Here is a 144,179-nt window from a genome sequence, read left to right on the forward strand (position 1 = left end):
ATTCAAGAAACCTTAAAACATCTGGTTATATTTTGTACATATTTTGAGGCAATACGTGTATCAACAATTGCAAGCGTCTGTATATTAACTGAGGCAAGTAGGGAATGGCTTTGGTTAGCTTGCATGTGGGGGACTCGCACGAGCTTTATACTAGCACTGTGCAGACTGCTAGTAATTATAAACAATGAACTTGAGAAGATATTTCACAAGAATGACGAGCAGCCTACCTGCTGAGGCTAACAAGAAAATAATGGCAATTAGCTGATCTACAAAGCACATTGGAGCTACTGTTAGAATATGATATGTCTATCCTTAGTAAATTGATTTTTCCTATTCATAATCCCTCCTAGAATCTGAATTCCCTTATTGTTGGTTGAAATTAATATCATAATTTCGAATCTTATTGCAAGTGTGACAATGAAGTTATATCATATTGTGTTGTCTACCGCTGGATCTCTTGTAAAAAATAGGTAAATGGAAAGTTGTTAAAATGGCGTTATTATAATGGATAAGAAATTCATCACGTTGACCTATTATCATGATCTAAAGGTATATAACTCGTGTATATTACCCAAATGGAATAGTATATCAAAGTAAACAAATCGCCACATCGATATTTTTGAGGTGATACATAAAAAATGCACTTTTATTGCTATCAATAAGAAAATATATTTTTACAAGATATGTTAATTTGCAGAAATGAAACGCAAAAAAAAAAAAAGTCTTTCTACTGTATTATAACAAGAAAAACTCATTTTTTATCAAAGTTGTAAAAGTTTGTTGATCGAACTAATAAAACAACGGTTTGAATTAAAAAAAAATAGTTGTTGTATTGTTATTGTAGAAAACCAGCTTAGTGTGTGTATGCCAAGAGGATTTTTTTATGATTTGTACATTTCATGTTGTTTGTATTTAACCATACCACTATGATATGAAATAGTTTTACATCAAGTGACCAAATTTTGGAATGTGCATGCAAATTATATTTTTTCAAATGAAATGTATTCTTGAAAAATATACATTGAATGCGAGCAGAAGTAATGCATAGAATAAATGGGGGGTCCTTGTGCTTTGTGTGAGGTATAATTTGAATCTGCCATTTTGGGTTGGACAGGGCCTTTGATAGGATCTCTTCATTTGTGCACACCAACTCAGGCCCACCTCCTGGCTTCTATTGTCCCAATGTGTTTTCTGTGTAATAAGGGATGTGTCATCTATGAGCTAGCCCTCCCCTCAGGAATGAGGACTCAAATTCGACTGAAGTATTCATTTTTCTTATAATTCCCTATGTGGACATGTAATATTACTAAGAATTATGTATTCAGACTTGCAAGAATATTCTCAATCGTATGTTTTCGTCAATGCACCCATAACAGAGTTATTAAAATATGCATATGCGGCCGCGGAGTGGACGACGAGCGGCAGTCCTGCAGCTGAGCTGAGCCTGAAACACTAGTGAAACTGCCTGTTGAGTCTGTCTCCTATCTTCATTGTTAACTTTTTCCTGTGGGTGGACCCACACTACAAAACCAGCTCTCAGTGGACAACGAGTGGCAGTCCTGCAGTCATGGCTTGCAGGACTGCCAGGCCCGTCAGGCCAGTGGACCTTAATGTGACGACCAAAGAGGATGAAGAAGGATGCCGCCTTAAAAGCTCACGGCTGTGCCCAAACACACCTATACTTCAATCTGAGGTGCCCACAAACACGCCAGAGTGGGGACTACCCCTCGGTAAATCTAACGAGGGCAGTCCATCTTAACACTTATACATGTAGACGACCCAGTGAGTGGTACCCAAGTTACAACACCACCGCTGGAACCTGAGAGGCTGGCGGGGAACAACATGGAGCAACAGACAAGTCAGTCCCCCCTTACCTCGCAGCCAGGACTGATGCAGCAGCCTCCAGTGCTCCACGCGGATCCGCCCTGCGCGGAACTGTTGTCCGATCTGTGCCATGCGCCGGCAGCTCCCGGAGGGGGGCCTCCGCCCGTGTGGGGAACAGGAAGGGGGTCCGGTTCGCGGGCCAGGAGTCGAGGACGGGGGCGAGCTCATGACAAAAGTAACCCCGGATTCACCAGAGGAGGGAGCGGGCTGGAGCAAGGAACAAGCTCCGGAGGCACAGCAGGAGCTGGCCCTGCCCCTCTGGCCGATGTCAACACGGGTGGAGGCGCAGATCCATGCAGCCCCGGAGACTGGGCTGCATTTGGTGCTAGATACAGACCAACAACCGAGAACTGTGCCGATTGGCACAGCAGAGCCGGACTTGGAACCAGTCCCCGAAACCTCTACCTCAAACTCTAACCCAAAGAAAAGACAAAGAATGCACGACTCAGCAGCATTGAAAGGAAAAACAAACAAAAAACACCAAGGAACAGCCTGAAATCCTCAAGAAACAACATATCTAATCTTAATGACCTGTGTGTCAAGAAATCACTGGCAACGAATACGATCCCGGGCTCCAAAGATGGAAAGCAGACAAAAAGGTATGAGGAGCCGGCTCCGAGAAACTTTGTGACAGACTACTTTCATACACGCACTAACGCTAGATTTGAGAATAGGCACTGCTCATTAGAACTATCCGATGTTGAAATACTTGAGGCCATCAGAGAATGCTTACCTCCAGGGGCGTTGCTAGAGGGGGGATAAGGGGACTATAGCCCCTGATCATTTGGTTGTAGCCCTGGATAGAATCTCAGGAGCTACAGCTAAAAGACTAGCTAGCCCCCAGTCCCAACATTTCCGACATCAGCCTAGTCCCGGGTCTTATCCAGACCTAGCAACTCCCCTGCTTACCTCTCTCGAAACAACGCAGGTTGGACTCCAACTCAACCAACTCCCAACAGGTAACATTGCCTCTGAGTCCTGAAGCAAGAGAGTGCATGACCAAACAACAAGAACACCAAGAGAGGGGGGAAGTGGTCTCCAATCTCCCCATGCTTCCGGCAAAGGCACCATTAGTAATGCATGGTGCTGACCACCATTCTTCGCCAAACAAGCAAACAGACCCTAAAGGGGGGAACGATCTCGAAAAAGCAGGTTTACCCGACACAATTTTAGACAATTCATTGCCATGTCAGAGGGACCAGGACCTGTTGTTAGACCTTGACAAGGATACATCCAAAAACAACCCACACGCATCCAAGAAAAGAGGAAAACCTTTCTCAACACTGCAGCCAGGAGCGCTGGACCCTGACATAGACACAGATAATAAAACAATTCCACTAACATGGCAATCAAATGCCCCGATGGAAGTATGGGGTGGTGCCAGCACACACAACAAGGAATTTGGGGGGTAGATCATCTTCCGTTATCCCCTGACCCGATCAGGAACAGAAGAAGCTCTTTGGACACCCATCGGCTTGCTAAACCCCATTGTACAGGTCTTACAACGTCTCGACTCGACTCCCCAACGAGGAGAGCTTCAACACAGCAATTGTCACCTAGACTGCCGGGGTCACCTAACAAAAAAGTAGACATACTCTCGATCATGTCAGCCGTGATGATAGCTTTAGCGCCATTCACTAAGCTATACAAAGCGGTGTCAGATTCTTTAAAAGACCATACAACCTTGCAAGCAATGATGCATAGGAAGGTCATTTTTCTTTAAGCGTACATTATGGCACTGGAATCTAGACTTCATTTGTATTTGTATTTATTTTATTTGTATAGCGCAGACCAGGCCCGGAGGCTACCGGGCGCATTCCTTAAGGCAATGGTTACATAAATTGCATACAGTGATAATATATCAAACAATAAATATGGCATAGAAATAGACATAGGTAGGTAGTACAACGATACATGGTTTGTCAAGTAGTACATCCCTACATAGGTTATTGCAACACGTTTTCAGAATGTAGCTTAGGCATTGGAAGAGGCGAGCCAACATTTGGTTCTATGTTTGAAAAGGTTGAGGGAGGGGAGGTTTCTGATAGTCAAGGGGACAGCATTCCACAGTTTGGCTGCCAGGTCTGGGAAGCTAGAACCACCAGCTGTTTGGAGCTTGTATCTAGGTATCAGTAGGCTCTGGTTCAGGGTAGATCTAAGTGAGCGAACTGGAGTGTAAAGCGTGAATCGTGAGGAGAGATAAGTGGGGGCCAGGTTGTTCATGCATTTGTAGGTAAGGGCAAGCGATTTTAGTGAGATCCTTTGGGTGACTGACAACCAATGAAGGTTCTTCCTGGTATCCGAAATGTGTGCAGATCTGGGGATATTGAGGGCTACCATGATGGCGTTATTTTGTATGATTTGGAGCTTGTCTAGGTTACCCTGATTAGTGCCCTGGTACAATGCATTGCAATAGTCAAGTTTGGACATGACCAGGGTCCTAGCAAGGGTAGTACAGTTGTGCAAGGAGAGGAAAGGGCAACATGCTGTGATCAGCTTGCAGGTATAGGCGGCGGCGGCCTCAACTGCATTAGTTTGTCTGTGAAGGGAGAGGGTGGAGTCGAGGTAGATTCCAAGCATTTTTGTGTCTTTGGAGACTTTTATTATATTTCCATCGATGTTAAAGGAACTGAACATAGGGTTCAGCTTGTTTAGTCTTTGCTGAGTACCTAGGATGAGGAGCTCTGTCTTGTCGTCATTGAGACAGAGCTCATGTTGGGCCATCCATGTTTGAATGACATGGTAAACGTCATTCAAGGCTTTTGAGTCTAATGTGTAATCACCCGTGATGGGGATGAGTATCTGGGTGTCATCAGCATAATTTATGTAGGTGACACCCAGATAGTCGAGCACATCAAATAAGGGTTTAGTAAATACATTGTAAAGGGTAGGGGATACACATGATCCTTGGGGGACTCCGCAAGGGACTGGTGCAGGGTCAGCTGCGGAGGTGGGCGAGAATACCCTCATCTGTCTGTTAACCAGGAAGGATTGAATCCAGTTTGTGGCTATGTCGGAGAAGTGAGCTGCAGTTTTCAGGTGGTGACAGAGGATTTGGTGATTAACCAGATCAAAGGCAGCAGATAAGTCTAATAGTAGTAACAGGGCTAGTTTACCTTTGTCTTTGAGATCCTCAATTTGGGTCTTGAGATCGGGGAGGGCTGTCTCCGTACCGTGCTTCGGTCTGAAGCCGGATTGTCTCGTGCCTAGTAGGTTATTTGATTCCAGATAGTTCTGTATCTGAAGATAGGCTGCTCTATCTAAGATCTTTAGCAGAAATGGGACCGTTGTGATAGGCCTATAATTGGTTGGAACCTCCGGGTCTAAGGTGGGTTTTTTTAGGAGAGGGATAACCCAAGCATCCTTTAGGTTATTGGGGACCACTCCCGATTGAAAAGAGGCGTTGAAGAAAGAGGTGATAAAAGGAGCGAGGTCATGAGCCGACTCCTTAATGATCGGGGCTGGACAGGTGTCCCCTTGGCGACCTGCCAAGAACAGCTGTCTACCACTCTTAAAGATCTTCAAAAGGAAAAGAAAATGGGGGTGGCCTGTAACACGACAGGAACACAAACCACTATATGGATTGCTTTAACAGCTAACAAACCAGACAGTCCGGGATCAACTGCGCCACTGGCCACTGAAACCACAACGTGGTCACGCGGAAACCAAGAAAAACAACCTAAAATCCAAAATGGACCTACAGCTGACTACATGGCAGATTGCCATGAAACTCCAGTCACCCTTAAGAGTGGGCTTCTAAAGGCAACGGCTTTGGGAATAACCACTCGCAAGAAAACAGTCAAATTACCGCCTGGAAAACCAGGACCTCAAATGACAGAACCAATTTCCCAATTTTGTTACCCAGCCACGTGCCACTAAAGAGCAAAAGTCAATGTGGGCATCATCCTCAAGCCAGCAGGCAAATAAAGCTGTATTAAAAAGAATTTTGGACACTGAGGAAATTAACGGTAATCCTAAAATGGATGATGCTTCATCACCAAATACAATTGATGACTTTCTCGTGAACGAGGCCCTGATGAATCTCGGTCAACATCTACCAGACCAACCACCGACACAACCGATCGTGGATCAAAGTACCATTCTATTGAGCAAGACACCAACAAATCAGAGGATAACTCCAGTGGGAAGGATGAGAACTGGGATAGACACCATCAAACCTTGGAGGACAAATGCAAAAGATTAAACAAAAAAGTAAACTGGAAGCAAGCAACTCTGATGCAAGTAAACCCAAAAGCTTGCGAATGGAGAGGAAAGGGGGCACTTAAAGAACAGGAGAGTCAAAGAGTTGGAAGGGCGAAACAATGTAACTCGCCAAGGTACCACAACCATTCGAAAGAAAAGAATAAGATGAGACAGAGACATGAGACCTCACCAAACAGCGAACGTCGAATTGGTGGGAGGGCTAAATCACACAGTCCATCGTTGCCCCATAACTACAACAAAGAAAAGAACAAGATGAGCAAAGAGAACAGGACGGCGTACCGCCATACGCCCAAGGAAACGAGAGAGACTGGTCTGCACTACAGATCTAGAACTCATATCTACAACGAAAAACCAAGAAAATGGGAACAGGCTAAATGGATAATCAAAATGGTACAATCTGAAGAAAACAACGATAGAGTTACACTGAATAGGAGATCAGTGTTAACACTTTTCAAACACATTCCAAATCTGTGTCAAATTAAATCAGAAGACCTCCTAGTGGTGGAACCTAGCCATAAACATAAGAAAGCAAGAGCACACTTACACATTGCCTCAAAAAAAATAGGCTATCTTAAAAGAAGAAGCAAATGAACTGCTAGGAATGGGATACGATTTTAGTGCATACCCATCAAGCAGTATGACAAAGAGCTCACCTAGATACGATGAAAACCAGCGGTTGGGGCCACTAAGTGAGTGTGCCTGCGATCAACCTTACGTGAGATCTAGCCTCCGGGAGGACGCGACAGCCAGAAAGCACAAGACTGTGGAGGAGAAAAGTGGCGGATCGCCCCAATACAAGAAGATAAGCAACAAATGTATCACCCCAAAAAACAAGGAACGGGAGGGAAAGGTACCTGTTCTGACCAGTGTGTCAACAGATAATCAACGACAGGATAGCAGTAGGTCAGAAAAAGGAAATCACACAAAAAGAGACACCACCATCACAAGATCCATCACACAAGCGGTGCCAACACAAAAAACAGAGAGCAACCCACTGAAGAAATGTGCCCCAATGCAAGGCTTATGGTCCTGGTTGCCGAAAGCCCTAACTATACAGAAAAAAAAGTAGCAATCCACGGAACTTGAGCACACCGATCAGGAAATCCATCGCCCCAACCAACTAGGACAAACCATAAGGATGTGCTCATGGAACATGAGAGGGCATTCACATTTGCAAACTCCCGGCGATATTGACATTGGGACCTACGATATAATATACCTCCAGCAGACCTGGCTGACAGAGCACCCTTCAATGCAAGGGTATGAGCTAGTGCTGGCTCCAGCAAAGAAAAGGCCTGTTAGGGCGGCCTTCATCAGGCCTGTTAATTGCTTGTAAGAACGGATGCGGGATCCAACTGAAGCAGACATTGAATAGCAATCAAGCTATTCTGATGGTTAAAGCAATATGGACAAACCAAGGCAAGAAGAAAACAACGTATGAAAAAACAACAATAATAATAGCGAATACGCATTGGAACCCACCCTCTATGGACCCAACAGCTTACCTGGGAATGGTAGAAGAAGCAATAGATGAGGCCCTTGCAGTCCACCTGCCACAGCACTTTCTGATATGCGGCGACCTCAACGTACTTTGCCGATCAAGAGCAGGAGCTGCTCCCGCTTCTGTGAATCAATCAGCAGCGTGGAAAACTGTGGATGCGGTTGATGGACTCAAGAAACCTGCACAACTTGGACGAGGCCTTCCCGGATTCAAATCGTCCACCGTCATGGGAGAGAGATGTGGCAAAGGCCACGATTGACTATATATTTGTCACAGAATCAATACTGTCTGTGACGAAATCTTTTGAAGTTACAAGAGCCAATGCTAGCGACCATAATCCACTCTCAACCACTGTTAAGGATTTCAATCAGGCACACAGCCGGGTCTCGCCTAGTATGTAATGCACAAATGAAACACTTATTTATTATGTCTATAGGTTCAATATTCTGAGTGATATACCACTCATATCACACCCGTCTCAAATTAACCCCCAGGTCACAGTGGACCAGGAATCAGGCTAGTTTGTAAAGGTAAATATTTATTTATTTATTTAAAATTCAATTCAAACACATTTTAATATATATATATATATATGGGGCAGCAATCACCAATGTGGTGACAATACAATCAGAAAATAAGTAAGGCAATTGAATTCACTTTTAAGCAGCACAGAAGTTAAAACACAGGGAAAAGACAGTTTTTTGTTTTTGATCAGATAGCGCTTAGGTTAATATTTCCCCTGCAAAGTTCTTAATTGAAAATTGAGCAGTTCTACACAGGGGTCAGTAATCAGCAGGTAATCAGGAATAAAAGAACAGTATATAGAGTTTGAATATAATCTTCCCTCCCCAAATAAGAGAGAAATCGTTTTTGGCACTTTGACACTTTTAAAAATGACAGTTGAAAATGTCTTTGTGAACAATGCAAAGTGTGAAAAAATGTTTAAATTGATAAAAATTCCTATGAGAGCAACACTAAACAGGTCCTAACAAACACAAGCTACAAGATAAACAACAGTACCCACTTTAGATCGGAATGGAAGTTAAGAAACACCTTGGATGGGAAAAGACCTGTGTAAAACTTTTGTAAAATGCGAATTCGAAGCAAAATGTCACTATGCAATGTTTAATAAAAACGGGTCAAATATGCTGCTCTCGAATGCGTTTAGTTGTGGATATTGCTACAGATGTTAGGTTTAACTAACTGAAAGTTAAAATTATGTTTCTATCTATAAAATTGAGGAAGTAATGTAAGTTTTAGTGAGAGGCGTTTTGTAAAAAATAGAACAGGGAAAAGTAGAAATTCGGTTTTAAAAATGACAGATTGGGTTATTAAACTATATTAATGACTATGAAAAAGAGAATGCCACCCGTGAATATCCACAGTTACGCACGGCTGATTGTAACTCTTCACATGTCATACTCTGGTTTCCGTTCTGTATGGGAATTACTTTATTTAATCCAAATCACTAATGGGTTATGGTTTAATGAAACAATGAGAAAAGAAATCAGCATAAGAATGGTCCTGACAATAATAGAGGTTCTGAAGTTAAAGATGGGATGGGTTAAGATTGGGATAGGACAAGGCAATAAACTATGGGTTACTCTGATTCCTGTTTATACTTACAGTCCACTGTAATTAAGATTGGACCATCAGGGTTCTGGTCATCATGGATCGGGTCTACCGGCAGCAGGGCACCTCTGGCCGGATGGTCAGCTGGGCGGTTCTGGTCAATTGGACTGGCACCTCAACTGGATTTGGATTGGATTTCTGGTGACTGGACACAGTAGATTAGCGGATGGCGAGTTTCAGTGGGCAAGCCTTAATTGTAGCAAGCCAGACTGGATCAAAATTAATTTCCCTTAAGTTTGGGCTGGTTGGATTTGGGCCTAGCTGAAAAGAGTTCAGCAAATGCTGGGCCTGGGTTTTGCAAATAAGTCTGGAATCAGGACAAGATGAAACGTTCTGGACAGGATGAAGAAGTCGGGAACAAAGCGCTGCGCGGAAATCAGGAGGTAGTCCAGAATCAGTGTTTCTATGGTCCTCATTACGCAGTAGGAGGTAACCATGGTGCTATTAGTGCCATGGCTACCCCCTTACCGCATTCCGGGTCCATGTTCCCGGAATAGGGACTTACCGGGTCATTCCGACCTTTAACGGGCCACTTGTAATGTGCGCGTCATTACCTCCCTCCCTATTCCCATTGAGCACTATAGGGGCTCAAATGGGAATGGGGAATGGTTCCTGCAAGGAGGAATTTCCTGGGTCCTCCTATGTGGGAATGACCCGGTAAGTCCCCATTGCAGGAACCCGGTAATGGAGCCCGGTTTGGAGGCGGTTTGTAGGCAGCCATGGTGTTAATAGCTAATAGCACCATGGCTACCTCCAAACTCGTAATGAGGCCCTATATATTTTGTGAGTTATCCTTATGTCCAATTCCACTCTCTGTGAGAGCTGTCTTTGTCGTTCTGTGGAATTTTGTCAATTTTAATCATAACAATTTGGCCTAAAAATTTCTAATTAAATACATCTGGGTGATTACCCCTAGAACATGGGTATACAATATCATATTTGCAGCATCAATAGGTTTGCCACAATTAGGTTTTTGGTGTAACTTTGGGTCCTTATGTAGTACAGTGTTCATTAACGTCTCCACAGAAAGAGCATAAAATTAGATTTATAAAGACACATTTTTAGATTTGTCCGCCTTCATGGGGCAAAGTTAAAGGTTTTCAAAACTTAATCACAAATAGGCGTTTTAAACAACAGATTTCAGAAGGCGGTTTCAGCAGTTTTTAAAAAAAACTTTCCTTTCAACAGGCAACAGCTGTCACATTCCTTTGATCAGGATGGGGTCCTCTGCCCTTGAGAGGGAGGAGGTTTCCTGCCCCTCCTTTGAAGTGATCAGTATGCAGCCTGCCATTGTCCTTGGCTGGGCTACAGACGTATGCCTAATGAGCTCATTGGTGTCAATATGCGAGAACCTCCAGAATCAATTAAGCCTTCCTGTAGCAGGGAAGTGTCAACATGAAGTGTCATCTTTCCCAGGCTGGGCACTGTCTAATCAGAATTAACCAGTTAACTCCAAACTGGGTTACTTTAAAATTGATATAACATTTTTTATATATTAAATATATACAATGCCCAGGGTTTATAGGGGATTTTGACAATTAAAGGAATTAAGCACTTCACAAAACATGCTTTTACACAGGCAAATTTTGCAATTTCATAATGGAAAAAGCACATTTAAACGTAGCCTTTTACATCAGAGTTTCCTTTGCAGTATACACATCCATTCAGCACCATTTCTGTCCTTGAGTGCTGGAATTTGTTTGCAATCTGAAAGTAAATATTCAGCCATTGCTTGGAGGTTTCTCTGCACAGTTGAAAAGGAGATGGATTGTTATATGTTGCCACTTTTAGCTGCATTTTTCTCATGTAACTGAAAACAAATGTTGCTGGACTGGTTTTTCATGAAATACATTTCTTAGCTGCTGTCAGTCTGTGAGGCCCGGTTTCTCTGAGCCCTCCTGGAGGATCTGTGATTTCAGCACACTTTTAATTTCAATGGTTCACTTGTAAAATGACTGAATTTAGTGCCAAAACAGCACATTGAAGGTTGCAATTGGTTGGGAAAGCTGCATTTTAAAAGGCATTTTTGGTTTTTAGCCCACTTCTGTGGCCTTGCTTCATGTTACATGCAACAGCACTCACTGGCATTCTCCTGCAGTGAGTTCTGTAATTTTTACACCAACTTTGACTGTGTGCGGCAGGGGCATGCAGCCTTTTGTGATGGTGAATCATGCGCAATTTTGGAGATTTTTGAATGCACAGGGGTTAGCGCATCCATTTTTGGCTGTTTCTTTCCCCATTGGCCCAGGGGTGCAGTGGGGCACATCGGCATGGGTAAAAATACCTCACAAAGCCTCCCTGACTTCGGCTTGACTTCCAGTCGTGGGAAGTCTGGCACGTGAGATTTTTCTTTCTGTCCAGGTGAAGAAATCCGGTTGCTTCTCCCGTAAGCGATTGATGCGACCCACTCTCTTCACCGGTTCTGGTTGGGATGGGAAGATACTCCCATCTTCCCCCCTGCTTTCTTTTCCAGTGTGGAGCGACACTCCGGATCACTTGGGTTTTTCCTCCCGGGTGCCCGAGGAGGTCCTCCTTGGTGATTAGGTGGATTTAGTGAAAAACTAGAAAACAAAACATAGCACGGTTATGAAAAATCTCACAGTACTGTTCGCAGGGCGATTTCAGCAGTGGGATAGATGCATACATTGAATGACAATTTACAATATTCCCAGCATATATTCAATGATATTTTACCAATTCCTTAGGTGTCCGGATTCTCCCCCTCTGGGTTTCTAGTAGGCTCTCCGATTTGCCGCAAAGTATGCCTGGGATGGCAACTCTTTAGCTGGTTTATGTGGACCCACTTGTCTTCCCCTTCTGTCAAATTTCCCCTGGGGATGTGGATTCTGTAGGCGACTGGTTAGATACTGTCCACAATTTCAAACGGTCCCCGCCAGCTAAGCAGAAATTTGCGCTCATTGGCTTGGTTCTTTTGGACATTGTACAAGTAGACCCTGTTTCCTACTTGATATTCCTTTTTGGTTGTTTAAGGTCATAGTGGGTCTTCATACTGTCTGCAGATCTTTCTAGATTCCGCTGAGCATACGCAAAAGCATGTTGAAGGTGTTTTCTCATATTCTCAACATACTCATGAGTTGTGGAGGTATTTATCAAGGTCTGCTCTTGGGTTTTATAGAGAAGATGCTGGGGTAGCACCATCCTTCATCCAGTCATCAGCTCAAATGGAGACATTTTTGTTGCAGAAGAAGGGGTAGATCTGATGGCCATCAGGACAAGAGGTAATCGAATATCCCAACTTGGCCCAGAGTCTGCCACAAACTTTTTTAATATGCTCACAATGATGTTATTGTACCTCTCAACTACACCACTATAGGACTGGCGGTATGCAATGTGTAATTTCCTTTTTACCCCAAGTATCTCCCACATCTTTGTCATCACTTTGCTGGTGAAGTAACTACCTGAGTCTGACTAAATCCTTTGGGGTAGTCCAAAAAGTGAGAAGATGTAATTAGTCATCAGGGCAGCTGCTGTTTCTGCCTTGCTATTTGGGGATGGGAGACATTCCACCCACTTAGTAAACAAGCATGCTACGGTCAACATGTACTGAGGAGCGAATCACGGGCCCTATGAAACCGACTTGCAAATCTGTCCAAGGCAGTGTCAACCCCATCTTTTGGAGGGGAGCACGGTATGTGAGTGTTCTTGGCTGAAAATGTGCACACACAAGACACCCCTTCAAGTATTGGTCGAGGTCCTGCCCCATGTGTGGCCAGTATGCAACCTCTCACAATATTTCTAATGTCGTATTAAACCCCTGATGACTGGCTATGGCCGCATCATAGCCGTGACTTAGCATCAGGCTATGGAATGAGGTAGGGACCACCCACTGGTCACAGCCAGATATGGATCTCCTTACCAACAAACCGTCTTGGATTCAGAACATTTTAGGACATTTCATTAACACTCTGAGGTCCTCTTTCCCAATGCAATCGGTATCCGTCAGGGGAAAGTTCTCAGGGTCCTCAATGTGTTGATAAAACTTACCAACTATTGGATCCCCTTTTTCAGCCATGATTAAATCAGCATCTGGGGTCTCCTTACTCCACTGGGCAGCTGAGAGTTAATTGTGATCATTGTCTGGGACCCAGTGATAGCAGTGACCTGGATTCCCCCCAACAAGGACTCGTTCTCAAGTAGGTCCCCTTGGATGGCTCCGGTTTTGGCCAGCTGTTCAGCTAAGTAATTTCCAGTTTTGTCTGGTCCCTCTACTTTAGAATGACCCTTGATCTTTTTCCAGTAGATGGTCATCCCACTAGAGGTGACCAGATCATCAATATTATGTATTCATTTTCAATGTTTTAGTGGTTTGTTGTTAGCACATAGCATGCCTCTGGGTTTCCAATTAACCAGTTGCTCCACAAACCCCTTCCAGACATACTCGGAATCAGTAATTATGACCAGTTCATGGAGTTGGTGTTGGACGCCAGTGAGGATGGCTAGATGCACAGCCATCAGCACTGCCACCTGACTACTACAGGGACCAATTTTGTACCCAGCGGAGGGTTCTGGGGCATCATTCACCCAGGCATTCCCCACGCCGGCCGCTAGTTCCTTTTCCCCGTTGTTGTCAACATGGTAGGAGCACCCATCCACGTAGACAGTGGGCATTCCCTCACACTTGTCTTCTTCATAGACTTTGTGTGGGGAATTGAGGTACGCCTTTATGTTGTCTTTGATATTAAGACTTTCATCCTCGAGACAGTTTACTCTGGCACAATCATGCATTTCAGCCAGACCTTGCGCGAGGGGACTCTTCTTGTTTTGGCCATATCTGACCTCCGCAGAATCCAGGAAGTAATTCGGGAATTACTCACATTTCTGGCCCGGATTCTGTCACTTTGAAGATATTGCAGAGGCTGGTGTGGAGTCTCCACTATGATGTGTTCCCCCTGGATGAACGGGCGGTAATTCTTCAATGCCCAAACCCTTGCCAGCAGTGCCTTCTCACAATCGTTGAATTTTTCCTCCACAGAGGATAAAGTCTTACTTGCATAGGAGATGACTTTATTGACCTTGTCATGCTTTTGGTATAATACTGCAGTCAAGCATGTATTTGAAAAAGCCTGTCTCCAAGAAGAACTCCTTGTTTTTGACAAGGGAAGCTAGGCAAGGCACTTGTGAGAGGCTTCTTTTGAGTTGTGTTACTGCCTCGGCTTGTTCGGGACCCCACTCCCACTTGACCCCCCCACTTCAACAGATGGATCAGGGGTCTTGTGATCTCTGCAAAATCCTCAATGAACTTTCTACTGTCATTAGTCAGTCCAAGGAGGCTCCTTAGCTCACACAGAGTTGCAGGGTATTTTAGTTTCAGGAGTGCTTCTACTTTCTTTTCCTGGGTACAGAGACCCCCAGGAGTTATCTCATGCCCCAAGAAATTGACACAGGTCCTGCACCACTGTGCCTTTTGGAAAGATAATTTTGTTCCGGCAGCCCTCAACTGTGTCAGAACATAACGTATTTCAGCTATGTGTTCCTCCACAGTTGAGCTTTTGATCAGAACATCATCTTCATAGGCCAGGTTACCCCTTTCACCCAAGTCGAGCATGGCCTTATGCAAGAAGATATTAAATTCATTGCCGGAGTTGATGTATCCAAAGGGAGTCCATGTCCATGCGTACTGCTGCCCCCGAAGGTAAAGGCCAGCTTGTATTGGTCCTTCCTACTGACAGGTACGGTCCAATACCCATTGGTCAGGTCAATGGCAGTGTATACCTTTGACCCCTGGATCTGGGCCAGCCCTTGGTCAATGTAGGGGAGAGGCCATCGGGACGTATGGACCCGTTTGTTTAGCTACCTCAGGTCAGCACAGAGTCTCCACTGTCCGTTTGGTTTCAAAATCCCCAGCACCGGATTATTGAAGGTGCTGTGGACTGGACGAATTATCCCACGGGACTCAAGGTTTTTAATTATTTCTGTGAGGGTCTCCATGGATGTGAGAGGCAAGCGGTATTGCTTCACAAACACTGGAGTCATGCTAGGGTCCGTGGGAATTGTTGTTGTATGGATTTTGGTGCGACCACAGTCATATGAGTTCATCGCAAAGAGATTCTGAAAATCTAAGATAACTTGTTTCAACTTTAGCTTTTGCTCCAGAGTCTCACAGGCATCAGCTAGGTTGAATCTCTCTTCAACCATTTTCCTGAAGCCCGGAAAGATTTCTGGTTTGGCTATCTCAGCAGCCTCCTCCAACTGGGTGGAGAAGTCTCTGGTTAAAGTACTGACTTGGACTGATGGCTTCAGGTGGGGAAGGCAGTCCTGGTGGACTTGAAAGATCACATCATCCCTCCTGAAGTCACAGGTCACCTCTTCCTTACCATAAGGGCAGGAAGAGAACACCAGGAAATTCTCCCCATGCTGGGTGAAGATCCTGTCTGGTGTTGTGTCATTGTCGCTGTCACTGTCAAAACAGTCATTGGGGATTCGTCCTATCAGTTAATTACCTAAATCTATGGAAAAATGTCGGTCATCAACTGCCATTCCAATAATGGTGCCTGCGCCCCGAGTGATACTCCTAAGGTCGCTGTTATCCACCACTATTTGAATGGTGTTGTGTTCTGTATTGACCAGTGGTGTTGGTTTTACCCCCATCCCTTGCTGTTGGAGGTGGGCGTTGAGATGAACATATGCATCAGGATTTTGCGGTTTCTGTCCTCTTTTAATTTTTACTTTAATTGGGAATAGTCGGGTCCGTTCTGGGATGGTGACTTTGTCTCCAATCTGAACTTCAACTGCATATGGCAGCAGTTGAGCTGACCGAAATGCTTTCTCTATGTCATCAAAGTCCATGGGATTACCCGCTAATCGGGACCAGGCTTTGAAGTTTATCAGGTCCAAACTAATGGCAAAGCGATTGAGAATGTCACTGCCTAAATAAAATGCAGCAGGGACATCTCGCACGACCCAACAGATATGCACTATGTTTTTGTTGCCTATAGAAATATTGAGCATACACCTGCTAGGCAGGAGATGTTTGGAATTGGCAGTTTCCAGGTCCATTTCCCATTTGTCTTTCAATTTAAATGTGGGAATGGCTGGATCATTTGTGAGTTTTCAGAACATGGCTTCGCTGATGAAGCTCTTACCGTTCTTCACGCACACTTGGGCGAGAACAGAGTCCTTCCCCTCATTTAACTGAATAGGGATGAACAACTGTTCTCTAATCTTCTGAATGTCAGCTAAACTTTGAGCTGGTTTCTCATCATTTTGGACTATGGAAGGGGGATTTTCTGATTGTGAATTGGTATAGAATTTCAGAGTATTCCCTTCCAAGGGCAAGGTGACTTTCTGGCTTGTCATTCTGGGGTGCAATGATGGATGGTTTTAACTCAGTCTCCCCATTTACCCAGTCTTGATTAGGATCTCTTGGGACCCATTTTTCTTTGGGAGGAGTTCCCCCATCCCTGTCAGAGAAGACCCTTTGCCAGAGTCCTCTGAGGACCCCTCTCCATCAAATTGGAGGACACTAACCTCCTCCACAAAATAGGTCTTTTTTGGCTTTATTTCTCCTACCTGCCCTCTGTTCCTTAGGTTGCAGACCTTCGGGGCAGGAGATTTTGGTTCTGGTTCCTGGGTTTCCACAGGCTTTTCACAAGTGGGGAAGGAAGCTTCCTCTAAGGCTTTACACCTCCCCGTCCCTCCTCCTTTAGAACCGGTGGGTTGCCGGGGTTCTCTCTCCATCATTGCTCTGGAGTACCAGAACCTTGGTTTGTGGAGTTCTGGGCTGCCATGTTCATCTGAGAGTTCTGCTGAGCCCTCAACATGCAACGCAGATCCTGGGACAAGTTTTGGACCTGGTGCTCCAGTTGGGACACCCGCTCGGGCTGGTACAGGGGTCTCTGTTCCATCCTAGGTGGATCACGGGAAGGGTAACTGTCCCTTCTCCCATAATACCCTGGGTTGGGATAGTTCTGGTAACCTTCCACCCTTGGCCTCCCCTCTCCCAGATTGGGCTGTCTGGGCTCATGAAAGTGAGGAAAGAAAGGAGGGTTGTTTTGTGGGTTGAAATTTTGCAGGTACCAGGGGAAGAAGCTCAACCCGGCATTTGGGGGATTACTGTCCTCCTGGGAACAGTTAGGAGGGAAGTTTCCCGGGGAAGTGCCTACCTGATTGGACCCCCCCCTTGGGCTGGGGGAGTCCACACATACCCCTGGATGGGTTTCTTGCCCTTGTAACAGGGGATAATATAATCGGGGGAGTTAGGGGTCCCATTGGTGGGATTACCTCCCTGACTACCTGTTTGGGATTGGCCCGAGGGCCTTCTGATTCTTTGGTTAGAAGATGAATTATGTACAGGAATATGTTTAGGCCCCCCCCCATCTCCAGATCTAAAATGGGGGAACCTTCACCTCCGCCACCTTAGCAGCAGCAAGGGTGTTGGCTGGTTTGGGGTTTTTATTGGTATTTTTGTTCTCTACAGGTTTATCCAGTTCATAAATACGGGTCGCCTGTTCAATGACCCAGTCCAGTGATCTCTTCTCGTGAAAGTCCCTCACCAGCTGGGTCATGATGTATTTAGGGAGTGCATGAAAGAAGGTGTTAATGAACTCCCTGTTGTCTGTGCGCACCCTCCTGGTGGTCTGCGCAAAGGCACGTTTTAGTTCTTGCACAAATTCTTGTGGGGCCTGATCTTCCCCACACCGCAGATTATAGGCCGCCTTGCGGGCCTCTTGGGGATTCCTATGGACAGAAAAATGTTTTAAGATGGCCGCCCTGTAGGTGGACCATCTTGAGTGGTTCTGATCCTCCAGGCCCGCAAAGAAGCTGGAGTACTCAGGGAAAAATGTCCATTTTACATATTGGATGCAACTCTGACTATCTTTCAGATCGAAAGTATCCATCATCTGCTCGTACAATTCAAGGTGTTCCCAGACAGAATACTTTGCATTTTTGTGATAGGGAGTTATAACGCTCCTGCTGGCCTTGATCTGCTTCAGGGGATCTTTTAGTAGAGCCCTCTTAATTTTATTGGCCTCTTTGGTCTTAGTCACCCGAGTCCACTCTGTTGGGTGTCTTGACCCATGTTCAAGTTATTATGCTACAACATTTGGTGCTGTGGGCTTAGAAAATCCAAGATGGCGGAAAAACCCACATTTGCGCCAGAATCCTGGAGAACCACGCAGTCTTTGCGCACAACAAAATGGTCGCCTGACCTGCCACCCACCAGTGTGAGCGTGAGGGGTCAGAAGCGCCATGAGCGAAATCAGTGCTAAGGAATATGGTGCTGTTCAAAATCTGTTGTTATTAATGTCAAAAAGGGATGCAATACTGGTGCTCACCACTACCAGAAAGCCGGCGTTTTAAAACCACCAGACACTTGTGTAAAACTGAACAAATGAACCTAACCAGGCCAAAGAAAGACTTACTAAGAGGTGGATACAATGTAAAACTATATTCTGAAATGACTTGAAGGAAGTAATTGTCTAATGTATGTATTGAAAATAGCTGGGGATGTCAGCAGCTTGAGTGAATTTGAGTTTAAAGCCACTAAAATCGAAATGTTTAGAATAAATGAGTGACCTACTTTTGAGTGTCACATAGTTTGCAACTGTTAAATGTCATAGTTTTGAACTTAGAATCAGTGTTCTAGCTGCATGTGTAAAAATTGCAAGTTTGGTTTGAATGTAGAAAACTGGGAACCAAAGTGACATTTAGCTGAAGCCTGGCTTAAAGAGATTGAATTCTGCCTGACAACTACCCCCGACAGGAGTTGAAACTTGATCAGCAGCTGTGTTCCCAGGTCTGGCTGCATTCTGCTGCCCCTGCCAAAAGGAGATGACACCTCTCTGATTGAATTATGGGAGGGGCACCTGGGGACTGCAGGAAACTAAACAATGAGCCTTCCTTGGCCCAGGCAAATGTTAAATTAGGGGGGTCGTAAATGGCTTCCTCTTGGAAGGAAACGGGGAGGGGCACTGCATCTGTGAGCAAGCTGAGCTTGGGGAAGTGGACAAACCAGAAATTCCACCATGTGCTTTGGAAACCCACACCCCTTTGGGGCCAGAGCATAATTTTAAAAAGATGGATAATTCATAGTACAGACTTGTCAAAGTTATATAATTAATATCATTATTCTTGTGATTTTTCTGTGCACAGTTTAAGAGGTGTTAGGACTCTGTGGTATGTTATTCGGGATATTAGCGGAAAATAGGTTGTTACTCCAAATGTATGTAAGTTAAAAATCTGACACCTTATCATCTGATACCCATATTCCTTGTGCACATTTGTGTAAAATCAGGAAAAGTTTAGAGGTTGTGTTCTTGATGAAAAGGGCAGAAGTCTGTCATAAGTGGACACGACATCTTACAAAGACAGGGATCAGATGGTTTGGTGCTACAGAAAATATGTTAACTGGACATATAATATTAGAAAAATGGTGCATAGATAAATGGGTGTTTGGATCAGAAATAGATTTGTGTGCAATTTGACAAGGGGAGGATCCTCTGACCATAAACCTACCTCATCACTCTGACTCACTGTTCCCTTCTTAAATCAAAGATAAATCCTTGACCTATCAAATCGTGAGTGGGTTGGGCAAAGAAGGTTAGCATCCACACCCATTTTCAAAAGACATAAAAAGAGCCACTGGAAGCCAGGCAAGGAGATTCACTTTCCACTTTCTTCCACTTTCTTGCGGGACGCTTTGCCGGGAGACTCCAGACTTCAAATCCATCAAGCTCCAGAGACCAGAGATCCAGAGAGACCAGAGATCCAGAGAGACCAGATTGCTGTGCAGTGCTGAGAGCTGACCCAGATCGCTGTGCGCAGAACCAGAACCCAGTGGCGAGAGAACCGCAGCCAATCCTGACCCGATCCGTGACAAAGTCGCATTCCTGTCCAAAATATAGTGTGAGTACTCAGCCAGAACTGTGCAAAACCAATCTCTTAGTTTAAAATAATCTAATTCAAACTATTTTAACCTATTGAGAACTGCATCATAGAAATCGTGTCCCTCCTTTTGATTCAAAGCTGAAAAATTGTCATCTGTCATTCTGAGCTTTACTTTTATCTTGAGAATCTACCTTCACAAAATCGTCCGTATCTCTGGAACCGTTTGTCCTAGGAACGCAATTTAACTTTCATTCTGCAGCTAAGATTCTAAGCTTTTCAAAAACCGTCTGGCTACTCCTTATACTTCCTCCATAATTGCGCTCGACCCACGCGACTAAATTGCAGCGATTTGACATTTTGCTTCATTCCAGCCACGTGTAAAAACATTTGTCTTTTGCTTCCATTACGGAATTCCGTTTTCAACCTGGTAACCATCCCTGAATCATTGATAGGGCTGGCCTGAACTGATTTAAAGTATCTCTCACTCACCCTGAACCTCTAGAGGGAATTAAAATCATTTTTAGCATATTTTTCCCTTCTTTGCATACCACCTTTAAAGTACTTTGCCTGTTTTTAAAATCATCCCGGTTTCTCTAAGCTTGCTAGGGGGGAACTGAATTCGGATGGTACTGTGATTGTATTCCTGAAGACTGTGTGTGTTACTTCCAACTCCTTACATTGCAAAGGGGGGGAGTGAATTGTCAAAAGGAAAAGTGATCACATTATCTCTTGTTGAAATCATATCAAATTATTGCATTTCCTTGAACCATATAAAGCATTCTCTGCTACCTTAGTCCTCTGTTCTTATTCATAAGTAACCAAGAGCTGTGCTACTGTAGGATTACCTATTGCTGATTACTGTCATATTCACAAGTGTGCTATCAATATTAATTTATTCTAAAAGTGTGATATATATATATATTATTTAATTATTCAATAAATCTTTTAAATTGCAAAACAAGCCTACTTCTTGGCTCAGTGAGGTCAGGGGAATTCAAAGAGAGGGGCGTTATATAAGGGTTTATCATCCAGAGTATAACGTGTCATAAAAATATATAAATAAGGGCTTCCCTTAAGCAATCCCAGACAAGGCATTGACCTAGTGGGAATTCTTGATTGGAGTCTTTAACAACTCTGACTCGGAGGCACTACTATTGGAGGTGGCTATCTGATCCTCTAGGCTCTCCCTGATTCTGTGAGCTTGAAAAGGGCTTGCAGAATGTCGGGGCCTAGTTTCTTGCTGCCTGTGGCACTCGGAAGAGTCCTCTGACTCTCCCCTGCTCCCAGGATTGGCAGAGTAAGTACCCCCCCCCCACTGCCCTACCTGGGAAGAGGTCTTTAGGATACTCTTTTTGGGCTTGCTTTCCTGGAGTTCCCCACCAAATTTGACAAACTCATCCTTTGGTAGGTGATATTTTTGAGGATCCAATTCCCTGACTCTACCCTCACAGGAGTCTTCCTGATCAGAGAGGCTAGCCCTAACATTTGGGGATTGGTACAGAGACGCCCGTCCATCAATTTCTGTGAGGCACTGATCTCTCAGTCCCATGTTGCCAATTCTGTGGAAGTCTACCATCCCCGTGGCCCTTGGTTCATATGAGCTAGAGGACATGAAGGCGGCAGAGTCCATGTTACTGAAGGGGTTAGAGACCCTGAAGACAGAGGTCCTGATGTTATGTTTAGGGGTTTCTCTGTCCCTCCCTACCTCTTCTCTTTCACCCCCTTTTGCCTGGTGACATGCCAAAATCTGACTCCTTTGCTCCTCCATTAAGGCCTTACTGGTCTCAATGATTTGCTCTTGCATGGCTATCTGTTTGTGCAGCCTACATTCTTTTCACAGAGAGCCTCCTTGTCTCTCTGTGCTTCCTGCCTGGTTTGGAAATACTGGACCAATTTCTGCTGCAGGAGACTCACCTTCTGAGTTTTATCGTTATTGGTCTTGGTGTTCTTTTCCAGAGCATCCTCCACCCACCCGCTGTGCTCTAGTAGCTTCTCATATTCGGTTTTTACTTCACTGAGCTCCTGGAGGGCCAGCTTTCTTTCCTCTAACTTGGTTTTCAATTGGCTCACTTCCTGGCCTAAGATGTCCCTCTCCTGACTTAGAGTGCCCCTCTGTGAAGCCAGGTCGTCCCTTTGTTTTTTTAAATGCCTGGGATTTCTGGCGCTCCCCATCAAATTCCTCTTGAGTGTGGAGGTCTTTAATAAATAATTTATTATTCTCCTCTTCCAATGTCTCTATCTGGTTTTGTAAGGTGACTTTCTGTTCTGCGCAGGCTCTATAATATTTTATCTGTTGATTTAACTTCTGGTGACTCTCTTGCAGAGAGTCAACCTTTTCCCTAGACTCCTCTTTCACAGTCTGTATTTGGGTGTTTTGCTCTGCTTTCTCTTGCTGTAAGAGTGCCAGATCTTCTTTTAATTGGGTAATATACTGCCTAGCTTCTGTCTCTAATTCTTGGTTTTTCTGTAGCCTTTGCCCTGCAGAGTCTAGATCAGTTTGGATTTTCTGTAGTGTTTCCACTCGCTTCTTTGCCAGAACTATGTTTTCTGTATGCTTTTCCTGCATTACTGCTATGTGGAGGTATAGGTAGGCTGCTATCCTGGCAATTTTTGTCTGCTCCTCTTTAGCTTTTGGGGCCATGTACAGTTCACTAAGAGCTTGGTGTAATAGGCCCTTGTCCTGCCATTTATCTAGGTCCATGGCAGTGACCTGTTCTTGGATTTCTTGCAGCCAGATCTGCTCATTCTTTTCTGGCCACTCACCCCTGACAAACAGTTTGTGCATAAGGAGTTCCCTAGCAATACTAATTTCTACTGGGGTCGCCATTTTAGAAATATCAATTTCCTTATGACTTGTTTTAGGGTTAATTTACTTTTACAAACAGGCCTGATTTTTGGAGTATTTATTTTGAGAGGTGCTTGTGCATTGTAGCACAGTACACCAACCCAGCAAGGCATCTGTACCCTGCAGGCTAGTATGCTGTGTTAGACTGTCACGGGTGGTAACTCGAACTCAAAATCATGGCACGAGTCCCCTAAATCTGTTAAGGATGTCAATCAGGCACACACCCGGGTCTCGCCTAGATAGCACGTAATGCACAAATGAAATACTTATTTATACACTACGCCCTCCAACAGAGCCCATGTAACCGGAGCTACAAGAGCCTACAAAAGCTGGCTACGGTGCTATCATCTAATATTACATCAACAGGACTCCGAGGCTATGTTGGAACAAATCCAAAAATCCAACTCCAGAGAGTTTTGGAGTCTAATTAACCCACAGGCCAAAGAAGCAACCACAATGGTACTGCACAGTATCTCGGAAGCAACGTGGATTGGGTTTTACTCAACACTGTTTAGATCTCCAGATTCTGACGTGGGGCCTTCACCTTTGCAGTCAACAGTACCTTGGTTTGATCTCTCTGACAAAATTGAAATCTTGGACAAAATATCCAAGTTAAAGAAATCAAGGGCACCTGGGCCAGACGGTTTGTCTAACGAAAATTTGAAATCTGCCCCAGAAGACTGGACTAATCGCCTGAGTCTAATTTTTCAGAAATGCACAATCTGCAGCACAATCCCGCCATCTTGGACCTCAGCGGTCATCATCCCAATATTTAAAAAAGGAAGAAAGGATGACCCTAGGAACTTACGCCTAGTAGCTCTCCTTGACGTCATAGGGAAGGTCTATGGGTCCCTTCTGTTAGACCACTTCAACCAATGGGCAAAAAGTGCACCCTGTAATGACCCTCTTCAATCTGGGTTCAAAAAGGGAGTAGGAACGAGTATCAACATCTTTATTCTCAGTCTACTAAAGGCAAAAGCCTGTGAAACAAATCGGAACCTATACCTGGCATTCATAGACCTCACCCAGGCCTTTGACCTAGTCAATCGCAGGAAACTTTGGGAAAAACTCATCAACTGGGATTGCCCTCAGGAGATTTTGAACCCTATTAAAGCACTTCATGTTTCTACATCGGTGCAGGTGCGATTGAATACCAGTGGTCTGCTTTCATCATCTATAACAACTGATAGAGGGGTCAAACAAGGCTGTCCCCTAGCTCCAGCCCTTTTTCTTTCTTATTTCGGGAACTATAAAGAAACCTCAACCACAACACGAGCATTCTCCCCAGAATTGGGCAAGGAGAAGATTCCAAGACTCTTGTATGCGGACGACCTTATTCAACTTGACCAGACCCCAATCGGTTTACAACGTCAGTTGTCTGCATTGACCACATATACAGCTGCTAACGACGTAGAAGTAAATAAACAAAAAACAAAGATCGTGGTGTTTGCAAAAAATCACAAAAAGAAAAAGATCAACTCATGGTTCTTGTCTGGAAACAAAATCGAACAAGTGGCGGAATTTAAATATCTTGGAGTTCTCATTGACTCATCAACGAAAGATTCAGCGATGCAATTCCATCTTTTTGAAAAAATGAAATCTTTTGTCTCACAAGCAAAAATACTGGACAAAAAATATGGGCGCTTTTCATTGATGCCCCTACTCAAATTCTATAGAGGCAAAGTTATCCCAGCCATTACGTATGGAGCTGACGCTATGCCATCTCTACCCAACTCTCTATGGGCCAGACTTGAGAGCCTCTTTTGGCGTTCCATTCTGAACTTACCATCTTCTACTCCGATAGCTTTGATAAGACGCAAACTCTCTCTTTCATCTTTAGAGTCAACAGTCAAAAAGACGTCCGTCATGCTATATCGGAAGATCAAAGATCCTTATTCTCCGTCAATTTTCGTGATGGTACAGGCGGAAATGAACAAAAGCAAAAGCATACTAATATCCAAATGGGAATTAATCTGTTTACAGCAACTTGAAACTTGCGGCAGCTCCATGGAAGAACTTTTGTTTAATCCAACAAAAACCAAAACCCGTATGGAGGAAATGGATTGGATAAATACATTGGATAAAGCATCTGAGTACAAACTGACTCGCCACCTACCTCCAACATGCAGAAAATGTAATGAAGTCCAACCTTTTTCTGTTAAAACATCCCAGCAGAAAAACTCGCAACACTCTTTTACGTGCGAGGCTGAATTTGTTACCGACAAATGAAATACTGCACATAAGAGGCCTCTCTCCATCTAATACTTGCCGCTTTTGGAATGACATCGAACAAAGTGAAACATTACGGCACCTTTTATTAATGTGCCCAGGAACAGACAAATTCCGATCTCTGTATATACTGCATCACTTAAAGAAATCTTACCTGACTGATGAAGCACTTTGGTGGGAGCGTCTAATAGGAGGTTTAAGACCCTCTTGGACTATAGCAGCCAGGAAAAATCTGGATCAAATCTTCTTACAATCAGCTTTGGAGACTCAGCAGTGTGGCCCCACATGAAGTCAGGCACAAGGGGTGACACCTCTTGGTGGTGGGTGGGTCGGTGCATTTTGCCAAGATGGTTGGAAATGATCTCATCTGGCGCCTTTACCCTCGCCCTCACTTTTAATCTTCAATCCTCACACTTCTTCTTCTTCTAGCTCTGACTTCTGTATTGACTTTATGGTTTGACTTTTGGTCAAAATACTTTTGTGAAGTTTCTCTTCAGAAATAATTGAAGTTTTTCTTTGTTCATCTTCTTGTAAAAATCACTTCGGTGATTATATACTCGTAATAAAAAAACAAATATTTATTATGTCTATAGGTTCAATATTCTGAGTGATATACCACTCATATCACACCTGACTCAAAATACCCCCCAGCTCACAGTGGACCAGGAATCAGGCTAGTTTGTAAAGGTAAATATTTATGTATTTAAAATTCAAATCAAACACAAATTTTAATATATATGTATATATGGGGCAGCAATCACCAATGTGGTGGAAATACAATCAGAAAATAAGTAAGGCAATTGAATTCACTTTTAAGCAGCACAGAAGATAAAACACAGGGAAAAGACAGTTTTGGTTTGTGAACAGAGAGTGCTTAGGTTAATATTTCCCCCTGCAAAGTTCTTAAATCACAATGGAGCAGTTCTACACAGGGGTCAGTAATCAACAGGTATTCAGGAATAAAAGAACAGTATGTAGAGTTTGAATATAATCTTTCCTCCCCAAACAAGAGAGAAATTGTTTTTGGCACTTTGACACTTTTAAAAATAACAGTGGAAAATGGCTTTGTGAACAATGCAAAGTGTGCAACAATGTTTAAATTGATTAAAATTCCTATGAGAGCAACACTAAACAGGTCCTAACAAACATGAGCTACAAGATAAACAACAGTACCCACTTTAGATCGGAATGGAAGATAAGAAACACTTTGGATGGGAAAAGACACGTGTTAAACTTTTGTAAAATGAGAATTCGCTGCAAAATGTCACTATGCAATGTTTATTTAAAATGGGTCAAATATGCTGTTCTGCAATTAGTTGTGGATGTAACTAGATCTTAGGTTTAACTGAGAGTTTAACTGAGAGGTGAAATTACGTTTCTATCTATAAAATTGAAGAAGTTATGTAAGTTTTAGTGAGAGGCGTTTTTGAAAAAATAGAACGGCGAAAAGTAGAAATTCGGTTTTAAAAATGACAGATTGGGTTATTAAACTATATTAATGACTATGATAAAGAGAATGCCACCCGTGAATATCCACAGTCATGATTGTAACTCTTCACGTGTGATACTCTGTTTTCCGTTCTGTATGGGAATTACTTTATTTAATCCAAATCACTAATGGGTTATGGTTTAATGAAACAATGAGAAACAAAATCAGCACAAGAATGGTTCTGACAATATTAGAGGTTTTGAAGTGAAAGATGGGATAGGTTAAGATTGGGATAGGACAAGGCAATATTCTATGGGTTACTCTGATTCCTGTTTATACTTACAGTCCACTGTAAATAAGATTGGTCCATCAGGGTTCTCGTCATCACGGGTCGGATCTACTGGCAGCAGGGCACCATTGGCGGGATGGTCAGCTGGGCGGTTCTGGTCAATTGGACTGGCACCTCAACTGGATTTGGATTGGATTAGATTGGCCAATGTGGTCACTGGACACAATAGATTAGCCGGATGGCGAGTTTCAGTGGGCAAGCCTTAATGGTAGCAAGCCAGACTGGATCAGAATTAATTTCCCTTACGTTTGGGGTGGTTGGATTTGGGCCTAGCTGAAAAGAGTTCAGCAATTGCTGAGCCTGGGTTTTGCAAATAAGTCTGGAATCAGGACAAGATGAAAAGTTATGGACAGGATGAAGAAGTCAGAAACAAAGCGCTGCGCGGAAATCAAGAGGTAGTCAGGAATCAGTGTGTCTATGTGCGGTGAAGTTTGTATATTTAGCTGGCCAAGTGACATCACAAAGTTTATGGTAGGGGCAGAATTTCAAACCACACCCCCACGGCTGTGAGTGGTCAAAGGCACTTGCCTTGTTCTGGTTGGAAGTCAGAAAAGAGCTGTCATCTTTATGATGTGATTTAGGAAATCCCACATTGATTTGAACCACAATTTAACTTTTGGACAAATGCACATTTCTATAATTATGCCCCCTAATAATATCCGACACATAAATTATATATTGTGTGCGTTATCTTTACGTCCAATTCCCATCTCTGTGAGAGCTGTCTTTGTCGTTCTGTGCCATTTTGTCCATTTTAATCATAACGGTTTGGCCTAACAATTTCTAATTCAAAACATATCTGGGCGATTACCCCTAGAACATGGGTATACAATATCATATTTGCAGCATCAATAGTTTTGCCACAATTAGGGTTTTGGTGTAACTTTGGTCCTTAGTGTTCACTAACGTCTCCACAGAAAGAGCATAAAATTAGATTTATAACAACCAACTTTTAGATTTGTCCTCCTTCATGGGGCAAAGGTAAAGGTTTTCAAAACGTAATCACAAATAGGCATTTTAAACAACAAATTTCAGAAGGCGGTTTCAGCATTTTTATTTCTTTGTAACTTTCCTTTCAACATGCAACAGCTGTCACATTCCTTTGATCATTGTATGGTACTCTGCCCTTGAGAGGGAGGAAGTTTCCTGCCCCTCCTTTGAAGTGATCAGTATGCAGTCTGCCATTGTCCTTGGCTTGGCCCCAGATGAATGCCTAAGAGCTCATTGTTGTCAATATACGAGAACCTCCAGCATCAATTAAGCCTTCCTGTAGCATGGGGGTGTCAACCTGAAGTATCATCTTTCCCAGGCTGGGCACTGTCCAATCAGAATTAACCAGTTAACTCCAAACTGGGTTACTTTAAGATTCACCTAAAATCTTTCATATAAAATATATACAATGCCCAGAGTTTATAGGGGATTTTGACAGTTAAAGGAATTGAGCCCTTCACAAAACATGCTTTTACACAGGCGAATTTTGCAATTTCTTCATGGAAAAAGCACATTTAAACTGAGTCTTTTACACCAGAGTTTCCTTTGCAGCATACACATCTATTTTCTCTGCACAGCTGAAAATGAGATGGATTGTTATATGTTGCCACTTTTAGCTGCATTTTTCTTGTGTAATTGAAAAAAACTGTTGCTGGACTGGTTTTTCATGAAATACATTTCTTAGCTGCTGTCAGTCAGTGAGGTCAGGTTTCTCTGAGCCCTCCTGGAGGATCTGTGATTTCAGCACACTTTTAATTTCAATGGTTAACTTGGAAAATGACTAAATTTAGCACCAAAACAGCACTTTGAAGGTTGCAATTGGTTGGGGAAGCTGCATTTTAAAAGGCATTTTCGGTTTTTAGCCCACTTCTGTGGCCTTGCTTCATGTTACATGTAACAGCACCCACTGGCATTCTCCTGCAGTGAGTTCTGTTTTTTTTACACCAACTTTGACTGTGTGTGGCAGGGGTGTGCAGCCTTTTGTGATGGTGAACCATGCACAGTTTTGCAGGTTTTTGCGTGCACAGGGGTGAGCGCATCCATTTTTGGCTGTTTCTTTCCCCATTGGCAAAAGTGGGGCACATCGGCATGGCTAAAAATATCCCACAGCACATGGTGGACAACGTCGCCACCTATGGACCGAATGCACGCGCAGGTAGACAGCAACGCTGAGGGGAACAGAGTAAAACTGTCATCAACCTCAATTAAAGAGCTGGAAAACAGATTCAATACCTTGACTCACACGAATTGCCAAAACCGAACAGACTACTTACCTTTACTAACAATGTACAAGGAAGTATCGACTTCGAAGTACAATTCTGGTGAACAACCAAGACACGTGTTCGACAAAGCTTTAGTAAGCAAAGAACGAAAACTGAGGAGAATTCAACATAAGGCAAAAATTACTGCAACTCCGCTAGCATTTAAAGAGGCAGAAGTAGCCTCTAAACAATACAAATCCTGGGTTAAAAGCCATCGGCTAGACCCTTATCAGCAGGACTCTGAAACATCTTAAACGCCATAAGTGGCAATAAAGCGAGAGAATTTTGGAGCCTACTGAGAACATCTACAGGTCTGGAAAATTCCATAACAAATGACATTGGCGAATATACCTGGACACTGCACTTTAAGACCTTGTACCAAAGCCCGACAATTACATCGACTTCTTGCGCCAGGGTGGATACCTCACCATGGGTAAGGGTGGACGACCAGGGCAAGATATTAGACCGGATTAAGTCTTTAAAGAACTCCAGGGCCCCTGGATCAGACGGGATCACTAGTGTGGATTTAAAAGCGCAACCAAACGAGTGGGCGAGTCTCCATAGTAAAATCCTTGGGAGATGTGCGGAATTGAAAACTATCCCTCCCTCGTGGAGGACAGCAACAGTGGTCCCAATCTTTAAGAAAGATAACAAAAAAGATCTGTCGAATTACCGCCCAATTGTGTTATTAGACGTAATGGGGAAAGTATTTGGCTGTCTTCTACTAGACAGATTTAAGACCTGGGCCAAAAACGCACCTTGTGAAGATTGTTTTCAAACGGGATTTAAGAAGAATGTGGGCACAGCGGCAAACATCTTACTTCTAAACGTCTTAAAGAACAATGTATTGGAAGGAGGGCCTCGAATTTTCATCGCCTTTATTGATCTTACCCAGGCATTTGACCGATTAGAGAGATTAAGACTATGGTCAAAGCCCGAGGCCTGGGATTGCCCTACAGACCTTTTAGACCCCATCACCTTTGATACCAGCATGAGAATTTGCCTAGATCAACAAGGATCACTGTCAGCTCAGATTCCAACATCCCGAGGTGTAAAGCAAGGGTGCTCGCTCGCTCCGGCCCTCTTCCTGGCCTTTATGGGTGACATTCAAAGACTCAGATGCAGAAATAAGAGCCTTCCCGCCGAAGATATGCAAAACAGCAATCACAAGGTTACTTTACGCTGATAACCTAGTCCTGCTAGACCATACACCGATTGGGCTACAACGCCAACTAAATAACTTACAAAGATATATTCAGGAAAACAATTTGGAAATTAACAAAAGAAAAACAAAATTCTTGACTCTTGAAGCAAGCAGTAAAAAGAGAGAAAAAAATCGCCTCACCCTCGAAGGTACTCCTATTGAAAAATTACAAGACTTCAAATACTTGGGGTCATACTAGGTAGCATGAAGCAAGACAGTGCAATGCAAGTGTCATTAAGAGCTAAAGTCAACAAATTGGCGGCTCAAGGTAGAGCCATTGAGAAGAGATTTGGCAGGTACTCAATGGTTCCAGTATGGGAGTTTTATTTTTAATAAGTGGTGCCTTCATTAACATATGGAAGTGACGCTATGCCAAACCTACCGACGAACATCTGGTTGAAACTAGAAGCAACATTTTGGAGGAAAGTTCTGTGTCTGTCAAACTCCACCCCGGCTGCTTCCATCTGCCGAGAACTAAGTCTGCCTTCCTTGAAAGGGACAGTAAAACAGTCTACACTGTTGCTGTACAGGAAATGCCTGATGGCAAACCCCCCATCAGTCTACAATTGAATAAACCAAGAAATGGAGTCAAACAGCAGTAAAGGCTATCTTTGTGGAAGAGGGAAAACATCGAAGTGCTTGAATAAATAGAATGTGATGAAGGTACACTGATTGGTAACCCCGGAAAATCCCTAAAAAAACGGAATGACCAAGACTGGAAAGCTATGCTGGAAGATGCAGGAAAAAACAAATTGACAACACATCTTCCATCTAATACAAAGAAATTAAACAAGCTTCAGTCTTACATTAAAAAGTTCCCAAGTAAAAAGGGGAGAGACCTGCTTTTGCACGCTCGGTTAAACCTTCTCCCAACAAATGAGATTTTGGCCATTAGAGGCAAGTCCCCTTCGAACCTGTGCCGTTTTTGTAAAACACCAGAAAAAGAAACTATTCAACATTTACTTCTAAAATGCCCCAGTAATCAACAGATAAGAGATCCATACTTAAAGCACATCTTCTTGGACTTTGTTCTGTTGGACGAACCCACGTGCTGGGCCCGATTGATTGGTGGCGACAATACGCAGTGGCTACTAGCAACTTATAAAATTCTTCAAATCATTAATCTTCCGGTGAACTAGCTAACCATGAAGGACTTTTACAATTTAGAGAGACAAATAATGTAAATAAGAACCAAACAGGACAGTTTCTACAGCCTACTTACGTTTTGTACAAATCTAATTATGATTAAATACAAATAAAACATTTTTTTTTAAAATATATGGTAGTGTTCTGCCAGTGTAAGAAGAAATGTTCTTGCTGGCTGTGCCCAATAATGTAAGCAATGCCATGTCCAGGTGGATGCCTCAATATGAGCAAGTATCCCAATGTAAGAACAGACTCATGTTGACTATACTGCTAAGACACTAATGTCATTGTAAAACAACATGTTCTGCTGTCCAAATTGTACTGCCATTACTTGCCAGCAGCTTGTTCTTTCCCCTAATCCCCTCTTCCCTCCACAACAAACCCTGCCTCTCCACATAGAACCACACAAACATTCATATACACTGCAATCATCCACATGCCCACATTAAACCCACACACAAACCAGACATTCACATGCACACACACATAAACACGCATACACAAACCCCTTTGCATGCATGCACACATATTTATGTATGTATGTACGTACGTACATACCTACAGAAAACAGTTTTCTACACTTACCTGCTCATTGTCGGTGCCACCTCAGAAATGTGCACCACTAGTTCCACATGCTACATGCTGTGCCAGTTGCTTCGTTTCAGTCATTGCACTTCAGCAGGTCACTGGCCAGGGGCGTAGCCAGCTAACATTTTGGAGGGGCTGGATGGCAGTTTTATAATTATTATTATAATTGTTTCTTTTATAACGTGCTTAATACCAGCGACCAGTTTCTCAGCACAAGACTGGGATTTGAAACTTGTGTTGCTCTGCGTTGTCTTGCTTCCAAGACAAACATGTTGCCCCTGAGCTAGTGCGTAGGGCTAGTAAACCATTGCACTTTTAACCACCTCACCCCCTTCCTCTGTTCCGAGGAGGATGAATAGCTATTTCAACTTCCTTTGACCCATTGGATGCATCCTTCACTCCAATTCATAGGCTATCTATAACAACCAGAGCTGAGGAGATGTGTGGTCAAGTGCCTAAAATGAAAACTGGCCTCAAATTCTGGCTTTACCACATAACCAAAGTGTGTGATCCTGGGCAAATCATTAACTGTCAAAATTGTGAGTTCCAAAAGGACAGCTTTAACCATGGTTTTACTGGTCAATACTAGTGTGGTTCTTTATGAAATAATAATAGTGACTATTTATATATTTCATAACAATTCTTCTCTTGGAGCCCTCATTGAACTTTTTGCAATGTGACGTCTCATGCTGCTCGGGATTATATAAGACTGAGTTTACTGCCAGTGATTTCATTTTCTGTGATGCCACGTATAGACTATTGTCAGTGGATATGCAAATTATGTGGAATGCACATCTTATGCTGCAGATGGCACAAATCCTAGAACCAACCTTGGTTCTCACCTTTTCTCTGATGCAACCAGAGGTGGGCAGGGCATGTGGTGAGGCAGGATGGCAAGTATAGATTGTTTAATCTGTTTTATATTTATAGATTTGAAGTCTTAATAAATCCTTCTGATAAATATATATTCTTTTTGACAGTCATTGACACCTGCATGCAGCTTGGTGATGCTATTAAAGGGCACAGTCCCATAAAATAATGGAACAGAGGTCATGGTCATGGTCTCAAGAGTTTTAGGTAGTTATTCAGCATAATTGATTTTTTGCTGGAAGAATATAGCGGGGGGGTTGAAAGTCTGATACTGCAGGTAAGGGAAGAGAACTTCTTTACTATGTTCCAGTGACAAGGTATATACATCAGGTAATTCTAAGGGTAAGTAAGTAGGAAGGTACACAGGAGACATCCACCAGCCTCGACTCTCGCAGGCTGCTTCGCTCCAACTGACATTCACAGAAATCACACCACATTTCACAGGCATAGCATTCAATCAGGCATTCTCTCAATTAAGCATTCATGTAGGAGCAAGGCAGGGAACACAAGACACAACAAAGAGCAAGCAGTTTGATAGAGAAACTGAGAGCTCGTTGAGGTTTTGGCTTTCAGCTGCTAAAATTCGCAAATCACCACTGATCACCGAAACATTACACAATCATGGCTGCCCGCCTTTGAATATTTATGAGTGCCAAAAACAAAGACGCAGGGAAGGTACCAACCCAGCCCCTACTGTGCCTGGAGCACCGGACACCTTTTCATTGCTTTGAAGGTACCCACTCTCACCCGCCCCCGCTTTGTGATGACTCTGGCAGGGCCAAGCTGCAAGTCAGCTAATGTTGTCATGGTCACAATGATGTCTAGCTCCAGGTGAGAAGGGTCCTGCCACCTCACAGTTTGAAGACCCCCTGTAGAGAGCATATTGATATTGTCTGGGCAGTTTTCTGTCTTCCGTCCCTGTGTGTTAGCTGTTGCCCTGCCATCATTGTTGTGTGTGGCCCATTTAACTGTGGGCACATTTCCCCTTTAAGAAAGTGTGTCATGACTGTGCATCATGACACTCTTAAATAAAAGGGGCTCTGCTGGCACGTGAGGGGCTCTGCAGCAGTGCCCCAGGAAGTGGCAACTCTGACTCTGTGTGGTTCCTTATGCGTGTCTTGCCATGTGACCGCGACCGCTGGGTAATCCTCGGCCTGGGTGCCCCCAGAGTCGAGGGTGCTCCCAGCTGCTGTATCCTCGCCTGGTGATCCGGCTTGGCAGGGTGCCCCCTGCAGTCCGTTAACTGTGTGCTCGCAGGTTCTTTGTCTGCCGGGTGACCCCGACCCTCAGTGTGGCCTGCCTGGGAGCCAAAGGGCCAGCCGCCACAATCATGAGATGAGAAACTCGACAGGCTCTTGCCGTCAGAGTCACAGGCTTGCTATCTTATCAATTGATAGCTTATGTCTCAAAGTGGACGGGCTTTATCCCTCCGAAGCCTATGCCTGGCGACGCCCATGTCACTGGCTATGACTACTGACAATCCTACGCCACTTGGCATTAAAAAAAAACAGCGCCTATTGCTGTTTTTGACCTGTAAAGCATATGAAACGAGCGTGACCGTGGTTAGACGGACCTTTGGGTTATTCTGAGTTCGTGGAGGGGCGGGCTTTATAAAAAAAACAGGAAGCTACCGTTTGTTTCCCTCTCACTGTTTAAAGTCTCCAGAGCTTAAGGTTATCAAATCCTTCCATTTGCAGCTGGTTTTCCGAAAAGAGAAAAATGTATCAGAGTAGTATGCCAACAACATAGATTCTTCCCCTGAGTGCCTCATTAGGGAGTGCACATCATTTCTTTCGCTTGACAAAAATCTCCTCGGTTAAAAAGTCCGTTTGGAGGAAGCGGCTTCGCATTCCTTTGCTGTGCCAACATTCCCGCCGCGTTAGAGCTGCGCGAGAGCGCTCGAACATGTCCAAATCCTTCTGTCAAAGTACGGCCTGTTCTTCCCGCCTGCAGCCCCGGTCAGCGCGCGCCGAGCAAACACGCTGCGGAAATACAACTGCGTGAAGGATGGCCTCTCTGCGAACGGCGTGTTACAGGGCGGGAAAACATGTTAAGGCCCGGGCCAAACACAACAGATAACCATTTAACTATTGTTCAAAGAATGATGTGCTCGGTCCTCAGTGCGTGCTCGAGTGAACACATAAAATAACGAGAGGCCGAACTCCAGATGGTGGCTATCGGCCTCCTTTTCACCAATGAATGGCTCTTTGGGAGATGCAAGCTGCGGTGTGACTTTTATGGCGTACTCCATATAAGGAAAGAAAGGAGTATAATTCTTAACATATTTTTCCTAAGAGCTCGCTGACAAATTCTTCATCTCCCTTTGGTCTTGAAAAATAATTTCGCGCGACGGCCAAATCATCCGTATTGTTTATAGACGCAGCAATACTTCCAGTATGAATAATCCTTGTCAAAATGTTTTCAGCAACACTTTGAGAGCTTTTTAGGAGGATATGTAGAGCGATCTGCAGGCACACCAGGGAGAACGATTGTAACAGAGTCCACGCTTCTGCCACGTGACCCAGCAATGAAGAGATGTGGACATTCCACACTTGCAGGTGCACATTTCAAAATAAACTGGAGCCACTCCTTGCCGCAGGCATCTGCTTGGAACAGGTGATCCAGTTTAATTCTTTTAAAGCGGACAAGGGTCAGAGGAGCCACCTGCTGAAAATTTAGGGGGGCCCAATATTACCAGATGCACATTTAGGATTGTGACCTTGGAGCAGTTTAGCAGCACTCCTTTGCAAAATTACTCTGTAGTCTTTGTTGCAAAGTAACATAGCCAGGATAAGAGGGGAGAGGGAGATTATTTCACCACAGAACATGTGTTCCCATGGTCGATGGCATTCACAATTTTCAATATTTCTTAATTTACCTTCAGCATTTTTTTCTGATTCGCCAAGTTACCTTCAGGGTTACCTCTCAGTAGGATGTGTTGTATTGTGCTATTTGCCGTTGTTTCATGGACTTTGTTATTCCTGCAACAACAATCAGATGTCTCAGATATTCATCTCCTTCTGAACCTAGAGCTAAGTTTAAAATGGGTTTGATTAGTGCCCTGACAAAGAGAGAGAAGCGAGAGATGTGAGTGAGAGAGAGGAGAGTGAGAGACAGAATAATGAAAGGGGGTGATAGAGGGAGAAGAGTGACAGATAGAAGAGTGAAAGGGGGTGAGAAGAGAGGAAAGAGTGAGAGATAGAAGAGTGAAAGGGTGCAAGAGAGAGGGGGAAGAGAGAGAAGTGTGAGGGATAGAAGAGAGAAAGGGGGTGAGAGAGATAAAAGAGTTAAAGTGGGCAAGAAAGGGAGAAGAGTGAGAGAGGTGAGCAGGGGAGAAGAGAGAGAAGAGTGAGCGAGAAGAGTGAGAGGGGTGAGAGAGGGAGAAGAGTGTGAGATAGAAGAGTGAAAGGGGTGAAATAGAGGGGAAGAGAGAGAGTAGTAAGAGATAGAAGGAAGAGAGAGAGAAGAGAGGGATGAGAGAGAAGGCTAGATATATAGAAGGATAGCGCATAGATGACAAATACATACAGAGAAACAGAGACAAAGAGTAAAGTTAGCAAAGATGAGATAGATGAAACGAAAGGCAACGAGAGAGGCATGAGGAGGGAGGGGTAAATAACATAGAGACAAAAAGATAGGCAAGAGCGACAGACAGATGGAGGGACAGAAAGAGACAGAGAGCAAGCAGGAGATATGAAATAGAAGTTATAATTGTCAGAGAGCAAGAACATTGGAGGGGCGAATGAGAAAAGGAAACAAATTGCAAAATTAAATTAATAAAGTAATACAAAAGGAGAAAAAGACAGAAAATAGACATAAGAAAATGCTGGGCCTGCTTGATGCAGATACCAGAACAATGCTGTGTTACATATTAGGAGCTTGATGCCAACTACAATGTGTCAGGGAGAATGTTCAGTTTCTGTGCTAATTCCCATTATCCTTAGAGACACCAAGATCTTTTGCTGGAACCTGGGACCTTTTTGATTTTTAGCCACCTCAGTGAGTGGAGCTTTTTGCCACTCAATCATGTATGTTTCTCTGACTGGGATTTATTAACTGTTTAATGGAGTCTGCTAAACTCCATAGGCATCTGCTTTTGGCATACTGACTCACAGCACCCTCTGTGCAGTGCCATTGAGAAGTCCCTTGGACGTCTCTCAATGTTTAAATACATTTTCTTGTGTGAACTACAGTCGCCAAGAATAGTGACATAACTTTTATCTTACCTACCTTTCTCTTTGGTGGGTCCCGCACACACCACCCTATGTGGAGTGCTAGTGGGTTACATAGAAACCCCATATCCCACTTCTCATGTAACATTTTGTTACACTAATTGAATGGCGGATGGCAGTGGTTACTTTTTGCTTCCTTTTGTTCAGGGAACTAGCATTCTGATTTCTCAGCTGCAGTACAGCACCCATGGGTGACCAAAAATGTCCCCTGTCTTCTTTTGTGCCATTTTTCATTTGTTTGTTCTTTCTGGGCTTTTACTCTATCATTTAGACTAGGTTTGAGTTTGTTGTGTATTGTGCCTTTGGCAGGTCTGACCTGGCTCCAGTCTGTCTGGGAAGGCAGGAAGTGAGGGAGGAGCCCAACACTTCACTGGCCTTTGTCTGTAGGCACGCCTGGCCAAAACCAGCTCCAACCGGGCAGGTGGCTGTCCGAGAGGACGACCCCCCTTAGTGATTGATAGTTGTAGGGCTTTTATCCGGCCCCTCATTCAAGGCCCACAGCCAGGGCCTCTCATCAATATTCTGCATTTCTATCTCGCACCGGAGCACGAGGACCATCAACTCCCACCTTGCCATTCCAACTGCATGCCTAGAGGTCGTGCCAGCCTGGTGTCCACTCCTGCATGAGGTAGGAGTACTTTTGGAAGATTCCAACATCTTTTGTGCATCTTTCTGAAAACTGGGTTCACAAAAAAAGAAAAAGAAAAGATAATCATTTTTATTGTGGCCTGAATTTCCTGAAAGGTTGCACTTTTTACCTGCTGCTTGGCATTTCCTTCCTTTGTGGCCAATTAATAGCTTTTCTGCTGCAATGCACTGAAGATCCACATTTCGGTGTGCATTTGCCGACCGCGCAGCATTTCGAAGATGGTTGCCGCCTTTGCTTAGTTGTAAAGGCGGTTGGCGTGCCATTCTTACTTGTCTCTTGCAATTTCAATGGCCATTGGAAGCTTTTTCTGGCCAACCGGGGACTGGCAGGCTTTAACCAGCCCCCCCAATCAAGGCCCACAGCCAGGGCCTCTCATCAGTCTCCTGCATTTCTATCTCGCACCGGAGCACAAGGACCATCAACACCCAACTGGCCATTCCAACTGCACGTCTAGAGGTTGTGCCGGCCTGGTGTCCACTCCTGCATGAGGTAGGAGTACTTTTGGAAGATTCCAACATCTTTTGTGCATCTTTCCGCAAACTGATTTCACAAAGAAAAGAAAAAGAAAAGATGATAATGTTTATTGTGGCCGAATTTCCTGAAAGGTTGCGCTTTCTACCGCGCCGCTTGGCATTTCCTTCCTTTGTGGCCAATTAATTGCTTTTCTGCTGGTACGCACTGAAGATCCACATTTTGGTGTGCCTTTGCCAACCTCGCAGCATTTCCAAGATGGCCGCTGCCTTTGCTTACTTGTAAAGGCTGTTGGTGTGCCTCTCTTACTTTCCGCTTGCAATGTCATTGGCCACTGTAAACTCTGTCTGGCCAACCAGGCACTGGCAGGCTTTAGCCGGCCCCCTCATTCAAAGTACCACTTTCTAAGTCCCTGTTTGTTCCCCTGTCTGTTGCCAGGCCGTGTCTGGCACCCCAAACCCCTCCAAGGGCACATGGAGGCTGAGGAGTTCCCCATATATCCGGGACAGTGAAACTATGGACCAGTGAACCTTTTCTCTTTTTCATTGGTCAGTTCCCTCTGTCTAATTTCCAGTGACCATCGTCCCCACACCTGTGACTGTCCCACCTCTCTCATCCTGCTGTATTGTGTTCACCTTAGCATGCCAAAACGATTTTCGCTGTTCCTAGCTGCCGATTCAATTTCCACCTTTTTGCTACATTTGAACCTAGCTGTGACCTGTGGCTATACTGTGTTTTGATGTTTGCTAAATTTGAACCTAGCTGTGTCCTGTGGCTATACTGTGTTTTGGATTTTTGCTAAAATGTGAAGCTAGCTGTGCACTCTGGCTATACTGTGTTTTGATTTTTGCTAAAATTTGCTCCTAGCTGTGCCCTGGGGCTATACTTTGTTTTTGATTTTTGCAAAAAATCTGAAACTTGCTGTGCCCTGTGGCTATCCTGTGTTTTGATTTTTGCAAAATTTGAACCTAGCTGTGCACTGTGGCTATACTGTGTTTTGACTTTTGCAAAAATGTGAACCTAGCCGGGCCCTATGGCTATACTGTGTTTGGATTTGTGCTCAAATGTAATCCTAGCTGTGCCCTGTGGCTCTGTTTTGATTTTTGCTAAACATGTAACCCTAGCTGTGCCCTGTGGCTAAACTGTATTTTGATTTTTGCTAAATTTGTTAAACTGTGTATTGATTTTTGCTAAAATGTGATCCTACGTGTGCCCTTTGGCTATAATGTGTTTTGATTTTTGCTAAAATTTGAACCTAGCTGTGCCCTATGGCTATACTGTGTTTTGATTTTTGCTACAATTTGAATCTAGCTGTGCCCTGTGGCTATACTTTGTTTTTGATGTTTGCTCAAATCTGATCCTAGCTGTGCCCTGTGGCTATATTGTGTTTTGATTTTTGAAACATTTTAACCTAGCTGTGCCCTGTGGCTATACTGTGTTTTAGATTTTTGCAAAAAATGTGAGCATAGCTGTGCCCTGTGGATAAACTCTGTTTTGAGTTTTGCTAAATTTGCTAAACAGTGTTTTGCTTTTTGCTAACATTTGTTCCTAGCTGTGCCCTGTGGTTATACTGTGTTTTGAGTTTTGATACATTTGAATCTAGCTGTGCCCTGTGGCTATACTATGTTTTTGATTTTTGCTACAATTTTAATCTAGCTGTGGCCTGTGGCTATACTTTGTTTTTGATTTTTGCTCAAATCTGATCCTAGCTGTGCCCTATGGCTATACTGTGTTTTGATATTCTCAAAAAATTGCTCCCAGCTGTGCCCTGGGGCTCTACTGTGTTTTTGATTTTTGCAAAAAAATTGAAACTAGCGGTGCCCTGTGGCTATACAGTGTTTTGATTTTTGCAAACATTTGAACCTAGCCGGGCCCTGTGGCTATACTGTGTTTTGATTTTTGCTAAATTTGAACCTAGCTGTGCCCTGTGGCTATACAGTGTTTTGATTTTTGCAAACATTTGAACCTAGCCGGGCCCTGTGGCTATACTGTGTTTTGATTTTTGCTAAATTCGAACCTAGCTGTGCCCTGTGGCTATACTGTATTTTTAATTTTTGCTAAAATGTGATCCTATCTGTGCCCTATGGTTATACTGTGTTTTGATTTTTGCTAACATTTGAACCTAGCTGTGCCCCATGGCTATACTGTGTTTGATTTTTGCTACAATTTGAATCTAGCTGTGCCCTGTGGCTATACTTTGTTTTTTATTTTTGCTAAAATCTGATCCTAGCTGTGCCCTATGGCTATGTTGTGTTTTGATTTTCACTGTCCAGTGACTGCATTATGCTACTCTGTCCTGCTGTTCTTGTTTTGCTTTGCCTTTCCTGCACCCCCTCTCTCTCCTCCTCACCCTCCTCCACATCACCTATGTTTCTCCTATCTTCTCTAACTGTTTTTTCATTGACTATCCCTCCCTTCTCAGTAAGTCTGGTAGGAAGAAGTTCAAAAAGGATATCTTGGTCTCTAACCCTGGTCTCCCCATCTCTGACACCTACACCAGCACCTCCTCTAGACAGACCCTCACAGACATCCTCTTTGTCGTTCCTTTGCCAGACCTTTGGACTCCTCTTATGGTCTCTGTGCTCTCTCCTTTCTCCTCTTCACCCATTGATGGTGGCACCCGGTGGGAGGCCCTCCTGAACCCCTTCCATTCCTCCAAGGTAATCATTAATGTCTACCTGAATGGCACCGTCCTGGTCCAAGGCCCTCAGGCCAACCTTTTCCTCTTTGATAGACTTTGCACCTTATCAACTTCCTTGCCGCCTCCTTGGCTAGCTCACCCTCTCCACCTTCCTCCTCTGCCCCCCCCCAGGCTCTTTCTACACCTCTTACACATGAAAGGGGATCGCCCCAAAAGTAGTACAGCTAATGAGGGGATCTCAAATATTCATACAACAGCTGTTCAGTTTCAAAAGCTGTAAAAACTAAATTTATAAAATTATACTTGCAATTCACATGGTATCCGATACTGGATATCCTGATTATTCTTACTTAAAGCAGCCAAAGGTAGCCATGAGAAGCATAGAGCAATGTAATGCCACAATGAAAACGTCTTTTTTCAAGAATTTTACTCACTAATTTTTATTTCACAAAAGTAAGTATATTTGACAAATGCATAAAATTCATTGCTTTTAACAAATACATGAATTTAAAAAAAACACAACAAACAATTTCATTTAATAAATATGCTGGTTGACTGTTTGAATGAAGACCAGAAACGTTGTATAAAGCAAAAAGAAGAAAGAAAAAAGAGAAAGAACTATTCAGTTCAGTTAATTAAAAAAAAATCTAAATACATTTGTACAGGTCTGCCAGTTCTGTTAATTAATCAAAATGTAAATACATTTGTACAGGTCTGCCAACGTAAACTTTTCACATTATTCAGATTTGAAAAGGAGGGGTCTCGGAGAGAAGAAATCTATATGTAATTGGAAACAAAACATGAGTTCCAGCAAAAAGAGGAAAGAGACCACTTATACGTTTCGGCGGGCCACCTGTAAGGCCACTGATGTTAAAGAACCGCCTTCCTCGGGGTCAAGTAAGTAGTGAAATTCCCTGCGGGGAAGCAGACAAAACAATCCATCACATAATAAAATATGTTAAAAAAAAACACACACACTGTGACTTGCTACATACACCTCTGCAGGGCATTCCTCTGATTTGTACCTCTCTCCAGAAGTCTTTGAAGGCTGACAACATTCTACATTCTACATATTGCCACTCTCAACTGTCGCTCTGCTGTCAAACGCTCCTCTGACATCTGCCACCTCCTGGAAGAACTCAACCTCAATGTCCTCGTTGTCACCGAGACATGGGTCATCGCCAGCTCTGTCACACGCTTTGACACTGTCCTCTCTGATGGCTACAAGATCCTCTCTGCACCCAGATCCAACTGTTCCGGTGGGGGTGTAGCCTTGATCTTCCCAGAGTGGATTCCTGCCTCTGTGATTCCTACACAGGCCTACTTCTCCTTCGAATGCCTCGTCTGTAGGCTTTCTCTCTCTCACGGCCACTCTCTCACGATTGCTACTATCTATCGGCCATCTGGTCAGACTACCTCTTTCCTCTCTGAGTGAGATGACCTCTCCTCCTCCCTCCTGGCCTCAACCACTCAACTCCTCCTTGGAGACCTCAATATCCACCTGGATGATTCCTGTCCCTCTTCTGTACTCTTTTAAGACCTCTGCAACTCTCTGTATCTTTCTATTCTTCCCTCTGGCCCGACTCACTCTGCAGGGCACACTCTGGATGTTCTCATCTCATCTGACCTCCCCCTCCCTAACCCTCTCACCACTCCCACCACTCCTCTCTCCTGGAGAGATCACCTTCTCCTTTCCTCCCTTCTCTCCCTCTCTACCCCGCAGGCCAAGCCTGCTCCAGCACTGCCATCTACCTTCTCGGTTATCCAGCCAATGAAGAGTGTATCAGTTGAGGTTTTCACTGCCACTTTCTCTCCCCCTCCTACACCTCTGGCTGACTTTCATCCTGACTCTGCCCTTTCCAAGATCCACTCTGCTATCTCTGATACTCACAATGTTCTTGCCCCTGTCATGAGGATCCACTTGAAGCCCAAAGCGAAGTGCAACTCGTGGTATGACTCTGACCTAGTCACCCTTAAATGCAAGTGTAGGGTGGCTAGGAGTAAATGGTGGGCATCTTGTGCATCCTCTGACAAACTGGCCTGCCGTCTGCTCCAAAGGCAATACCAGCTCTCTGTCTGCACTAAGAGGAGAGCCCACATTCAAGCGTCTCTGTGGCATCTAACAACTTGGCTGAACCATGGGCGTAGGACATGGGGGGTATAAGGGTGACTAACCCCCCCACAATTTTAAGTAGGGGCATATAATGGCACATGTCCCCCCCAGAATCTCTAGGAATGGCTGCCAGTGCTGGGCACAGGGGGTGCAGGAGGGGCAAAGTGCCCCAGGCCATGCACTTGGGGGGCGCACCTTGCGGGGCATTCCAGGACTGATCTTCATTCCACACCTATGGAGGCCCAGGGAACGCTGTCTCATGGAGTTCTGGCAATGCTGAGCGAGCTTAGCCGCTACTGGACAGTGGCCCATCTTTTGGCTTGACAGCTTTACATCCCTGATGACTAGGGCAGTAGCAAGTCAAAGACTAAGAGAGCTCGTATACAGTGACTGAGGACACACACATTACAGGAATTAGACCCGCAGGATGGCGTAGATTTTACAAAATGATTACGGAACATCATTTTCAGAAGGAACAGTGGGCCTCATTACGACCCAGGCGCCGTTAACCCCTTACCGCCTAATTACGAGGTCCCTTTGCGGGTCCCCACCTTAACGGCTGGTTTTACCAGCCGTTAAGGAAGGAACCCGCAAAGGGACCTTCGAGGTAATTACGGTACCGCAATTTACGGTACCGTAATTATCGCCTTCCCCATTCCCATTGAGCCCTATGGGGGCAAAAATGGAAATGGGGAAGGGCCAATGGTGAATGGGGAATTACCGCCCTGCCAGCCTTGGAATGGGGCGGTAATTCCGCCATCCACCATGGCGCAATTGGTAAAATACTGGCGTCAACCATGGCGCTAATAGCGCCATGGTTAACGCCTGGGTTGTAATGACCCCCAGTGACTCCTATTAAGCTAAAGAACCAGAAAAAAAATGTACCGGCTGCTGGCCTCCCACACCACACTCACAATGAATGTTGCCAACCTTCCAAAACACTAACAGGGTGGGATGTACTCTTGCCAACCTTCCAAACCACACTCAGTTTTAATGCACATTTCTCCTCTTATAAAGCACACTTGACATGAGTAAAATATAAACTTTCCATCTTCGAATGCACTATAACATGGAAAAATGATATTTTCTGCATGAACCCGCAATAACACGGAAGAGTGATATGTACTGCATGAAACCAATACAAATGAGCATTGATAAAGCCAACAGATTTGGATTTTGTGTAGCCATGGGATTGGCATTTGGCATGCACTGCCTGAATGGTGATACTGGACCATGATACGTCAACGTCTGCAAAATGGTGTGAACACCTGGGCAAATGATACCAGTGCTTGGCACACACCTAAAATACCTATACACAATCATAAACTGTTGTCCTTGAGAATGCTTGTTTTTCATATGACTTCAGTGCAAGGAAGAGATGCAAGGACACACACACTACTTATAAATCAAGTGGCTGAAGGCACACTTGGTTAAGACACATTCTAGTACACCAGTAGCAATATTAAAGCTGCAATTGTTTTTTGTATTTCTATTATTATTATTAGGGTATTTATTGAGCACAGACCGTGCTTCAGCAAGCAACAAAGCACTTTACAAGTCTTAGGAGAAAGTACACACTGAGGAAAGCAAAGATTCAATGGATCAGCGAGCGAAGAATGGGGGTGGGGAGGTTAGGCAGTTTGGCAGCAATCAATATGCAAGCAAACAGGGAAGGAAAGAAGAGGGAGCAGATCCCCCAGTCTCAGGATAGGTGGAAAGTTGAGGCAATAACTCTCAGAAGACTGCTTAGAAATAACACTGTAAGGCTCTCTACTGCAAAAAGTCTGGTGTTACTGTTTGATAGAGATTGCTCAAAGAGTTCTCATGAGGATATGTTTTGGTTGAGAAGATGCAGGTAGTGGGTTGGTACGGCAGTATGGATTATTAGCATGGGATAGTCAATGGGTGAGTCAATAACCAAAAACACCCACAAGCTGTGTGCCTCTCCTGATATCCTATACCTCTCCTTTATGTAATCCAGTGTAATAGTTTTGGCTCATAGGTGGTGCTTAGGCACCATCTAATAACCAAAACTAATAAGGGGTGCCTCCTACCACTCTGAAACAGATGGAAGAATCCATATATTGCATTAAGAACACTGATATTGAAATTAGCTATAGCCTTCCACCTTGTAGCAAATCTGAAAATGTAAAATGTGCCTACTTCAAATCTCCCAGGCATCTCACCCTGTGATCCACTCTGAGAACAATCAAACATATACTGGCCTAAGAATAAATATATTGACAGCCCAATACCTCTGAAATACTTATAGGGCTGTTGCAGAGTCTGTCAGTGCTTAATCAGAGCCTGATATGAGACTGGCAGAGTCTATCCCAACCCTGCTGACCTTTCAGAGGCACAGACCCTTTGAGAAATACCCTAATGTGTCCAGCGGTGGGGGAGACAGCTTGCCTCCACACTGGGATCCCCATTGCAGAAAACTTCCCATGGCCATGCTAATCCCTATGGCAATTCCCACCCAGTTCCTGCCTACCCGCACCCAAAGCACCTCCTCATTGGAACTCTTTGAGCTAACTTCAATCAAGCCTTACCATCAAACTTTGCCCTCAAAGTGTCTGCGAGTGGTTTCTCAAACGAGACTTCTGAGAGTGAATGACTAATTGAAGTTTTAAACACGCTACTGCTGTAATAAAAATGTCTTGACCAGGTCGGCCTTCAGCCACCTAATTTTAAAGCACCATCATTATGACCCAGGCGGTAAGTACGCCAACTTTACCACCATGGTGTAAACTACATTTACACTATGGTGGATGGCGGATTTACCGCCCCATTCCAAGGTGAGTGGGGCGGTAAATCCCCATTTCCCATTTTACCCTTCCCCATTCCCATTTTTGCCCCATAGGGCATAATGGGAGTGGGGAAGGCGCTAATTACGCCACCGTAAATTACGGTGGCGTAATTAGCACCAAGGCGGTTTAGCGCCATGGATTTTAACGGCTGCTAAAAGCAGCCGTTAAAATCGGAATCAGGCGTTAAGGGTTAACGACGGCGTTGACCCTTAACGCCTGAGTTGTAATGAGGCCCCATGTGTCTTTCAGTGAAGTCCTGTTAACAAGGAGCAATGACAAAGAATACCATTTTGGCTTGTGCATAAGTATTACGCATTTGCCAAGCACTGCTATTATATGCTTAGGTACTCAAACCATTTTGCACCTGCCACCATCAACGGCCAGTTAATACCAATACAGCAGTACCTTTCCCATGCCTACACAAACGCCCACATTTTTAGTATTGCCAATGCCTGTTTTGCTTTGCCCTTGATTTACAGGACCACACATCAAGGGTAAAGCAAATATACTACTTGGCTAAACTGGACCACATTGAATATAGGCCTGTCTAGTCAATAATAACATTTATGGTGCATAGTCAGCTTGATCATACTTTCTTTTACTGGCTGGGAGTCCGTATGTGGTAATAATGGCATATATTGGTGCAGCCTGGATGGACATACATGGGGACAACCAGCACAAATATATTTTTATATTAGCATATCTTGTGTGCAAAAATGGCATGACATGTATTGGAAAATGTTCCTGTGCATGGTTGGTGACTTGCAACTATTGGGTTTTTTCATGTGCTTCCGTACAAAATCGATTGTAAACTGTATGGATTTCTACCCAATTTTGCAAAGAAAGTGCCGCAAAATGTATCATTTGAACGCAATGTTTCAAAATGTTCTTGGGAGTGAGACATCCCTCAAACTTCCCGTGTTTGGTTTGTTCTCCCTCACTGTGCTTTGTCGATCTTGCACAATTGAATTAAAGCTTCTTCAGTTCAGAAATTCACCAGCTGCCACTTTACATCGTCTGTCTGTCACTGTTTATGAGGTGTGTTTTAATGTGCACACAGGGGCAGGATGCTTCTTATTGCTGGTATGATGCACCACACATCGTCATACCATCCTATATATCTTTATGCATATGATACAAAAGTTAGTCTGGCATAAACCTTTCTTCAGTACAGAAATCTAACTTTTCTGCAGTTAATTTGCAGTTGTAATAATTACCCATATTTAGGTTCCTCCACATAAACTCAAGGGAAGATTTCTTGTGTCTCCTGTTTGCGCTGGTGCCGCTGCTGGCCCAGTGCAAAAAATGGTAAGGGGGCCTCACCCAATTATTTGCCCCAGGACTCACTGAACCGTGCGACAGCCCTGGTCGGGCAGTTGCTTGCAACTTCACTTGCATGCAAAGACGAAAGTTCTGCTTGTGGCGTGCCACGGCCCGAGCCATACACCTGCCCATATGACTCCAGGCACTACGGGCGAGAAACAAACTGCACGTGCCCCTGCGCAGTGGACTGCTGCGCAACCTCCAGAGTCCAGTCACAGTGCTGCTGACTACTGTCGTCGAAGCGAGCACGGAGCATGATCTTTTTGCAGCAGCGACCAGCAAAATTCAATTGGTTGCAGTCTTACTTGCTGGACCTGATCAATCCGATCGTGCGTTTGAGAATCGATTCCTCGGACTATCTGAGACCACGAGTTTGCTGCTAACCTTAAGGTAGTGTATCTGTGTATCAGTGTGTGTGTGTGGCCCACCAATTTAGCAACAAACTTTGTATGCCATCATCACGCCTTGAATGAAATAGTACCGTTATTTTCAGAACTTGCCTGTTTTCACATGAGTGGGGTTCCGTCGGGTGTCAGGAATATTGTTGTTGCGTCTTAAATTAATTACCTCCTTAATTTATTTACAGGATTATTGATAGCTGGCTGCTGCCTGTTGGTGGCATGGTTTGATGTTCGATAGCCTAGACATAATGAAGATATTTGTTTAAGGGACGCAGGGTGAGTATGCATGCTGGTTGCAACTGGGACCATGAAAGCCTTGAATAGGCATCCAGACACACATGCACCCATCACCAACCTGCACATCTGTACACTCATCCTCCCATCATATAACAGTGCATCGTTAGATTTAAAGCCGATGTGCCTCACGCCAGCCCTTTCTATGTGGGGTCTCTTGCTGCATTTATCAAGCGTTTACTCTTCATTGTGGAGTGCTCAAATACATGTTCCTTCCAACATGCTCAGCTGCATTTAAAAACAAATGCTGACAAAGCCAAGTGTAAGGAGAGAAGAATACATGCAAAGGACACAAGGGTACTATTGAGGGTGGACTGGTCATACATGACCAGGCTTGGGGCAGAGACTTTGATTTGTGGCAGTAGCTGCCAGTGTAAGATGATAGATACAAGGTGTGTCTGGACATAGAACTTTAATGCTGTGAGATTTCAGAGGTATTCTTGAGAGCTCTATGATAAGGGCTGTACGATATGGGCTGTCAATCTGGGTAATGTGCCCTGAGAACCCAAGGTGTAGACTTGCACAGCACTAGCAGCACTAGCAGCACTAGAAGGAGAGAGCAATTCCTTTGGAGTCTCAGGCTTGGGTGGGGTAGCATGTCAGATGATCCTGAGAAATTGATTTAATATATATATATATAAATTCAGTAAAAAAACTTCGTTAAAGGGACATTATGGTTCCAAGTATAACCGAAAAACCATTGAAATTCACCAGTTATGGTCAGCTAAGCAACCATAACTCACACCACCACTGTGCACTGCTAAGACTAACACCCAGGACATCAAATATGACATCACAAATGCCATTGATGACATCACTGATGACATCACATGTCTGGCTCACTCTTTTTTCCTTCACTGATATATGTAGGGCAGTAACAGGCAGGAACTAAAAAGTCACTATACCATAGTACAAAGTGCTATGATGACAGCACAGGTGATATTAAATGTCTAGCTCCTTCTATTTTTTGTTCACTGACATATGTAAGCCACGTGGCTTTCCTCACTGTCAGTCAGCAGTTTAAGAAGTTAAAAGTGCTATATTTGTAGCCCTTACCTGTCTCATATATTCTGACAATACTTTCCTTAGGTTATGGTTACATCATATCATACATATGTATAGAAAAAGAAGGAATCCAGAAACACAAGAATCTTTTCAGTCCATGAAGTTAATTAGTTCGGATATGAACATTTAGTGGTAATACCGCATTTTTTGGTGCTTGCTTTACGTTCCCTGTATATGCTTATATTTGTATGCATTGAGCTCTCTTAATGTTTTTGTGAGTAATAGTGCAATTATGCAGTAAGGGAAGCATACTTAGATACTTATGTTTCACAGTATGTGAAAATCTGTAATGGAGGCATTTATCAATTTAGTATGCAACATGGGAAGATTGCAAATATTGCATCTCTGTAGTGCATGCTGCAGATAATGCTTACATTTCGTCATGAGTTCGTTTATGTACTGAAAGAACTCAGTAATGCAATGTTTTTTTCAGCAATGCATTGCTTAATGAACTACGTGGCATATCTTAGTTCTTCAATCATCTCTGATACTTTTCTGCCAATATTATAATGACAATCCCTTGTGGAGGCTCTGCATGAAATCTAAATGTACATGTGATGTCATCAGTGATGTCATCAATGACATTTGTGATGTCATCTTTGATGTCCTGGGTGTTAGTCTTAGCAGTGCACAGTGGTGGCGCGAGTTACGGTTGCTTAGCTGACCATAACTGACAAATTTCAAGGGTTTTTCGGTTTTACTTGGAACCATAATGTCTCTTTAACAAAGTTTTTTTACTGAATTTCACAGGTTTTTAGTAGCGCAACTGAACCAAAACATTCCTTTAACAACGTTTTTTTACTGAATTTCATAGCTTTTTAGTAGGGCAACTTAACCATAACATCCCTTTAACAATGTTTTTTTACTGAATATACACTTTCATTGTGTGAATTTGGGAGATGTTTACTAGGATTCTCTTACTTTATATACATGTAACATAGAACATACTGAACCCCCGGCTAATGATTGTTGAAGGCCACGGACTGATTATGTCCGTGGACGGGCGCGGACTACATCAACACTACCCAAACACTCAGGTGGTATCTGAAATTGTTCTATCATACCATAGAAAAACTGCACAAGTTTAAAAAGCAGCACATGAACACATTATAAGTAATAATAAATAAGCAGTGGAACCTACACGTCTAACACATCAACCATCCATTTAAATACCATATGTAATGAAATGGATTATACCATAATTAAAAAGAAATGCCTCCAACATAATTTCCTCACAGAAACTGCAGAGCTGGGGGCGACCATACACAAACACAACACAACGAATACAAATTACCAGAAACTAGTAAGTAAACTTAATTTTTCTTATATACTTGTATACTTTCTGAATGAGGCACAGAACAATCAATGTATTGTGTTTTTTACACAGAAATGTGCAGTACTTTGGAGTGGCTCGAGGAGAATTTTCCGATGTCAGAAGATAGCGATAATAATGGTACACACTTCTCTGCATAAGCAAATTAATAGTCAGTACTTTATGTGTACTTAACATATATATATTTATTTTTAACAGACCATGCAAAGATTGAATAAATTCCACCAAAAGTCACAATGCAAGACACCTTGCAATGCATAGAACAGAAAGTGGACATGCTGAAAGATAATTTCAATAGTTTAAGGCAATTTGTGGAGGAGCACGTCAAAGGAAAAATTAGATACCACTGTACTACCTGTATCTGTCCCGCCTATCCATGTCCCAGTGAAGTATCCCCAAACCCTCACGAACAACATAAACATTTCAACAAAACCTCCATCCCTTCATCCCCTCACAACGGTCCTCTGCAAATCCCTAATTCCCCTATATTTGTTTCCCCCTCTCTTTCTTAATTGCTGTATATGTGTATAATAAAATAAATGTTATGTTAGTTTTAATGAAATTCTTTGTGTCTACTTTAAAAAAAAACAGTTAAAATGGCCGCAGACAGCGCGCCTGTCCGGCCTGTCCGTAATTAACAAAATATGGATGTGTTAAAGGCAGTACACCTATCCGTACCATTCGCAATCAAGATGAAACTGTTCTTAGAACACACCAGCTGTCCGGGATGTCCGTAAATCAACAAAATGGGGGTGTCCTAAGGACACTATACCTCTCTGTAGCGTTCGCAACCAAGATAAAACTGTTCTTGAACACACTAGGTGTCCGGGATGTCCGTAAAATAACAAAATGGGAGTGTCCTAAGGACACTATACCTGGCCTTACCGTTCGCAACCAAGATGGAACTGTCCGTAGAACAGGTGCCTGGCCGCGATGTCCGTAGTCAAACAAAATGAAGGTGTCCTAAGGACACTATACCTGGCCGTACAGTCTGCAGAACATCTACGCACATTCGCACCTTACCCGTAAATCCTGCGAACATCGCGCCTGTCCGTAACTGTCCGTCTCACTTGTGTCGCACTTTCAATTAGTTTCAGGACCCGAACACTGTCCGAGGAACACCCGCGCGCACAACCGTTCCTGTGCATTTGGGTGTCCTGCGGACACCCATTCCCTTCGCGGGCATGTTCACGATGTCATCATGTTACCGCACCCACGCTGAGCGTGTGTCCTAATTTGTGCTCTTTGTCCGCTTCCCCAACATTTTAAAAGAACATATGCAGACAATCCAAATTATTTTACAGTAAAACATCACCATTTCACGTGTCCCAGACAATGGCCCTAGCTTTCCACATATTTTTTGTAACTTTTTGATTGCTTTTGAGTGATCGATATGGTCACAAGGCACACCCCTCCACCCCTATAAAAGGCCACACCCTGGAGCTCATCTTCATTGTACTTCTGGCTATTGGAGATTGACCTTTGCTGCCTTTAGTGCTCTAGCGGAGATTACCTCACCAACCCTAATGGCATCCATGACTGCTGTTGCTACATCAGCCTCAGCACCACCCACAAACCCTCCACCAGCACCACCTCTCCAGGGGCCTGCAGAGGGGAATACACGTGAAGATGTAGAGAGCGAGGATGAAGAGGATGAAGAGAATGTGGCAGAGGAACTCCCTACTACCAGCACTCCCTGGGAGTCGTGGGTGTGGCGGTTGTTTACCATTCATGGTAACGTACCGAAAGCACGTGCGAACAAGGTCACCTGTAACCAGTGCAATTTGGTGCTGAGTCATGGGAGACGTGGTTTGTACAGCTTTGGTACGACATCTATGAAGCGACACCTAACTTCGTTCCACGGTGCGAACATTCGCAAAGTTGTACCACGTAAAGAACGTAGTAGGTTGAGTTCCTCTGCGGCATCCTCCGTTTACGGTCCTCTCACCACAAGAGACACTCCTGTGGGAGATTGCATCCCTCTAGCTGCTTCACAGGCCATTTGCGATGCTATTGACCCTTACCTTTCGAGGGTCACAATATTGTGTATGTACTGCGATGCAGTACTTTGCAGGAGGGAGAGTATTCGAAGTCCTTTCGAGACTACGGTCACGGAGCACCAGAAGGGCTGCTACCTACCTAAATAAGGCCCACCCTACATCTTCCTCTCTCCACCTTCCCTTTCTTATCCCCGTGGTTGGTGTCCCTTCCTTACCCTCCTTTCACCTCCTCTCCTAGTGTGTCGGGTGTAGAAAAAGCCCCATAAAAATATATAAAACAACAAAAAGTATTTTTAAAAGGCTCTTTTCAGAGCCTTCTTTCTCAGTTTAAAAATAGAACTATGAAGTAAACGGTGCAGGCCCCCGCGCATTTTTTAAAAAGTTCACAGACAGTCCTAGGACAGATAAAATGTTGGGGTACAACCGTAGCAAAACCAATGCACCTTTCTCTGCGAGTAAGTGGTGGCTCTGAAAAGAGCCTTTTGGTGGTGTTTTGTGTGTTTCAAAAACTTGGATTCGTCAACATGTAATGCAAAATAGAGGACTATACTTCCAAAAAAGATTGCAATGCATTTTGGACATTTCGAATAAAAATCTGATTGCCAGCATATGTAAGATGGACTCCATCTATGTGAAAAATGAATGTGCTGCGAAACATAATATTTTCATTGTGGAAAGATGACATGCCAACATCTCTTAGAAAGGCACAAACAGCCTTATTGACATTGCGCCTCGCTTTCTCCATTTGTGGACCAAATGAAGAAGAACGCAGCCACATTTGTCTTTGCGCAATACGTGAAAAAATTACTTGGCAATTTGGAAACATGTCCATGAACTTCTCAAGTCCTTCCTTCATTGCAAATTGCAAAGAAATTCCAGACACATGTCCTAAACTGTTACCTCCACAATGAATTATAATTATGTCAGGATGACGCTCTGTCTGTAAAGTAGCACAGAGAGGTACCAAGTCCAGCCACTTCATTCCATGAACTCCATGCCAGTGCACTTCCACATGAGAGAATCCAAGATCTGCAGATATACCACAACGTTCTGCATGCACCTTCAACTAATGTATCCATGAGTCTCCCAAAATCCAGATAATCTGTTTTCGAGCACACACAGACATAGCTATCTGTTCTCCTCTCAGGAAAAAGACGTCCTCACTAAATCTCTCTGTACACAACACACCAACTAAACTTTACTGACCAATTCCTAGCTCCACTCATTCTCATTTACATGCCTCTCCATCCCAGAATCCCCATATGTAAACGTGCTGTCCGCAGACTACCACCATGTCCGCGGACATGTAGAAGATATGAGCATGGCGAATGTACATTTAAATATTGTTCCCCATTTCCCCTTTAAGGTGGGCTCTGAAAAGGGCAGTTTTATTTGTTTTTTTTGCAGATGCCTGACAGACACCTGTTATTTTGAATTTTTTTGTTTTTTTCTTCTTAGTTTACTCCTAAAATCTTCACATAACTTGTTCCAAAGCAACCCTTACATTCCAAAAAAACATGGCATTTCCCAAAAAAGATAAAGAACCACCATCTGCTTCGAAATGAGCCGCATTACTCGAAACAATGTTCTTGTGGCTACAGAAAAACATACCGGCTCTTAGCATGAAAGCACACATGCCTCGATTTATTGCACACCTAGTAATGCTTTGATCAGGACAAAAAAGACAACTGTTGTCCCATTTTGCTCTAGGAAGTAATCCAGAAAAAAAATACTTTTGCAGTTGCAAAAATGTTGATTACTGCTTGAACCAACTGTTCAAAATCTCCCAACAAAGTAGGGGAACTCACGTAGCCCAAATGGAAAGCACCATGGTGCAATACTACCACATGGAGACTGTTCATCCTACGCATATCTCTGCTAACTTGGAGAATTATTGCAGTCAGTCGCAGAGCTCCATACCACCTCCATTCCTCTAACATCGAAATAGTTTGCCACATGCCTGCATTGAGAATAGTGCTGTAAACTATGGACAAACATATCTCTGAGCACCAACACCCTGACTGTCTCCACCTCTGCCATCTTCACTACACACACTCTCTTTTTACACAAATCAACAATGTCAACATCTGATTGGCTGATCACTACAGTCCCCTTTCCATGCTGGATTTGCTGTAAAACCCTGTATGTGGCACGCCCTACCCGCGGATAGGCACGGTGCCTGTGCGGCACGTAACTCTTAGCCAGCCCTTCTACCCTTTCCACATCACTCGCGAATCCATTCCCTCATTGGACACAGCTAAGCAGTCACACAATCATCCACCAATCACATCCAAGACCTCTACATCTAACTCCATCATCAGAATTCCGCACTTCAAATGTACTGTTGATCACTCTGAATACAAGTCTCATATAATTGAAAAGCACCTACTACAAAAACTACTGTGCAAGTCTCTAAGATTTCTACTTACAGCTCCATGCATATCCACATGCATGATTATAAAGTACAGATATGCATATTTTATTCAGAGTACATGTACAACTCTTATGAATCCATATAAACAAAGTAATTCCACTAAATCTGCATAGCCAATACATACATGCCAACGCTCCCGCTTTAAGCGCGAGACTCCCGATTTTTCATTGAAAAATCACACTACTTTTTATAATCTCCCCCATAGCCTATACATACATGCCAACCCTCTCCATTTACATGCGAAACTCGATTTTTCATTAAAAAATGTCACAATTTTTTAGTGTCTCCCGCCTAAATTAATGCTAATCCCAATGCGATCGTATGAGAAAAATACATTTTCCCGATTGCTGTGGTGAAATCTCCCGCTCAGGTGCTCCCGATCGTTTGCATGTCTAGTTATAATATGAAAGTATTCAAAGTTTTCTCATCTACTATAATGAACTATCACTTCCAAACCTCTCTGCTATCTACAACACAGCTGCAAAACAACAAGGGAATTTCATGAACTTAAAATTGTACTCATTTGCGAAGCAGGTTGAACTAACAAACTGCAAATAACATATAAAGGCTGCACATAGTCAAATAAAATGTGTGCATACACTATGTTCAGATATCAAACGAGAATACTACCACAAAAACATAAAAGTTAACGTGTACATTAACATCAGTGCTACAAACACACAAAATTACTAACTTCTTCCTTTTACAATTGCAGTGAAGACCACTCTCCTGAAAATCAACAGTTTCTAAACTACACACAACATATCCGAAGACACCTGTTCATTAAAGTAAGTAGCATACTACCTTTATATTCTCACTGTTCCTCAAAGAGACTCTGTGGTTCATTCATGTAATGTGCGCACCAAAAAAAACATCGATTTCTGAACCATTCTGCCCTCAATCCACATTTAGTAAACAGAGATTAGCAGACAGAATGGCACACAAATCCCCTTTTTTTTGGAACACAAAAAACATACTCAAGCCTTAGAATGTTAGTACTCCAAAACAAATAAATGTTTTAATGTTATACCATTACGTTTACTAATAATGGTTCTCTCACCACTAGCTCACTTTCTACTCTCATCTGAACTAGTGTGTAGTAACATACGAACAGAAAAATAGCCTTCCCAACTCATTGTAACTTCCCAATGCACATTCACACACCACCACAAACAACTTCCCCATCAAACTCATACATGCATGCACACAGCACACATACATTGTAAAACAGACCAACCCATACCTTCTTTTTTCTAACAGACCCCAAAGAATGCCTACCAAAAAGCAAGTCCGTAGAAAGCAACGCAGAAATAGAGCAAATGAAAATAAAAGTGTCCAAAATAAGCATCCTTCTCTAACAGAGTTTGTACAAAACATTCAAAGAAAACAGCTAATGCAGTCATTTAGCGAAACAAAAGTAGCTTCAACTACAGAAACGTTGCCTCCTCTATCAAAATGTGCTCCTATAAATTCTCATATTCTAGCAAGAAATCATACTAAAAAAAGTATTTTAGCAAAAATGTTCCGCCACAGAGTCCTTCTGAATCTAATAAGAACAGGAGTGAAATCATCCACAACCCTTAAAACCTACCGTAGAAAATTAATCCTAGAAGCTCTCGTAGACAGTGCAATGCTTCTCAAAAGGAAGTTATTTATTTTAGTTTTAAACAGGATGAAACCACTAACAAAACTAAGTACTAAACTACAAAAGAAACTTCTTAATAAACGGAATGTCAACAAAAATAACTTCTTAAATATCTGTGGAGGTGAATGGAGTCACACCACGACCACAGAACCATATTTTAATGAAGAAGCATACGAACAAAACCAAACAAACACAATTTCCATCCATAGCAGTGGACGAGGATATGAAAAAATCAATAATACATCATGGAACAAGAAACACTGCTTACATAAGTATCCCCAGAAAACACAGAATTACCTCTCCATTCGACTGAATCTGAACGTCCAGTATAAAAATGGCCATGCACGTCAATGTGTAACATTCCCAACAAATCTTTCAAATCTTTACGCCACTTCCTCAATCAGTATGTGAAAGGTAAAGACAAAATCAAAGTGAAAGTGCTGCGAAATATGGATACCTGTCCAGTGTGCAAATACGCAGGACTACAAGGACATTCATTAGCCTGCATTTCAGGACCTATTTGCAAAAGCACCTTCCATGATATCAAAATTATATCAACACATCAATCAAATGTAAGAAATCTAGTGTATAAACTGTACTATGTTAAAAGTCCTGCTTTAGAACTAGCCAATTTAAATAACGCTCTTCTACATGGTACACCCAAATACCTACAAGAAAAAATCGACCGTATCCAGAGAAAATATTTTGGAAGTAAAAGCCACTTACAAAATGCAATAGCATTACAAAAGACTAGCAACAATTGTACAGATGGCAACCTTCTACTACACACATATAAAAAAGAAATAATAAAATGTAAAAGTACATCCGCTGAAGTACCAAACCATGTGTGTGTGTGTTGCCGCAGAACATTTTACAAAAGTAACACAAAAACTATAGACATAACATACAGAATAGAAGACTATGAAGACTGGTTTTAATTAGCTCTCTACCTTTTAGCAGAAAACAAATACGAAATAAGTGAACCCTTAATATATTGCAGTTACTGTACTACAAAACTTGACAACAACCAAACTCCTTCACATGCTATCACAAATAACTTGGAATTATTCCCACTACCAAAACCCATGCAACAACTCAATGTGTATGAGAGCATCATAATTCAAACCAAAAACAGCAAAATTACCTCCCTCTGAATTGGTGAAAGGCATTTGTGGCACATTAGTTTATTTACCATTAGATCTGACAGAAAATGTGCACACTCTAGGAGTACAACGTCCAATAGAGCAATCTTTAATTGTCTTAGTAAATGGTGTACCAACAAAAGACAAAATAATTTGGCAACAACTCGTGGACTTACATAAAGTTAGACAAGCCTTGAAATATCGGAAAGACAATAATGAATACTACAAAGAAATAAATATTGAAGAAAGCTTAAGGGAAACAACTGAAATAATTCAAGAGTCATCAGAAACTGGTCAATTTGAACTTCTGGATCCTGCTGCAGCATCCACTCTTTTGGACCATTATACAATTCATCCATTGCAATTCTAATGAAAGCATAGATGATGCACTAGAAACTTACCAAATGCGACAAACCAAAGGTTCACCATGAGCATATAGGAAAAAAGTATAGAAGCACGTGCTTTTCCACTACTATTTCCTACTGGCAAAGGAGAAAGATACGATGATAGACCCACTCAGATAACAGCATCAGAATACCGCTCATTACAAATGTATTCTGAAGATCCCAGATTTAGACAAAATGTGGAATACTTATTCCACCTACTCTTTGAAAGTGAACTAGCAACCCTATGTTATGAAGTTGCACATATTGAAATCTGGAACCCACTTTCAAAATATGTCAGCTATGCAATTAATACAAAAAGTGCAAGAAAAAGATGACGTTTTACAATCAAGCATAACAAATCTGTTTGCAAATATGCGTGGCACGAAAGAATACTGGTTCCGAAGTCACAGAGATGTACGATGTATGATCAGAAACCTTGGACCACCCACTTGGTTTGTTACATTCAGTTGTGCAGAATATGCATGGGAAGATTTACATGATTTCCTACGCATATCAAACAACAAAACCAAGATAGATATACTAACACCTGGAGAACTTTGCTCTCTAGATCCTGTTAATATTTCAAGATATTTCCACCATCGTTTCATTGCTATGCTACACTTTATTTGTAATAAAACTCTTCCTCCCTTCTGAGAAGTGCAACACTTCTTTTGGAGAAAAGAATACCAAGCCAGAGGAGCACCACATATCCACATGCTTTTATGGATTAAAGGTGCACCTACATTTGGTCAGGACAGTGATGCCACTGTTTTGTAGTTCATCCAAAAATATGTCACTTGTGAAATCCCTTCACAAACAAGACATAGTGACCTTCATGGACAAATTGTACAATTTCAAAGACACAAATGTGTCAAATATTGTCATCGCAAATACAAAAACAAAGGGAAATACTACATCAAATGCGGCTTTGGTTTCCCTAGACCAGTTACAGAAACAGGTGAGTAAAACGTTTCTTCAGTTCGACTTAGTGTTAAAGGTAAATCACCTAAGAACACCTAAGAACACGTATTAGATAAAAAGAACAAGAATCAAAATATATCAAAATATATCAATGATTACAATCCTTATGGAATGCAAACATAGACGTGCAGTACATTGCAGACAATTCCACTGCAGTTGCACGATATGTTACAGCCTACCTAACAAACGCCGAAAAAACAGAGCTTCAAGACCTCTGGAATGACCTATCATCAGACAAAACACTATCTCAGTAATTGTACAGCCTAGGCATAAAAATGCTCTCTCATAGAGAATGTGGCACCTATGGAGCTGCAGATCGTTTAACCGGTACTGCTTTGTATGGAACATCTGAAAATATAGTATGGTTAAGTCTTGGTCCTGCTAATTCAAGAAAAAGAGTTCTCAAATCATATGAGGACATAGAAACAATAGCCAAAAATGATCCCAAAAGCCAAGACATTTTGAAAAACAATTTACTAGACACATACTACCCGAACAGAAGTACCAATTTGGAAACCCTGTGTCTATACCACATAGCCCAAAACTTTGCATACAGAAATAATTTAAAACCCGATGAAAACAAAGGTAGATATAGAGTGACAGATAGTGAGACTTACCAAACGAAGCTTAATTAATCGTGTCAAATTGGCATTAAAAACTCCTCAACAGAAAGAACTATATTACATGTGCCTGCTACAACTTTTTAAACCATGGAAAAAAGAAGAAGAGATACTAGATAACTATGACTGCTATGAAGACTCTTTCAAAGCAAAAGAAAGCACTATCATCGATGTTAATTTTACGCAGTACAAAACCATGTTGCACAATGAACAGCAACACAAAGAAGAACTCCATGCCCAACTAGATAAGGACATTTTCCGACAGTAGTCAACCTTCTGTAACAGGAAGCCAAGAACCACTAGGACAGCCTCTAATAGCAAATGAAGCAGAATTCGCTATGACAGAAATAGAAAACACTATGTGTCACTATGAAGAAGATACAGAAGACTTAACTGCACTACAATCAAAACTTAACAAAGACCAGAGCACCATTTTTGAAGAAGTAACAAAAGAAATTGCACATGGTGTACAACACGAAAATAAAGAATGTACCCGCCAAAATTACAAACCTATACTGCTGTACGTCAGTGGTGAAGCTGGTTGAGGCAAAACATTCTTAATCAAAATCATCAGCAAGTTCCTTCAACAATTGACAAACAACAAACTGTCATCTGTTGTAACTGCCCCCACAGGTTTAGCTGCCTACAACATAGGCGTTGTCACTTTTCACTGATTACTACTCCTTCCAGTATTAAAACAAATGAAAATGCTACTAATAGATGAAGTGAGCATGGTCTCCAACTTAATGTTGGATTGGATTCACCTCATGTTGCAAGACGTATTTAAAACAAACTATGATGAACTCTTTGGAGGAAAACACATTATTGGTTTTGGAGATCTTCTGAAATTGACACCAGTGAAAGGTTAACCTATTTTTAAAACCGTAGGAGACAAACTGTGCCGTAAAACTGTTGGCAGCATAGGAAATGTCAACCTTTGTCAACATTTCCAATACAGAGAATTAACAGAAAACATGCTTCAATCTGCAGACCTCACTTACGCCAACATTTTTTAAAGTATTAGAGTTGGTGTACTATCTCAAGAAGCACAAGCAATATTGAAAACCCGGCACATCCATTCACTTTATGTCGATAACGCATGTGCTACTGATGTTATGGAACAATTATCGCACAAAAATGTCAATTGTATGCCCTTAATGCCAACTCTTGCAAGCTGTTCCAAAATCAATGAAACAATGTTAAAAAAAAGAAATGCAACCAATAATTGAAATGTGCTCCACAGACAAACTGGACGTACATGGTATGACACTACCCATGTGTCAACAAGCCACAACAAGACTAAATACCTTAGAAAATTCAATCTCCAACACAGCTGCATTGGAAAAAATATTAAAATTATCCTTAAATTCTAGAGTAATGCTTAAACGTAACCTTGACGTGGAGCAAGGACTAGTTAATGGAGCACTGGGTACAGTTGTTGGCTTTCAAACATACCCACGTGACAACAACATTCAGTTTGTCAATATTCTCTTTGACACATTTTCAGATGTAAAAAGGATAGGGCGCTCAACAGCTTGATTCCTTCTCTTCAAAGACATGAATGTACGTAGAGAACAATTTTCTCTAACTGTTGCATATGCAGTCACCATTCATAAATCCCAAGGTCTTACCCTAGACAAAGCATTGATAGATATTGGGAACACAGTCTTTAAAGAAGGCATGAGCTACGTAGCACTATCACGCTTACATACACTTGACGGTCTATTTCTAATCAACTTTGATGCAAGTAAAGTAAATGCTGACATTCCTTGCATTTTAGAATACAATAGACTAGGTTCACTGTACACCCCCCCATCTGAAATCATATCCTGTTCCACAAAAAGGAAAATGTTGTAAAAGAAAACTAATTCAAACAGAAATGCAACAGGATCTGACTGCAAATCCTTCAAAGAGAGTAAAAGAAGCTAATATTTCATCAATTACCACAACCAAAGAAGAACCTATTATTTAAAGTAACTCAGGTACTTCTTCAAAGAAGCAACTCAAACTCCGAAAAAATGATTAAGACACAGAACTATCTGGTCCATTCAAATTTTCAAATGTAACTGATGTAAGTTGCTACTCAAATGTAGCAATCAATATTCTATTTCAATTGCTACCAATTGTTAACAACATTTACTTACACAGTACAGACCAATTGTGTTTGCAAATGTTAGTCCTTCATAGAAATGCAACAAACAATCCTGACAACACGTATAGTGTTCGCGGAATAAGATAAGAATTGGACTACTGTGCTGGAATGGTTAGGTTCACTATAAACTCAAAAGAAGATCCACAAGAATTTCTAATGTACTTACTTCAAGTACTGGAAAACAAAAACATACCTGTAAATGAAATCTTCCAGATTTCATACATGTGGAAACATACATGCACTCGCTACAACAATGTGACACAGGAACAAATCCCTAATGAGCGCTTTGTGTATGTATCCATACCTAATTGTGAATCCATTCCATTTCAACAACTTGTACAAAATTCAAACCATGGCAGTTTATGTACTATCTGCAATTCAGATAATCGCTCCGCCTTACTAATACAAACACATAGTAACTACGTAATAACAATGCTTCTACATTACAATGCAGATGGTACCAAAAACAACTGCAAGATGACTGGATTCACACACGGTCAAGTGTCACTTGGTTAGAAAACATTCACAACAATAGGTATAATCTACCACACAGGATCCACAACCAATGCAGTTCACTACACTGCATATATTAAAAATAAATGTGGATGGGTCGAATGTAATGATAGTACCATTACTCTGAAGCAGAGATTACCAGCAAATCTTACAAATGCTTATTTAATCTTCTTAAAGCCAAAATGCAATAGCTAATCTGTACTTCATCATTAACAAAAATGCAATTAAAAGACTATAAAAAGTTAGAATACGCCAACAGTTATCTAACTGCCCAAGATTATATAAGAACCACACAGACAAATGAATAGCACTGAATTGTAACAACAAATACACAGTTAGAATACGCCAACAGGTATCTGACTGCTTCAAAAATCTGTAACCAGCCAACAAATAGACCATTAACCAGAAACAACAAGTGAACACTCAAAGGAAACAAAGAAATAGTTTGTAGCATAGCAAAAAAAGTTTTTTTTTAATCCGACAAGGATTTTCTTTCCCCCAGACCCTATGATTTGAAAAACAAACACAGACACTGAGCAAAATGCACAGTGCACTGGTTTGTAAACTAAATATGAGGGTAAAAAAGCTAACATGTCTATTATGCAATGTAATAAGTCTTTATAAAATACATACACTAACATGCTCTTTTCTTTTATCACAGAAATTGAAAAAGAATATTTCCTCCAAGTACTAAAGTCATGTAAAAAATATATCGAATCTCAACAAATGAAACGGTAAGTATAATTTCAAACGTTTCATACATATTCACATCTATATGTGTGATCTATGGCTGTAATATGGTGCGGTGGTTGTGGCCAGGGCCTATAGTCTTGGGTGTATAGCCTACAGCCTGCGGCCATGCAACCAAGACTGTAGGTCCTAGCCACAACCACTGCACCACATCACACCCATGCTAACTTATAACTTCATTGCTTATAACTTCAGTCTTGGGTGCAAGGCCTTTGGTCATGCACCCAAGACTCTAGGTCCTAGTCACAACCACCGCAGCATATCACACACTTGCTGGCTTATAACTTCACTGCTTATAACTTTGGTCTTGGGTGCATGGGCTTCGGCCATGCACCCAAGACTCTAGGCCCTGCCCACAACCACCTGATAGATATTCAATTCTATGGGTGTATCTATGGTTGTGATATGCTGCGGTGGTTGTGGCCAGGGCCTAAAGTCTTGGGTATATGGCCTATGTTCTGCGGCCATCCACCCAAGACTCTAGGCCCTGGCCACAACCACCGCAGCATATCAGAACCACGGTGGCTTATAACTCATTAGCACACTCATAGAATGAAACATTTTAACTGCAGCATATACTCAATTTGTACCCAGGACTCTAGGCCCTGCCCACACCTACCTGATAGATATTCGATTGTATGGGTGTGATGTATGGGTGTGATATGGTGAGGTGGTTGTGGCCAGGGCCTAGAGTCTTGGGTGTATGGCCTACGGCCTACGGACATGTACCCCATGTACCCAAGACTCTAGGCCCTGGCCAGAACCACCACAGCATATCACACCCATGGCGGTTTATAACTCAGTACCACACCCATAGAATCAAAAATTTTAACTCCAGGTTGTACTCAATTTTAATGATCGCTGACACCACGCATACAGTTTCAACTTGCCTGCGCACAGCACGGACGGAAATTCTATCCTTATGAGACCCCTCATTTTCAGTAATTACAAACATCCCGGACAGCGCGGGCATGGCGAATACATCATTAGCACCTGCCGCCTAAACAAATACAATATTGCACCCATCTCTTACGGATTGCACTGTTTATGAGAGCTTTTAGGAATAGTTTTCTATGGTAGGTTTTAAGGGTTGTCCATGATTTCTCTCCTGTTTTTATAAGGTTCTGAAGGAGTCTGTGGTGAACAAAGATTGCACTGTTTCTGAGAGCTTTTAGGATTACTTTTCTATGGTATGTTTTAAGGGTTGTCCATGTTTTCTCTCCTGTTTTTATAAGGTTCTGAAGGAGTCTGTGGCGGAACATTTTTTGTAAAATATTTTATTGGGTATGGTTAGTTGCTACTATATCAAGATTTATAGGTTCAGCGTTAGTAGTAGTGGTAAGTGAAGTCTTGTTAATCACTTTTTGTTTCGTTTTACATTTTGATAGAGGAGGGAAAGTTTCTGTAGAGGAAGCTTGTTTTGTTTCGCATAATGACTGTATTAGCTGTTTTGTTTGAACTTTTTGTACAAAATCTGGTAGAGATGGTTGATTATTTTGGACATTTTTATTTTGATTTGCTCTAATTCTGCGTTGCTTTCGATGGAGTTGCTTTTTGGTAGGCATTCTTTTAGGTTTGTTGGAGAGAAAAAAGTGTGGGTTGGGTTGTTGTGCAGTGTATGCCTGCTTTGTGCATGAGTGTCTGAGTATGATGGTAAGGATGATTGTGGAGGTATGTGATTGTGCAATGGGCAGCTATATTAAGCTGGGAAGGTTATTCTTGTATTTGGGTGCTAGTATACTGGGCTTTGGATGACAATATAAAGTATGCAACTGGTAAGGGGAAGCAGTAATAATACATCTAATGGCAAAGGGTTAATACGCTTCTTTGTTCTACAACAGTAAAATGCTAGTGTGTTTGATTAACAGTTAGAAAATTATGCAAGTATTGTACTTACTTTTTTGTATGGAAAGAGTAGGTTTCTTTGAAGTCATTGTTCGTACTTTAGACGCTGCTGCTTTTCAGGAGAGTGGTCTTCACTGCAATTGTAAAAGAAAGAAGTTAGTGAATATGTGTGTTTATAGCACTTTTGATAATGTAGACATTGTTTTTTTATTTTGTAGTAGTAGTAGTGTTTTCTTACAAGTGAGCATAGTATGCATATGCACTTTCCTTTGTCTGTGCATTTTGAATATTTTATTTAGAATCTGTTAGTTGAATATGTTTTACAAATGAGTATAATAGTAAACATATAGAGAACACTTGTTTTATATGTTATGTTATTGGATGGCAAGAGGTGGAAGAAATACTCATGCATTTATTGCTATTTTTACAGGGTAAATGGCAGAGATTGTAAAGAGAAGCATGCAATGTATGCATTTGTGAAGGTGCGGGAAATAAAGGAGTAGGATTTCATATAGAGGCAGTGGTGTTGTTTGAGCTGGGAGCCTTTGTAATTATATTGTTTGTGTGTGTGCTTGAATGAACATGCATGTACTCATCCAAGCTGCGTGTAATTTTATAACACACTGGACAGTCGTTTTCATAATTATATTGTTATTTCTCTCATCTTTTAATATGAAATACAATTTTTTTAGCTCTGTGAGTAAACAAAAATTTGGAGAGGAGACAGGTTTGCAATTGATACTACATTATGCCAGATGGGATGAATGAAGTAAGGTCATTTTACAGTTTATACAGGGTAAGTGAAAGTTACTCTGTTTATATGTATTCTTAGAAGAGCTGTACATGTACTGTGTTGAGAATATTCATGCCTGTAGTCTGTGTTCATGCATGTGGATGTGCATGAATCTGCAAGTAGAAATATTGTCCAGTTTTATAGTAGTTGTTGCTGTAGGTCTGTTGCAGTGACAGCGGAATTGTACTGAGAGTGATTAATAGTATATCTAAAGTGCTAATGTGTGATGATAGAGTTAGATGTTGAGTTCTTGGATGTGATTGGTGGATGATTGTGTGACTGTTTAACAGTAGCCAATGAGGAAATGGTGCAGAGAGTGAAGTGGAAAGGGTAGAAGGGTTGCCCCAGTGTTACGCGCTCCTCGAACATCGTGGGTGTCCGCGGGCAGACTGTGCTACATCTGGGATTTCTCAGCAAATGCAGCATGTAAAGGGGACTGTAGGGATGAGCCAATCAGATGTTGAGGTTGTGGTTTGTGTTGAAAGAGGCTGTGTGTAGTGAAGATGGTGGAGGTGGAGAAAAACAGAGTGTTGGTGGTTGGAGATATGTTTGTGAATGGTTAGGAGTGGTTTGCTAAATGTAGGAATGTGGCAAAAAATGTTCATGTTAAAGGAATGGAGGTGGTGTAGAGCACTATGCTTAGTTTTAATGTGCAGGGAATTGGTCAGGTTTGTGGAGATATGGGCAGGGTAAACATTGCACATGTAGTTGTTTTGCACTGTGGTGCTTTGTATTTGCGGTCATTAGGGTCAGGGCCGGCAACGTGGGTGGGGGGTGTTGTAGCATGGTTTGTTCAGACATTCTCATACCACACTTTTTGTCAGGGCTCGAGACTTGCTTCTTTCAAAAATGTTTACGTGAGTTGCCGTGTGAAGAGGAGATGCGATGAGGTGACAGGTGGTGTGGCCTGACTGTGGGAATTGCTGGGAGAGTGCGAAGTTCTTCAGAGGAACAAAATAAATCTGCACAAATGTCATCCGCATTGGTGAATGGTAGCAAACAATTTATCTGTTTTTCAAAAATATTTGTAATGCCACTGTGGTGTGAAGCGCTATCGGTTCCCATTCTGAGTGAAGGTCAGCGCCGTTGAATTTTTGTTTCCTAGCTGAGCAAACCCACGCATGGTACGCAGTATAAGGTTCAATTGTTTTTTGACCTTGAAACAAAGGGAGTATTGCAAACGGAATGCACGAAGGGAGGGATGTAAGACTTTCAAATATGATAATGTTGACCATTTAAAAATTGGACAAAGGAACATGTAATTTCATTTTACGAACATTTGTTGAAGTGAACGGTGTGTGTTTTTTACGCCGATAGAATGGAAATGCCTAATATTATGTAAGTTTTACTTTAGACAATTTTATACACAAACTAGTCAAATTGTCATTCAGTGACAATACTGGTGGGGTAAATTGTATTTTTGTTGTGTGTGGTATATTGCAATGATGTGCAATTACAGCTTGTGTGTGTAGTTTGTTTTGTTGTCAGCACATGGGCAGTGCAGCATCGATATGGGTGTAGTTCAGTAGTGGGTTCCCCCAGGTTCACAAATGCGTAATTGAACGCTAATATTTAATACAAATTTTGTGTATGTGTTGTTCTTGGTTTTACTTAGCTCTCTGATTGCAGCGTCAGCTTTATCATCCCATTTCGAGCCGACCATACTCCGTCGCAGTAACTTGTACAGCAAACTGAAGAGTACTTTGCACGTTGTTTTGTGTGAATTATCATTGTTTGACGTCCGTGTTTATCAATAGTTGTAACAGGGGCCCAAATTAATGGTTAAAATGATAAACTGTAATAAGATCGGTTACTGAGACACATTTCTGTTATCTTTTTTTAAACAGCTACCTCTTGACTTTCTGCGATTGTCATGGATTCCTGATACCAACTGACTTTTTTTTAACCATCAGCTACAGATTAACGTCAGTGGGTGGATCACAGTGACTCTTTTTTGGGATGATCGACACGGGCCCATATGGCCATACGCCATACCAGCGATAAGGAGCAACTTGATATCGTTTATGGTGGCATAGCGCGAAGATCATGGCAGAGTCTTGTGATTCACAGTGCGTTCAATGCGTTCTTATATCAAGTTCTGCGTCAAGTAGCGTTATGACGCAGGTGATGAGTGGGTGTGTTTTACTACACTATATAGTAATGTTCTGGAGATAGGTGGAGCATATCACTAGGTTTGGTGATGGTAACCTCAGGGGCGGATGCCTTGGTTCATGTATTTTGAACATGCAACAATAATGGCTAATTTGAAGCTCATGTGTTGCGCTTTTTGCTTTTTTTGTTCTTTACTTTGCAGATGCTACGAATACTTCAAATGTCATCATTTCGTTTTTAAATGTTGTCTTGGTTACGTGGTCACCTGTATATCTCCTGATGAATGTTCCATAATAACTGTAGGAACTGAAACATGTCGAGCTAATACTCTGTACTGGCACCAGAGTTATTAAGTTTTTTGACATACTGATTCTAATTACTGTAGAGTACGTTGCACTTTCTGTAAAGCGTACCTCTTGATGTTGAGTGTATCCCTGTTTTTGATACACTGTCAATTAGCTAATTCTAGCTTATCACGTAACGACTGTTTGATATATGTTTAAATGTTTATGAATTGTATGTACTGTGGACCACACTATTTAATCACTTTTTAGGTCATAATTCTATTAAATCTGATGTTTATCATTTTAACTACGACTGGTCCTTTTGTGGCTCTCCCAATGGGAGCTCTTTATATGTGTGGCATCTACACTATAGCTCTGTCTCCTCTTTAAACATGAACCTCAGGGGCGGGGCATATGAATTAGTGCCGACAGGGCAGTCCACCTTGGGTGATGCAGGAACGGATAAGATTATCACAAGATGGCCACGCCCTGCTGCCTGATTTTGCATGTGTAAAAAAGAGGAAAATTACGGTAAGGTGCATAGGAAATATTTGTACCATCGATCAATGTATGCTTAGAAGTACATGCCCGAACACTTGGGAAAATAATATTTCTGAGTGCACTATTATTTTAATAGATCCATTTTTTGCTTCATTCGTTGCAGATGATTTTCTAAGGTCTGTTTCTGTATTATTTTTAATGGCTGTATGGTGTGTTTAAAAAAAGAAAATTGGAAAGTATACATAAAGTAATGGGTAATAATTTGTTTATATAGAGAAGTGTGGTGTCTTCCATTAGGAGGACCGGTTTTACACACGATTGTACCCCAGGCAGGAAGCATCATTTGGACCCCTCCCCGCAACAAAAAATGACAACAACATAACTTGGGTGCAGATGAGCACAGACCCTCTTACTATAGTATTTTGGGGGGGTGATTCAAGTTTTTTTTACGGATTTCCATAGGTTTTTAGTAGTGCATCTTAACCATAACGTCCCTTTAACAAAGTTTTTTCACTGAATATATATATATATATATATATATATATATATATATATATATATATATATATATATATATATATATAGCAATGTGCCAGGTGTGTTGAAGTAATTCCTTGTATTGGCTAATAATGTTTTAGGTGAGAGGGGGTAGGAACAGGTCCCAGGTATGGACTTGTAGTGTGTGAATTGACTGTGGGAGGTGGGGTGCTCGCAGATGTTGGCCAGAATGTTTCCCAGGTTAATGTTTCCCAGGTGAGCTTGAACTGTTGTCAGGAATGGACGGGCCCGTGGAGACAGGAGCATGGAGGTTGCCATGGGTGTCTTTCAGGAATGGGCAGGTAGTATGCGAAAAGAGAGAGGAGGGAAGGGGCATCAAGCATGGGATGGCAAGTATTGTGCAAGGTGGACAAAAGGTGCACTATGGATACTCAGAAATGGGTTAGTGGGGAGCAAGGTGCTCTGGATGGACTGGAAATATGCCATTCAGTCGAAGCTAGGCTGTGTAGGTTGTAGGCTGAACAGATATGGGAAGAGTTAGGCCTAGTGGTTCTAGGCTGGTCAATATGGGTAGAGGTAGCCCTGTAGCAGAGAGTCTGGTGTGGGCAAAGGAGGGCCTTCAGCAGAAATTCTGATGTGGGTTCTGATTTGAGCAGATGTAGGCCTGCCACAGGGATTCCTATGTGGGCAGAGGTAGGCCTCCAGCAGGTATTCTGATGTTGACAGAGGTAAACCCTGCAGCAGGGAATCTGGTGTGGACAGAGGTAGGCCTGCAGCAGGGAATCTAGTGTGGGCAGAGGTAGCCCTGCAGCGGGGATTCTGGCGTGGACAGAGGTATACCTGCATCAGCGGTTCTGGTGTGGGCAGGGGTATGCCAGTAGCAGGGATTCGGGTGTGGACAGAGGTCAGTGGTTGTTCATTGCATAGGTGGACAAGTGTTTAATTTGGATCCACCTTTAAAAATATAGAAACTGCTTTTTATTTCTTTCACATTTGCCTATGTGTCTCCCGGCCTTCTCTTTCCCAGTTTTCTTCTATCCTGCCTCTTGTTCTCACTCCCCTCTGCTTATGGGTGGGGTGATGGGTCGGGTCGGCTGCTGGAAATGAGAACAGTCATAGTCGTACCGTAAACCACGCTGGCCCCATGCCACAACAGGGACCGGGTCACGGTGACCCGGTCACCCTGCAGCTACCCTGAAACGCAATAGGGGAACTGGAGCACAGTGCAGGCATTAGGGGAGGTGTGGTTTTCGGATGATTACTGAAAAGCCTAGCACTGGTCACAGGCTTAAGAGGTGCTCTGTGTGTCTTTTCAACACCCGTGAAACTGCCAAGGCAAAGAGGCCAGCCAGTAATCTCACGGCAGCCCACTGGGTTACACCCCTTGCATTCTTTGGTGTGCACGTCCATCACCTGTCAAAAGGCTGCCGCCAGCCCCTAACTGATGTGCATGCATAAAGGGGGCATAGAAAATGTCCAGGCTTCGAAGGCTCAGAGCTGCCCATGTCTCTTGTTCTAACCATTAATGGTCAACAATGGGAATCGCCAATGGTGGAAATTTGGGAGAGAATTGTGGTTTACCTACCTTTGTAATCAAGGCACATTGGTGGAAGGGAACCTCTAGATGGAGGGATGTTGAAAATAATACATTTTAGGACTAGAAACTCTATTTAAGTTTCTTAAATGGGGAAAGTGAACAGAGGCATGTATGTTCTGCAACCACCCTTAATCCGAAGCTTATGCGCTACACAGGACAATGTTTCACTGTAGCATGTAAGCTTTCCAAGGCTACGCCACACTTTTTTGACAGTAATAAGGAATTGCTCCATAGAATAATCCCTGACAGTGGCACTAAACCATTACTTGCCTCAATCTAAGATTCTAGGAGTGCCCTGGCAATGCTACCCACATCCAGCCCAGAATGAGCCAATCCTTAGAACGCTGACATTCCTCTGCTTCTGGGGGTTCAGCATGTGCTGGGTTTGTCACCTCTGCTGAAAGAATATGTGTTTGCTTGAAAGCAATAGTTCATTAATTACACGCTCCTATTTCCTGTAATGACATGAAGCAGCTTTGGGTGCTCTCATTGTAGTCTCTTTCACAAGCACAGTTTTCACCTGAGTGCCTTGATGTGGGGAACTCGCCTCTGGGGGCTACATTGGTAGGTTCTCATGCTGTGTAACATTCACTCTCTGTGGATCACCCTGCATTCCTGTTGAGGCGCTCCATTTGTCTTCCTATATTACCTCTCACAGTTTTGGGTGTTCATGCAGACTGGACTAAACAAGGCAGGACAGATCTGCCTCCCCGCCCTCCACCAAATGTGCTCTGGCTCTCTCTGCCAGGTTCTCTGCCACCATTCGAATTCGCTTGCAAATATTAAAGCAGATAGTGGGGTGACCATAAATTTTAAGCGGTCGTTACTCTGCAATGAGACACAAAAGTATAGTATAGTTTATGTTTCTTTACCTTGATTTGAGCTTCAGCTTCATTCCTGTATGTGGTCATGGCTCTCCTCGGTCGGTGACTGCATATACATTATCCCATGTGCAATTTGCATGTGCTCTGATTAAAAATACGTGGCTGTTGCTAATGTGATTAACCTTTGGCGCTGTGAGTATTATCATGTTAAAACTCTTACTGGTCTGTCTTTTGTATCGCTTGCATCTGAAATTGCAGATGAGCTGGGTATCTGTCTTGAGCCAACTCGCCAATATTCACATTACACATTAGACTCAATCATGTTTGTGTGTGCAATATACACAAAGATAAAATGTATCTGGTTGACATACAAACAATAGCAACAGAATTTATCATGCGTACAGAGCGCGCAAAGAAAATGTGTGTCTTTTAACAAATGTGCGTGATCACTCACTACAAATAAATTGACAGATCATTTTACTCTGTGGTTTGTGTCTGTAGCAAAGTCCCCAAGGTGTCCCCTTTCCACCCCCAGATTGTATGTGTCTCCTATGCCCCTGAGGTGAACTCTTTAAAATCTGCAAGGAGCTGGCCAATCCTGCAGCAATCTCTACTTCTCCTATCCCCTCCCAGTCCCTCTGCATGGCCCTGGCCTCTCATTTCATCTCTAAAACCGAAGACATCCTGTCCACCCTCTCATCCTCTCCTCCTCTGCTTCCCTTCTCTCTCTCTGCTACCTCCAGCCCCTCTGCAACTGCCTCTCCTCCCTGTTTCTCTTCCTTTCCTCTGTTTCCGCCCTGGCAAGATTTCCAGACATCTATAAAAGTCTTGTCAAAACAGGTTCTTCCCTGTTCGTCCAAAACCATCAAGGACCATATTGACACCATCGCTTCTGCCCTGGCTGACTTCTTTAACCACTCCTTTGCCTTTGGAGCCTTCCCCTCTGAAGCACTCTCTTCTCAAGAAACCCACAGCCAACCCCTCCGGCCCAGCTTACTATCGCCTGATCTCTATTATTCCTTTCCTGGGCAGACTCCTGGAAAAGCTGACCATCTCCCAGCTTCAGAGCAGCCAGAAACATGGAAACAGCTCTCATGAACATCTGTGAAGACCTGCCCTCCAACCTTGATTCTAATCTCCCCTCTGTCCTCATCCTACTCGATCTCTTGTCTGCCTTTAATACGGTCACCCATGCCATCCTGCTCAATCGCCTCTGTAATAACCTGGGTATTACTGATCAGGCACTAGCCTGGCTGACAGGCACTAGCCTGGCTGACCTCCTTCCTCTCCAACTGGCCCTCACAGGTCTAACTTGGGTTCTTCCTTTCCTCTATCTCATTCTCCACTTCTGGTGTTCCCCAGGGGTGTAACCTCTCTCCCTGGCTTTTCAACCAATGCCTGGCACCCCTTGACCACTGCATTGCTGCTCTCTGCGCCAATTTCAGTGCTATGCGGATGACACCCAGCTCGTTTTCAGGCTCCCCTCTGCCACCTCTTCTTCATCTCTTATCTCTGACTGTCTGTCTGCAATCCAGGAGTGGTGTGCTGCCAACGACCTCTGCCTTAATGCCAGTAAGATAGAGATCCTCCTCATCGGCACTCCTGCACCTTCCTTTCCTGTCACTCTCTGGCTGGCCTCCCTTGGCCCTCTCCCTGCTCCCACCTGTGAGGCTAAGAACCTCTGGGTCATCTTTGACTTTACGCTTTCCTTTTCTCCACACATCTCTGATGTCTCTAACAAGTCAAACTACTAACTGCACCCCCTCAGACGTATTCTTCCTTTCCTCTCCTTCCCCCAGAAGCTCACTGTCTCTAGAGCTCTGGTTCTGTCTAGGCTTAACTTCTGCAATAGCCTCTTTCTAAATCTGCCTGCTACTACTCTCCGCCCTCTGCAACTCATACAGAACAGAACTGCGAGACTTGTCCTTGGCCTCAAGCTTGAAATCTCTTCACTGGCTGCCAGTGGCTGGACGGATTAAGTTCAAGACCCTTTGCATTGTCCACAAGCCCTTCTGGGCCTGGGTCCGAAATACCTTCAACTCTCCCTTCGGAAAGATCTTCCTACTCGAGCTCTTCGCTCCTCCGCCTCCAACTCCCTCATGGTCAGTCACTTCTCCAAGGTGGGGTTAGATCTCTTTCTCTGGCAGGAGCCTCCCTCTGGAACAGCCTCCCTGCCTCCCTGCCTCCCCTGAAACTTGAGGAGAACCATCTTCGGTTCCGGAAGTAACTCAAGGACTTCCATTTTGGTTCTGCCATCTCTCTTCCTCTCCTGATCTCTGTCTGTTTTGGCACTGGGCACCTGACTACCCTCTGATTTTGGGCCCAGATCCTTGCCCACCCAGCCGCATATCCACACTGCCAATCCTTGCCCTTGGGTCTGTATATACAACCCTACAGTCCCCTTCCTGCACTTATTAGACACCCATTGTCTGCTCCTTATTCTTGCACTTGCCACCTGCTTTCTGCACTACCTGTTGTTGTTTGATCACGTGATAAGCACTTTCCACTCCTCCCCTCCCCCTTGCACTTTCCCGTTCCCTCTCCTCTGCACTTGCGCATTCTCAATGTCACTGGGCCTAGTAATATCATTGTTTTGTTCTCCTATGTGCCTCTTGCTTGCCTCATCGCGCCCTGAAACACTTGTGTATGGGCGCTATATAAATAAAATATCATATCATAATTATTGGGATTTCGCATATAAGGTAAGGATTTTAGGGCTACAGCAGAGTCGACCACTGCAACAAGGAATCTGAAGAAGATGAGGAGAGATGGCAACAGCGCCTTCCAGGACCGCAAAAGCACCAGTGAAGCCTTGCAGCTGTGCTAACCCCGTTTCCACATCAACATGGAAGATCCGCCAACGACGACTTCCTCCATTAGGCTGGTGGGACCAACTAACCTTGAGACCTGATTCGTTTTGGCTCATCCCCCGACTTGCTGAGACCTTGCTGGGCTGCAGAATACCAATACCTGGGTTACCTGGACCATTATCAAATGCAAACACTTTGGAAGATTGAATCCAGCTGAAACTTTGTAGGCATCTGTGTGAGTCTACAGAAGCAGGAAACCAGAGTTTGGGACCGAGTGACTAAGGAACATCCAACCAGAGATATTTGTTCCTCCTTAGCTTCGAGTAAAAGGTGCCAAGTGCCACTGAATCAAGTGGAATCCATTGCTGCCGAGTCCCTCTCCGGAGTGCTGTCACAGGAGCCTGTCAGACGTCCCTCATTTCATCACCACAACCAAGGAGCAGGAACAAGGGTTGCATCACTACATCAGGAAAGAAGTCAGCTGGAACATCTTCATTTCTAAAGTAAGTTGGGGCTTGGGGTTTTATTACCTTTTGCCATTTTCAGTGCTTCCTAGCTTGGGAAGTGCTTTTTTTAATCCTTTGGAGTTGACCTCAACTTCCTTGCGAAGGCCTAACAGCCTGTGCACTACCAGGTAGGCTTCCCTTGAGTTCCTGGGTTTCTTCAATGAACTACTAACTGTTTAACTCTTTCTAAGAAGATCTGCATCAGAACTGGAAATGTCCTACTGACTTTGGCTACCCTGCTTTCCTAAAGGCTCTCCTTCTGAATCCTACTGGCTTTAGCAGTGCTTGTTCCCCCAAAGGTTCTAATTGTGTGACACTGTTATTGCTGGGAGAAAGACTACCTACATCCCACTAGGAGAAAATCCTATTGTAACATTTGTTAATGTGTGTTCTATCTAACTCTGAAACTTTCCCTCCCAAACTCAGTGTGTAAAGGTGATATATAAAGGCTGTCTGATAGCTCTCAGAAATTCTTTATTTGGAGAAATCTCCCTCATTCATAACACAAAATAGGCATTCAAGCCTGTAAAGTGAGTATAAGATGTCACAAGCTAGATCTCCAGGTGATCATTGTCAACGCATATTGGAACCCTGCGGGGGTTCAATTACATGATTTTTTGGGAGCTCTATCGGCATTGTTTGAAAGGATTAAACTCCTATATGGGAGCAACCATATAATCCTTGCAGGGGATCTAAATACCCAATGTGTCCCTCTAACCCTGGAAAAAGACATGCTGATAACACAGAGAATCTCCAATATTGGATGAAATTGGGTAGATTTTATGGAGGCCTGGGGATTTAAGATGGCCAAGGGGTCCACAGAGGGGGACGTCCCACCGACTCCAACGTGTTCCCGAGGGAAGTCCTCATCGATTTTAGACTATATTTTTATGTCAGCAGCCTTATTCCTACAAAGTGCATCAAAGGGCATCATGTCTATGAAGCCGGGAGGAGGCAGTGATCACTCCCAGTTCGAGTTGGTCCTCTTAGACATGGTGATGAGACAATCAGATAAGCAGACACAGGTGTTAACAGCTAAAAAGGGAAGAGTGTGTGTTTCTAAATATGGACCGGGGGTACAATGCTGAACAAAAATGTATCGAAGGTTGCAATAGATACCCCGCAAAAACTGTAACCCTGAGAGATTTGTAAAGTTTGTATGGTCAGTCTATCCCCCAAGTGTGGCAGGTGGGGTAAAACGAAAGACCCACTACCATCTATTTGATAAAGACACTTGGGTGTATAAAAAACTCTTGGAGAAGAAATTGAGAAAACCCAAGAGTTTAAAGTTGGACCCAGAGGTACTGAGGAGAGAGTCGAGGATCTTAAATTTGGAATATAAAAATTGGTCAATGGGGAAACGGATGCTGCGGCTGCAGCAAGATGGCGAACAAATATTGCAAATTGTAAAAACAACTCCAGGAATTTTGAGGCGGCTTTGCAAGATTTGGAGAAAAATCATAATAGTAGCCAATGCAATCTAGTGCAGGAATCAAGATGGATAGATTACCTAACCCATCATTTAAAAAATAATGTGAAATCTGTGGATAGCCAATGTGAAGGTGTTCCCTGGTCTCTGCCATTCGAAGAACAGGACCTAGTGGACCTGATCACTCGGTCCTCTACGTCGAAGGCAGCGGGACGAAATGGTCTTACATATCAAACTCTCAAGAGTGACGTCACCCTTTGGTCAAAATTGCTCTATTGGTTTTTTAAAGAAATCTTGGAAAGTAGAACATTCCCTCACTCATGGAAAACAGCCACTATCATCCCTTTGATCAAGGGGGGTGATCAAATGATCCGGCAAGCTATCGTCCGATCGCCCTCCTTGACATTGATAGCAAATTATTTATGAAGATCTTGCTGAGTGAACTGGAAAAGTGGGTGGTGATTGCCCAAATCCTCCCGAAGGTTCAAACAGGGTTCAGAAAGGGGCATTCAACTGCCTTGAATGATGGGTTAGCTATTAACATCATGAGTGAGAACTCCAGAGGAAGGGGCGGTCTGCTACTTTTTGAGGCATGGGTAGACTTCTCAAAGGAATTTGATCTGGTCATCAGGGAACGTCTGTGGAGTAAGCTCAGAAAATGTGGTATTCCTGAGGGGCTCCTCGCAATGTCAATCGAGCTGCATAGAAATACCACAATTAGAGTGAGGCTTGATGAGGAAGGCAACCCGTCGGACCCAATCAAGGTGGAGAAGGGAGTCAGACAGGTCTGCCTGGGGGCACCTCTCTTCTTCAATTTATATCTGGCAGATATGGGGGTGTTTTTGGAATCTTCGGCCCTGGCCGGTCCAGCAATCAATGAGTTCAAGATATGCTGGCTGGCCTACGCCGACGAAATTGTCTTATTAGACAAGATAGTGGTGGGGCTGCATCTCATACTCAAACTGGGAGAGTATGCTAAGGAAAATGGGCTTTTGTATCAACCTGACAAAATCTAAGATAATTGTGTCAAGGCATCAACGTAAAAAAGTGGCATTCTCCCAGTGACTCCTGGATGGCCAGGTGATCCCAAGAGTGGAGGAAGTCTTGTACCTGGGCTATGTGGTCTACGCATCTCCATCAGTGTCTAAGATGGAGATGAATGTCCAGGGAAACATTTCTCATGCAGTCCCGCAAATGAAGAAGGTGCTGGCCAAATATTGCAAATTTTCCCTTCTCCACTTGATTAAATATTACAGGGCAAAAGTTATCCCAGTAATTCTCTATGGGTTGGAGGCAAAACCCATCCTCTGGAATACAAATTGGCAATGATTGGAAGGGGTGGTGTGGAAGAAAGTACTAGGTCTACCCATGAGTCTCTCTATGGCCGGATTGAGATTTGAGTTGGGCCTGTGATCATTAAGGGTTTCAGCAGAATGGAGATTGGCTTCCCCCTTAGCCTAATTATAACAGCATATGAGGACAAGCTGTTTGCAGATATTGGTGCACAGCTAAAACACTTGAAATCCAATATGCTCTCTGAGTTGGAGGTGAAAGTAGGAGAGTCACTCGCCAAAGAAGATGCTAATGTAGAGACCCTAATATGCAACCCACTGAACACCAAGAAATCCTTGGAGGTGATGGACTGGATTCTAACGATTGAACAAATGCGGTCCACAGTATCCACAAATCCATTCTTGAAAGTGGATAAGAAAGTGGGGACTCTCCCAGGTATCTTGTTAAATTCCCCGATTGGAAGATTAGGAATGCATTTCTTAGAACTCCCTTAAAAGTGTTACATGCGGGAGAGGTTCTAGCTAAAAGGGGGCAAGGAGAGCTGACCAATTTATTGTGCAATATATGTAAAAACCCGGAAAATCAATCACTAAAACATCCGTTAATGATCTGTGGGGGCACTTGGTCGGCCAGAGCCTCCCTCTCTATGAGATTTGTAGCTAGCGAAGAGATGATCCTATCTGAAACCTTTTGGGATAGACTGATATCTGGATTTGACACAATGTTAACAACTGCCGTGGTACAAGTGTTAGGAAAATGTAGCATCATATGTCGAAACTGGTGCTGAGGCAACAATTTGAGAATTGGTGCAATATTAGGATGAAGGATCACTATGGTACATCAGTGGCAAACCTCTTACCCATCTCGGGTTCACTGCTGTCTCTGCTGATGGGGTTATCAGAAGCAAATGTTCAATGAGTACTGTCTCCCTTGATTCTCTCAGATTAAACCCAACATTTTGATTTAGTCAACGTTACACTCCATAGGGAGTGATTTTCGAAATAATGTCCACTTCGTTTAGACCTTGGTTCCCTTTTTTTTCTCATTGTCATAATTATTGGAGATGTATAGAGTGTGGATTTATATTTCTCCTTTTTTTTTGGTTGCCCTTTGTTCTTGCTGTTTTGTTCTATTTCGTTCTATGTGTGTTTGGTATTATGATTGTTGCTTATCAAATTTAGATGAAATGGTTCCTTTGTATATTGTAAGTTTTTTGTAAAAGGTTTTTGTTAAGCAGATACAAATAAAAAAAATAAATAAAAAAAAAAATATATATATATATATATATATATAACATGCTATTACTGACCTTTATTGATGTCACTCTGTGGGCTGGAAGTGTATAGCGTAGAAAGAAACGATGGATTGACGGAATGAAAAGGGAAAGCAGGGTGCAGAAAGCAGTGGGGATAGAAGAGAGATAGCCGTGACACAGAAATTACTTGAGCCAGGGCAGTGAAGGGTGGAGAGAGAAATCCCAAACCACAAGAGTGATAGAGAGGGGAACAGAGGCAGAACAAGGTGAGGGAGGGTTGCATTGAGAAGGAAAGCAAGACAAATAAAGGGAGGAAGAAAGATGAAAATAGGAAGGCAGAGCGAGGGGGAGAGCAAGAGAAAGTGAAAGTGAGAGCCGAGAATTCCGAGAGCGGGGTGGACATCGCCCTTGGTTATGGAGACCTAACACTGCAGCAGGTGCCACATCAACAGTCCATTAGCTGTGCATCCCCGGGCCAGCGCTTTAAGGAGGCTCTGGCTGACACTTGGGGTTGGAGTTGGTGAGCAATATCTTCCTCTTTGGTGGCAGATGGGTCACGTGGGGCCCCGGGGCGAGCACACTTTGCTTAGGGAGATGTGTCTCTTAAAACCTTAGAGAAGAAAATCTGAAGTTCTTCTGATTAAATCACTGTGCGCATTTCCGCAATCATTGCCGAGAGTGAGATCTTTCAGAGGTTGTGAAACCCTCATCGAGATCAGGGCCATTTTAAGCACTTTTGGGGCCGTGGGCCCGACAACTTTGCCCCCCCCCCTCCAACAAACCAAAGGAATCAAGTGATCTAGAAAATCTGGGCGCAAAGACCCCCCCCCACCCGGCCAACCCCTGTCGCGATCACACTCAAATATGCTGGCTCGCAGCTTTCGAAATATGTATATTTACTCCCTATAAGTCCCCTTACCCTCTCCATTCTTGCTCTAATAAGAATGATAAACAAGTAGCATTTGAAGGGCAACATTAGCAGTCTACGAAGAGGTTACTTGGGTTCTAGTATAGATACAGCACACTTTTTATCAATAGCATCCAGGAAGGTATGCAGCCTGTAGTATTAATGCAGGACTGTATGTAAAAGGCACATGTAACCCAGAATAGACAGAGAACTCATATTAGCTGCCTCGTAGAATGCAAAAGTGTTTAAGCATGGATAGAATAGACCAATTGTAAGGAAGGCGAAAGCTACACATGCCATAGCATGGATAGTGGATGCAGATTAGAAACTACCAGGAAGGTGCCTGTATCCAGACAGAATGAGATTAGAAGTGGGACATGGTTTTCAAATAGTGTTGCCATTACAGGTCAAAGGAACACGTGCCTGTGGTGTGCAATATTTCAAGGCGCACTGTTATAGTGGAAGCAACACTAAGGCCAGTGAAACAATGAGTGAGGCTTTTTTGAAGATCAGGCCCTGAGAAAGAAATCGTTCTGAAGGGTTGACAATTTTGAAAGGATTAGGGACTGGTAATTTGTAGAGGTTAGGCAATACAAGATTTAATGAGATGCCCAGGATCACACACACATTGGTTAAAGGGTGAAGCTGGGATTTCTGCCAACTCTGCAATTTCTGCATTTGAACACTTTCTTTTACAGTTCTTACCATGAACTCAAATAATCTAATTTTATAAAACTGAATTGGATAGTACACAAATCACATTACCAAACATGACCATTTTTTAAAACAAAATATTCTAGAAAGGTGTTTACGCAAAATGGGAATGATTCTAGCTTAGTTTTCACCATCATTTAGGAAAGTATTTAAGTACCAGCATACAAATCGTTGTGATTTAACAGATTTAATCTGGGTTTGTGTTTTGTATTTTAAAGCCTGAAATACTTAAAAAAACACTGGTTTGTGAAATTGTCATTTATAAACGTGCAGAAAAACCATTGGCTTGTACAAAAAAGCAAACATTTTTTTCTGTCAAATGAGCAGACCTTAAAATATGCTTGCCCGAGTACTGCAACATCTGGTCCGCTCTCCCCTGTCCACAAACCCTTCCACTCAAATAGCCTACATAAGAAGAAAGATCAAGTAATGGGCTAAATGATGCTACCAGCATGGGAGAAGGCAAACCTCACAGAAGACAGCACAGATATATTGAGAGATATTAGATGATTTGGCCAGGATCACTGTATCGTCTGCTGGCAAAGCCAGGATACAAGCATGAATGCTTTGGTTCCACAGTCTTGAATTTGGATACTTATTCACCTCTTGGACTATCAGTTTATGCTCATCATTGGATGTGACTGCTCGGTTTTACAACACCCCATCTGAACAAACCGATTTCTAGACCTTCACCCTACGGATAAGATGTTCGTTTTTATAGCAACCCCTATCTGGTGCAAATACATTGCTGTTACTAGCACCTGTTGTGCTGCAAAACCAAGTACATATGCATGCAGGTTTATAAACTTCACACATAGGAAAGGCTCAGCCAGCCTTCCTTGAATGTGCCATTCTAATCCTGCATATGAACACACATTCCTACAATGAGTGCTTAACACACTGAGCTAACTTCTGAACCATTGTGGCACTCAATGTATCAATATCCATTTCAACTTCGGCTATTGCACATGATCAACATAATTCCAACAGGAAGGAAAGACTGCTACAGGCGTTTTACCGTAAGGAACGCACAAACCATACCAAAGTGAACACAGAAAGCATTACATGATTAATTGTTTAATGCCGACAGGCAATAGGTTTGGAGCCTCAGCAGCATGCCATAAAATATCCTGACATGTGCTATTTTAAGTCTGGTGAACAATGGAACCTTATTTCTTTAGATCATGCAGCCTTGTGGGTAGCCCCTCCAAGGTGGGGTCCCAGGGCATATGCCCCTTTGCCCTCCCATGAAAACGTCTCTGATCGAGATGATTGTACTTACTATGTTCCTGGGAATTGAATGTCCTCAAAAGAAACTGCAATTCAAAACTGTAATCTATACAGTGAAATGGGTTTCCTGGATATTCTTTGGCACTGGACAGCCCAACGCAGACTGGTGCAACCAGACAAATAAGTTTCAATACATTTCTAACCGAGTTGATTCCGATTACACTCTTCTTATATCGACAAAACATTTATTCCAACAGTGTTCCCATCATACCATCAAAGTCTCATTTAAATTGCCACTGGCTTGCTGTTTATTTTGTCAATTGGTTGCCTTGAAATACAGTTTTTCTAAAAGGAAAGACATGGCAGTAACAGGCGCGGTGGTCACTCGGCTCTGCTGGCTCTCCGCGCAATTAACACCCAGAAGGGGCTGGCCGAAGGGGCCTGCGTGCGGATTCTCTGATGGGCCTGTTTATGTTTTGGGAGCCGGTATTAGAGCCAGAAAATATGCCGTTCCACAGGGCGCTGACATGGAACTGAGCAGGAGTTCGCGGAGAGCAAATCATGTACCGCTAGGAATTAAAAACATCAAAGAGAGGGGTGACGGCACTGCGGCCCCTGTTATTATTATTTCAAGCAGGCACTGACCTGTGTGTGGGTGTTAATAACTGTATCTGTGCAAACATACATTCATGTATACGTAGAGGAGCAGCTGCATACCTCTTCGGGAGACCCTGCTGCCCTTCCTCCCATATGTTGGAGACACAAGACCGTGCCGTGTTTGACACCAGCTGTTGTGCCAATACTCCAGTATGTGTTCGAAAGAAGATACCCATTGAGACAACCCTACCGAATGTATCCCCGAAGTGATGACAATATAAGGGAGGAACTCCCTGAAGGAATATGAGAAAGGGCAAAGAAAAGAAGCTAGTGACGTCACAGACAATATGTACGACGTTTCGAGATACAGGCTGAAGAGGATGTATAGATCCAAAAGAAACTAATGAAGTAAAGAATCAAGTGAACCTTTAAATACAAAGAAGAAGATTACACGTGCACCAAGTGCTGCAGAAAACCAACTGTTCAAGAGATGTACAGATGATGAAACAGAAGGTAGACTAAGTCATTTATTTTTTAATTTATTTATTGGCATTTATCATTTTTACATTTGCATGACATAAAATATGTCCATAGTTAGAGGATAATAAGCATTTCGTAATAAAACATTAACATTTAACAATTCAACTTTAACTGTCTCCAAGTGCTCCTTCCATCCTGGCAGGGCAGTCTGCCAGTTCAGAGGGGGTTGGGCAAGCCGGGGGGAGGGGGATAGGGGACTTGAGCTTGTAAGGACCCTGTGAAGTTGTGGCTAGTTGCTCTCGGGGTCCTGTGATGTTGGTTGTGAATCCGTTTTCCATAGGTTTGTTCTTGTTCATGGGGGCTTGTCATCTGAGGGGTGAAACAAGGATCCTGTGAGTTCTTTCCAGGCCGTTAGGGTCATGCTCGAGGCGTCCGTGGACCTGGCGACACTGTCTTCCCATGCCTTTGTTTAAGCTTGTACCCAACGTTCCAATTCTCTGTGCCATACCTTTTGTTGGGGTCCTGCAGGTTTTTCCAGGACATTTCAATTGTCCTTTTTGCCAGTATGCACATGATGTCCATTAATTTGGCCAGGTGTTTAAGTTTGGCCAGCCTGCGGTACGTTCCCAGAAGGCATTCGTCTAGGGTCCACTTGTACCTAGTCAACCCTGCTTTTTCACTTGTCAGCTGTACGGTGGTCCGCAGGGACTGTGTTTTGGTGCACGACCAGAACATGTGAATCAAGTCCGCATTATTCTCTCCGCACCAGGTGCAGACAGAGTGTGGTGATTTATTGAATTTCGGCAGCCTGGATGGGGTTAAAAATGTTCGGTATAACAGGTTCAGTTGTATTTGTCTAAATCTGTGGTTTCTGGAGACTGCTTTAGGGTATGCCAGAGCCCTCTCCCATTCTCCATCAGCCATTTCCCGGCCCATGTCCGTTTCCCATCTTCTTTTCAGATCGGCACTTCGTGGGTTGGGGGTGTCACTCAAGTGGCCATAGATCTGGGACACTGGTCTCCATCCCTCTCCCAAGCTGTACAATAGTGTGATCAGAGGGTTTGATTCCGGTTCCTCCGGCCATGTTGTCCACTTGTTTCGTGCTGTTGTCCGTATCCTTTGATACCACAGAAACTGGCCCGTGTTGATTCCAGCTTCCTCCTGTAGTGTTTCAAATTCCTTAAAGGTGCCATCGTCTTATAGGTCTCCCCACGTATATATCCCTTTTTCTTCCCAGCGTCTGAGGTGTTGCAGGTCCATGCCGGATCTGCATAGGTCCGAGATCATTGGTATGTCTGGGGAGTAGTGATGCTTTGTGTGGGCGAATGCCTCTGCTCTGTGCCATACTTTTCGCCCTAGGGCAGCCAAGAAGGGGGCATTTCGCATCAGGTGGCTTGGGGCCCAAATAAGTTCCTTCAGATGGATCGGGGAGACCAAGGGTTGTAGCAGGGGCATCTCAGATGTGGTGTCGTCTGCTAGCCTTTTGGTCACAAAACTGAGTTGCGCTGCCAAATAATATTTCTCGAAGTTGAATTCCCCCTGGCTATGCGGTAGGACCAAGGTGGTGAGTGCTATCTTGCGTCTTCCCTTCCCCCATAGGAAATCACGGAATATCACTTCTAGCAGGCGAAAAAAGGAAGCATTGATGTAGTAATGTACATTTTGGAATGTGCACAGGAATCTAGGGAGGACAATTATTTTAATTATTGAGGCTCTGCCCATCATAGACAGGGGAAGGTTTGCCCAGAAGTTCATGGATTTTCTTAAGACAGGGATTGCTGATTTCGTGTCGTGTTCGTGCATCAGTGCAGGGGTGTGCATTATGTGTATTCCCAGGTATTTAAATGAGGTGACCTCCCACTGTATCCCCACAGAAGGAAGTTCTATAATATTCTTGCTCTTGAGGCTAGCTAGAGGGAAGAGGCAGGACTTCGCCCTGTTAAATTGTATGCCTGAGACCTTTGCAAAGTTGTCTAAAATGTCTAGCATTGTGGGCACGTTATTGTGTGGGTCCGTAACATGTAGCAGCACATCGTCTGCATAAAGTGAGATGATGTGGTCCACTCCCCCCAGGCGTATCCCAGGATCGAAGAATTGTTTCCGAAAATAGATGGCAATAGGTTCCAGTCCTAGTACATAAAGCATGGGGGATAGTGGACATCCCTGCCTAGTGCCCCTGCATATGTCCTAGACCTCGGATACATACTTTCCAGTTTTTACCCTAGCCCTGGGTTTTGTGTAAAGTATCTTAATCCACCTAATGAACCCCGGCCAAAGCCGAAACCTTCTAGAACCACTATGAGCCATTCCCAATATATAGAATCAAACTCCTTAATGGTGTCAAGGGATAGCAGTGCACATGCCTCCGTGCTAGCCTCAGTTTGGTTTATAACCTGCTGTAATCTGCGTAAGTTCATGGTCGTGTTCCGGCTCGGTATGAAGCCGCACTGATCCATGTGCACAATCTCCCCTATGATTCCAGCCAACCTCTTCGCTAATATCGTTGTCAGTATTTTCACATCATAATTGAGCATGGCTATTGGGCGGTAAGAGCCACATTTGTCGACAGGTGTATTAGGTTTAATGATCAGGATCAAAAGGGTCTCTCTCATGCTGTCGGGCAATATCCCTCTCTCATATGCTTCTTGAAAAACCTCATGTAATAAAGGTGTTCGGGAGGTCTCGTACACTTTATAAAACTCAGAGGGTAGCCCATCGGTCCCAGGGGTCTTGCAGTTGGCCAGCGATTTAATCGCCTCTGTTATATCTTCGGTCGTGTTGTCTGTATCTAGGGCCTCAGTCTGTTCAGGGGTTATGCTGGGGAGTCCTATTTCTAGTTCACCTCGCAGCTGTTTTCTAATACCTCCCGCTTTTGTTATAGTTTCCCCCCTTATCACTACTTTTAGGGCGTCCCACATCGTGCTCAGGTGGTCGACACTTCCGGTATTTACCTCTATAAAGTTGTCTATAAAGTCGTGCAGCTCCTCCCTGAATGCCAAATCACCCAGGGCGTCAATCGGCATTCTACACATAGGGATAAGGGGTTTAGGGCCAGCTTGGTTCCATTCTGCTAGAAGTGGCCAGTGGTCTGAGATGGTTCTCCCTAGGTGTTGTGCACTGTCTATTTGTGACAGGTGTTCTTTGCTAATGAAAACGTAATCTAACCTCGTATGAAGTTCATGTGGGGAGGAGAAGTAAGAGTATCCGCGGGCGTTGGGGTGCTGCTCCCTCCATGTGTCAGCAAGATCTAGTCCGTCTATTACTAGGGATAGGGCTACCGTGGCTGCTGAGGGACCTTTCGGGTGGGGCTGAGACCTATCAAGGTTGGGATCTCGTACACAGTTGAAGTCCCCTGCCCAAAAAAAGATGCCGTGCCTTTATGGGGCGATTTTGGGATACATTGAGTTCAGATGTGCCGGAATATTAGTGTTGGGAAGATAGGAGTTCACTATACATACCTCTTCCTGTTCGAGTCGGCCCCACAGTATCGCAAACCTGCCTCCCGGATCTATCTCGGACTTAATAAAATGGAATATGAGTTGGGGGTGAATCCAGGTGTATACTCCTCTGGCATATTTGGAGTAGGTGGTTCCAATTCCTTGTCCACCCCAATGCTCGCCTAATTTGGCCAGAGAGTCCGCCGTGCAATGTGTCTCCTGCAACAGTTGCACTCCCTTTCTGTTCAAGTAGGACTTGATTCTGTTCCGGCGTAGGTAAATTCCCAAGCCCCTCACGTTCCAAGTCATTATTTTTATTCTAGTTGCCATGGTGGGTTAATAGGATTTCCGCTGCTTCAGTCCAGCAACCTTCAACCTCTTCCATTCGCTCACCCCTTTTTGGCTTCCTCCCTCCGTGCCCGTCCTCCCCGGCACCACCTGTTACACCTGCTGGAGACTTTTTAACTTGAGTAACTCCCATTGTGTGAATGGGGAAAACAAACAAAAAACAACATGAACTGACCCTAGCAGTTGCTTTCAACTTTCAGCACTCAGGGGGTTCCAAGCCTTCCAGGCCACTCCTGGCCTTCCCGATCAGGTAGTGTGTAGGCGGATTGCCTGCACAGATTCTGGTGGGGTGGGTCGTCTTTCTTTTATTTCGCGTGGTCCTCCGAGCTCCTATCCGATCTGGCTTACATCACAGTACGAATCGATTGTAGTATACTTGTCTGCTGTCTGTATTCGTGTGGGGGAATCGCTTTGCTCTTCTTGCCATGGCAGGTGCGTAGTCAGCCCAAGTCTGACCGTGGTGGTTCCTCCTTGCCATCAGCCAGGTTATTATGTTCGAGCCACATGTTTGCTGCGGCTGGGGTCTCCAGAAATATTGCTCTTCCTTTGTACAGAATTTTCAGGCATGACGGGTAGAGCAACATGTATTTTAGGTTGAGCTTTCGTAATTGTGCTTTTATTGGGATGAAGGAGTTCCTTGCTCGTTGAACTGTGGGGGTATAATCTGGGTACATGACTATTGTCGAGTCTTTCCTCTTGATCTCTCCACCTTCTCTGGAGTACCGCAATATAGTTTCCCGGTCGCAAAAGTTTAAAATTTTGGCAATGATTGGGCGCGGGTGTGAGCCAGGTGGGGGGCATTTCTGGAGACATCTGTGGGCTCTTTCAATGGAGAACCCCTGGGTGAGGTTTCCTGGACCAATTTCCTGTTGTAGCAATGTTTTCGATAAATTCTGTTGGGTCTGGGCCTTCCAAGTCCTCTGGAACCCCAAGTATACGAATGTTATTTCGGCAGGCTCGACCCTCGACATCCTCGGAGTGCGCCTCTAGCCTTGCCACTTTTTGTTCCAAGTCTTAGACTTTTACCTTTAGATCTTGGGTACTCTCCATGTCACACGCAAGTCCTGCAGGGTAGTTTCTATTGCCGTGACCCTTTCAGTTGGGTTTCGGGTGTCCTGACGCATGAGCTGTATGTTCGATTTCACCTCCTCTATCTTCCCTTCGACTGATGTGCGGAGGGCCGCTATTGCCTGCAGGACTTGCGTGTGTTTGAGCTCCTCTTCTTGTTGAGGTGGCTCTTCTGAGGTCTCCCGGTCTTGTTGTGATTGTCTTTGGGGTCTGACTGTCGTGAAGGAATCCATCGTAACCAATTTCGATTTATTTTTGGGGGGAGACATCCCCGGTGTCCGGTCCCATAGTCTCTTATGCCAGGTCCGGTTCCGCAAGCTATGTAGGCCTTCCCTGCGGCTCTTGGTTTGTGTTATGATTTTCGTGTCTTTGGGCGGAGGGTAGCGGGTCCGTGGGTCGAGTTGGCCGCCCCCGCTTTTTGGTTGGCCGTGTGGGGTGGGGTCCATTGCGCACCCGCACCCGTGCCCCAAATCTGGGTGGTGGGGGGGTCCCGGGTTCTTTTCCGCCTCACTTACTGTGTTATTTTCTGGCACACAGTGCCCAGTGTTTCTACGATCTTCCCATCAGCTCCTCTCGACTGTACCACGAGTGTGTCTCTCCAGCCCTCGTTCCTCCTGCGGTGACGGCTCCCCAGAGTGCCTTCGGCGCCGGTATCGCTGGGCTCGAATTTCAGTCCCTGTGGTTTCTCCGCAGCTGGGGAATGAGTGGCCCACCCCGTCGGCTTCGGTGTGGGAGAGAGTCCTTTGTTGGCGCGCTCCGCAAGGTAATTTAGGCCTCCGTAGCTTCGTTCTTATTCCGCGGTGGGAGCCGCCATCTTGTGGGTCCCAGGGGCTCAGCGTCCAGCTTCGCGTTTTCAGCCTTCCCTGCCCCAGTTCGCCCCAGGAACAGGGTCGAGTGTCGGTAATCGGTTCCCCTTCGATGTTATTCAGTTTTTTAAGTTTGCAGACCAGTTATACCGATATTAGCTCGATTTGCAAGGATCTCGGAACGGAGCTCCGCGGGAGCCTGTCCTTACAGCATGCGTGCTGGCCACGCCCCCCCAAGGTAGACTAAGTCATCATGGAAGCTGGCTATACGTAGTGACTTCGGTATCATGAACTTAGTAAGCCAGCACCCATGAAGCGGGTAGGGAAAACTGTGTCACAGCAAGAATAAGCAGAATCGTGGAGCTGCATGGGGAGGCTGTGTGGCATGGAGTCAAGACTGAAACAGCCAAGGTCCGCTATCTATTCTGGAAATGAAAGAACGTGCGGAGGATGAATAATCCCTTCTTAAGGGGAAAGAAAGAACACCAAGAGTGGTAAATTTAATTCATTTAGAGCATTTAAAACCTGCAAAATGGACCAAATTGTGGTCTCCTGTCATGTAAGCCAAGGATGAAAATAGAGTTCAAAGCTGGAGTCTTAGACATGATAGTGAGTGCCCTCACTCCCATGTATTCTCAAAGATAAGGATACTTTGCAAGGCCAAGTACAAAGACAATCTTCATTTCAGAAGGCATGGGCGATGAGAGATGCTGGGCTAATTGTGTGCGGAGGTAGTGTCAGGCCCCATCTCCGTGCACCTGGTTCTGGGCTTACGTGCTGCTAAGTGAACCGAATGTTCCAGACATGGCACACGTGTGCCAACCAATTATATTAGTCCATATAACGAAGGACCTTATAGTTTGAAAACCAATGAGATGCCATTAGCTGGAAGATCGCAGAGTTTCCTGCGGAGAGCGGCTGAATACAAATAAACTTCCAAGGAGAACCGAGACGGTGGGCAGGTCCTCCTTTGAAGAAATCCCTGCTCGGTTTCCACGGGCACTCTGCAGACGGAAGGCAAAGTGGTCGGATTGAAGGAGGAGTCAATACCGAAGGCCTCAAGTCAATTAACGAATGGTAAGTAGACTAAGGGGAATGGCAATATAAAGGGGATGGGATTGTGATCATTTTGAGTAACAGGAAATATTGTGAAGATAAGAGACACCGCCCGGGAGTTAGAAGAAGACATTTCAAACTCCAACGGGAGTAGAAATACAGCAAAACGCACAGGTCAGGAGCATGTAAGGTGATGTCTCAAACCCTGTACAGGGTAAAGTAAAGACAAGAGAAGGTGATCACAGTGTTTTATAATATGTAATGTGTGACTAGTCTAAATGTTGTTTGTTGAATAAAGTATCGAGGAGCGATAGAATTATAAAGATTTGAAAAGATAATAGTGATTTAAGATAAAGTGTAACAAAATGATTGGCGCCAATCAGAAGAATAGATTGGTTATTGAAATAAGAGGTTTGAGCAGCAATTGGTGGTGCTTGCTCATATTTGTTGTTTTTAAATCGTTAAAAGCGGTGACTTAAGTTAAAATAAAAGGTTTATTTAACGGTCTGGTAAGTATTGACAGTCGATTGAGACTTGTCATTATGGAGGACACTACTCTCATGCACCTATGCAAGACACTGCCAAAACATGCACCCAAGCTCAAACAGCATAGTGCAGAATGGGTAAAGGGCACAGCAGATAAAATGTTCATGCCATGGCCTCAAGGGGGATCATTGTCAAAAAAGCGGTATTGCAACACATGACCACACACTGGCACACCGCATACACAGGGAAGAAATTAGAGAAAAGATTATTAATTTTAGAACTTTGGAAGATGTACCAAGAGGAAAAAGATGATCCGCCACCCGAGGAGTGGATGCTTAATCAGCATAAGGGGGAAGACGTTGAGCATATCAGAGACCAATTTATGATTAATTGCAGAAGTAACAAAATACATGAGGAATTATGGTTGAGGGATGAACCATCTCTGGAGGAAGTGTTGAACATTGTAAAGAGGGCGGAACATTCCATGGCCTGCGTTGCAAAAATAACGGAGAAGGATAACAAAGATGAAACAATCGAAGTGTTGAACGTCGTGGATGCGAAACAAAAGAAAAAGGGGAAGGATAGGCCTAATGTGAAAGAAAGAGTGGATTGTGAAACAAATAGGTGGAAAGGTGAAAAAAGAGACGAGAAGGAGTGCTTGTGTATTAGGTGTGCAAGGAACACACACTTTGCGGCCTCCATGTCATGGCTCAGAAAGAGGGCAGTTTGTGCCAAGTGTAAGAGGCGTGGTCATTTCGCCAATTGCTGTAGAAACTATCAGAACAACCACAGGAGATTGATGGTAATAAAGGATGAGGATGTAAATGTATGTTGGAGGAGGAAGAGAATGTTAATGTTGAGAACATCACCGTGAAAGTGATACAAGAGGGAGCCGATAATGAGTGTGAGCATCCCTATGCCAATGTGAGGTAAAATGGAAGGAGTGTTATGATGATGATGGACTCAGGGTCCAAAATATCATTAATGTCTATACAATTATTTGAAGAAGAGATGTTAGGTGTGTAAGAAATGGTGGTCGGTCAAAAGACCGAAAAAAAAATCTCGAAATACAATAATCTCGAATCCAAAATCCCGAAAAAAAAAAAGTCGAATTTTTTATTTATTTAATTATATGCTTTTTTGGGGTCAGGTAAGTAAAAAAAATGGGTTAAAATAAAAAAAAAATAGAAAAAAGGGGGGTTGGGGGGGGAACCCCCCCATTTCGAACAAAAAACGTCATTAAAAAAAAATTCGACTTTTTTTTTTTCGAGATTTTGGATTCGAGATTATTGTATTCGGGATTTTTGTTTTCGGTTTTATTACTATAAACCGTAAGAAATCTACTTGAGCCGGACATAAATCCGGGCGGATGCAATCAAGACAAAATAGAGCTGTTAGGGTACTTTGTGGCTGATTTTGAGTTGAAAGGGAGGTTTCCCAAGCGTAAAGTTTACATTAACAAAAAGAGGGGGACACTGTTTGGTTGGCGGGACCAGAAGAAATTGATGGTGAGGTTACACCCCAACCAAGATGATCAAGTGTTGCAGATAAACACTTCAACCAAGGATGCCCACGAAAGGGTTTTTAGGAAGGGTATAGGCAAAGTGAAAGGGATGCAACATCAAATCATATTAAAAAAATATGGTATGCCTGTGAGTGCCAAATTAAGACCTGCGCCTTTGGCGTTGAGGGAAGAAGTGAAGAGAGACCTGCACAAACTATTGAGCATGGGAATAATTGAAAGAGCAGGGGAGTGGAACGGACGTGCCATTAGTAATTGTTATGAAACCCTCAGGGGATTTGCGCCTATGCATAGACTTGGGGGAACTGAACAGATCTGTTCTGGTGGATAGGCATCCATTGCCCAATATGGGGAGATGCTGGCCATGGTGAGTCAGGGTGAGTTTTTCTCAAATTTTGACATGGTGTCAGCCTATCTTCAAGTAGAGCTGGAGGAAAACTGCAGGAAGCTGACAGCTTTCATCACACACAAGGGTGTCTTTCAATTCAGGAGAATGCCATTTGGACTTGTGTCAGCTTCTTCTGTTTTTCAGAGGATAATGGATACATTATTCTATAAAATTGAAGGTGTATTCTGTTTCCAGGATGATTTTAGTGTCAGGGGATAGCGTCAAGGTACATGATGAAAGGTTAGAGAAAGTGTTAGAAATTCTGGGCGATAGAGAGATAACATTAGAAAGGAAAAGTGTGTTTCTCGTGTCAATAAGGAGGAGTATTTAGGCCATGAGATTTCGGCCCAAGGAATAAGTCCCAAGAGTTCCATGGTGAGTGCAATCAAAGATGTAGTCAAACCCAAATCAAAAGTAGAATTATGCTTCTTTTTAGGAATGCTGGAGTTTTATCAGAAGTTCATAAAGAACTCGTCTGAAAGAGTTATTGAAATGTGGAAGTTGCTGAGAAAAGGTAGAGTTTTTCTGGAATGAAAAGTGTAGTGTTGAATTAAAAAAGATTAAGGGGGAAATTGACTTGGCTGCGCCATTAAAAAAGTTTGATAGGAGGAGAAGGAATATTCTCACTGTATATGCAAGTGACATAGACCTAGGAGTTGTTTTATCCCAAATGAATTCCTGTAAATACTATGTACATTACTAATACACTGTATGAAATGCATATTTTATGACATGTAACTGAACTGCTATGTATAATAACCCTGCAACTACTCCCTGTAACTAAGCTCCTCACAAGTAACAGTGCACTGATGCCTAAGGACTGCCTATGCGCTATACAAATGTAAAATAAATAAAAATAAATAAAAATTCCAAAGGAGAGGAGGAAATCATTGCGCAAGCATCTAGGACACTAAGAGGTGCAGAATTAAGATATTCTGTATTGGAAAAGGAAGCTTTGGGCTGTTTTTGGGCAGTTGCAAAGTTCAAGAGTTTTGTATGGGTCACAAATTATCCAATTAAAACGTATCACAGGCCCTTAAAGGCCATTTTTGAGTGTAAAGGTTTAAATAAAGTATCCAGAAGAGTGGCCGGATGGGTCACACGCTTACTGTGCTATTGTTTTGAAATGTGTGTTGTGGCAGGTAAAGACAACATCTTGGCTGATTGTGTATCGAGATTGCCCAGGAGGAGGGAGGAAACCATCTGGATGATGCCATGGAGTTCATTTTTGCCACGTGTGATAGTATCATAGATAAGCAGGAGTGGGTGAGATCTGTGGTTAATGATACTGTTTTATCCAAAGTTAAGATGTATATTGAGAGTGGGTGGCACAGCAAAGGAGAGATGTCTTGAGGGGAGAGGCTGTTTTGGGAAGTTTGCAATGAACTTAGTCTGGAGGATGGTGTTATATTTCGCTGGGGAAGAGCTGTTGTGCCAGAAGTTATTAGGCCACGCATTATTGATATTGCCCATAATGGACATGTTGGGGTTAGTAAAACCAAGGCTGTGTTGAAGCGCGATTACTGGTGGCCAGGGTTTGATAGGGAGGTGGAAAAATGTTATGGGATTGTATAGGTTGTATAAAGAGTTGTAAAGTTGTCGTGGCGAAGGAGCAACACATGATGATGAATGCTGTCCCATGCAAAGTGTGGGATGAGGTGGCCATCAGTATCCTGGGTCCTGTAGAGATCGGATTTGGACAAGGCAGATTTGTTGTTGTTTTAGTGGATATGTTTTCCAGGTGGTGTGAGTGTAAAGTGGTTAGAGAAGTGAGTGGTGGAAGTATTGTCTCATTCCTGCAGGAGATTTTTTCAAGAGAGGGTTTTCCAAGTTGCATACTTACGGATAACGCATTGCAGTTTACGAGCGGTTGTTTTAAAGAGTATGTGCGCAACTATGGAATAGTTCATAAAAGGTCAGTGTTATACCATCACAAAGGTAACAGATTGGTGGAAAGTATGAACAGATGTATAATGGAAGGAATTCAGCTGGCTGGTGCGTGTGGCATAGATAGGAACACGTCTATCCAGGAAATGTTAGGTGCATTGAGGATGGCTCTGCATTCAGTTACTGGAGTGTCACTGTTTGAGCTCATGAGGGGGCGTAAAGTTTACTCTGAGGTTTGTCCACAATGGTTAGGGACAGGATGTGATTCAGATTGTGTGGTTGAAGAGTTAAGAAAAAATCTCGTGGGAAAGAAAGAGCAGTATGTAATGAGAGAGAATGTCAGGAGGGGAAAAAGGAACTCAGAGTGGAGTGTAGGGATTTTATAAGGATTAGAAAAGCTGTGATAAAGAGGAAAGGTGATGTACTATATTTTGATCCTGTGACAGTGGTTGCTGTAATGAAGGGTGCTGTAAGAGTGAGTGGAGGACAGGTGTGGAATAAAAATAGGATTGCTGTTGTGAAGAGAGGTTGCGTGTGATAAGAGAAGGAGATTGTGATGCTTGAAATGCATTGGAGTGACAGGGCCTCCGTATCATTCTCCTTTATTGCTTTATCATGTATGTTCTGTCTTGTTTTCTGCACAGGAGCTCATATGGGACTCCTGGAGGTGTGGCTCTTCCTCTTTTTGGTTTAGTGAACAGACCCTTGGGATGCCCTTATGGCACTCATGGGTGGGAGTACTGCCCTGTACTCCTAGCGTATGTTTTTGGGCACCTGTGTGTGGCCCACTGAGCAGGGTATGGGCTGGTGGCAGCTCTATGCTGAATTTGACAGTTGCTCCATTTTGGGATACCCAGGTCTTGCCATTGGAATCAGTTGATTCCTGATAGGAGACAAGATGGCCCCTGTGGCCTCTTGCTTTCTATTGCCTGTTAGCTTGTATTGCCGAAGTCCCAGGAAGCCCTGACTCTTTCCCTTACCCGTGACTGGCTGTTGGGTGGAAGTTCCATGTATGGTAGTGTGGGGAAGTACAGGCTAGACTGGCTGGAGACTTCGGAATGACTTCCGAATGACTGTATGTTGTGGGTACACCCGTGGGGTGGGACCTGGGTGAATGGAGTGTGTGACAAATACACATTTCATGTTATGGGTGTCTAGTATCTGGTGTTTGACACAACGACTGAGACAGCCCTGCCCAAAACTGGTATGAGTGCAGTGTGGAGTGCTGAATGGCAGAGTGCTAGTCCGAATCCACATTCTGGGTTGTGAGTGTCTGGATGGAGAAGAATGGCCTGAATGCACTGTGAGCCTGATTGGCTACCTGACTGCCTGAATGCCCTTCTGAATGATTGGTTGCCTGAGTGTGACCCAGCAAAGTGAATGAGAGACCAAACAGTATATTTGGGGACCTCTCACTGATGGAAATTGTTCAGAAGCTGAAGTTGATACTTGATGCTTAACCTTCAAGCCCACACGAAGAAGAATTGCTGCTGCTGTCCTTCGCCAATCTGAAAGCTGCTGTGCCTTCAAGGAACTGATCCAAGAGAGGACCTGAATAGGAGACCTCTTCCCGAGCTATGAGGAACCATCGTGCACCAGCTGATCTTTGCCCAAGCTCCCTGGACATCAGACCCTCAAAAGGCTGCCGACCGGAGACGGGGACCGCCATGGAATCACAAAGCAAAGCGCCCGGACATTGAAGTCCATCACCGTCGACGACCGCCGTCGCTGACTGGAGCTGCATTGCTCCTTTGCCTAAGACCTTTGATCCAAGGACTCTGCTGGAGAAAGTCAAGGCTGCCAACGACTGAGGAGAATCCTCCGGTGGGTTTCCCACCACCGAAGACCACAGAGACGGCGGCGACGTGACACCCTTGCTGGGCCAAAGTTCTTCATTACCTCTCTGCGGCAATACGCTCATCATCGAAGTGCACCGCATGCCTCAGCTTGCAGGATGTTTCTGACAGATCGTCAATGAGCACCGCAAGAACCGAAGCTGCTGCCGCAACGACAGTGTTCACCCTTTTCTTCACTGAATCTCGACGACTCGTGGCTCCTGCCCTAAAGGGAGTGCACTCGAGAAGGGCCCATTGATGACTCATCAAAGAACTCTACGAAACCAGGTACTTTGGAGTCATGGAACCTTTGAGAAGGAATCGAGACTATATTGAGCATAATTGGACTGTGCTTGTCAATACGTTTTATTCACAGGTCGCCCAGGTGGGGGGATTCTCACACGGAACTGTGTCCAGTTGGTAGGGACCCAGTATTCTGCCATTGCTTGATTTAACTTGATTTTCTTTCCTTGTCTATCATTGATTCATTTTACAATCTGATTCGTATGCTATTTGGGGCTGTTCGCCATGGACGCATTTTAAAGGAATCGATAGGAAGAGTGGTACTGCATAGACGTGTATATATTTGCCATTGTAGTATTGCCAGAGTACAAAGTGTGTTATTGTGATCATGTATATAATTATGAACCCTATTTATATGAAGACTGTGTTTTCACTAACATAGTGTATGTACATTCCTTTGTGGGTGCTTGGGGACTGCACTGTACTTAAGAACCAGCCCGCATCACCTCCTGAGAGCTTAACCCTTGATTGCTTGACCATAGCTACCCCATAGAGAATCTTAGATGGGCTGTCCTCCGCCTCTCCTCTGCCAGGAGTACAGACACCCCCTTCCGGTGCTTTACAAAGATATGTTATGATCATGCTTATGTATATAGTTATTTATGTTGCCATTTTGTTATGTAGAAGGCTGTCAGTACAGCCTAATTATGATATATTCTGTGTTCTTAGTGGAATGTTTATAGGTAGAGTGATGTAACGCAGAATGTTTAGGCTGGAATGCTAGTTCTGTATCAGTTGCAGTGTCCCAGTCTGGAGGAAGGACGTGCTGGGGGTCTGTTTCTACTGTACTTGAAATAAACACCATTGTTACATTAACTTTGGAGTCATTGTTCTTTCACAGACTGAACCTAGACAAGGGTGAGGGGAATGATAGTCACACTAGTTGGGGCCTAGATATGTAGGACGAGGAAAGACAGTCTGGTCTTGGGGCAGACAGAGGGAGTGCCTGCGCCCCTGAAAGAAGCCAGCAAATCTATAATGATAATGATAATGATGTGTTATTTATATAGCACCTTAATCCAAAGTGCTTTACAGAGCAGATATTTACATACAATATCACCCAACTGAAATTGGTACTCGACCTCAGAAGGATGAAAGGCTGAGTTGGCGTTGCCGGGATTCAAAACTGCAACCTGCAGATCACCTTCAGATCGCAGCATCGAGCGCTCAACCCGCTGAGCTATCTTACCAGCGTGAGATGGTCAAATCTGGAAAAGCCTAAAGAAATAATGCCAGATCCCATAGCATATCCTGAGCATCCCCGAGGATGATCACATAGTGAGAAGGGAGAGTCTCCACCATATGTAAGCAGGTTATGGTCATTACCGGGAAGGAGACAGGCAGGGACAATTATCGCGGCCATGGATAGACTAATAGTGGGAACCGACTATGGGATGGGGTTCACCCAGTTCTCCTTGAGAGAGAAGGGGGGAGCAAGACTCCAATATATTCCATGGTCGCAGATGAACAAGGATAACTTAAAATGCAAGCTCCCTAGTTTGACTTCGGGGGCTGGAAAATGGATATACGAATCAGAGAAAATGACCAGAGGAAATACCCTGGCCATAGGGGACCTAAAAGGTCTCCTGGCAGCCATTCTTGGAGAGAGGGTTGATGACATATGGAGGAGAGCGGGGTATTCAAGTGTGACTGCACAAAACACAGCGCACGATGGAGCACCATTCAATAATTGTAGGCCAGATGTTTTGAGGGCTCTCAGTGTACAGTATCCTGATACATCGGATATGGGTGCAATTATGACACAAAAAATAAAAGAGGATGAAGACCCTATCGCTTATATTCAAGATATTCAGGAGAAATGGCAGCTTGAAACTCGCAAGCCGTGGGAAGAGACAATGGAATTATTTTATCATATTTTATGCAAAGTGTTGCGTGAGCCAGTACAGAAGCAGATGAAAAAACAAGTGGGGATGGAAGCTAAGCAATGGGCTGAGATACCGTTGACAATAGTACACCATTGTCGATTATTACAAGAGAACAAAAAGAAAGATGAAAATAGAAAAATTGAGGAAGCCAAGTTAGTTCAGAAAAAGTTCTCAAAATTTGCCATAGAAGGGGCGGTTTTGACAAGTGGAGAAGAATTGGGAATGCAGGAAGCAATAGGTACATCACAGCAAGTAATGCGAACCAGATGGAGCAAGGTGGGTATGGGTTTATGCCATGAGGCAGCGGTATGGGCTACATGGGATGAGGAGGGGGATTTCCCAATAACCAAGGTGGGTTTCAAAACACACACGAGAGCTAGAGTCCTCATGGAGGATATAACCAAATAGGGTTTACTAGAAGAGCTCCCCCAGAATGTTGGAATTGTAGAATGACAGGACATATTGTGGGTGTATGCGAGAGCTGAGAGAGTGTACAAAATGGCCAGATTTCCAGAGTGGGGACAGCTTAACCTCCACCATACAGCACACAGACCAGAGATGGCTTTACCCAAGATCACACATTTTATCAGGCACAAGCACCACAAATACAGCAGGTGCTACATCAGGTACAAGCACAAATGAATCAACTCCATGGGAAGTGGCAACAGACCCCTATACAGACACAGCAGTATGTGAATACAGGACAAGTACTGCCACCTATAATAGGAGGTGTCACTGTGGAAGAAGGAAATCCTTTCACAGGGATGGGGATGAGCTTATACCCACAATAGGACAGCTCACAGGGTGACTTGATGTGTTTAGTATTATCTGTGACACCAGACCCCCAAGAGAAACCAAGGGTCGATGTGATCATAGGAGGCAAATCCTTCTCTTTTCCTGTAGATACTGGGGAAACTCGTTTGTGTATACGAGAGGGAAAATATCCAATGTCAGGTATTACCATGAATACTCAAGGATTCTCTGGAACTATGAGCTGAGTTCTTTTTACTGATAAATTACCTGTCTCAATAGGATAATGTTACATGTATGTCCCTTTGTTATATTTGTAATCCTGGAAATGCATTGGAGGGCAGCCATGTCCTTGTCCTGTACTCCCTTATCATGTGAGTTCTGTGTTGTTTTCTGCACAGGAGCCCAGTTGGGACTTCTGACAGTGCATCTCTAGCTCTTTTTGGTTGTGGTGAACAGAGACCCTTGGGATACACTTATGGCACCCATGTGTGGGGGTAAAATACTGTGCCCCTATTGTGTGGAACACAGAGCAGGGTATGGGCTGGAGGCAGCTCCATGCTGAATTTGACAGGTGCTCTGAGTATCCTCCATTTTGGGATACCCAGACCCTGCCATAGGAATCAATGGATTCCTGATAGAAGGCCATATGGCCCATGTGTCCTCTTGGTTTCTATTACCTGTAACCTTGGTTTTTCCAAAGTCCTGGGAAGCCCTGACCCTGTCCCTTCCCCTGACTAGCTGTTGGGTGGAAGAACCATGTATGGTATTGTGTGGATGTCCAGGCCAGACTGGCTGGCGCATTCCCAGTGATTGTATGTTGTGGGTAAACCCTTGGGGGTGGGACCTGGCTGAATGGAGTGTGTGACCAATATGCATTCCATGTTATGGGTGTCTGGTTTATGTGTGTGACACAATGAATGAGACAGCCCTATCAGAACTGACATGAATGCAGTGTGGTGTGCTGAAAGGCTGGGTGCTTGCCCCAATCCACAATCCTTATCATCAGTGTGTGGGTGAAAGTGAATGGCCTGAATGCACCGTGAGGCTGATTGGTTGCCTGGCTGTATGAATGCCCTTCTGTCTGATTGGCTTACTAAGCTTGGCTCAGCAGTTGAATGAGGGACAGATATGTATATCTGGGGACCTCTCACTTCTCAATTTGTTCAGAAGCTGAAGTTGAAACTTGAAGCTGCTTATACTTTAAGACCAGCTGGAAGAAGAAGAATTTCTGCTGCTTTCCCTTGACCCAATATAAAAGCTGTCGAGTCTGTCGAGGACGGATCTGAGAGAGAACCTGGCTAGGAGGCCTCTCCCCAAGCTACGAGGGAACATTGTGCAGAAACTGATTTTCATTGATGCTCCCTGGAAGTTAGTCCCGAAAGGCTGTCGACTGGAGATGGGGTCCGTTTAGAAATCTTGAAGTTAAGCACCAGGACATTGAGGCAGTTGAAGTCCATCAGCATTGACCGGGGTTCAGATGATTTCTATAACCACTAGAAGCCTGTTGAGTCATGTTGCCCAGAATCGGGGACAGCTTGACGCTGTGCTGCTCGACGACCAGAGCCGCATCGCTCCACCTTGCCTAAGAACATTATACAAAGGTCTCCCTTGCCATCGCTGTCAACAAATTTGTCCCGCCAGAGAAAGGAAAAGTCTGCTGGGGGGTTTCCTGTCACCCAAAGTCCACAAATATGCTACGTTCCTCACCAAGTCTTCTTCGCGGCACCAAACACTTTTCATTGAGGTGCACCGCATGCCTCACCTTCCCAGGACATCCTTGAACGATCATCGACGAGCACAACGAAGATCGAATGCTGCAGTCTCGACGCCAGTGTTCACATTTCTTTGAAGAATCTCGATGCCCTGTGGCTCCTGCTTTAAAGGGAGTTCACTCTTGAAGGATCCATCGACGAACCGTCAAAGAAACTCTTCTAACACAGATACATTGTGGTAGTGGAACATTTTGACTAGGACTATTTAAACATAAATGGACTGGGCTTGTTGATACTCTTTATTATAGGTTGCCCAGGTGGGGGGATCCTCACACAGAAATATGTCTTAGTAGCTAAAGTACCATTCTGCCATTGTTTAACCCAACTTGTCTTCCTTTCCATGCTCTATGCTGATTCCCATTGCTGTATGATTTGTATGCCATTTTAACTGTCAGCAGTTGATGCATTTTAAAGGAGTCAATAGCTAAGTGTGTGTCAGGAATAAGGGCAAGCGTGTGTATACTGGGCTCAGAGGGCTAAAACACTGAAAAATCCAGCAAAACTACAATTCCCAGCAGTACTTGGGAGGCTGGGTAGTTTACTGCCGTGCGCGCGTGGGGGCCAGCTGACCTTGATTGCTAACGGTTTATGAGCGGCTCACGGCGCACGGCAGGTGTGGCTTATTTTGTTTGGAGGTCGAAGCTGCGTGACATGAGACACATGTATTAAGGTGTTCTCAAGGTATAGGTTATCAGGTACCAGGCAGTACTACCACATATGATATCAAGTAATCAAAGTATTGCAGGTTTTGGTGTTACAAGTATTACTAAGTGTAGGATTTTTCCCTGTACTTCCCCCAGTCCTATCCAAACTAGGTTTTCCTCTACCCTCTATCCGGTGTACCTAAAACTCCTCACCCTGTCCACAACTTCTCCCTAACCCTCTTCCCCCCACTGGCTGCCACGTGGTGTCCTGTCTATATATATATATCAGGTACCTGTGCCAACCACGGTGGGAGGGTCGACTTCATTCGGCTTCTGTGGTTCGGGGGAGAGTGTCGACCTCTCCTCCTATTATTGTGTATCTTGACAGTGTGGTACCACATAGACATTGTATATATTTGCAATATTAGAATTGCCAGAGTACAAAGTGTGTTATTAATTGATGTATATATCTTGAACCTTATTTACATATAAAGATCTGTGTTAGCACATAACATAGTGTGTTGACATTCCTTTGTGGGGGGCTTGGGGACTACACTGTACTTAAAAACCAGCCCGCATCACCTACTCAGAGCTTAAGCCTTGATTGCTTGTCCATTGCTACCACAATAGAGAACCTTGGCTGGGGTGCTCTGCGCTTCTACTCTGTCATATAGATACATTGATCACCCTCCAGAATAGATATGTCCTTGACATGATCACAGCGATGGAAGGAGGAGTTTGCGCCAATATTGGGCCATCATGTTGAACATTCACACCTTCCCAAGATGGCCAGAATGGGACCTTGGCAGAGGCCATACCGATGTTGACAGACCTGCTGTTATGCTCACCTGGTCTCTGCGGAGGCATTGGGGCAAGGTTGCAGCCTTCCTGGGGGTGAGGTCGCTCAGGTCTGACTTCGCCCTCTGCACTTATTTGGTGACTGGTAGTAATAGGTGATGCTGCTCGGAACTGCTCCTGCGTGGAGAATAGGGGGAGTGAGTATGCCAGCTTGTGCACCTGATCCCCTTTCAGACCCCTTCTCCCAAACCATGGCGAGCACTCCATCCTGCTGCTTCTGGCAGGGGTGCTTGTATGATCTGGACCGAGTTCCTTCACTGGTCTCTTGCACGTGGTAGTCCAGTCCTGCTGCGACTAAGCCACTATACATCAGGTAAGTGTTCATGTTTGCCTTTGTCTTTCCTCGTCTGTTTTTGTTGTATTGTAAAGTTTGTTGTTTTGTATTGCTGTCTGTTCTGCTTTTGATGTTTGCTCTTTTGCTTTCTTCCCTTGCAGGTGATGTTGCCGGCCCGGCAGAAGCTGCAGAGCTCGAGCCGGCAGCCGGAGGGAATGAGGAACGAAGCTGCAGCGGTACAATATCTGGTAAGTTGTTAACTAGGGGGTGTGCAGGGTTCAAATGCGGCACAGGCCTAGGACAGATGTTTTAACCTTGTCTTTCTTCTTCTTCACAGGGTCCGAATTTGTGGATGCGGAGCGCGGTGCTGCGGCATCAGGATCAAGATCACTGGATGTCAGGAGATGAGTCTGCAGATGAAGCACCGGTTTCCTGGAGGTGAGTATGCAGGAGAACGCCTGGTTTCAAAGGTAAGTAAACTGGTCCAAGTGGCGGTGAGCATCACGTTGCACGCGAGTGCACAGTAACGCGAAGCACCAGCCTTAAGGATGGAGCAGCTTATATAGATGAACTTCTGAAGCCACACCCACTGGGTTCAGCCTGCCTGCCACACCCTGCCACACCCTGCCACACTCAATGAGTCAGCACATGAAAACCAGGCCTAGGGTGCCACACCTGATGAGTCAACATATGAGGATGTTCTCTGGAATAACGGCTTTCAGCTCCTGGAAAGTTCTTGTGAAATAAAAGCACTCCTTCACTGAAGTAAAGTAAAAGCACTCCTGCACTGAAATAAAGTGTAACTTCTCACATCTCTATATGAGCCTGGCACCAAAGGCACCAGGACTGAGTCCAGCCAGGCCCCCTGTGTTTATGGGTCCAAAAGGGACATAAGTGAGTCAAGTGACCCATTGACCCTGTCACTAGATGGTCTGGTTTTTGTGTTCTGGGGTCTGTGGCCATGACACCTGCATACCAAGATGGAAGACGAGACAGAGGACATTGAAGGTGGTGGTTGGTTTACCTCATTATTTTCATGGATTCCTCAGTGGTTGGCAAATCTATTCAAGGTTCTTGGAGTAATACTGGTGCGAGTAATGTTTGGATTCTGTATAGTCAGGATGGTGATTGCCCAATGCAAGAAAACAGCAAAGAAGGTAGTAGGAATGAAGATCATGATCGATGCCAAAGATGGACCAAACACCAATGAGCTGACTTTTGATGCTGTTAAAGAATATATAAAGGATAGCATTGTAGCATCTGAGTGAATGAAGTTTCTGTATCCAAAGAATCATAAAAAGTATGTGGGATGATGGGTCCATTGTACCCTGAATGGAAAATGCAACTACATGACTAGGAGTGTAGATGAACATGTCAAATCAGCCTGACCCCGAGGAAGTGATGAAAATATGGACACCTAAGAAGCACTTCTTCAAGAGAAAATACCAAGATGTAGAAAACCTTGAGGAGTTGGTCGAGGACTCAACCAAAGGGGGGAATGTAGAGGAGCAGCTTCATACTTCTGAAGGAGACCTCAACCCACCTTCCTTCCATATGTTGGAGACAAGAGACCGTGCTGTGTTTGACACCAGCCTTTGTGCCAATATTGCAGTGTGTGTTTGAAAGAAAATACCCATTGAGTTGAACCTACCGAATGTATCCCTTAAGGAATATGAGAAAGAGCAAAGAAAAAAAACTAGTGACATCAAAAACAGTATGTACAACATCTCGAGATACTGGCTGAAGAGGCTGTATAGATCCAAAAGAAACTAATGGCGAAGTAAAGAATCAAGTGAACTTTTAAATACGAAGAAGATTACACATGCATGAAGTGCTGCAGAAAATCAACCATTCAATAGATTTACAGATGCTGAACTGCAAGGTAGATTAAGTCATCATAGAAGCTGGCTATACGTAGTGAATAGAACGCAAGCGAAGCCGCCATTATATGGAAGCTGGACATCAGTATTATGAATTTAGTGAGCCAGAACCCATGAAGCTGGAAGGGAAAACTTGTGTTGCAGCAAGAAAAAGTAGAAACGTGGAGCTGCATGACAATTTTGTCTGGCCTGAAGTCAAGACTGAAGCAGCCAAGGTCAGATATCTATTCTGGAAATGAGCGAACGTACGAAGGATGAATCACCCCTTGTTAAGGTGCAAAAAAAGAACACCAAGAGTGCCAAGTTTAATTCATTTACAGCATTTAAAACCTGCAAAATTGACTAGATTGTGGTCTCCTGTCATGTGAGCCAAGGATGAAAATAGAGTTAGAACTTGGAGTCCTAGACCGATAGTGATCGCCCTCCCTCTCGTGCATTCTCAAAGACAAGGATACTTTGCAAGGCCAAGCACAAAGACAATCTTCATGGCAGAAGGCATGGGCGATGAGAGATGCAGGGCTAATTGGATGGGGAGGTAGTTATGCCCCATCTTCTTGCACCTGGGTCTTGGCTTATATACTGCTAAGTGAACTGAATGTACCAGACATGGCACAAGCATGCCAACCAATTATATTAGTCCATATAATGAAGTATCTTATAGTTTGAAGACCAATGAGAAACTGTGTATCTAATGTTTCTGAAGATGACATGTTTTAGAGGTAGGGATATGTTGTCCACCTGATAGTGGACTGCCAATCACAATCCTAGCTCCTATAGAAGTTATTCTTAGATGTTCCCCTTAGCCAATCCCGACCCTTAATATGTTTTCATTATTGTCACGTAGTATGATGTCACCTCTGATGTATTTTTAATATAAAAGCTATTGTTTGTGTAAAGATCACTGAGAGCCTGAGCATACGTCCGTTGATGTTCGTTGTAAACTCCCTGTTTTAGCGAATTGTTAATAAAACAGTACTTTGCCATCTTCCTGAGTTGGTTCGGTTATTTGGGCACTGAATTATTCTGTTTGATCCCATCCATTACATATCCAAGTTCCTAAAGGGCCATAAGCTCATATATATGCATTTATAATATAACTATACATACACGTAGATATGTGTATATATTTTGTATATTTATTTAAAGCCACGTGTAACATGTAGCCACAATGTGCATGGATTGTTATGCTTGAGCGTATACTGCATCACTAGCGGGGAAATCTGTGAAGAGCTCGTACTTGCTTTAGTTGCCTGTGAAACAGACATTAGCACCTCTGGTACAGTGTGTTTGTGTGTGTGTGTGTGTGTGTGTCTGTGTGAAGCCCCTGGCAGGTAGAGTGCACACTGAATGGAACTACCTCGCTCCTGCTCCCCACTGGGCATGTGTGCAGCAAGAATGGGGCTATGCTATGTTATGCTTAGGAAATATGTATTGTGTACATTTAGCTCACTCATGCTCTTACCGTGGAGCTAGTGGCCTGTCACTCGCAGGCAGAGGCCTAGCATTAATTAATTTATTGGCATTTTGAAATCGTGATTGATTGAAGCAAGAGGGTGGGGGTGGAGGGGAAAAGTGAAAGAGAAAGCAGCGCCCTGCGCTCACCTTCCAGGCTTAGTCATCACCATCTCAGTGCCTCTCTTGTGGAACTGGTCCCAAAGGTCCTTGACTTCCAGGTGCACCTTGGGGTCATCATCCACCACCTCCTTGGGCTCCAGAGTCTTTAGTGGCCACAGGTGGGCGACTGCCTGGTGGCCACAGATGGAGATTCGATCCCCAGGAAGGGCAGGTGGGCCTGTCCCAGGCAGCTCATGGTCCTGCATAGAAAGCAGGTCAGCTCTAGGTAGAAGTGCAGGGCTGCTCAACACATGTCTGGGCACACAGTGCTGGGAGTCCATGAAGGCCCCACCTCACCCTCACCCATCCTCTTCCACTCTAATTACCTCATTTTGAGGCACAGGGCTGCTGCAGCTCATCAACGACAAAAGTCTGCTGGTGATAAATAAAATGGGTACGACGTCCTTTCATCGCCTGCAATTTAAACGTGTACAAAATAACGTGAAATTTCAGCGAATTATTGATGGGGTGTTGGGAAAGGCAGAATAGTGGTTGGGGGGTTGGGTATAGTTAGAAATAGGTGCAGGGGGGGTGGGGGCCTGAGGGGAACCCTTCCAAAAAAAAATCAATAAACTTTTTCCTTATTTCATACACGTTTAAATTGCAGGCTTGGAAATGCCTGACGATGAAAGGACATAGAACCATAAAATGGAGCCCAAGTAGCGTGACTACCCGTGGTCTTGCCTCGCTTTAGCCATGCCCCTATCACTCTGATTGCAGGATTGCCAGGGGGTTTGCAAGGGATTGCCAGGCGTTGCAAAATAACCAAGCAGAGGTCACATGACATTCCTGATCTTTTACCTGTGAAAAAGCATGAGCTAAGGGGATTCACCAATCCCCATGGGCTGTTACTCCAAGGTTTGATGGTCTCTAGGAATTTGCTGTGGATAGGTAATCGCCACTTGTAGGGATGGAGACTGCAGATTTGTTCATGGACAAACTACCTTTTACTGATACATTTCACCTGTTAGATTCTGGGCATCGTCTCACTCATAGGAAGGATGGGTAATAAACATTTACCCATTTCAATAATGGGTTCAGAGAAAATGCAAGCTCCCAGGAACAATACTTGCCTTATTACTCGAAGAATGGATGGCTCTATGGCTTCTTAGAGTATAATTTATCTGTCACCTGTCGGGAGGGTGGGGTCAGGGAATTTGCTTGGGGGACAAAAACAATAGGTTTTGGGGGATTTACCCATGGATAAAAACCTGTCAACTGTAGGTAGGATGAAGTTGGGTGATTTGCCTGTGCCTGTGGGCAAATGTCCTGCTACCCGTAGAAAGAATGGGCTTTGGGGATCATCATGATAACCTACCATTAATATTTCAAATTGCGCCAGCAAGCGCTAAATAAAGTTATTGTTATGTTATAAAAATGGGTGCTGATAATTAGCAGAGGTGGAGAGACAGTTATCTATATGCAGTATCCTGTCCAGCTCGCTATGTGACATTTGCTCATGATAATTCCATCTCGTGAGCATGTTGTATGTCATGGCATGTGAGCGTGATGGAATCCTGCAGAAGTTGAAGAGCAACGGTTCAATCTGAGCTGGAGTCTGGTGGGGCTCACATCTATCCATACTTGCTCTTATATATACTTCCATTAACTAAATAAGTCCTTTCCTCTGTACGCTCTGTGCCCCCGTATGCTAATTATACATATGTCCTCCCACACTACACTATAGGAAGGATTGTTTCTGGGGATTAACCCCAGGATAATAATCTAGTCATTTGTAGGAGGGGTGGGTTTGTGGAATTCACCAAAGACAGAGATTTTGGTCACCTGACTCTGGAGATTTAGGAAATTAGACAGTGATCAAGAACCTGTGAGGAGCAAACAGCGTGGCTTAAATAATCAAGGTGAGCTCCTACAACACCATCTTCAACCTGTCACATTCAGAGAAAGGCCATGTTCCTCTGCAAAGTACCCTCATGGGTGGCATGGGCCAACCTCAGTGTTATCCCTGCCAGATATGCTCGGGAATAATGACCCACAAGTACAATGCAATTAAGAAATTCGAGATATAAATACAGGCTCAATAATGGATTAATGAGATTACCGCAAGGTATGCATTCTAATACCTGTAGGTAGAATGGATTGTTAGATTCTTCTTTTAAAATGTGTTTACTATTATTGTGCATTTGGTTAAAAATATAATAAACCTTAAGCACATAAATAAACAAAGATGATTACAAAAAACAGATAAATAAGCAAAAGTCATAAAAATCAACAGCAATAAAAGAATACATTTTTTCCTGTCTTTACACTATCACGCCCATAAACACATAAAACAGAAGAGCAGCATTAGCATAAATGCGATTTCATAAGACTCAGATAATACATATAAATAATCAAAATTTCTCTTACAAATTATGGCATTTTACACAATATCTCTTTCCATATGTAAAATGCTGCTACTGTATATACAACAGACTCTGCAGTATATGTGTGACTTCAAAATAAATTGGTCTTTTACTATGCATCCCAAACTAGAAGTTAAGGTGGCATAGCCTTTTATATATAAATCAGACAGCCTGGGACAGCTGGTAAATAAATGACAAGAGGTCTAAACTTCTCCCACACAGACACACAGAATCAACACAACCTTTCTTCATGTGGTACCCCAGTCCAGCATCCCAAGACCTCCCTAGTGAGGAGAATGTTGAAGGAAATATAAGTAAGGAATCTATTGAATTAATTTGTACTTGGCTTAACTAAGTAAGTGCGAGGGGTGTCGGGCGTGAAACCCTGTCTAGAGAATTCTGAGAGACTTGTCTTTTTGTGTAATCAGCAGAGATTAGGTATTTGCTTCCCAGACCTCTGTGTTTCCCTTCAATTTTTTCATAGCAGCAGGAGAGTCCATCAAGTCAGCAAAAATGTACATGGATCTCATTCAGAAATGTCATTGTAGAGACACAAAGATCCCGGAGATAGAAATGTGTGGTGCCTCAAAGGTAGCGCCGCCGAATAAAGCTTTTCAGGAACTTAATATTAATGTTAGGGGAAAGAAGAGAGACTACTGTTTCCCTTTATATGCTATTTTCCCTCCCTGTTTGAACCCCCAAACATTTTGCTTTTGTTTGACTTTCCTAACCTGACTATTACCAGTGGAGCACAGCCTTCAGCTGCACTCCTCTGGGCTTTTGGTAATTTGTTATGGGCCAACTGACACGTCCTTCAGGCTGTCAGTACTGGGAAACTATGTTTCCCTTAGTCTTCGATTTTGTTGCCATTTCTTGGTAACTTTGTGTCTATGTGCCAAGTTCCTTACTGTACCGCGCAAAGGGATCCTTTTCTTTAAAGGCCCTAGCAACCCTCTAATGAAAATGGCTGTGCCACAAAGTCTTTTGTTCTGTCCTGTTGGCCATTTTGTCGCTTTGCCTTACCCCAGGTTGAGAGACCCAGATATTCCTTATTTGGGCATGCAGTCTCCCGCAAAAGCCACACCTTTCGCAGGCTCCTGCCTGTCACGTGTGATAGTGCCCAGGAAGAGGGTTGGGACTGTCTGGTCCCAATCCACACTACTAGAGCCAGTATGTCTCATAGCCATGAATGACCTGAACCACAGTGGGCCACAATTGGCCCATGCCTGGTGTGCATGCAAGAGAGCAGATCTTCCATTGGCTATCTGAGATTTGAGCACAAACTGAATGTTGGATAAGATGAGGGGCGATTCATCCATTCTAAATCGATCTACTGAGGCTCATACTAAACCTCATAAGGAGCCAAGAATCCTTAACAAGAAAGCAGACTTGAGGACCCACCAGTGACATGCTTGGAAGGTTTGGCACCCTGATCCCGCTGTTGTCCCATCGTGTTTCGGGGCCATGCAGTGAACTGTCCAGGAGACTTGAGACTTGGGGAATCGCTAGCTTGTGTCCTGGGCCCTCTCCCGCCAAAACACGTTGTCCTAGCTCCTCTGGGTCACGATTTACGAGAGTGCGCCACGCCACGAGCATTTGCGGTCCCTGTGTCACCACACTGTGGTGACCTTCACTGAAAGTGCCTGCAGTTCTTGTCTACTGTGTCCACTCAGGGTAAATACTGTGATTCACTCAGGGTAAATAGAATCGGTCATATGCAGAAAGTATGTTTTCTGGTGATTAAACAAATAAGGTAGCATGGTGAGTTAAAGACTCACTTCACACTTTTTTATATTCTAGAGGGCACAGGTTCACGGGCTGGCAGAGGCAGAGAACTATAAACTAACTACCATTACAGTGTCTAATAACACAGATCATTACAGGGCTTAGAGGCTCAGCAGCAGGAAGTGCTACATACAAACATTATTTTTTAACCTAGTAGCAGGCAACTTGTCAAACAATATACACCTTTAGAATTAGCACATAGGTGCAGAGCTTCACTGAAGCTGGATCGTGCAGAGGACTGTTACCGGGATACAACGGCTCCTCCTCCAGGACAGGATGGGCTGAAGTTGTTATAACATAGACACAGAGCCTTTCACCTACAGTACAGGATGAGCTCAGTGAATCAGAGCAGGCATAAAAAGTTGCTATCCTTATATAGTGGATAGGTATAATAAGACTGAAAAGGAACAAAGTATTTAACAAAGAAACATAACCTTCTATCTCTCAGACTTGATGGGTTCAGAGCTATTTGCAGGAACATGGGGTTTGGGATATTGAAAAAGGGATTGTGATCCATATCAACACTCTCTTTGATTAAGAGTATAGGAATTGCATGTGATGCTTAACTCAACACCCTACCATTTAAAAGGTTCAGGACAGGGATCTTGGTCATCTTGAGGCATTGCATTGTGTTTGTTGAATTTGCTGATCATCCGTTCTTTGGCCTCTCTCTAAAGACAATTAATCTTGGAGTGGTATTGGATGCTTGGCCAATGTAGTGCCTGGTCTATTACTGTAAACACACCTCTAGAAATGATGCTTTCTGTATTCATGCCCATCCAATCGTGATCCTCTGTCTGGAGAATTTTCTAACCAAAGGGGAGGTGCACACTCTATTTCCTCATATATCCTCTTGTATTCCCAACAGTGGGAAACCTCCCACCATCCCATTCACCCTCACCAACGTTTTCCCTGTTCTTCTTTCTGCCCACAGCTTTCAATGATCCCCTTCTATGATTCCATCAGCCTCACTCTCCATGCACCGCCACATTCTAATCGGGCTTCATTATTAGAGTGTACAATTTGACAAAGACGACACAGAAATCATAATTTAAAAATGTTACATTTGAAATCACCAGGCTCTAACTACTTTGCTAATGTGGTTTAAAAAAAAATCCAGAGTTATGGGCTCAGATTTGAGTTGTCCTTTTTAGCAAGGTATGTTGCTCGGGCACACTTCCTTGATCATGGTGGCGTTCGATTTTGATTCCTGTTTTCAAGAAGGGCAGTAGAAGCCTGCCAGTTAACTCTTGTCTATTTTCCATGCTAGACGTTACTAGCAAGTTATTCACCACATTGTTGCTCAATGTCCTGCAGGTTTGGGTTGACTCTGAACAATTGTTGACAACCTTCCAGACGGGATTTACGGCTGGATACTCTACATCACACAATCTGCTCTTGTTGAACTCTTTGATCGGGAATACCTCTCGAAAGAGTTCCCTTCCGCTTTACGTGTTATATTTGGACCTACGGGGTGCATTTGATTTGGTTAATCATGCAACTTTGTGGCAAAAACTATAGTTTTGGTATTCCACCTTAGCTTCTGGAGGCTATTAAACAATTACACAAGTTGACCTATGTTCATGTGCAGTTGTATGGTGGAGGGACCAGCACTGACCCTGTGTCTACTAATCTTGGGGTTAAGCAGGGCTGTGTGCTGGCTCCTCTACTGTTTAACTTTTATGTATCTGATTTGCCAGAATACCTTGGGACAATGATTAGTTTCCCCGCAAAATCAGGCATTCCTGTTTGCTGGTTGTCCTACGCAGATGATATCGTCTTGTTCAAACACTTACGTGGGTCTGCGTCAGACAGTCAGTGAGCTTTGCAGGTATGCTGCAGCTCATGACTTGATTCTCAACACCGAAAAGACTGTGTTTATGTGCTACGACAAGAACTGCAGGAGAACCCATTTATCTCTCATGGAGGGTAAGATGTAAATGGTCCTCTGCTATAGATATCTGGGTCTATATTTTGATAATGGAAAGTATGTAGAACCTAGGGCTGAAAAGAGATGAAAAGCAACCCTGAAGACTGCACTAATACAGAAATGCGCCCTTAACAGCGTGAGATATAGTTATGTGGGTATTACGCTATTATATAAACAAAGCTTCTGCCATGTCATTGTGTACCGACTAGAATCCCTACATATGACTGACCTTGGTTGGTTAAAAGTCATTGGGCCTCATTACAAGTTTGGCGGTAGCCTTGCCGGTAAAAGCATTACCGACACATTTAAGGGTTAGCCCCAAACTCGTTGTTATATCGGCAGGGGTGTGCCAGGGGCCCCCGCCGTCATTCACACGTGCGCTCACACACTCGCACAATGAGACATACCGGAGACCTGTGACTTCCTCAGGTCCCCGGCTGCAACTGCCAGCGGACCGTCTTTATTCTCAACTGCGCATGCGCGAGCCTCGATCCCGCCCGCGCATTTGCGTACATGGCGTATTCACTACGCAACATCCCTCCCTTTTCCCTTGAACAACAAACATTATCAAACATTAGAATCAACAGTGTTTTATTCAAACTGCAAATGACAGTGTGTCACGGGTTACGAGGCAGGGTCCATGATAAAGTCTCGGAACCTCTGCAGCGGCTTGCGCCCCGCCCGGCTCGGGTACTTGTGTGCCTCAACATTGGGCATCTCTGGTGTCCCAGGAGTCTCTGGTGGTCCATCGTTTCCCTGTGGCGCTTATGTATCCGGACCTGGGCCTTGCGTGACAATTTCTTCCAGGTTCGCCGCTCCTATTCGCTTGAAGAACGATACGTTCCTGGTGACTGTCCCTCGTGTATTGGCGGTTGTGACCATAGACCCCTTGACGTGCGTCACTCCCAGTGGTTGTGTTTCATAGGGCAGCGACAGCTTTCCTTCCGGTCTCTGATTCCCTAGCAGCACAATGTCTCCCACCGCAATCCCTTTCTCTGGTAATCCTCGCCGTATTGTCTCTCTCGTTCTGAGCAGCCCTCTCCGTTCGCACGTGGTTGTTGTCGATCTCTCCCGGGCGTCGCCCTTCCACTTCAGGTAACAGTCCCCTTGGTACACGGTTAAAAAGGGCCTCCCCAGGAGCGACTCCCGTGGACTGGTGCGGCGTTGTGCGGTATTCTCGGAGAAAGTCAAACAGCTTGCGTCTGAGCTCTTCCACCCGTTCATCGATATGCGGAACACTTTGTTGAGCGTTCGCATGAAACGTTCGACTTCTCTGTTCGCTCTTGTCCAAAGGGGAGTGACTTTGCGATGTTTTATCCCCCTTTCCTCACAGTAGCGAGCAAATTGCTGTCCTTTGAATGGTGCTCCGTTGTCCGAGCATATCTCCAGGGGAAAACCAATCGGTGGCAAACATCTTCTCCATGGCTAAGATGGTGTGGTCACTGGCTGTGGATTCGACCAGCTCCACCTCTCGATATCGCGACCATTGGTCTGTCACCACCAGGAAGTGTGTTCCTCTGCCCGTAGATCTGAAATCGGCATGCACCATCCCCCATGGGCGGTCACTCCATTCTATTGCCTGAATAGGTGGCCCTCTCTCCACGGGACTTGCTTCCTGGCAGGGAATGCAGGCCCTCACAAATTTTTCGACCCTGCTTTCCAGATCAGGAAACCAGACCTTCAACCTAAGCCGTGCTTTCGTCTTAGCCATCCCCTGGTGGCCTTTTTGGGTGAGCTGCAGGACTTTGTTCACCAGTGTTCTTGGTATCACGATCTGGTGGCCTCTCAGAAGAAGACCGTCATCTGCAACCGACAGCTCATGGCGCGCCTTCCAGAGCGCTTGTAGGTCCTTCTGTGCTCCTAATTTCCTCCGGGAGTTGTTCTGGAGGACTTCCCACCACTCCCCACTGGCTACGGCTTCTTTAATTACGAGGAATGCCTCATCTGTGTTGGATTCATCTGTGATCTTGTGGCGCGCTAGGGCAACAGGCAGTGCCAACTCCACCACCAGGTGTATAGCCTCTATGCAGTCAGCCACTTCCTGCGAGTCTCTGGGTCGTCTGGTACCCGGATGGCGGGACAAAGAGTCTGCCGGGTTGTGTGTCCCTGGGCGGTAGAGTAGCCTGACCCCATATTCCATGAGCGAGAGCATCCATCTTTCTATGCGAGGTGGTGGTTTGGACGATGTGCCTGACAGAATTGGGATGAGAGGTTTGTGATCTGTCACCACAACAACTGGCTTCCCTAGGATGTAGATCCAGAAGTGTTTGCACCCCCACAATATGCCCAAGGCCTCACGTTCAATCTGAGAATATCTCCTCTCTGTCTCAGTGAGTGCCTTGCTCGTGTAGGCGATGGGTTGCATGGTCCCCTGATGGTCTGCCTGCATGAGGACTGCACCCAGCCCCACCGGGCTGGCATCGACCACGATCTCCGACTCGCGGTCCTGGTTGAAATAGGCCATGGTCTCTCGTCCGGACAGGGCATTCTTGATGGCCGTGAACGCCCTCTGTTCATTTCCCGTCCAGGTCCACGCTACGTCGTTCCTGGTCAGAGCCCTCAGGGGTTCCGACAAGCAGGCTAGGTCACGAATGAATCGTCCGCAATAGTTGACCATCCCCAGGAAGCTTCTGATTTCTGCTGGGGATGCTGGTGGTGCTGCCTCTCGAATGTCTTTCACCTTTTCGGGATCTGGGGAGATGCCCCCAGCGTGGAATATGAAACCAAAAAATTCCAGCCTGTCCTTCAAGAATTCACACTTTTCTTTGTGCAGAGTCAGACCGAGGCTGCGAAGTCTATCAAGGGTGTTTTCCAGGCGCTTTAGATGTTCTGCCTGCAAAGACCAGGATGTCGTCTGACATGTTTATGACCCCCTTGAGTCCTGACAGGGCCCCCCTGGTGGCATTTTGGAAGACCTCCGCTGCGGACGAGACCCCGAAACTGAGCCTTTTGTACTGGTATAGCCCCTTGTGAGTTGTAAAAGTGGTAATATACCTCACCTCGGGGTGGAGCTCTAACTGGTGATAACCATATCTCAAGTCCAGTTTCGAGAAGACCTTCGCTCCCTGAAGTTCGCCACCAATGTCGTCTAGGGTGGGCGTAAGGTGGCGCTCTCTCTTGATTGCTTCATTGGGCAGCCTCATATCCACACAGATGCGTACTGCGCCCGGCTGTTTGGGCTTTGGGGCCACCACAATTGGAGAGACCCACGGGGTAGGTCTTTCCACTCTTTCAATAATGTCTAAGTCAACCAGTGACTGTAGCTCTTTTTCTACCTGAGCCCGCAGATGGAATGGGATGCAGCGATGTTTGAGCGCTGTCGGTCTCACTGACCCATCGATGTGCAAACATATGGGGTCGGCCTTTAGTTTCCCTTTAGTTTCCCTATGCTGTGGAAAATCATCTCAAAGCATTGCATCAGACGTTCCAGATCGGCATGATATACCGCCAAAGTGAAGTGCACAATGTTCAGCGCTTCTGACGCGGCACAACTTAAAAGGGAATGTGGGCTTACGCTGGTGACGAAGAACCTCGCTTTAATTCTGTTCTGTCCATGAGATACTGTAACCAAGAAAACTCCTTGGATGGGAAGGGGTGCATCTCCTCCAAATCCGTGTTGTGGACTCAGTCAAACTTGGCGGCCCTGGGAGTGCATTGTAGTGTTCGTTAGCTAGCACACAGACAGACGGCCCGGTGTCTATGAGGACCGGAGTAGGGACCTCTCCGATGAGTATTGTACATTTTGGTTGTCGACTTCTGCCAGGGCCCTTGGCAATGCTGGAGATGAAGAAAATGTCCTCTTCTTCCTCTTCCTATTCTGCGATGTTGAGGTCTTGCATACCCTGTTCGACGGCCGATACACCACTCACTCTCCAAGTGTTGCTTCTGCCAGCTCTCTCAGGCCCCCTCGAGGCCGCTACTGGTGTCGCTGCCCTGTACACCCTAGCATAGTGTCCTGGTGTGCCACACCGGCCACATACTCTTGATTTGGCTGGGCACTCACCCACTTGTGGCAGGTCATACCCGCAGTAGGAGCACGACGGAGCAGTGCTTGGTGCCGTGGAGCCGTCCCCAATCCTTGGTGTCCACCTTGCTCTCCCTGGACCAGAACGTCTGATCGCAAATGCCTCGTCCTCCTTTCTCGAGTGCGTGGCTGCATCCATCTTCGCCCCCCTGGCCGCAGCCAGTTCGTAGGCTCTCCCAGGGTTGAAAATCTGTTGCAGCGTCAGCCCAGGTTCTCTCGGAACTTGTCCCCTCAGTTTCCCGGAACTGCACCCTTGCAGCAGCTGGTTACGAACCATTTCTTCTTCATTCGCCCACCGGCAGGAGCTTGCTAGGTGCCTTAGCCACACACAAAACTGGTCTAGTGACTCTTCTTCCAGTTGCTTTTCGGCGCTCATGACAAACCTGTCAAAGTCTACGTTTGCCATGGGAAGACAATGGTCTCTGAGCGCTTGTTTTACTGCGTCATATGTGACTACTGGGATGTTGAGCGAATCATATATTCTGTGGACCTCCATCCCTGCCGAGTATACTATGATGGCTATCTTCGCCTCATTCTCCGTTTCCCCCGAGGCTCTGAAGAACATTTCTAATTTTTTTACCCACAGGAGCCATTTCGGTCTTAATTTGGATGGATGGCCCGTGGTATCGAATTCGGGCATGGGAGCCAAAGTACTATGCATCCTGCGTGGGAGCGGGGCCATGGCACCCTCTTGCTCTCCATCCTCACCCATTGTGATGTATAGTGCTCACAGGGGAATGTAGTCCTTCGTGGGTGTCGAGGTGGTCTGGCCAGGTGGGCCCACTTGCGACACAGTGTCCTCCTCCGGCACTCCTTCCCGACTGGTTCACTTTTCTTTAATGCCACAGCCCTATGGCAGCACAGGCTGTGTACGTTCCACAACTTGGCCTGAAAAGATTGACGAAATGCAGCTGGCGCACGAGCACCCTCACAGGCCGCAACCACTGCGATCAGCGTTTGAAGCAAAATGGCAGCCGGCCGTGTGCGTGGATCCGTGCCGACACGGAGCGACGTTTTTCCCTCCAACGCCGTCGGGGTGGAGAACTTCTCCGGAGTCGTCCTCGTCGCCAATGTTATGGTGGCAGGGGTGTGCCAGGGGCCCCCACCGTCATTCACACGTGCGCTCACACACTTGCACAATGAGCCACGCCGGAGATGTGTGACTTGCTCAGGTCCCCGGCGGCAACTGCCTCCGGACCGTCTTTATTCTCAACTGCGCATGCGCGTGCCTCGATCCCGCCCGCGCATGCGTACATTGGCGTATTCACTACGCAACACTCGTGATTAGGCAGAATTAAAATTAGGGTCTAATAAATGCAGCACTTTATCTTAACAGTCTTAGCTCTGACAATGGCTGGGGGCAATATAGGAGCCATGGTGGTACGGAGACCATGGGAGAAACACATGAATTGTGAAAAACAAGAAAATCATATTGCAGAGAAGAACATTCTCTCATGCCCCAAAGCATTCATCCCAATGTTACCCTGAATACTTACCAAGTGAATGAGACTCTCGGCTCGTGCAGTGCATTTTATGGATTGTAATTTGAGGCGCACTTCTTTCAACTCGAGGAGGAATTGATGTGGACTGGGACTGTGGATGGTTTGGCTCTTGTGCCTCACTAGTGCCTGACATTGCCCCTCTCTCTGGCTTAGTGGCATGGCCCTGTGGTGATACTGTGGCCACCAGCTCATACCTTTATGCCAGTAGAGAGTGATGCATGAACCTGCCCAATGAAGAAACATTTGCATCAATTTTACATAAGCCAGATTGGTCCCAGGACAGACCCTGAGTATCATACTGTATGTTGAATAAAGTAGTAGTCAGCTGCAGCAGATGAGGCCCAAGAAAAAAAACATCATAAATCAAATATAGGAAGCAGCCCGTTAAAAGCAAGATGCTCAGATTTGGACAATCTCATCACGTGACTGTATTATCGCCAGGTCCGATGAATGCCTGTCAGCGGCACAAAATGGGTCCGCCCTGGATTCTCCCCTAAGAAGCGCACACCACGCTACAGATTGCCAAGCCTACCTGGGCCAGCATGCTTGTGCAATGCACATGGTGGCCATGCTGCCACAGGGCACGCCACACACTGCACTAGCTGAAAGATGTAAGTATATATTTTTTAATGAAACCGTACATCTTTCACTGAGCATATGTACAAGGGGTGGTGGTTCTTTACCGCTGGAGCCCAAACATACCAACCACCAGTGTGAATGACTAGTAACATTATTATGTGTATGTCAGTGGCAGGTCAGCTTTTGGTGGTGTAGGGGGGATCATGAGGGTCACTGTCATTGTTAATGATTCAGTGTCACAGGTGGGAGGTAAATATCTTTTCGTGTAGGGGCATTAACATCTCCCACAAAATTATAGCGAGCGACTGAGCGTAGCGCGATAGCCTCAAGCAAGTTAGAGCAGTTCAGGTGAGTTTTACCGAAGCAACATTTTAGAACATTATTTTTGAGAAAAATTGGGTAAAGGGCAGTACAGTGCTCTTATAGATGGGGTGGCGAAAGAGTGATGGGCATTGCTAAGAGGAAGGGTGGTGCTTGCCCCAAACAATAAAGAATGAGGCCCTGAAAAAATAAATTTTGGGTAAAACAGCATGATCTCTGGGGGCCTTGTTGGTGTCCAGTCAGCATTTTGCAAATACATCTCTCCAGCTCAGTTTGTGGAGAAATCACTGTCTTTAAATAAAATGTTCTCTCACTCAGTATGTAAACAATTTAACCCCTTAAGTGCCAAGGACGCGTATGCTCGTCGTTTTTGCATAGACTTGCATAATGGCCTGGCACTTATTAATCAGAAAGACTCATTTTTGTTACAGGCAACCTTCAACATTAACACTTATGTTCTGGTGGATCCCCGTCACACAATTTTCTACTTATAAAAAATGCAGAAGTGCAAAAGGAGAGTATATACAGAAGAAATCACTTTCATTCTTTCATTTTACTTTCCATTTTGTAAAACATGTAAAAGCTGTCAGGAAAATACTGACGGGGTAATTCATGGAATAATTGTGCGCAGAAATTTGTGGCGCAAGCTGGCGCAATCGTGAAAAATCTAGTGCACGTGTGCGATTCATGGAAGGCCCTGCGCGTGTTTTTCCCGGGATGTGCGCCAAATCCGCGCTTACCTTACACGTCACTGTGACTTTCCAAACACCTGCGCAGCAGGAACGGGGAAAGCGCACGACTTCTCGCGCACACACCTAAAAAGGGGGCAGAACACGGGGAATGGGGAACAATGCGTGAAAATGTAGGCGTAACGTGGGAAGTACCGCTGGGAAACACACGCAACACCCACACACTAGTGAACTACACGTATTCATGGAATCTAATAGGGAAAACCCGTGCATGTCAAAACACACGCACACGCACAAATACATCCGCCATACGAAAGCAGGCGGAAGCACCCCCACACAGCATAAAAGTGCATGCAAACAACAAACAAGCATAGACAGCTACGATGAATGCCCCATTCCTCGCAGCAGTGATCGTGGGACACCGCAGGTGGAGGAGAATAGCCAGGACCTCATTTTTTTTGCCCAGGATCAGCCTTTTTGGGATGCCTGATGACGAGGTCTATGGCAGGTATAGGTTTCCACCTCATATCATCCTAGACCTGGTCACTGAGTGGGAGGATGACCTCACATCACCCACCTTGTGCTCCCAAGCACTGAGCACCTTGGAGAAGGTGCTCAATGTACTGCATTATTTGGCCACTGGGTCATTTCAGCGGACAACTGCCATATTATGGGGCGTTTCACAGCCCACGCAGTCACGTTGCCTACACCAGGTGTTGGCAATCATCACTGTGCACCCCTCAGTCCGCAGGCACATATATGTGCCCAGAACACCCGCAGAAAGGCAGGCCGTGGTCCAGGACTTCTACAGGGTAGCACACTTCCTCAAAGTGCTCGGTGCGATAGATTGCACCCATGTGGCCCTACGTCCACCTAGGGCCACTGAAAACATATATCGCAACCGCAAGCACTGGCCTTCCATCAACGTGCAGGTTGTATACAATGCCAAGGGAATAATCACCTCTGTCTATGCAAACTATCCAGGGTCCACCCATGACAGTTTCACATACAGAATGTCCACCCTAAGCCGGGCATTGGAAGCTGGGAAGCATGGCGACACATGGCTCACAAGTGAGTACAAATGCCTGTGCATATGCATGCATGTCACAGACAAATACACAAGCCCAACAAATGACAACCATTATCACCTTACCAGGGGACAGTCCCTACCCTCTGACCACCTACATGATGACGCCAATACGGAACTCCACCAAAGCACCCCAGGTAAGATACAACGCAGCCCATATTGCAACCAGGGCCATAGTGGAGCGCACATTCGGAGTGCTGAAGTCACGCTTCCTTTCCCTTGACCGCTCTGGCGGACAGGTACTATATGTACCCCCAGTAGTGTGCAGGATCATTGTGGCAGCATGTGTCTTGCACAATGTTGCAACACGGCGGGGCATACCGGTGAACATGGAGGTTTCCCCACATCCCCAACCACATGCACGGCTGCTGCGCATGGGAGGGGAAAGGGCATGTGGCGTGGCAGCCCGTACCCAGCTTGTGGCCACATTTTTCACCTAAACTCCAACCCCTGCGGAGTGCACACAGGCCTGGCACACACCAGATGACAATCGATGATGAGAAACGGACAGTTAACTGTCACAACCTTACCACCCTGAGAATGTGTCCACTGAAGTGCCACATTTTGTGCATCCCTAGCTACTTAAACACAACCAACCCTGAGTGACCAAAAGGAACACATGCAAGGTGCATATCCAACCCACCACCAGGCCATGAAAGGACTGGTATGCCACCCAAACCCTCCAAACCCCCATAATCCCCATCTGCTACACCATGCCATGGTATGCAATGGCAAAACATCAAACCATATGCACAACACATGACACAATAGTCATGAAGTGCCACGTGACAAATGCAAATAGGCACCAGACAATTACACCTGACATGGAATCTGAAGAAATGACTGACCAAAACCTCACACCCTGAAAACTGTGGCACAAATGGATGCCACCAGTGGTGTGAGCAACAAAAGTCAGAATACCTGTTGCCATGCACATTGGACAATAACAAATTGGCATTACAAACACTGTGTGCTGTGTGTGTGTCCCCTGCAACACACCGCTCACTGGATAGCACAGTGAATGTGCATTGCGTTGGGGAAACCCCTTGAGAATCATGAAAAATAAGTACAATCAACAAAATTGAACCCTTTGATGCATGCACATGATCAATGACTTGGAACTGAAAATGGATTATAGGGAAACAGCATGCCTGACAATGCAATCTGGGTGCATGTGTGTGCATAGTGTTGTCGTAGTTGGTGTGGGGGGGGGTTGGGTAGGTGTTTGTGTCAGTAGGGACATGCATCGAATACATGAATGTGAAATGAAGTGAGCCTCAGTGTCCTGTACACAGCACATGTGCACATTGCACTGAAGGACCCCCCTGTGTGTTAAACCACACCAATCCCCTGACACCTCGAAATTAAACCCAACATAGGATCAGCCATTGACCAGCAGAACATGTCATGTACAGAGTAACCCACATCGACAATGGCAGACAGTGAGCAATCACTGATTCATAGTAAATCCGTATAGGGCCTACACACAAAGTGCATCAAAGTGCCTCAAGTAGGGATGGAACAAGGGAGAATAACAATACCTTCCTACAAGTCCTTCAAGCAGTCCAGAATGTGAAAAATAACAATCAAATCAAATTAGATAGTACAAGTGCTTGTAACAATAAGGGAGAGTCTAGGGAGGGAATGTAGGAAAACAAAACTAGCATACGGCAATAGTTGCAAACAATGGAAGGTCGATATGATATGATATGGCATTTATAATGCGCCTATACACAGGTGTTTCAAGGCGCGATGAGGCAAGGGTGGGGGAACAAAGGGAGGACAGACACCGATCGTACTAGGCCAGATGACATTCAGATCGCGCAAGTGCATGGGAAGTGCATGAATAATCAAGATAGTGCTGGGGAGGGGGAGAAGAAACACAGAAGGGAAAGGGGGAACAGACGAGCTGTAATCAGTGCTGGAGGGACTGCTGATAAAAGTAAGTGCCAAAATAAAACTCAAAAAGGTGAAGGTGGGGGTGGATGGACGGAGGCAGAGGGGGAAGTGTCTGCAAAGAACAAGCAGCTATGTATCACAATGCCTGACGGCAATTGGGAAAGTACCAGAAAAAGACAGGCAGAGGACAGGGAGGAGGGGAAAAGGTGGTGGAGAGGGAGAGGGAGGAGAGAAGGGAGGAGGGGGCCAAGGTATAAAGGCAGGAAGGGGGAGAGGGGGAAAGAAGAGGGTGCAGAAGGGGAGGGTGTGTGACAGTTAAGGGGGGAGACAGAGGGAGACTGGCGGGGGCAAGGGAGACAGGGGGACAATCAAGGGACCCATAAGGGTGGTGGACAGGAGTGGACAGGGGTAGACAGGGATAGACAGGGCCTCCATTGTGGACCTTTGGTAGTGGTGGCTTGCTCCAGCCTCCTGGTTGCTAGGATTGTCACAAGGGCCAAGTGCAACCAATGGGAGGGAAGAGAGGGGCCAGGCCACAAAAAGGACAGTCAAGTCAAAAGCAATTCGGCCATATTTCAAATGGCACAACAAAACACCAGGCAGGGCTGCAAGATGGCCAAAGCAGGGGAAGCAAGGAATTGGGGTTCGATGAAACACGTGGTCACAAGGATAACTCAGTGTGCAGCATTCATGTGGCATATCAAAATCACTGTAGGCCAAGTGTCGCAATGCAACATTGTCAGCACGCGGACCCCTGCCACCATCAGTGTGTGTCACACAGCCAAAGGGTGCATGGTACCGCCTACAGCAGGAAGTGCATGAACATAGACAGTCAACAGAATACTCACCAAATTGAAGTGCACACATGCATTGGAGAAGTTATCCGGAATACCCACTAGGAGTGTACACACAAATAGGACTGCAGGCTCGCCACAGATATGATGGAAGCCCAATGCCCCTGTGTAAAATGCTGTCACACCAAGCCATAAGCAGGAGTAGCATATGTGTCAGGACCCCTAGCAAAACACATACAGGAGACAAGCCGGAATGGGCCCTGCTGGAACACACAGTGGATGCCTTCCAATGCCACAAAGCACCACACTGTCACATGAATGCACAATAGACACACAAAAAAATTATTTGCAGGAAAAAAAAATCAAAAATGCCCACATACGACCCGGGGGGTAAGAGGGGGCACCCAGGAGGGAGGAGGTACAGGGCGCACCTCAACACCCACATGTGTAGATGTTGAGATAAAAATAAAACACTCCATGGGTTCAGCGCCGCACGGCCCGACCTATGTGAGAGATAGGTTGTCGTCGTCATCATCTGGATGGAAATCAGAAGGTGAACGCGGCACAGTTGCCTGACCATGCCTATCCGTGCCTTCCCCTCAGCGGCAGCAAGCATGGGGGTCTGGTAAGACAGGTCCTGCATGGCAATGACACGTAGGTCAGCATGCATTACCTCACGTGTCACACGTGCTTCCTCCTGCAAGGACTGACGTGTAAGACGGAGTTCTGCCTGCATGGCCTCACATGACACACGGAGCACCTCCCGGCTTGCATGGAGTTCAGCTGAGATGGTTCTTTCAAGCCGCTCCATCCTGTCTTCTGCCCGCCTTCTCTCGCCCATCATGAGCGCACCCAGAGTTGATTGAGGGATTGGTGTTCCTTCCTCAGGGCCTCATGGTGTGCCTCTGCCTGAGCAGCAAGTGCTTGACGCAGTGCCACCATTTCAACCTGGCGCGCCCTGTTAGAGACCACCATGCCCAGCCTGAGTGAGCGGGACGTGGACCGCGTTGCCTGCGGCTGGAGCTCCAGCTGCCTTTCAGGGGTGAGGATGGAACGGGCCACACTTTCCATACCTTGACCCATCATCTCAACTGCTCCCCCATGTTGCTGTGCGATGGCATAAATGGTATGCTCCCACTCAGTTGACCTCGGTGACGATGCCAGACACTACACCTGCCGGGCTCAAGGAGCCATGGTCTTTGCTGAGTTGGTGCCGCCCGCGGCTGCAGAACTGCATCCCTCCGTCGACCTGATGCCCCCGGAACATGGCCAACTGGTGTGGAGTGTGACCCTGTACCCGTAACCACCACAGGCGAACATTCCAACCCCGCCTGGCCCCGTACTGCAGGTGTCGCAGACAGAAGATCATCCAACACAGGATCACTTGCCAGCGATGACACGTCATGATGCAGATCCAGCTCAACATAGTGGTCAGAGGATCAATCAGAGCCATCTGCTCTGGACACGATGGCCTGGAGCACCAGTGGGTTCTCGTGGGCTGCCACCCCACGACCACCACTGGTGCCTGGTTGTTGATGTGAACTGACCACCGTGTCTGGGAGGACATCTTCATCCTCTGCCTCCAGTGTGTCATCACCTGCAACATTAACAAAAGAAACATGAACACGCATGTCAGTAGGACATACCACAAACATACAGATCACAACATTGACAGCCAATACATGAAGCAGACATGTCACACGAAACTCAAACCCTAACATGCATCCAGCAGCATTGTGTTGGCATGTTGAAGGGCTGAACTTGACACAGGAGTGGGTGTGTGCTGTGCACTGCATGTGTACCCCCTCAACTTCCAACATCAACACGTACGTAGTGATGTCAATCTACAAACATGATGGCAGTGTAAGGGCAATTGCAGCCATCATGTGCAAATGGCATGCACCATGTAGCATGGATACCGTGAAACACCCACCCTCTGGGCAATAGCGGGGAGGCACTGCATGTCAATGAAAGTTTCCCCACAGAATGGTGGATTAGCAGACAGTGCTGGCATGCGTCTATTGCATGTCGTCATTCAAATGTCACTACAGCTGATGAGACGTGGACATGATGCAGGACAGATGAGGAAGCATCAGTAGTACACCAATGTATGCAGAAGACACAACACCAGTTGAACAGAGGCAGGGGGCCTGTAACAGGGGGAGCCATGTGTACAACACAGATATTGATACCCTAAAGTTGTGCGTGATGACACACAGACCCACAGTGAGCATGAAATGGCTGTCCAAATAACATGACACTTGGATCATCCTAGAGGCATACTACAATGAGCAGGCGGTCAAGGGCACCTAGGGGCATACATGGAATGCACATGGAGCATGATTGTGCACACATGTGCACGGGGAGCCACTGCCATCAGCACAGTCCGAGTGAGACACACTGCACCAAGGACAAAGGATGTATATGACATGATATGACTTCTCATCAAGATTGCCTTTGTACACAAGTGGCTCAGAGCGCAACCAAGCAAAGGGAGGGGAACAAGGGAGAAAAGAAAATGAAAACAACTATCTTACTGGGCACAGTGACATTGAGAACACGCATGTGCACGGAGAAGGAAAAAAGGGGTAAAGTCACTGGAAGGGGGAGAAGTAGAAAGTGCCAAACAGAGGAGACCAAAGAATGAAAATGAAGTCCAATGATAGAATAGGCACTCACAAGCAAGTGGCAAGTGCAAGATCATTTGGATAGGGCAAATCTGATGAGTGCAGAAGAAGAGTGGGGGACTGTATGGGTACATGTACAGGACCCCTTGCAATGGGAGGCATGGAGGCAGTGCAGCAGGACGGCAGGGTGAGTAGGTACCTGGGCCCGAAGGACAGAGGGTGTCCAGGTGCACAGTGCCAAGAGAGGAAACAGTTCAGCTGGGGAGAAAATGGGCTAATGCAGGAGCTAATTAGAAGGTCTTGAGGTGCTTTCGGTAGCAGAGATGTGTCTCCTCAAGTTTTAATATGGCAGGTAGGCTGTTCCAAAGGGAGGTCCCAGCCGTAAACACAGATCTGCCCCCAGCTTGTTTCCTCGATAAACGACTGACGAGAGGTAGAGGAGCAAAGGACTTGAGAGGGGAGGTTTGGCAGAGGGATAGTTGAAGGTATTTTGGACCCAGGCCCCAAAAATCCTTGTGCACAATGCAGTGGATGTAAAATGTTATCCCTGCATTCACTGGTAGTCAATGAAGGGATTTCAGAGCTGGAGAGATAGGATCCCAGGGCTTGAGGCCAAGGATAAGTCTTGCAGTCCTGTACCGGATTAGTGGTAGAGGGCGGAGTGTGGAGGCAGGTAGAATTTTGAAAGAGCCTGTCACAGTAATCCACCCTTGAGACAACCAGAGCTTGAGAGACAGTGTACTTGTAGGTGAACGAGAGGAAAGGCAGAGTACCCCTGAGGAGGTTAAGCAAGAAGTAATAATCTCAAGAAACGTCAGAAATGTGTGTGGAGAAGGAATGTGTGGAGTCAGAGGTGACCCCGGAGTTGTTGGCCTTGCAGGTGGGGGTAGGAGGATGGCCAAGGGAGGCTGGCCAGAGAATGAGGGGGAAAGGATGGTGAAGGTGTACTGATGAGGAGGATGTCAGTCTTGCTAGAATTTAGACAGAGATCGTTGGCAGTACACCAATCTCAAATGGCAATTAGGCAATCAGAAATGAGGGAGGGAGAAGAAGTGGCCGAGTGCAGCCTGAAAATGAGTTGAGTGTCATCAGCATAGCACTGGAAGTTGTAGCAGAAAATGGAAATGCAGTAGGCGAGAGCTGCCAGGTGCTGTTTGAAAAGCCAGGCTGAGAGGTCAGACCCCTGGTGAACACCACAGGTAGAGAGGGAGATTGATGAAAGGAAGGACCCAAGTTGTAGCTGGAAGGGTCACACACGCTAAACACACATGTCATTGAGTAACATGCATCAATACTCACCGGATGATACATCATAATCCATCCTCTCTCCCACTCCATGGATTTGTTCTGCGGGATGAACTCTGAAGCGATCTCCTCTTGCTGAGTGAGTTCATCCTCCTCTGGTGTCGGCCCAGCACCAGTCACCTGAGACATGGCATAATTGGAGGCACGATTTTGTTTTGCACAGCGTCAGAGGTCATTCCAACGCTTGTAGCAGTCCTGAGCCGTGGACACCTGGAATCCCATGGATGTCACACCCTCCGCAACATGCTACCAGTGGACCCAATGCTGGGGAGGCGTTGTATGGCACTGTGGGCCCACAAGCATATCGCGTCGGTATGCCAACACATAGTCCACAAGGAAGTCCAGTTCCTGCTTGCTGAAAGGCTTCTTCCTCGATGTGCCGGAGGCCGGAGCCGTGTCTGGGGTCTCAGCCCCTTGCGCAGGAGCACGCTTCCTCCTTATGGGCGGTGGTACTGACCCAAAGTGGCCAATGCGGCCCTGATCAGTGGGGACAGTGGCGCTGGTGGACTGGACCAAGGGAGTGGGTGTTTGAATGAGGACAGAAGGTCTGGCTTGGGTCTGACTCATGCCGGGGTGGTGTTGGCTGCATCTGCCCATGCAGTTACCACCACCCGGCTGCTTGGGGCAGCAGATGTCATAACTGCCCCAGATACGTGTGCCCTGGTCCCAGCCACACTGGACACACATGACCCGCACCTCCTGACAAGATGGAAATTGTCCTGGGAGTCCTCATCACAGAATTCAACATGCACTGACCGACCCCAAGCCCAGGTGGTGGTCCCCACAGCTACACCTGCAGCTACCACCACTGGTGGGCCCGTGACAGCAGATGAAAGTTGCTGTTGGGTCATATGGGTGCCAGGTTGTGAGGCAACAGCTGCATCTCCAGGAGCCACATGGGGTGGTGGCATGTCTGCACCAGCACGTGGCTGGGCATCCTGCCCCAGTGGGGCACCCCTGCCTCTTCCCCCTCTGTAGCCACCCTGGCCACCCCGGACTTCCTGTCCCCCCCCTGGTCTCCGTGCCCATGTGCCCGGCCATGCACACCACTGGGAGGTGCCCAGCTGTGCCCTCCTTAGCCTTTGGTGGCCTCCCAACCATGGCACAGATGGTAAATAGCCGATGGGAGGTGCAGTCAACAATTGTCCTGGGCAATTGGGCTGAAGGGGGAAGGGTACTAGATGGAATAGGTACCCCTGTGCTCCTGCAAGGCTGTCTGTGACCCCTGGGGAAAAATAACGGGTCACGCAACGCTCAGGCACCCCTAATTTTTTTTTTTACAAAATAAACCATTTTTCCCGTGATCGTGATCACCAACACGCTCCTCTGAGCCAGCCTCCCCTCCCAGTCCAGCTGATTGGCCGCGCACCAATACTTCCGTGCTTACAGCTGACCGGAGGCGGAAGCCGGCCGCTCGCATTTAAGGGCCGCGAATTGAAGGGCCTGTCTGCGTCTGTCCGCGGCTATACCCCTCTATCTGATTTCTTCTCTTACGCCTGTAAGTACAGCATACTCCTCTATCGTTATTGCTTACGTGCTGCTATCACTTGAAAGAAAGTTCATTAACGTTTGGCTTATTCCTGTTCACTGACTTATTGCGACCTTTTTCAACGACCAAGCCACCACATGCTGCACGTCCCATATGCAGCTGAATCCAATGGGAGGAACATATTAGCTAGTGCTAAGACTACACGGACGCCTACGGACTTGCCAAATACACTGCTATTGCACTTCGCAAATGTATAACGCTACTAATCATCAATAGCCTTAGCTAACCATAGCTGCACCATCTTGCACTGCCATGTATGCTTGCACCAACTCTACCATAAGCAAACATAGCCCAAGTTTCGGCCTAATCAAGCATTCCCCACTATATGCACTCTAGCTATGGTTGGAAGTTATCATACATAGTATTATGCAAAAACGTACTCTAATCTTGCTAGCGACTGTCGAATCTAGGTAGCCTGATCTATGCATTCTTGCCATTGCTAAGACTGGTGAATCCAGGTAGCCTGATCTATGCATTTTTGCCATTGCTGTAACTGTCGGATCTAGGTAGCCTTGATCTATGCATTTTTGCCATTGCTGTGACTGTCGAATCTAGGTAGCCTGATCTATGCATTCTTGCCACTGCTGTGACTGTCGAATCTAGGTAGCCTGATCTATGCTTCTCTGAGTCTGATATTTGTTGCTGCCCTTTGTGACTTAGCCCATCATGGGTACTACTAAAATTGCCTTTATATACACATTCTGTACCCTGCTCGGGACTCTCCTAACCATTGCCATAACAATGACCCTGACTACTTCTATACCCTGTAACCTACAAGACAGAAACTCACGACTTAGAGCGAGACTGCCTCGCCTCTAAGATGTCAAAAACAAAAGAACTAGACCTACTGGCCCTACACCTACCTCAAATACGCCCGACTCTAACTCTCCTGCACCGATGGTAGGATGGTACCATAAAACACATACAGACTCCCCTTATAACCAAAAGAGGCCCTACACTCCCACCCCTAAACCTACCAAAGAAAAAAACTCCCACCCTATCAGGAGCACTCATCAACGCAAGGTCGCTTATAGCACATAATTCTGAAATTGCCGATATACTTGCCTTAGATAACTTAAACCTCTTCGCAATTACTGAGATGTGGCTTCATGACGCTGCAGGTCCCGCACTCATGACCGCCATACCTGACAATTACAATATACTAAAAGTTGATTGGCCCAATTCCAGGGGAGGGGGCATAGCCATCATTACCAAAACCAAGCTAGATGCAAGACTCACCTCTCACCCATAAATCACATCTTGAGAACTCCTTTTGGCCAAAATACCCATCTCTAATAATAGCACACTCACTATAATACTGCTGTACAGGCCAACAGGTCCTCTAGGCAACTTTGAGGATGACTTATCTAGCCTCCTTACCAACCACATTAAAGAATCCACCCAATTCCTCCTACTAGGAGATTTCAATCTGGGATTCAATGATAACGAGGACAAACAAACCCATTCCATTCAATCCATACTAGCTGATCACGGCTTCTGCCAGAAAGTCCTAGCCCCTACACACATAAAAGGATGGACTTTAGATTGGATAGCTAATCGAAACTGTGATATCACAATCTCTAATATTTTACCTCAAACTTGGACCGACCACCACCTCATCTGCTTCTCTTCAACCATTGAGCATCCTAAACCAAACAACCAGGAAATAGTACCACCTACGCCAACTAGAAGTAAAAAAGAAATTACATCTGAAAAACTACTCCCACTCCTCCTGCCAGCTCTCAACACTAATGATATTAATTCTGACCCTAATGTACTAGTTGAGACATTTAACAGCACCATGACCATAGCTCTGGACACTATTGCCCCGACCAAACTACGCAAAAGCAAACGAGAATCCCACCTCAACTCATGGTTCTCTCCGCACCTTAAGGAATTTCGAACCCAAAAACGTAAACTCCAAGCCATCTGGAGGCACACACCCACGGCAGAGAAAAAAACCCTTCTTGATAACCACGCCAAAAAATACAAGAAGGAAATTATCCAAACCAAAAAAGATTAATTTAACGAAAGGATCACTAAGGCTAAGTCCAACTCGAAAGAACTCTTTACTATTCTCAGGGAAATGGAAAATCCTATTGCTCCTATGGACAATGTCCCCAAGGACAAACATTGGTGTACTAGCATCCAAAATGCCTTAGCTAATAAAATTGTCACCCTGCAAACTAAAATTGCTAAGAAAAAAGCCGCCCTGAGCCTGACAAAAACCCATACCTCCCACCTAACTGACACACCTAGCTCAGCTACCCAAAGTAGCCACAAACCCTTCAGATTCACCAGAATCTCCATTTCGGAAACTGAAAAGGTGATCTTATCACTTAAGCCTTCTAACTGTCAAGGAGACAGTTGCCCTGCACAAGTTATTAAGGACGCAGCCAGAGACTTAGCACCCTTCATCTCGAAACTAATTAACGCGTCTTTCAGAACAAGCACGGTACCTGCTAACCTCAAAGAATCCTGGGTATTGTCCCTGCTTAAAAAACAGACCCTTGACCCAGCTATTCCTACCAACTATAGGCCCATCACTACGGTCCTATTGCTCCTTAAAATCATAGATAGAGTAGCCTACCTCCAGATCCAAAACTATTTGGAGACGCACCACCTACTAGGATCTCGCCAATCCGGATTCAGACCACTTCATGGCACCGAAACAGCACTCATTGACCTTAAAACACAAATCGACGAGTTGAAAGATAAAGGTAAAACAGCTATGCTCCTACTCCTTGACCTATCGGCGGCCTTTGACCTGGTGGACCATGCAGTCTCTGCAACCACTTAGCGTCTGCCGCCCACTTGTCAAGTGAAGCTATAGACTGGGTACAATCCTTCCTAGCCAACCGTACGATGAGAGTGTTCTCCCCTTTAGCATCAGCGGACCCAATTCAAATCACCTGTGGCATCCCACAAGGTTCATGTGTCTCTCCCACCATGTACAATATCTTCACTAAGACACTCACCGACAAACTTGACAGACTGGGGGTAACCTATACTAATTATGCGGATGACACACAGATCCTCATACCACTTTCTGGCAACTTTGTAGAGGACTCAGCTCTAGTAAACAGGATCTACCTCCTCATTCAGGCATGGATGGCCTCCCACGGCCTCTGCCTGAATGACGACAAAACAGAGATACTGATCCTGGGTTCCGACTCCAACCTCAAAAAACTCAATCCTAACTACCGTGCCTTCAACATAGACGGCAACATAATTAAAGTAGCAACCGAGGTTAAAACATTAGGTTTCTACCTCGACTCCACTTTATCCCTTAAAAAACAAGCTAATGCCCTTGCCTCATCCACAGTTTACACCTGCAAACTAATTAGATCCTGTAGACCCCACCTTTCCACAACCAATTGTATCGCACTAGCCAGTGCCCTAGTAATGTCTAAATTAGACTATTGTAACGCCCTCTACGCGGGCGCCAGTAAAACAGTCATAAACAAATTGCAAATACTCCAGAATAATGCGCTGAGAGCAGCCCTAGACATACCCCGTAGAGCCCACATTTCTAACATCAGGAAAGACTACCAGTGGTTAAAAATTAGCGATAGAGTCCTCTTCAAGACACTATCCCTTACCCACAAAGGCCTGAATAACACTGCACCCCCCTACATTGCAGCTAGACTGACCAGAAAAACTACTACTTACCATACTAGAGCTTCTAACCACCTACTACTTGAAAATCCCAGATTTAGACTCTCCAAAGCGGGTGGAGTAAGCTTCCCTGTTAAAGCTGCCCATGCCTGGAATGCATTACCCTCTGCACTAAGAGCTAATCTACCCTACACCAGATTCAGACGCAACGTGAAAAGTTGGCTTTGGACTAATGACAACCCACACTCAGCGCTGAGGCGCTAAGGCGGGAGTTACTACCTCCTTACTGCCCTGTTACTCAATAACAGTCCTTCTTATACCCTGTACTCTTGTATTGCTGTTTATGTTCTGTATGTTTCCTATGCATGTAACCCAAGCTTAAGTATTCTTGTATCGGCTGCGCCCGGCTATCCCTGGGTTTGGAGCGCATTATCAAATAATAAACTAAACTAAACTAAACATTTAAAAATATTTAAAAAAAAGGTGCACGCGACCCCGGTAGCCCACGTGCGTGGAATGAACCTCCCGCACACCCATGTTGTGGCACCCAGGGACACAAAAAACATGTACGCGTGGAACACGTGGGCTACTATCACCTCAAAAAAGGTACGCGATGCACAGGGGGAATCGTAGTGGGAAAAATAGCGTGCATGACTCACTGTCTGCTTTGCATGGAAAAGAAAAAGAAAAACACACGCGCTTGTGCGCGTAGGCAACATCCCGCCAAAATAAGAGGTACGAACTTCAAACGCTGTAAAGTAATCGTGTGTGAATCCTGAAGAGTAAACAGACGTAACGGTGTCCACGAAAAGCATGTACAATGAACTGCTGGCCCGCACGCACCTTTAACCCGTGCTGAAGGCAACGCCCATGCGCGTAACATCACTAGCGCGCTTACGCGCTGAGGGCCTTTCCTCGGATTACACGCATTCACAAGCAGACGTGTTGTTTTTGCACATGCTGATTCACTATGCACCCGTGCCAAGGGAAAGACCCACGCGCTCCACATCACTTGCATGCTTACGCTCTAAGGGTCTTTCCTCGATTTACACGCAGACGTGATGTTTTTTTAAGTGCAGACTCATTCTGCATCAAGCTGGTCACCCACCAACCCACGGAAGACCACGCTCCTGCCCAGAAGGCCATTTTTCTGCCCCACATAGCCCCGGGGAGCCTCCTACGAGCCATCTGCTTCTGCCTGCCTGCCTGCTGCCAACAGTGCCCTGCCATTTGGTGCCTGCTCATCAGCCATCTGCAGGGGTCCAGTTGCTGTGACCACCCCTGCTGGAACAGAAGACTCCCGACTGGTGTTCCATCACTCCACAGCCCAGCCCCAGGACCCAGTTGGCCACCCGCACCTGCCTTGGGGGTTGCCATGTCAGACCCAACACCATCCGGCACTAGTGGAAACCCCCCAGCAGAGAGGCAGAGGGCTGCCAGCTTCACTGCCAATGAATTTGGCATCCTGGTGGAGCAAGTCCTGGGGCATTATGATGCCCTCTTCTCACCATCGCGCACCGACAATTAAGGACGGGGGAGAATCTGGACGGACATAGTGGGTGCCATCAATGTGGAGGGGGTGGCACCCCGTGACATCAAATACGTTGAGAAGCGCATGGATGCATGACACATGTCCGTGATGATGTGTTGATTCACTGATACAGCTTAGTCATCCTTGTATCCACTGTGTCTGGGGGTATACGGGGCCAGATGCATGAGCCTCCGGTGATGTGTGTGCATGGGATCAGCATGTCCCATGATGCATGTGAGTTTCAGCCCACCATTGGATGTTTCTACGGTGCCTTGCACATGGATGCAAATGTTTGTTGCATGTGCCATGCCTGTTCCTGCATGTGTGTTGCCTGCACTGACCCATCTGTTGTCGAGGGACATGATGGAAGTGACGTTTGACAGTGCCACTCATGTGCTATTGCTTTGTGTCTATTGGACTATTGTACAGTACCCTGATGCTTGTGTTCAATGTCTCCCTTTACACAGCGGCGAGTGAAGAAGAGGGCGGAGGCAGAGCTGTGGAGGAAAGCGGCAGGGATGCCTCTACTGGCCGACGACGCAAGGCCCAGTCACCCTCCCAGGTAATTCTATCATCCGGGAACGAGGGGACTGGTGCAGCGGAAGGGGCGGGTGAGCCCCCACACGGGCTGGCGACGCCAGAAGACGGTGCGGGCCATCCAGGTTGGTGGTGTGTACGGAGGCGGAGGAGGCCACTTCAGAGCCGCACCTGGGGCCTGGTGGGGGTGGTTCCACTGGTGCAAGTGGTGCAGTCCAGGGGCAGGGGCAGGAGGCAGCACAGGTCTCCGCGGAGGGGCCTGTGCATGTCAATGTCACTGACACTGTGACTGCATCACCAAGCACCAGGGCCCGTCCGCAGGTAAGGGGAGGTCCACATCATCTGCCATTCCTCTACCTGCGGACGTGGGGAACTGTGACAGGAGTGAGTCTGTCCTGATAGGTGTCACATTGCGCACATGTGACATTCGTGATGATGTGCGTGCTTCCTGGAGTGACCACGCACGTCATCACAAACAGATGTGTGCCAACGTGACCCAGCTGGGAGGGTTCATTGTCGGGGGTTTCCTCCATGTGTCGCACTCTCTTGCGGCCTTCACCTCCTCTGTGCACACTATACGCCAGTCGTTCTCCGTGCCGTCTTCTGGACTAGATGCCACCAGGGCCCACTGTGGACCTGCTCCAACCAACGCAGCTAGGCTGGTGGAGATCCCATCCCTGCCACAGTCGGGAGTCAGAGATCCAGCACAGGTGGTCACCCCAGCAACTGGACTCCTGGCAACGGACAATGTGCAGGCACATACAAGCAGGGCACGTGCACGATGGCCCCGGTGTTGCCATCTACCCGGAGGCAGTTGTGGTGGCGGCGGCAGGCAGCAGAAAGGCGTTGTCTGCTCTGCATAGTAGGCATGAGGCCTCGGGGCCCTCTAAATCATTGGGGCAGGCATCAGCCGGTGGGCAGGAGGACCCAGGATTGGGAGTGTCTTCCATGTGGCATCGGTTGAGCCAGCGAATAGATGCAGAGCGGCGGAGGGCTGAGAGGGCACGGCTCACAATGGTCAGGGTGGAGAACTCCATGCACCGGGCTTTGAGGCGGGCTGAGTCCCTTGAGGCAACTCGCAGGGAGTTGGAGGAGTCCATGGCTGCATCCCTGCGAGACCTCGAGACCAGGGAGCAGGCCCGCCTCCGGAACATCGACATGGAGTCCAATGATTCCCTGGCCCAGGACATCAATAAGTGAGCCGCCGGACTAGCCCGCCTCCTTTGTAGATAGTTATTTAGGTTTAGGTTTCATTTGGCTTTTATTATGATTTGGAGTCCCCGGACTCCACTTGCTCCACTTTTTGTATATAGTTGCATTTATGTTCACATGGATTAATGTTTTTCTATGCTTTTCAATTTAAGATTTTTTTCTATGGACTTTGTGTATGGACCACTTATATTTTTTCATGTTTTGGATTTGGTTTTTTCCTTGTATTTGACTTTATTTTTCTTATTGCACTAATTATTTCTTCATTTGCATGTGTGGTTTTAATTTGGTCATTTGTTTTACTTTTTAATACATTTCATGATTCGACATTATTGGTGGGGTCTACTATGATTTATTTGTGCATGTCTCCATGAGCATTGGCTGTCATGTGTTGCCACTGTGTGGCTCTGTAGGACATTTGTTGATGGGCATGTTGGTTCTTTTCAGACTATCATGGAATGGGTAATTTACTATGGAGTGGGTGCAGTGGATCATTTGTTGTTTGTACTGGGGGCTGGGGGGGTGGGGTTTTGGTTGGCATTAGGGCCATGGGTCTGTGTAGTTATGACGTGGTGTTTGGGGGGGACATGAGTCAGGGCCTGCTGGCAGGTGCCCGTCAATGGGGGGACATGAGTCGGGGCCTGCTGGCAGGTGCCATAAATGGAGGGGGGACATGAGTCGGGGCCTTCTGGCAGGTGCCCATCAATGGGGGTGGGGTGGGGGGACATGAGTCGGGGCCTGCTGGCAGGTGCCCATCAATGAGGGGAGGGGACAGTAGTCGCGGCCTGCTGGCAGGTGCCCGTCTATGGGGGGTGAGGTGGGGGGGCATGAGTCGGGGCCTGCTGGCGGTGGGGTGGGGGACATGAGTTGGTCTCCCAAGTGCATGGTGCCATGTGGCCTGCCTGCGGGGCATGGGGAGGGTGGATGAGCTGACTGCAGAGCATGATCAGGGTGGATGGGCTGTCTGCGGGGCATTGGGAGGGTGGATGGGCTGCCTGCAGGGCATGGGGAGGGTGGATGGGCTGCCTGCGGGGCATGGTCAGGGTGGATGGGCTGCCTGCGGGGCATGGGGAGGGTGGATGGGCTGCCTGCGGGGCATGGGTAGGGGTGATGGGCTGCCTGCAGGGCATGAGGAGGGTGGATGGGCTGCCTGCAGGGCATGTGCAGGGGTGATGGGCTGCCTGCGGGGCATGAGGAGGGGTGTAGGGTGGACCCCTGTAGCGTGGTCTGGCTGCAGGTGGGTGCTTGTGGCTCCTCACCACACTGCTGTGTGAATCTGGGGGTACGGGAGTGAGAATTACACGCAATTCTGCTTGTGCAAGCGGGGTACGTGTATTCTGGGGTACGCGAGTGAGAATAACACACGATTTTGCTGACGCGAGCGGGGTACGTGTATTGCGGGGTACGCGAGTGAGAATAACACGCGATTTCGCTGGCGTGAGCGGGGCACGCGCATTCTGAGGGGTGCGCAGGGAGTTTTACATGCGATTTCACTGGCGCGAGTGGGATACATGTATTCTGAGGGGTGCGCGGGGAGATGTACATGCGATTGGCCTGGCGTGAGTGGGGTACGCGTACTCTGAGGGGTGCGTGAGGAGTTTTACACACAATTTCGCTGGTGCGGGCGGGCTACGCGTATTCTGAGGGGTGCACGGGGAGTTGTACACGGGATTGGCCTGGCGCGAGCGGGTTATGCGTATTCCGAGGGGTGCGCAGGGAGTTTTACCCACGATTTCGCTGGCACGGGTGGGTTACGCGTATTCTGAGGGGTGCGTGGGGAGTTTTACATGCGATTTCGATGGCGTGAGTGGGGTATGCGTATTCTGGGGGGTGCAAAGGGAGTTTTACATGTGATTGGTCTTGCACGAGAGGGGTACGCATGTTCCAAAGGGTGCGTGGGGAGTTTTACACGCGATTTCGCTGGTGCGAGCCTGGTACGCATATTCAGAGGGGTGCACAGGGAGTTTTACACACGATTGGCATGGCGCGAGCGGGGTACGCGTATTCCGAGCGGTGCGCAGGGAGTTTTACACGCGATTGGGTTGTCGCATGAGGGCTGAGTGGCGTTTTTAGCAAGTTTTTGTGGTTGGGGGCTGTATGCTGGTCCACTGGTCTTTGCGCCATGTAGGGTATTTGTGCAATGTTTTTGGCGCACGGGGCATGGTTGGGGGCATAATTGGTGTTGCTGCAGGATCTCTGCGCCACGCTGCACCACGGCTGGTTATGGATGTTTAAATCCATGAATACGCGGTGCGTCAAAATGGGTTTTGGCGCACGCGGCTGGCGAAAACTGGCGCATGCTCCCTCTGTGCGCCAGCTGCATGCGCCACTTCTGTGCTTAATTCCATGAATTACCCCCTGAATGTACAATGGATTCCAATGTAATCCATCTGCTTTTAGCATGTCCTAAATGCAGGCGGATGCAGCATTTATCTATTAGTTTTATGCCTACATGAATATCTCATGTAGGCGTAAAACTGGATGGTTTTGCAGGCGCAGCAGGAATGAGGTTAAGAACACCCCCCCCGTACCTCCCATTCTGCCTGCAAACCAATTTTAAAATGCCTTGGAGCAGCGTAAGAAATTTCAAACTGGTGTAAGCCTTTTACAGCTTGTTCTTACACTTATTTTACTGCACTGCATCATTTAACATGAGTTCCAGTGAGTCAATTGTCCACATTCTGTAAATAAAAACACAATGGAAAAGGAGAAGGTAACAAGAATCACCTGGCTGCTTTGCATAATTCAAAGAGCACTTTGGGATCATAAGATGGACAACAGGTTTTTATATTAAACAAATATACCTGTAATAGTGATTTAAGTTGGAACCCTTCTGAGCAAATAATGAACACTGGTCGTGGTGTTTATTTCATTTATCACCACACTCTCTCTAACATGATACATGTATATACCCATTCGGATACCTTTTCTTTCAGGTGCAGAGCTTGGCCAATCCTGCTTAAGCAGCTGTCCCTTCAAATGGATTTCCTCGCAACAAGGGTGGGGTGGAATATTTGGGGAGACCAAAGGTCTTGTTCCTTATTTTGAGGGCTTAGGACACCCTTAACCCCGCTAGTAGTTGCACCTTTGACACCCTTAACCCCCCTAGTAGTTGCACCTTTGACAAGGGTGTTAATGTATACCAAAGCCCTCTGGTTTTGCAAGACCATGCGTGAGAAGGCCAGTCCTGTTTTTTTCCCTTTTGAATCTGGGACTTGTAGGGGTTTTCTTGCCCATTTGAGATGTAGAAAAATGATAAGTCCCAGAAATACAAGTACAAACAGGACTGGAGGGCCTTTTCACAAATGGCCCCGGGAAGCTTGAGAGCAATGGTACACTTATCTTGTCTTAGAGATCAATTTGTTTCCTGCTGTTGGCTAGGAGGGACCCATTGAGAAAAATGTTGTAGGCGATGTAGACTCTTGTTAGTACAGTAAGTGCTACAGGAGGTCTTGTAGGGTTAAGCTGGCAATGCTAGCAGGTGACTTGGAGGACACCTCATTTAAAATGAATGTCAATGACTTGTGAATAGTGTTAACTTTCAACAGGTGTTTAATTATGAAGTGTTTATACTGTGCCATTATCAGCACCATAGTAGTCCCAGTGGGACTAAGCTTGCCTGAAAAGGAGCATACTCTACCCAAACCAGGAGTTTGCATACTGTAAAATAGAAATAGGGTACTAAACAAAGGACCAAAAGGGTAAGACAAACAAAGAAGATAAAGATGAGACGGGTATTGATTATAACTGTCATGGGCGCTACTCCCGAGGGGCCAGGACTGGCCCAGCGCCCTCGGAAGCAGACCCGTCTTCCACTACTCCGGACCTAGCAGACCCCTACAGGGGCCCTTTGGACCATGTCCTGGTGCCTTTGGCGCCAGGCTCATGAAGGGTTTCAGTCCCGGCGCCATTGGCGCCGGGCTCATATTGATAAACAGTGTAATAATGCTTGGGTGGACTTACCTGAGGCAGACCATGCTGCATATTTACCCAGAACAATCCAGTCAGGTTGAAGTCCCCAGCCATCAGGGCTGGGAGGAACTATTTCCTCCATTCAGGAACTCTTTTCTTACCTGGGTGGAACCGGTGGAAGAACACACACTGGAAGCACTTCTCTGCTATTTAAACCACGCCCGATGGAAAACACGTGCTTCGCGTTATTCTGCAGCAGCAGCAGGACGCTCACCGAGTCGGCTCCTGCATTCCAGGTCCAGAGTCATCTTCAGCTTCCGCTCAGCAACCTGTGGATGAAGAAAGACACAGAACAATACTTACCAGATCCCGGAATCCAGTCACCGGCAAAACCTGCAAAGAATAAAAATAAGTTTAGAAAAGTGCAACTCGCTCGCAGCCGCGCCCGCTTACCTGATCCATCCGTGATTGCAACTGAGCTAACCGCGGCCTTCTCTTCGGCAGATTCTCTGCACCTGAAAGGCAAAGGACATAATTAAAAAGAGGTTCGGGTGAAGGCAGTCGCATTCATCTTAACTTACCAGTTTTTGCACGCGCAGAAGCAGCCGCATCAACCGCAGCATCCCGGCACCTGAAAACTAGAAAACGGACATTATTAGAGGTGCCATTAAAAGCGGCCAACGATCATTATACTTACGTGCATCGGCACGTGCAGTGGCAACGGATATAAAGCCCGCAGCATCCCGGCACCTGAAAACTAGAAAAAGGACATTATTATAGGTGCCATTAAAAGCGGCCAACGAACATTATACTTACGTGCATCGGCACGTGCAGCGGCAACGGAAAACTACGCCCACAGCATCCCGAGGCCTGAAACAAAGGAAAAAGGGACATTATTGAGGTGCCCATCTTTTAAAGCCTAAAGACTACAGTATACTTACAGGCATCCGCTTGTGCAGTAACGGCGGCATCGCTCTTCGGCATCCCAGCACCAGTGCCACAACTAAGGCCGCAAAAGACTTGAGCCTCAACACTGAACTCATCCAGTGACGTAACTGGAATCCACGCACCCCTGCACCAGACGCAGGATGGAGAGCTCAGCATTTATACGCCTAAGGTGAGAGCTCGCCGAGACAAGTAGAAAGCTAGGCTGTGGGAAAAACTGGCGATTGGTGGGAGAAGGAATCCCATCAAACGGTGATTAACCCTTTTTCTTCCACCTGCAGAAAACTTACCCTGCAAGTCAGACATAAGAGGAAGCCCAGTCCTGAGAGTCGTCCGAGCTCTACGCTTCTCAATTGAAGAAACGATAGCAGCCCAGCCGGGATCAGCGCCTCCGTGGGAATCAGGTGAGCGTTACAGAACGCGAAGCACACCAATAACCTCCTACCCAGGTGCTATGGAAACTTCCAACACAGACCAACTGGCCCAGTTATTAGGGGAATTAAGAGCTGAAGTTCATGCTGCCCGCCAGGAAACGAATGCCCTTAAGAGGGAATTGATAATATCAAAAGAACGAACTGATGATCTCGCCAGGCAGTTATTACAGACACAAGCGGGGCAAACCCCACTACCTAATTCAGGAGGGAGCTATATCCCAGCGGCTTCAGCCAATCCTGTTCAAATCAACCTACCCGGAAATGTGCCATTGGCACCACCTGAACGCTTCTCTGGTGACCCTAAAAGGTTTGCGGTGTTTATAAATCAATGCCGATTGCACTTTCTTTGTAGACCTGAAGCCTTTCCGACTGACCAGACTAAGGTAGCCTTTGTGCTTTCGTATCTTAGCGGCAGTGCCGCTGATTGGTCGATCCCTCTGGTTACACAGGATGACCCGATCCTTCGTGATTTCCCGACCTTCCAGGCAAATATGGAAAGACTTTTTGCAAGGCATTCCCAGGGGCAGGCCCTGGACAACGAACTCCTTTCCCTACGACAGGGCAATCAAGATCTTTTGGCCTACATTGCATCATTCAATAGGCTAATTGTGGAAACCAGATGGCCTGAGGACAAAAGAATCACGCTTTTTCACCGGGGTTTGCGTGGAGAACTCAAAGACGTCCTTGCCCAGGTAGTGAATCCTCCTCAGGATTGTTCAGAGTACATTGATTTGGTGGTCCAATTGGATCACAGACTACAAAACAAAAAGGCGGATCGATCCAGGTTTGAAACACAAGTGTTCCCTAAGCCTCAAAGTCACACCAAAGGAGTTGAAGCCATCAAACCTATGCAAATTAGGGTTGTAAAGGGTCCCCTAACCCAGAAAGAACGCGACAGGAGACGACAAATGCAACTATGTCTCTATTGTGGAAATTCAGGACATTTTCTTCGAGATTGCCCGGTGAAACCACCTAAGAAGACAGTGGGAGCTTCTGATAAGAGTTCTGAAAAGCCTGAGCCGGGAAACGACCTCGCCCAACAAGTGTAGAGGTCTGCTTGCCGAGCGTAAAAACCAGTTCTTTGACCTCGCACTTCATAATGCCAATGGTCCTCGTAAACCCAGAGCAACCGGATCGTTTGCATGCAATTAAGGCATACATTGATAGCGGAGCAGTTGGAAATTATGTGGACCGCGAATTGGCTTCCAGGATGAACTTACCTCTTTGTCCAAAGGTGGTTAAAGACGCCATTACCACGGTGAATGGGACGGAAATCGCCTCCGGACCAGTGACCCATACCACTACTGAAGTGACGATACTAGGCCAAGACGGGCATCAGGAGGTAATTGTGTTCGACGTGATCAAGGATCCTCAATTCCAAGTAATTCTAGGGATTCCTTGGTTGGAGAAACACAATCCTCAGATTGATTGGCGAGCAAAGACGATAAAGTTCCCAGAGTGCACACCAACTTGTTATCCACGACCCAACATTGGCCTAGCGTCAGTAACGACTGACGGTCCACAATTACCTCTAGAGTATCGAGAGTTCCAAGATGTTTTTCAAAAGGAACAGGCTAACACCTTGCCACCCCACAGATCATACGATTGTCAGATAGATTTGCTACCCAGTGCAACTCCCCCTTGCAGTAGGATTTACGCCCTTACCGAGCCTGAGAACCTTCATCTGCGACAGTATTTAGACCAGTACCTGGCCAATGGCTTTATCCGTCCGTCGAAGTCCCCTGCATCCTCGGCTCTGTTCTTCGTACCAAAAAAAGAATGTGACCTCAGAACCTGTATAGATTATCGTGCTCTGAACCAGATAACAGTAAAAAAACCGGTACCCCTTACCTCTGATCCCGGAACTCCTTGACCAGGTAAAAAACGCCTGTATTTATACTAAGCTTGATCTCCGGGGAGCTTATCACTTGGTACGAGTCAAGGAAGGAGATGAATGGAAGACAGCCTTTTGCACTAAGTATGGGCTATTTGAATACCAAGTGATGCCCTCTGGACTATGCAGTGCACCGGCCGCCTTCCAATATTTTATGAATGATGTCCTCAGAGAGCTCATTGATGTCTGCGTTGTCGTCTACATAGATGACATTCTTGTGTACTCATCTTCAGAAGCTGACCATAGAAATCATGTTAGGGCGGTCCTTGAAAAACTTTGCCAACATAAACTTTTTGCCAAGCTCGAAAAATGTGTTTTTCATGTCACTGAGGTCGAATTTTTGGGATTTATTCTGACACCCAAAGGAGTCCACATGGACTCGAGAAAAGTAGACGCTATCCTCAAATGGCCGTCTCCTACTTCCGTGAAAGGCGTTCAAAGCAAGCTAGGCTTTGCCAATTTTTACCGTAGATTTATTCCAGAGTTTTCACGAGTGGTACAACCCATCACTGCCCTCTTAAGAAAAAATAAACGCTTTGAATGGTCCGCAGAAGCAGAACAAGCCTCCAAGAGCTAAAGGCTAAATTCACCTGGGCGCCAATACTGAAACACCCACGCCCGGACCTCCCTTACATCGTTGAAACCGACGCCTCCAGCTTAGCAATGGGAGCAGTCCTATCACAAAGAGATCCAGAGACTAACCAACTGCATCCTGTGGCATTCTGGTCTCGGAGGTTCTCGGCGCCTGAGATCAACTACACCATCACAGACAAAGAGCTTCTAGCGATTAAATCAGCCTTTAAGGCATGGCGGCATTATCTCCTCGGGGCCAGACACACCGTCACAGTGATCACCGATCATCGAAATCTGCAGTATCTGAAAACCGCCAAGGCTCAATCCTCCAGACAGCTTCGCTGGGCTCTATTCTTTGCTGAATTTGACTTCGTGATCACTTATCGCCCCGGCAACAAGAACGGCAAAGCGGATGCTCTTTCCCAAATTGGAATGGGAGATAACGTTGCCAATCCAGAACCTGTACCAATAATTCCTGAACAAAGGATTGTGGGTCTGATTTCTTCACAATCCATTGAGGATATTGAAGAAAAAACTAAACAACTTGTAACCTCACCAGACTTACTGAACTGGTTACAAAAAGGAAAAGATTTCACCATAAGCAATGACTTGCCTTATTTCCAAGGACGATTGTTCCTACCACACGCCGATTTACAAAGACAGGTAATCTCCTGCTATCATGATTCATTAATTGAGGGTCACCCTGGCATTGCCAAAACCACAGAAAAGGTGAAGAGACACTTCTGGTGGCCTTCGTGGAGAAAAGACATAAAGCAATTTGTGATGTCCTGCGGTGTGTGCGCTCAAAACAAGGGTCAGAAGAAGAGGCCGGCTGGTCTTCTGCAACCATTAGACATCCCACCGTGTCCCTGGCACACCCTTTCCCTGGACTTCATCACAGACTTACCATCCTGTTCCGGGTACAACACCATTCTTGTTATTGTGGACCTGTTTTCTAAAATGGCCCACTTCATTCCGCTAAAAGGCTTACCTTCAGCATCAGTCCTAGCCAAAGTATTTCTTGAAAACATCGTCCGGCTACACGGCTTCCCGTCAGTATTAATCTCAGATAGGGGGAGCCAATTTATTTCCCACTTTTGGCGTAGCTGTTGTCGATTAGCTCAAATCGATGTAAGACTTTCGACCAGCCATCATCCCCAGACCGACGGGCAAACCGAGAGAACAAACCAGACTCTCGAGCAATATTTACGATGCATGCTACAACAGTCGGAGAGTAACTGGAAGGACATCCTTTGGATAGCTGAATATGCTTACAACAATTCAGTTCATTCAGGTACCGGGAAGAGTCCCTTCTACATCTTGTATGGGATTCATCCTCGAACCTCCAACCTTGATCCACCTCAAGATCTTGGAACACCCGCCGTGGATCAATTGCACACCGTTATTACCCAAGCTTTTAAGGAAGCGACTGCACATCTACAACAAGCTAAAGAGAGGTACAAAAAAGGAGCAGATCAACACCGGAGCAATGCCCCTCAATACCAGGTTGGGGAACAAGTCTGGCTGTCCACCAAACATTTATCGCTTAAAGGGCCTCGCACCTTCAACCCCAAATACCTGGGACCATATCCAATTACGGCCATATTAATCCAGTGGCCGT

This window comes from Ambystoma mexicanum, chromosome 7p (genome assembly GCF_040938575.1).
Source record: "Ambystoma mexicanum isolate Mex_15411 chromosome 7p, UKY_AmexF1_1, whole genome shotgun sequence".
Taxonomy (NCBI): Eukaryota; Metazoa; Chordata; class Amphibia; order Caudata; family Ambystomatidae; genus Ambystoma; species Ambystoma mexicanum.